Raw genomic sequence first — 143,364 nt, forward strand, 5'->3', positions numbered from 1 at the left:
AAGAGCAAAGGAATTGTCAGCAGTGGATTAATGCTGTGTAAGGGTATTCCTGAGGAAATTAGAGAGGAACAGACACTATGACTTATACTGGTCATCATTTTCATCAGCTGGCAATAGTATGAAACTGCTGTAGATAAAATTTGCAGATGTCAAAATGAAGGGCAGCAACACTGAGAGGAGAATCATCCAGAGTCAGCTAGATTACTTGGTAAGTGGGACACATTAAACAAAATGTGTTTCAATACCACATTGTGCTAACTTTTGTGTCTGGAAGTAAGAAATGGGAGGTTAAGTACAGAGTGTCCTGGAAAACAGGGATTCCAAAAAGGATTCAGGGGGATTATGAGAGAGAAGCAGCTTAGCATGCATTTCTTGTGCTATGAAGTAACAAAAAGCCATGTGCAGCCCATGGATGTGTAAGTAGGGACATAGTGATCTCTAGAGGGACTTCGTGTTGTCCCGCTGTTCAAGTTTTTAAAACAATGCTGGAAGACTGAAGAGGGTTTGAAGACTACAAAGATAATATAAGGCTAATATTGACTGGAAGTTTAGGGGAAATCAAATAAGTAAACTTGCTTTGTGGTGAACTTTTGAGAGGTAAATGCTGTATTCCAAAATTAGGATGAGGCGAACTCCATTTACCTGTCCTTATTGTCAATTACATTACAAGTAGAAATGATCTGAGTAAGAAAATTAAAACTTTTAGTATGTTTTGCTCATTACGAGAAGATTTTGAAGATATTTGATCACTGTATATGTGTACCTATGCAAGTTAGAAATGGAAGATCTGAAAGCACTTTTTCATAGAGGAAGAAAAACAAGAACCAGTGACTGGAAATGGAAATTAGGGAAATTAAAATGAGAAATTAGGCAGAAATATTTAACAATGGGAGTGATTAACCTCTGGAAAACTGTGGGAGGTGTTCACTTTCCAATCCATCATCTTCTCATAAAGGCTGAAGTCTCTTGGGAAGAGACATTTCCATTATTACAAGCCTGAGCAACCAGAGCTCATACAGGAACAGCCAGTGAAACATAATGTCCCCCAGTATATACAGCACCAGACAAGAGAAGTTAATATTCTTTTCTGACTTGTGAATTTGTCATCTCTGTGCATCTTCATGTGCCTCCTAGTTCTGGACTTTTTTTGGACCAGACCTGGTAATAGTTCAATGACACCAGCTCTTGCAGAGCTCCGATAAGAAGAAACACTAGGCAAGGAATGGCTCTGAGATCCTTAAACACATTTTCCCCAAAATATATGTCTGTCTTTAAGAAAGAAGGATGATCTCCTTTTTATTTTTATTATTATATTTTTTGCTTAGCATTTCTGGACAGTAATGCTATCAAGTCTCCACATATGTCTCTTTTCCCATAATGATCACACCAAGATGATCCTCTGTGTGGTGAGTAAGGAGTTCAGGCTCTGTGGAGGACTTAATCCTTGGCATGGTTGCCAGCAGTGACATTTTATTTTGATGTGTATACCACAACTGGTTTTGAGAATGTGTTTCCGATCCATTCCGAAGAGTTTTTTGGGGTAGATTTAGGGTGTTAAATCCCCTGCACCTTTTTTATCTACTTCAGCACTTTTCACATTTGCAAATGCAGAATTAAATGGTTCATGAAATATCTTGTAACAAAGGAAGATGACAATACAAAGTAATGGAATAAGCTATTGTTAATATCAGACATTTGTATGCCTAACAGTCACTGCACATTGTGGGACAAAAAATATCAAAATAAACAACACTTCTTAACTCAAGGGATAAATTATGCCACAGGTAAGATACTAAACAGCGAAAAAGAAGATATTTACCTTGATGGAAAGGCTCAGCCACACCAGCAACCCCTGTATTTCACAGTCCCCTAGAGGCTACAGGCAGCATTCAGAAGGAATAATTATAGCTGGGGGAAAAAGATCAGAAGGTCTATTAGTGCTTTCATAAAAATCTTTAGATTCTTCAAGCCATGTTTGTATTATCTGGAATGACTGGAAGGGAGGCTGTTTTAATTTCTATTATCTGTTTTACTTTGTAGAAAAGTAAACTTTCTCAGATAGGCAAAATGATCTCATGTACTTCTGTAACACCTTCCAGACTCCAGGGTGTTTTGCAAATGTTTCAGAAGCATTCCACTCCTGGATAATAACAATCTTTTAACATAAGACATGGTGGCCAACTGACACTTCCCAGCAACCTGGAAGAAGAAGTGGAGTATCCTTTAGCCACCAACAGCTTCAGAAAAGTAAAGTGGAATTTTTTTGCCAACAGAAATGATAAGACATAGGCATGGACATGGCATGCAATTGTCTAAACTGATATTGGGCAACAAGGTTGAGCAAAGGCCTTGAAGGAACAAAATACTAATAGGAGTGGATTTTGCAGCTCACGTGAAGCACAACTCTCCAAGCAGCACATCACTTTCTGTTGTCACATTCTGACATTGGTCACTGCTGACTCAAAGAGACTGAATGACCTGGAGCACTGGGTGTGTTTCTTTTGAGAGATACCTTATCCAGATATTGGCTCTGTACAATGATGGGGGAGAAGACCCTATTCTAAAATGGGATGGCTCCCAGAGTCAGCTCTGAGCTTTCTGTTGCTGATATAAAAGCAAAACCTGCTAATCTCCAGTTTAAGCTGGACCAAGACTGTGTGTGGGTTTGGCCTAGCAGGAGACCTGTGGTACTATGTTAAGCTTCCTTCTGGAGTTAGCTCCAGGTAGGTTGTTTTGCTTTCTGTCTTCCATGGTGATTTGCACATCTGTCAAGCCTTATACAGAGATAACTGTAATATTTATTTTGGTGACCTGAACTAACCAGAAAAGAAGCAGAAAATATTTCTGAAGTACAGATCTCCAGCAGCAGAGATTCCACCAGCTGGATCTTCAGCTTGTATGAATTGGCATTGCTACAGTGACTTTTAGAGTTGAACTTGTTTATAGCTTCAGAAGATGGATCTGCCTCAGTATTTCTGTTGCTGACCATCCACAGAATATGAGGACAGAGCAGAAGAGTGAAGAAGGGTCTGCTGGGTCAAGCTGTTCTTCCCGCTGCACTGGTAGCAATTTCTTCCTATGTCTCCTCGTTAAATTAGTTCTCTGGGCCCACCAAATCAGAGGATCACCTGCTTTCTCAGACTGTTTCTCTTTTCTTGTGCCTCCTCCTGTACATGAGGAATGTCTGGTATAAGTGAGACTTTCCAGATATCTTGCCATGTTCTTCACTAAAGGGAATATAAAAACAAAAGGTTGATTCTCAGCAGGGAGGGTTGATACTGACCTTCTGTCCTGTGTTCAGGCAATCTGGCTGCTGCTCCTCTTGCTCAGCTGCTTGGGACAGAGAGGCCTGAGTCCTTGGGTTTGTTTCTGCATTACATGAGATTCACACCTGGTATGCAAATGTTTTCAACAAAAATGAAAAGGAAATGCTTTTTGCTTTTCATCTTTCACAGCAATTTGGGGTAATCTGAGATTTAATTTATTCGCCAGTTGAAAGGGAAAGGGAAATCAAGCCAGCATCTTTCTTTTGAGCCAAGCTCTTTCTTGCTACCCCCGTGCAGGCTCACACAAAAGAGCTCTGATCACTCTAACTAGGTGCTTGTTCTAATTATAGAAAGATTCAGCGTTGGTTACATAATTGCCCACTGCACATTGGCACACAGTATTGTTATACTACAAAAGGCTCTTTTTTTCCAACTCCCTCTCCACAGCAGACCCAGAGTCAGCCTATTTAACCGAGAGCTGCAAGGAACAGAATTAATCTGAAGTTACCTCCCGTAGCTTTTCCAGGAGAGGCCATCAAAAATCAGATACTGATCCGCTCCCTTTGCTGGGAGCTTTGCCAACGTGTGTGATCCAGCTGTCAAAGCAGGGATTGATACCCTGGGCAGCAGTCCTAAGCATTCTGGGTGGAAGCAGCGAGCTGTGATCAGCAATCAGTAGTTTTGCTGAGGATACAATCTCTATTTTGTAGTTTTATATGCAGTAGCACAGTTGTTTTAAATGGATACCCCACTAATACACCCAGTATCATCCTGAGCCATGGAGGTTGTGAATTTACAAACACAAAAATCTATAGCAAAACTTCCACAGGCGGTAGTAGATACAGGAGTAGATATTTTTCATAGGTTTCTAAGCTTATTTTATTCTGTGATTCAGAGTGCTTATTTCATGTTCAGCCTGCACTTATTTCTCTTTTATTTTCTTATCACATGCACGGCTCCCTCACTTTTTATTTTCTTCCTTTTTTAACATCACCCTCTAAACCATAAAGCTTCCTTCCAACAAATAGTCTTTCCTAGACATTTTGTAATGGTCCAAGACTAAGCTGGATGCTTCACTACACCTGTAGGTAACTGATGTTCAAAAGCTCCTATCTGTCCAAGAGGGGAAGAAACTTATTGAATTGTATAACCACTTTTGCCATGACAGGGCTGATGCAGCAACTGAGCATGTGGACCCTGTATCTTCAGTGTGCTGGCAGGTGATCACCCTTAAGTCTGCCCTTCATAACCTGTAGCTGCTTTGTGAGGAAGCCCACATTGCGCAGGCAGTTCTGTTAATGTCTGCTGCAGGGGACAAGTAGGGAAAACGAAAGTGAAATGAAGCCAAATGGAAACAAAAGGGATACCCAGCAAATATTTCCAGTATTGTTTTGGTCTTTTAGGAAAATCTTTGATGTGCTGTTGTCCCACAGGCAGGGAAAAGGTGGACAGCTTACTGTTACAGCACTTTTCACAGCGCTTGGATGAAAAACCTTTTCATCCTGGAAGAGAAGCTGGTCATCAGGATCTTTTCTTGAGCACCATGTCCTGGTTTATTACTCCTCCTAGAAGCTGAGACCTTTTGCTTCATAATCTGAGTGTTTCTAGATCCTTTTTTGCCCTGTCTCTACCTTTTTGGGTGCACCCGTATCCCTGCAAACATGAATGGTAACACAGTGTGGTGATGCTTTCCGGGGTTTGTGTCATTGTTTCCAGAATCCTGTTGGAAACTTTAACTCTCAGAGAATTATTACAAACTTTTTTGGGTTCATTCTGGTTTTGGTCTCTGGCAACCTTTTAAACTATTAACTGTGATAGCTACGTCTTTAATTTTGTCCCAAGTACTTAAAATTTCCACTGTGGGTTCTCAGGTGTTATTGAATTGCAGGTTCTATCAGAAAGATACTGACTTGAAACCAACATTGAGTTTCCTTCTTTTCACAACAGGGGGAAAGTTCAACCAGAAAAGCTAAATTTCAAGTGGGTGACTACCAGACTAGGTATTTGCTCCACGCAATATGAATCTCTTACAATATTTATGATGATTCAGCAACATTTTTTCATTCTCTGCTTCGTTCTTTCTCTCTTTTATCATAATCTTCATTGCAAGAAGACTTTGGGGAAGAGATTGGTTTAGCATTGAACCTTGAATAAAATAACATTTATTACAACTTTCATTTCTTATGTGAGGAGCTAAAGGTTAGCTGCAGAGAAAGCTCTTTTTTTCTTTTTTTTCCCCCCTTCATTCTGCAATAATTTTTCTTGTTGCCAACAGCTCTATTATTCTGGATGAACACAGTTGTACTGAATCATTGTCTTGGGTGGAGAACAGCAATTTCTGACATACTTATGATACACATCTCTTTAGCCTTTGGAATTACGCCCTTAAATATAAGCTGATATTGGGTAGCCATGTACACATTTCACCAAATGATAAAAGCTAAGTACAGTTGTGTAGTGTATGCTATCAAATTTACGCTCCTTGAGGCTCTGACTGCATGATGGACAACACTGTTTCGTGCTCAACAGGAGCTGAATCAGTGTTGGACTCTATTGCCAGGAGCCCTGTGGTGAGAGTGCTTGCTCAGCACTGTAACAGACACGGCGTTGCAGCCCATGTGCTGTGGCTGCGCAGGTGGCTATGCTCGCACCTATATCGTGACGTGTTGCAGACTCACAAGATAAAATGTACTTGGTGCCCTGGTCAAACCGACACCCAGCACCAGTGCCCCTGCAGTACTTCTCCCAGGTATAGAAAGGGAATGTTCTGGTATCCGAGTTTGGTATTTCTACCGTCAAGCGTGATTTCCGGTGTATATAAACATATATATATATAAATACATGTATCTTTTTTTTTTTTAATAGCACAGAAAACGCCTTTTCAGGGCACCCGTGCCAGGCTGGGAGCCCCACTGGTAAAGCAGAGATGGTGTTGCCCTGTTGTACACTGAACGGGAGGGTGCTGCCTGTGCAGCTTCTCTTGTGTAGCTACGAGGGGGAGCAGCGCGCACCCCCGCAGCAGGCTCAGCGCCGGCCGGTGGGCTCGCCCAGGGGCCGCCACTCGCCCTCCTGCCGCGCCACCGCCGCTCCGGGCGGCCGGTCGAAGACTACATGTCCCAGCAGGCCGTGCGGGCAGGAACGTACCATGTGCCACGCGTAGGGGGAGCAGGCGGCTGAGCGCGCGGTGCCGGCGGGGCGGTAAGTGCCGGCTCCGCGCGTCAGCGGTGTGGCCGACGCGGTGCTGGAGGCTGTGGAGGGTCCGGCGGGGACGTAGCTGCACCCCGCTGCGGCCTCGGGCTCCTCGGCCCGGTTCGGCCCCTCTGCGCCCCGGCTGGTGCCGCCGGGAAGGGCGTCCGACCCCAGGCGGCCGAGCCCTGCCGCGGGCGCAGATGCTGGGCTGCCGCCGGACTCGGCGGGGCTGGGGTTGTTTCTAAAGGCGGGGGGCGCCGGGAGGCACGGCACACCCGGGGGAGAACCGAAAGCAGCGGGATTCGGCCCCTCGCGTGCGTCACGGCGTGCTGCGGCGCGAATCGGCCCCGCTGGGTCACTGCGGCAGCCCCCGGGTGGGCTGCCGTGCCGCCGGGGCTCGGAGAGCGCGGTCTGCCGGGCAGCGCGGCCGCGCCGGGGCGGGTGGCGGTGCTGGGCCTGGAGGGAGCCACCTCTGGCGGGACACCGGCAACCGCCCGCCCGTCCTGGCACTCCCGGGTCGGCTGAGGAGTGCCCGGCTGTGGGGAAAGGGCACCTTGTGGGTGTAGAGTCGTGTGGAAGTCAAGCCAGCCCGAGAGAGGAGCTGGGGTGATGTATCAGCGCAGGCCTTAATAACGAGTGGCGGTGACATCGTGAGGCGAATTTCACAGCTGACGGGGTCTCTGAGGTGCCCCGGGGGTGTTCTAAAGGCGCGTTTGCATGGAAAAGGCTCCTCAACACTTTGTGAAAAACTCTGAAATACAATTGATTTCTGACAATCCATTTCTATACCTTAAATTGGAGAGCTTTTAGTTATTCCCTTTTTATTGATCCAACACATCAAACATGAAAGTAAGAACTTTGTTGCTGAAGAGCTCAGCTGCTCTGCCTGTTTATTTACTACCTAAAGTTCCCATCTTCTGTTCATGATGTACAGCTGGCGGGTATGGGAATAGGTGTGATGTCATGAGCTGCAGATTATAGCTTCAGGTAGGAATAAGATGCAAGAACAGATGGACTTGCATCCTGCTTTCAAGCAAATGTTCTTTTGGTAATAAAGAACGTGAAGGTAAGAATAATGAAAGAGAGAGGCATATTTTCTGTGTTTAAAAAAAGTCACTGTTTGCACCTTTCACTTTACAATAAATGAAATTTTACAAAAACAAGAAGCAGAAATGGTTTAATTAAAACACTTAGCAGAAAATGTTTTTTGAAGGTGACAAAGGATACAAGAAATTTTTGTACAAACGAGATCGGTTCTCCAGGAAGATATCCAGAATTTCTAGAATTTCAGTCAGGTCAGGGGAGGAGGGGACTTTTTTTTAGATGAAGTGCGTGTTCATTTGGCTGTAGTCAAGGGGCCAGGTTTATTTTCTCTTGAATTTGATCGTAGGTTCAGAGGAGTCATGATCAGCCAGATAAGCTTTGTGGCAGGAGAAAGAGCTGGGGTACTGCAGGCAGCTCTGACTGCTGCTGGCAGAATGTATCTCAGCTTTTTTGCCTCAAAGTTACCTAGGGCTTGTAAGGAAATAAAAGGAAATAATAAAGTTTAGCTAAGGTTCATGTACAGAGGTCTCTCGTGCTATATTAGCCTATTTTGCCGATTGTGTTCTTGTGAGGTGTTTTTGAAAGGCTTGACCCGTGTCACTGCATGTGTTTTTTGTTTACAAGGCTTCCAAGAGAAAAGATATGAGCCAGACTGACCCCACTAAAGGTTCACAGAAGCAGGAAAGTTTCTCAACTCTAAGAGTAGGTGGACTCCATCTGGCTAAAGTAAAAGCCTGCGCTCTAGAGGGTGCTCTCGAGCGCTTGCAGAGTGAGTGAAGCATCGCTCTTGGTTCAGGGTGTGAGCAGGAAGAATGGTCGATCATATTTTCTATCCAATATCAGTCAAAGGGGAGGGAAAGAAAAATATATCTGATTTGTAATTTATTTTTTTCAGATCTGAATCTTCTAAAGTGACATGGAGAATTTTAATGTGTCTATCATGTGTAATGATTTACATGTTCACAGTATTTTTATATACTGCGGTGCTCCAAAGTGCTTAGTGTGGGAAATGCATTTGTTTCCCACCCTCAGGAGCGAGGCCTGTGCTGGGCCCGTGACAGGACCAGGATTAGGCTGTTGCTTCCTGCAGATGTCTGTTCTGCCACTGCAGTCCCCACCTGGCACTTGAACAGGATGGTGATGATGATAAAACAAGTCTCGCTTGGTCACTCTGAGCAGTTCTCCATCCCCTGTGTTGCGTGTGACTGTGCCCCCACCACTCACCAGCAGCAAGGCACTTTGACAGCCAGTCTGGTAGAGTTCCCAACAAGTTTTTGGGTGCTCTTGGTGTTGCAAGAGCTCTTTTTAAACCTTGGTTGTTTAGATTTTCTCTTGGTCCCTTGCGATCGGTCTATTCTGTGATATCTTCAAAACATTTTCAGTGAAGATGAGACCTATTGCTGTGATCAGAACTGACTTTTGGTGAGTGCTTGCTCCCTTGTCCCTGTCCACCTGTTGTTTCTCTTTGTAAAACATCTGGGGCCATGAGCAAATACTTTGTTGTGGGTTCCCAAGCTCTGTCACAGTGAGTTACTTCTGGCTTTGTGGCCCCTAGACACTGTTGAGTTAGAAATAGCAATGGAGTCAGAGCTTGCTTTTGGTTGCCGTGTGATTGCTTGAGCTCTTGTCTGGGGGCTTGCTAGCAATGCATCAGCAAGGAGCAATTAAAACTTGAATTACCAGGTCCCTTGGGACTATAGGCATTAGATCACTACATCCTTCTCAGATGTTATAGTTGCTATTTTGTATCTCGGCAGGGCTCATCACCCATGGCACGAAGGGCCTTGAAACTTGCTTCGTTGACGGCAGCCACGTCTGGCATTTATCTATATGGCAACAAGTTCCTGGATCCCAATGATTTTGGAATTGTTCGTGTGGGCCGAGCCATTGCCACAGTAAGTTTCATCCTAATAATATGCAGGAGTGTTCCTAGGTGGGTAAGAGAATCGCAGTTCACAAGAACTTGAGATTTCCTGCATTCCCTCTCTGCATTTCCAGTTGGCAGCTGGCTCTACGAAACTGAAGGTCAATACGGGGTTCTTAAAGTTCTTGACATGGTGAGGAGAAAAGAGGTGAAAGCACAGAAGGAATAGAGCTGTTTGCATGTTTTGGAAAGAAACCTGGAGAGATACTAGACTGCGGAGAACTGTCTCCGCTTCCCTGGATTGGGTGGGACCTTCAGAGCAAGGACTCACTTTGGGCTTGCAGCTTCATCAGCCACCCTTCAAGGTCAGTCCTGTTGCCTTTAACAGTGACCTACTTCAAACTGTCTTGTCTGCATCTGCATCTGCCATTTTTTACATTAGAACATGTTGATTTAAGGATCGTGGTTGTAGTGTTGATATGCTATGGTAGCCATTGCACTGCAGCCCTTAGTGTGAGAGGGGGGACAGTAGGTGTTTTGAAGATCATTCTCAAAACAAGGTTCAAGTGAGGATGGGAGACGACATACTTCTGAGACTGGATTGGTTTCCAGAGTTGCAAAATAATTGCTACATCTGCTTAACATAACTGCTATATCACCCTTGTGTTGATCATGGCTCTGGAAAACCTTGGCATGGAGACTGCCAGCCAAATAGGTAGCTGCTGTGTGCTTGAGAATATTCACTGATGAATCCATGGGCAACCAAGAACAAGGATAGCGGAGACTCTGGAGCAGGTATCAGTCTCCCTGTACCTCACTTGCATTATACATGTGACACTTCAGGCCATGATCTCCATCATTTACAGACCCCCAGTGATAAGTAGCTGTCTGTCTACATATTCTATGACTTTTAAGCACTTCATTTATGAGTTTTACGGGGAGTCAGCCTCTGAGGGCAGATGCTCTGTGGGTTGGCTAAGGTGCTGTTCTGTTTATATGTGCAAGCTGCACCATGAACTGTTGTGAAAAATGAGTGTTTATTTTGAAAGAGTGAGGGCAGGAATACAAACCGTAATCTTTCCTTCTTACCTAATAAGTGCTAAACATGTGCTAAGCTTAGTTCTCTGTCCCTGACCATGAGACAGTGCTGCCTGGTGGCAGGGAGCAGCTCTCACCCTCTTTTTGCACAGAAAGCGGAGGCAGGGAGAGGGAACACAGCTTATTGTGACCGGAGAGGAATCTGCTGTCCAGGCTGTTTGGGCTTTCCAATCTGCCCTTGAGTTCTGCCTGCTTGAGCACTGTTTCTCAGTCTTATTTAAAGCCAGTGTTTTCTGTTTAAGACAAAAATAAAGGAGAAGTCTGCAGGACGAAGCTGTGGAATTGGTCTCTTTTGAGTGATGGTGAGAAATTACTTTCCTGATCAATAGGAAGTAGAGGAGATTTTCTTTGCTTTAGGTGTTGGCGAATCTAAAAACATGTTTGACTTTCACGTCCTTTACCTTCAGGGAAGCCACAAGTCATGGACTATAAAGCATTTCGCTGACCCTGCTCTTAAATGTGTTAGAGGGTTCTGCACCCGTAGCTGTAAGCAGTGACCCCCAAAAACATGCTGCCAATGTTCTGTATTCTGTTTGTGATGGCAGCATGTGTTTATATCTGTGTCTGTATACTTTTCAAACATGAATTTTCTGTCTCTGAATTCTCTATTCCCTCAGTCCTATACAGGACTGCATATGGTTTGGTTGCTCCTTTAGGCCTGCTGCACTAGTGACCTCTGGCTTCCCAGCCTGTGGTCTGCTCCTTGTTGGAGAGGCAGAGGTCAGCTCCCATCTGAGCACTGGTATCCCAGACTGCTCTCATTCATTAATCATAGACCAAGCAAAGCCAATAGAGCAATTGGACCTGTTTATTTCTCAGAAGCTCAGCTTCTTGGGCTTACTCTTTTTGTAAATGAAAGCTGAGACTCTGTAGCAAACGAACAACTTTGGATATTGGTGGCATGTACATAGATATGAAATGCCTTTCCTTCAATCTAGTCCTGCCCAGGCTTCTTACCTTGATTGTTGATTCAAACATTGGACCATAGCAAGGCAAAAGCAGGCTGTAGTTAAGAGGTGGTAATCCTTAAAAGCTAAGTTCAGCAGGAGCAGACACAAAAAAACCTGAGAGAAGTTATGATGTGGCGCCAAAAAAAACCCAAAACAAAAGCCTGGAGAAAAGAAAACATGGAAGTCAAGAAACTTTACCTAGAACTACAGGACTGTGGACAGATTTCATCTGAGTTTGACTAGGAGGATTTGAGTCTGCAGGTATTTTAAGCATAGTCCTTTGCAGACTTTCTTAAGAAACTTGATGAAGTGTATACTAGCGGAAAATTTCTTCTTGAGCCTCAGTTTAGGAAGCCGGCTCTTGCTTATGTGTGGGTAGACAACTATTCAGAGGGAACATTGTGCCATGACCCGGTGAGGTCTGAGAATAGTTTAGGTGTGGTGGAAGAGTGTAAGATGTTGAGAATTCTCATACAAATTGGAAGCCCAATGCTTTGGGACTATTAACACTGTGCTGTCTACAACATCAGTTAAAGAAGTAATGTGGCATTTGTAAGGGGAAGGACTGGTTGATCTTGCAGGTCTTTTTATGTCTCTGAGATTCAGTCTCACACTGTAACATGAATTACAGCACTTGGCTTGGATAAGAAAGAAGTCAGTGGCCTGGACAGCATCGCATTTCAAACAGTTTCTGTGTTCTGGTAAAATCAGAAACCTGGCAGAGCAGTTGTGCATTTGCTGTATTTCTTTGAGGGCATCCCTATTGTTTAGGGTATGTAGAAAGAACGTCTGTGCATCTCAGACGCAGGCAGGGATTTGGCAATGTCAGAGTTGCCTATCGGGATCATCATAATACTAATTCAGTGTTTAAGATTATGATGTAATTAGCAACTGCTTAATTAATTCCCTCTTCCTCTGTAATACAGGCCAATTTGTTAGCTGCTTCTTTTCAAGTTGGAGGTGATAATTACCCTCGTGGACCAGAGATAAAGTAAGAACCAACTCAAGATTTCATGCAAGGCTGATTTGAACCTCCCTCCATTTCAAAGTTGTTCTTTGAGATTGGGCAGAGGCTTTGAAAATTTTTCTTCTGAATGTGACTCTGTGTAGCTATGCAGCTCCTAAGTTCACCAGGCACAAGAGAGCCTGAAAAGCTCAATTTCCAATCTTGAAAACAGGAAATATGAGAAACCTAACTTCCCCAAGGAAGAAGTGTGCCTGTAATGAATTTTCAGATTGATCCCTTCTTTGATGCATCTCTGAGCTTTTGCCTGTTGCACTGTTGTCACTTCCATCAGCTTTGTCTCAAACCTGATTTGATCTCTTTGCCTTCCTGGCTTTCACATTACATTGGCTGTGCTTTATGCAGTAAAAGGGGTAGGATAGTGCCCTGTCCCAGAATGGGATGATACCCCTTCAGTGGGGAGGTGTGAGGAAATCTGACTTTAGATCTGAGTTATGCAAATGGTTCTTTATGCTAATGATCTAGAAGTTCAAATGACAGATGAGTGGACAGGTTCATCATTCCCTTCTCTTCCCCAAGTAAACTTTATGAACCTGACCTGTATGTTTCTGTTCTGTTTGCTGACTGTGGAAAGAGAGGAACTTTCGTTGTAGGATAAAATTGTGAAATACCCTAGATCCGTTTTCAGAAAGCAAGGCACTTAGGAATCTAATTCTGTGGTCTGTGGCTATGTCTAGCTAATAAGCTTTAGCTGGATCCCTGTATTGTTGTTTCATAATTGACTCTCTGTCCCTTTGGTCCTGTAGTCCTTTGTGCAGCTGAGTACCCCCAAATGTACCATGGTGGTGAACTTGCCTTTAGCCACTCCTGTGCACCACTGTGGCCAGGCAGGTTGGAGGTGTGAAGATGAAGTGTGGGATAACTGGTTGGGCACAAACAGGGTCTTCATGACCTCTGTTACTGGCAACAGACCTTATTGTGGAACCTGACGGAGAATGGGAGTCCACTGGGCAAGGTGCTGTACAGAGGTTATGAAAATGCTTTGAGTTTCTCAAATGGAGGATAGTATAGGAGTGTCAAATGTTGGTTATTTTTAATAGCTATGTGCCAGTGAGGTCCCTGCACTGCTTTCATTGAAATGTAAGTATTTTAATTTAATTTCTTAGAAGTCTATTACCATAAACTCCACTATGGAGGCAAAACTTTGGAACCTAAGCTACATACATTTTCCCTGGCAGCATGTTTGTTGTTGTGATCAAAGATAATGGCAGAGCTTGCACAACATTTCTGGTTTCATTTGCAGACGGCTGTTATCGCCTACGACTATCTCACATCCCTTCGGAGCGTCCCATATGGATCAGAGGAGTATGAGTTTGTCAAATCACAGGTAGGTGATAGCACTGGACTGTGTTCCTTGGAAACTGCCAGGCACAACTGTATTGCCAAAGCCATTGCTATAAAGCAAACCATGAGGCTGTCAGCTTAATAATTGAATATGCCTTCTACCAAATGGGTAACAGCAGAGGCAACTGTGCTGCATATTACGTAAGATGCTTGCAGGATGTGCAGCACCCAATGGAGAAGTGGTAGCCTTGTGCAACCAGTGCTCACTTATGTCCATTAGAGATTGAAGTTCTCAGTGTATGGGTTGTGATGCGTTTGGGCTCTGCCACCAGTTCTCAGCTGCCCAGACTGGTTGTGTGGAGGTCAACTGCTGGAAGGGGACTCGCAGTGGATTCTTAACCTGCTTATTGACTGGTAATGGCCATAACATGAAAGCTGGGGGATTTAAGTAAAAGGTGTGTGTTGGAGGGAAATAATAGGGATGCATCAGGCTTGCCAAATCTCTGAAGAAGTCAGAATTGGACAAAGAAAGGTACATATCATTGCTGATCTGGTGGCAATTACAGAAACGTGGTGGGACAGTTCACATGACTGGAATGTGGTCATGGATGGCTACGCCCTTTTCAGGAAAGACAGGCCAGCCAGGCGTGGTGGTGGAGTTGCTCTCTGCCCAGGAGTGAATGAGGAACGAGTTGAGAGTGTATGGGTCAGGATCAAGAGACAGGCTGGCAGGGGTGATACGGTTGTAGGTGTCTATTATAGGCCACCAGATCAGGCTGAGGAAGTTGATGAGGCCTTCTATGTGCAGCTGAGAGTGGCCTCACAGTCACAGGCCCTGGTTGTTGTGGGAGATTTTAACTTCCCTGATGTTTGCTGGAAGGACCGTTCAGCCAGCCAGCCACAGTCCAGGAGGTTCCTCCAGTGCATTGATGATAACTTCCTCATGCAGATGGTGGAGGAGCTGACTAGGAGAGGTGCACTGCTGGATCTCATCCTCACTAACAAAGAGGGTCTGGTCGAAGCAGTAAAGGTTGAGGGCTGCCTGGGTTGCAGTGACCACGAGATGGTGGAGTTCAGCATCTCATGTGGCAGGAACAGAATAGCAAGTAGAAATGCAGCCCTGGACTTTAGCAGGGCTAACTTCGGCCTTTTCAAGCAATTGCTGGGGGAAATCCCATGGGCAAGACTGCTTGAAGGAAAAGGGGCCCAAGAGAGCTGGATTGCATTCAGAGATTGCTTCTTCCATGCTCAGGATCAGAGCATCCTCACATGTAGGAAGTCGAGGAAGGGAGCCAGGAGGCCTGTGTGGTTGAATAGGGATCTGTTGGGTATGCTCAAGCAGAAGAGGAGAGTTTACAGGTCATGGAAGCAGGGACTGGCCACTTGGGAGGAATATAAGGCTGCTCTTAGAGGATGTAGGAAGGTAGCTAGCATAGCCAAGGCCTCCTTAGAATTACAGCTGGCGAGAGGGGTCAAGGACAGCAAAAAGAACTTTTTCAAATACATAGCAGATAAAACTAATACCAGAGGCAATGTAGGCCCACTGATGAATGAGGTGGTGGAAGACACAGAGAAGGCAGAATTGCTGAATGCCTTCTTTGTCTCTGTCTACTCTGCTGGAGGCTGTCCTGGGGAGCCCTGTACCCCTGAGACCCTGGATGAAGCCAGGTCAATGGAGGAGTTTGCTTTAGTCGAAGAGGACTGGGTTAGGGAGCAATTAAATAGTTTGGACATCCATAAATCCATGGGTCCAGATGGGATGCATCCGCGGGTGCTGAGGGAGCTGGCTGAAGTCATTGCTGGACCGCGCTCCATCATTTTTGCCAAGTCTTGGGAAACGGGAGAGGTGCCCGAGGATTGGAGGAAAGCAAATGTCACTCCAGTCTTCAAAAAGGGCAAAAAGGAGGACCCGGGTAATTATAGACCGGTCAGCCTCACCTCTGTCCCTGGGAAAGTAATGGAACAGCTTATCCTTGGTGTCATCTCAAGGCATATCAGGGATAAGAGGGTCATTAGAGGCAGTCAGCATGGCTTTACCAAGGGTAAGTCATGCTTGACCAACCTCGTAGCCTTTTATGAGAATGTAACAAGGTGGATGGATGATGGCAGAGCGGTGGATGTGGTCTACCTTGACTTCAGTAAAGCCTTTGACACAGTCTCTCACAGCATCCTCACAACTAAATTGAAAAGGTGTGGTCTGGACAATAGAGTAGTGAGGTGGGTTGCAAACTGGCTTAAAGAGAGAAGCCAGAGAGTGGTGGTCAATGGTGCGGAGTCCAGTTGGAGGCCAGTATCTAGTGGAGTGCCTCAGGGGTCAGTACTGGGGCCAGTATTATTCAATATATTCATTAACGATTTGGACGAGGGAATTGAGTGTGCTATCAGCAAGTTTGCTGATGACACTAAGCTGGGAGGAGTGGCTGACACGCCAGAAGGCTGTGCTGCCATCCAGCAGGACCTGGACAGGCTGGAGAGTTGGGCGGGGAATAACCTGACGAAATTTAACAAGGGAAAGTGTAGAGTCCTGCATCTGGGCAGGAACAACCCCAGGTTCCAGTATAGGTTGGGAAATTACATATTAGAGAGCAATGTAAGGGAAAGGGACCTGGGGATCCTGGTGGACAACAGGATGACCATGAGCCAGCACTGTGCCCTTGTGGCCAGGAAGGCCAATGGCATCCTCGGGTGTATTACAAGGGGGGTGGTCAGTAGATCGAGAGAGGTCCTCCTTCCCCTCTACTCCGCCCTGGTGAGACCCCACCTGGAATATTGTGTCCAGTTCTGGGCCCCTCAGTTCAAGAAGGACAGGGAACTGCTGGAGAGGGTCCAGCGTAGGGCAACAAAGATGATTAAGGGAGTGGAGCACCTCCCTTATGAAGAAAGGCTGAGTGAGCTGGGTCTCTTTAGTTTGGAGAAGAGGAGACTGAGGGGTGACCTTATTAATGTTTATAAATATATAAAGGGTGAGTGCCATGAGAACGGAGCCAGACTCTTCTCAGTGGCAAACAATGATAGGACAAGGAGTAATGGGATCAAGCTGGAACACAAGAGGTTCCCCTTAAATTTGAGAAAGAACTTCTTCTCAGTGAGGGTGACAGAGCACTGGAACAGGCTGCCCAGGGAGGTTGTGGAGTCTCCTTCCCTGGAGACATTCAAAGCCCGCCTGGACACATTCCTGTGTGACCTCACCTAGGTGTTCCTGCTCCAGCAGGGGGATTGGACTAGATGATCTTTCAAGGTCCCTTCCAATCCCAAACATACTGTGATGCTGTGATTACTTGTTAACATGAATCGAAAAAGCCTTTCTAGTGAGAAAATAAGCACTGCTATTGCTCCTCTCAGTCCTCTGCTGCACCTTTCATTCCAGCCTACAGATCTACAGTACCTTGAGCTATGAGTGACACTGAGTTTTATTTGAGTGCTTGTGGTGTATGTAGCCAGGGTCTCTGCTATTTCAGCTCAGGGCCATTTTGGAGTAGGAAATACAGCTTTTGCTGAATTAGGCCAGTCTGCATAGTATATTTGAAGTAACGTCTTTAACCTCATTTTTCTTCTCAGTGCATATAGGATTTAGGCCACTGATGTGCTTGTAATGTATGGGGTGGTGCTCTCTAGGGACTCTCAGACTGGAGGGACTATAAAGCTGAAAACAACAGTGGGCCAGTTAGAAATCAGTGGCATTTGACTCCAGCATGCTTTAGTATGCCTCTGGCAGCAAATCCACATCATCATCTGTATGGTCTTAGAGTATTTAGGGTAATTTGCAGAGTGGTGTTCTTGGGCTTGTTATCATCCTTTCCTGTCTAAAGATGCTGAGCTGTTCTGCTGTAGCTTGTCATCCCAGGTGAGTGGCACTGATGCCCTGCCATAAACTGAAGATAGATGTGCTGGAGTCTGGAGCTTCACTTTCCATCTGCTCATGTCTCTGCCGCATGCCTTTGGAACCTGGTTTGCAGAAGGGCTGCTTGTAGCTTTCTTGAGTGACACCCAGGTTATGGAGTTATCAGTGCTGTGGACAGCTTGTCATTTGGCAGCAGTTTGCAGCAGCCTTTGCAAATTCCTGACCTTCTGCCATGTCTCTCTATGGCTTCATTAACCTCTGTCATGCAGGTTTTGATGGTTTGTCAATTCATGCCCCGGGCAGCAAGAAAGGGCTGTTTGCCTGCGCTGGCCAGAGCATTGCTCTCCCTGCTTGGCAGCCAAGGCCAGCTGAGTCACCCTCTGTGTGTGGCAGAGCCAGTGGCAAGTGCAGTGTACCAGCATGACACAAGAGGACTCTGTGGCATGGCCAGCACTAGCCCTTGGCTGCATGAAGAGGAATGAGCTGGGAGATAGAGAGGAGGAAGGAGGTGCAGACATAACATGAGTGAGCAAAACTTATTGGCCTGTGGAGGCTTGTCCTCCTGTTGGCAGGTGTTATGGAGCACCACCACTGGGCTTGACAGTGACAGCCCTTGTGGCTTCCTCAGCAGTGTCCCCGTAGTGCTTGTGCTAGCAACGCATGAGCTTGGCAGGGAAGAATTTTATGGGCCTGAGCAATTGCATGCCAAATCCTTTATCTCAGTGCAGCTCTAAGTGAACGGCAACCAAGTCTTTACCATCTTGCAGGGGATTTTGCTGGTCTGAGACTAGCTCAGGGTTCCCCCATTGGAGTTAGTACTGAAGGTTAGTCACTGGACGGGACCAAGAGGGTGTGAATGCTGCTCCCGAGTAAGTGTTGTGTGTGTGAAGGCTACTTATCCAGATGTTGCTTTTACTTGCCTCTGTCCTTTATAGATCTCTCGTACTCTCAGCTATTCATTGTACTCTCTTAGCTTTCTGTCCTTCAGGTGAGGCCAGCTTACCCTTCTCTTCACATGCTGAGAGTTTGGAATTTTCTTTTAAGCTTGTGTGTGAATGGATTACTGATTTCCAGCCTCCTGTGCTGTTTAGCACAGAGATTCTGTGAGGCAGGGATGTGGTGACCCTGGGACTCTAGATCAGTGCCAGCAGGTCTGAGTGCAGCTGCTGTGCCTTTGTCTCCAGTGAGGAGGTGCAGCTGCATGTGTGTTTGGTACGAGCTTGCAGCTGGGGGTGGAAAAACATTTTTTCTTTGCATCTTCTCCAGGTACCCAGCATACTGGTGGATGCTATTCCAGTGCAAATGATAATGCTTAACTCACTCTCCAAGGATTCTGAGTCAGTCATCAAACTGGAGCCTATAAATTACCTACAGCCTCAGATGAGAGATGGGAAACCTCAATGGTGGCACCAGGATCTGAGGCTGCTGGGGCCAAACAGGGACATAGTCATTAGGCAACAATTAAATGCAAAGCAGATTAAGAAGGAAATTAGTTCCCCAGGGGCTTTTAGCCAGGTTCTCATTTAGCTCCAAGGAATTATCTTCGATCTTACTCTGTTTTTCTGTCCCTTATGAGCCACTTTTGATTCTAATGCTCTCAGCCACTCAGTTCTCAGCCCCTTTTGAAGCTCAGCAAGTTGGAGGTGTATTTACTACTCTCCATGAGGCAGGAAGCAGTAGCTGGGAATTCACTCTCTGTCCCTGGAGTTGATTTGCCTCTCTCTAGTTCTCCTGGCAGCCAGGAGACATGAGAATCCACCTTCCTGATGGCAGTCACAGCCCTTCCTCAGCAGCTGTCAAGAAAAAAGATGTCTCTTCTCTTTCATTTCTGCCTCTGCCTGTAGCAGAGATAAACCTGCTTAAGTAGTCAGGCTTTATTCTTGTCCCAGTGGTTTCTTCATCTTGCCACTGGTGGTTGGACCACACAGGTAATTTCATCTTTCTCCTGAGTTAAAGATCCTTTCCCAGGGTGTCTGCTCTTTTCCTGAATATGGTGCTAATGCCAGTGTACTGATATCAGGGCCAGTGGTAGCTGTGGTTAGCCCCAGGACATTGGATGTCTGTAGGTCTAGTGTCAGGAGCATTAGGGGAGATAGGAGTTTCATGGCTTCTTCATGAAACTATTCTGGCCCTCTTTGCACATGTAAGCTTGGACTTCTCGTTTCTGCCCCTGCTTGTGCTGGATCAGAGAAGGAAGAAGGGCAGCCTGCTTACCTCTTGCTTTCTCAACAAACCATTTTATTCTGTTGAGGGCTGCATTTCTCTGACATTTTTCTGTCTCCTTGACTGTTTGTCTCCTCAGTCTCAAGTCAGCCTACCCCCTGGCATTTCCAGTGTGCCTCTCATCATAGCACCTGGATGTCTTGGTTGACACTTCCTATATTGCTGGTGTCAATTTCTGTTGATCGTGCTGTCAGTCAGGAGGTCTCTCACAACATTCAGTTTGTTTAAGGCCTGGCATCAATGGGCTCCTGAGTTGTTGTCAGTGTAGTAGGAGGATTGCAATGGGCTGGTTGTTTTGCAGATTTCAGCACTAGGGGCCACAGCTGAAAATCTGGAGCAGGGCATTTTTTGGTCATTTTCCTATGTGAGACAAAAGATTAGTGCTGTGAATGTGGATACAGGTATTTTCTTAATGGAGAGGAGATAGCAAGGAGAGAAGGGATCTCTGGTCAAGGTGTGTCTGGAGACAGTAAGAATACGTTCTTGAATTAACTTTGTTTGCTACAGAATTGCTTTGTCAGGGAAAAGCCATTTAGGGAAGTTAATTAACTTTCCTCCTTTTAAGAGCAGAATGAGGATGTTCTCGTTCAAACCCCTGGTTATTGGGCTGTCAGTATTTGGGTAAATATTTGGAAGGCATAACCTCATGCCATCATTATACAGAATGTGATTTCCTGCTCCTTGGAAGCTAGACTTGGCTTTTGTTGTGTTTACTTTTCATGTTGGGGTGAGTGTTTTCAAAATGAGCTGTCTCACAGTGAAGTTGCCCAGCCGAAGGACCCTGGAAAGAAAATGAGTGGGTGTATGTGTGCATGTGTTTTTCAAAAATAACCTGCAGTTTCTGGATAGTTCACACCAACAAAATAGCCTGTGTCTTTGGACTTCCCTTGTGATTCAGTAACACTGTGTGCCCTAAATAATAAGAGATATCCTAAAATGGTTTCTTCATGATGGAGGTGGACTGCATCTGCAGAGAGAAATCGTCAGGAGCTCTCCATGACATTCCTTCAAAAAGGCAGCTGCGAGTGGAGACTGTGAGCTGTTCTACATCACAGCCAGTACATGCAGTGGTGGCTCTCTTTGCCTGTGCTTCAACTTGTGGTGAACTGGGGTGAGAAGAAGCAAATGAACTTCCCTAGGAGACACGAAGTAGCCATTAGGTGGCAGTGACTTTCTGTCACCAAGCTAAATGGGAACCACTAATAGAGGTGAAGAGCTTCACAGCCCATCCACAGTCCCTGAGCTGATCATGTTAGGTTGCCCTATTATGTGCTCCCCAGGATATCTCTTAATCTAAAAGACATGGTTGACGCTAATGCAGTCTAAAAAAGCTACTAGCAGGACCAGCTGGTGGCTTGATGACTCCACATTTGAGCACTGCTGTCTAGCAAACTTCCTGCCAACACATAAAGAATGGAAGCTTTGCACTGAAAACACATAACAAGCTGTAAAATAAATCTTATAACTGTAAGACACTTTCTTTTCCTCCTGCTTTCTAGAGTGGTGTCAACTCAATATTATGGCCACAGCATCTCTGCGTTTTAATTTTGGAGCATTAAGAAGGTCCATTTTTTCTGGGATGTGTGCTTATAGAACAGGATGTTCTTCAGTCCTCTGTAGTGATTTATTCAGATAGGTGGGCCATCTCACTGTGACATTTTTGGAGGAGTAAGGAGGAGAGAAGTGAGAGGAAAAAGGCAGTGCCTTATTTCTTCTTTTTTTTTTTTTTTTTTTTTCCTGGCTCTGCACTTTTGTCCCTGATGTGCTTCTTTCCAAGAGCATGAATGCAAGGGAGGTGTCAGGCACACTGCTTGGCCTAAGTGGTCCAGTATCTTTCTTGGATCTCCCCAGCAGGAGTGAAACTCTGTGCCTTGGGAGCATTTAGCCTTCTCTCCTCCAGGTGGGGCTCTCCCTTTTCAATTGAATCCCTGAAGGCCTCGTTACTTTGCTTCTTTATAGCTCCTGAAGAGGTTCATAATAGCCAGAAGAACATCTGAAGAACTCAACTGTACAGTGAGGAAACCATTAGGAAGCCCTTGAAGGATGTAGGCTGCAAGGAGCCTGCACCACGAAGAGCACTATAGGAAGAGCAAATGGAAAGTGAAGAAATAATTTTGTTTTATTTAGTGTTTGGACTATACCCCGAGTCCCACTGTGAAACGAACACTTAGCCATGCAAGGTCAAAACATACAGCAAGAGATAGTATCTTCTCTGAAGAGCTCATGGTTGAGATTTATTTATTTGCCTAGATTTTCACTCTAGATGTGGGTTCTGCAAATTGATATGAACACAGGATTTCTCAGAGGGCTAGAGGCCTGTGTGAAGGGGGAAGGAAACAAAAAGAAAGCAGGAATTGCTTAGGATGCCACTGTAAGTAACTTAAGGCTGTTCCCATTGACTTTGGGTCAGGCCCTCAGTAGGGATATTTTCTTAATGAAGGACACTATAGCCTTGAACTACTGGCCAGTTTATATGACTTTGTTGTTGGAGGCCACCTGTAAAATCAGTAGTGCTGACAGATAGCTAGTGCTTTACCAGTTTTAAAAATAGACAGATGGCTTGATAATTTAAATAATCTTATCTGAGACTAGGAAAAATAGATACCTGAAAGATTCATTGGGGGATGGAGACACATCAGTACTTGCAATGGCAAACTGGGCTTCTCAAATTTTGTTTTGTTAAGGACTCAAACAAACAATCAATTTTGTTTGTTTGTTAAGGACTCAAACAACTTTGTTTGAGTCCTTAACAAGACCCATATTGTGGATTTGGTTCCCCTTTCTAAGGTTGCTATAGTCAGCTTGCAGTCAAAGACCAGCTTGAAGAACCCCAAATTAAGAGTACACAGATGTAAAACCAGGAACGATAAGTCTGCTGTGGCGTGCAGAGGATATTTTACATATTGGGTCAGGCTGGAATTTCAGAGCAGGATTGAATATGGTAGATTTGCTCTACTAAACCAATGACCTTATCACATTCTCCCCAAAGTGTATCTGATAAAAGAGTGTGCTGGAGGGTAGCACACAATTGTCTTACCTGTCAAGCCAGTGTCTTCATTTAGTCTGTTAAGTCAGTGTTGAGGGAATTGCTGTGGTGGGTAGTGTCTTGCAAACACTTCTCTGGACTTCTTGGCAACACTGAGGGTGTCTTAGCATGTTCCAGGCAAACCCTTTTACCTGTGTAGGGACTGCCCTGTTTGCAAACTTCAAGGAAAGGTGTCTGTGGAGGCAACTCTGCTATCTTCCTCCGTCTAGTGCCTCAGGGACAGACTCAGAGTCCTGACAGGACTCTGCCAGTCTGAGGAAGCCCTTGGGACAAGTGAAAAAGAAGCTTATTTTCTCTTGAGTTGGAGCAGTTGCTGATTTAGTCTAGGAGCAAAACCAGATGTAAAGGTAGGTGCGAGGTTTGGAAGCTACTCTTTATTGACTAGGGTGTTCAGGTGCCTTTCCTTGAAATCTGCTGATGTGAGCATGTTTCTGCATTTTTGTATATCTGGACAGGCACATCTGTTTGCCTGTGTGGCCAGGGTGTGAGTCCTTCTGTTGAAATAGCCATTTCCAAGACAGAGTAAAAAGTTCAAAGATGGTTTTCACTGCTAGCCTAGTTAAGCCTACCTTTGGTCCCACAGGATTGGTTTGAGGTTTGTTTTTTTTTGTTTTTTTGGGTTTTTTTTAACTTGAGAGTCCTGTGTCAGTGGCTGCAAATTCTGCTGATGGTGCACCATTCAGAGAGCTTGCTACTCCTTCCCCTGCAGCAGCAGCATCTTGGCAGGTCTGACACCAGTAACAACTTCTTTTTGTTAGTGTACTGAGCTGATGTGACTTGGAAGTGGCCCACAGGGAGCAAATAAACATAGTGACAAGGGTCATCTTTATACAGCCTCCATTCTGTTCCTAGTTTCACTTTCATGATGAAACTACATGTAAGCCTGCACATATACACACATGCACAGTGCTTTATGAAATGCCTCCTGCCAAGCCTGGATCGGTTTACTGTCTTGCTAGCTTTGGTGAATTTAGAGGTAAATTCACTGAAAAGTTCACTAGTAGAATTGCTTTAACAAAAAACAAAACAAAACAAAAAACCAACCCAGATTCTAAAATGTCTTTACTACCTCTGCAGTCTCTGTTTGAAAATGTACTCGTTTTGAGTTGACTGTGACCTCTGTAACAGTGCAGCCTGTTTGTTACTGTAGGGTTGCTCTCAACACAAGTTGTTTTTCGCAGGACTGCTGAAGGGCGGCAGCTTTGCACTCCCATTTGTTTATGGTAGGACTGTTGTGTGAAGAGAAGTAGGGAAATGTTGGAACGATAAAGGACTCAGCACTCCGATTCAATGTGAATCACGCCAAAGCCATTTATTACAGACACATGTCTCCTTATATACGCAACTATTCTCTAATCACGAATCCACGCTCCAAGCATGGATTCGCTAAATGAGCATCATGGGCAGTCCACACGCTGGAGCCCCACCGATGATAGGTCCGACGACTCACGCCATGCTGAGGCCCTGTTAATGAAGAAACGCCCCTCTTTCTCACAGCAGATTCTGTTCTCAGCTTCTTGAAGTGGCCTTGAGATTCCTTTGGGCCTGACTAATTCAACAACATATCTCCTTCTAACGAAACCCCTTCACAATTCCCCCTTTTTGTTCTTGAACTAGTCAGGCCCCTTAAACAGCATGCTGTATCGTCTTTGAAATACACTGCAACATAGGACACGTGATTAACAACATAACTACAATTACATATAATGTAGCTAAACCTTACTTAATAAGATTAAACAACTATCTGCTTATACTCAAACCTTCATATCATATATAAAACCTTAATTCTACTTATGACAACCTTACCAACGCACTATTTTAGAATAGTCAGACAACTTAATACAATATATTCTCTTAAATTCTTAAAAGATCTATAACTGCGCAGTTTATAGAGTAACGTACTTAATACCATCAGCATATGCTAATTATTGACTTAATATCGTAAAACTTATATTAACCTATTCATATGCTAATTATTGAATTAATATCTTAAAACTTATATTAACCTATTTAAAAGATCTATAGCTTAATCTTAATATCTCTTTTAAAACCTTACCAGTTGCTAAATTAGGTTACCATGGTAGAAATATCTTATACTTTTACCTTATCTATGCATAGATTATCTAATTGTAATATCACCCTTTTGGAATTCTTACCATCTGTTCAAATTAGCATTCTCTATGGAAGGTACCTTATCTGTTTACTAATAAGCTTTTAGACCACTGGGTCTAAGAGCATCTATAACACTGAATAAGAATTCATGGTTTACATTTGAGACAATTCTCACAACTTATCTCCCTCCTGTCCTTCTGCATCTGTCGAATCTTTGTTGTCTTTATTCAGCCATGGCTTGATCCATTTCGCAGGAATCCATTTTGATCCTTGGTCTGTAATGACACAAGCATAACCCTTTCCCCAAGTTACTAATTGGAAAGGACCCTCCCATTCACCAGTAACTCCATTGCGTATTTTGACCTGACACTGATTTTCTCTAAGGTCTGTCAAGTGTCCTTTTAAGCTTGTTCCATGACAAATCATAGGTGGAATGTTGAACCCTTGCGGAAGGCGTAAAAAGTTCAAGACATATAATGCTTTGCTTAGTCTGTCATGTGGAGTAGTACAGTCAGTTCCCCCTTTTTGTTTGTCAAGCTGATGCTTGAGAGTTCGATTCATCCTTTCTACCAAGGCCTGACCAGTAGGAGAATTTGGTATCCCTGTAATGTGCTTAACACCCCACAACTGAAAAAAGGTGGCAGTAGCTTTGGCGATATAACCAGGTGCGTTGTCTGTCTTGACCTGTGCAGGAACTCCCAAAGCTGCAAAAGCAGAACGTAAATGTCGTTGCACATGTGAACTAGTTTCACCAGTCTGAGCAGTGGCCCATATGGCGAAAGAATATGTATCAATAGACATATGCACATACTTCAGCCTGCCGAATTCAGGGACATGTGTAACGTCCATTTGCCACAATTCCAAGGCTCCTAATCCTCTTGGATTGACTCCTGCACCCAGCCCTACTGAGATGCGCTGACAATCTGCACAACTTTTAACAATACCTCGGGCTTCACTTTCGGACAATGAAAATTGCCGCTGTAAGACCTGAGCAGACTGATGGAGGAAACTATGAGAGCGTACTGCTTGCCCAAACCTATCTACTGGAGGTGGAACCGAGGCAGGAGATACAAGAAAATCAGCTCGGCGGTTTCCTTCAGCTAAATCGCCTTGAATTGTCAGATGACTACAGATATGTGTTATGAAGTATCGGTGTTGTCTCTCTTCGACCAACAACCATAGTTGCTTGAACAAAGACATCAGTTGTGCATCCTGAACCTCTTTGAGCAATGATCTTTCAATGCGAGCTACCACACCTACCACATACAAAGAATCACAAACAATATTCACTGGGCTATGAGCAAATCTGATAAACACTTCTATTACAGCCCTGAGTTCCAAATGCTGAGTTGATCCTTTCAGGTCAGTTAGTATCACATTGTGCCATTTTCCATCTGTTTTCCATGTAATTGCTGCTTTCTGCATTTTACCCCCTGCGTTAGTGAACACTGTGGGTCCTTTAACAGGAAATTCTGAGAGAAGAGGGGGACCCTTCTCCATTGATCCCATATTCAAAACTGACATTAACTTGTGTGGAGGGGAAAATGTCTTAATTAAAACTTGAGAATTTAATAACGCAATCTGAAAAGGTAAGGAGTTCTGCAAAGCCCACTGTAAATATTCTGAAACGAGGGGAACAATGATATATGCAGGCTCAGCCCCTGAAATTTCGACTATTCTCTGCCTACCTTTCATTATAAGCTGAGCAAAGACCTCAACCCTGGTTGAAATGGTTTGTTTGAGTTGAAAATGCAAAAACACCCACTCTAAGATCTTTAACGGCTCCTTACCAGTTGTCCATTGCATTATGAGAGCAAAAGGATAGTTAGTATTGTTTACAATTAGTAGTCCGATTACATAATCTGGGTTCCACCTATGGCTGAAAGCTTTTACAAGTTTGGACATAATCTTTTTCAGAGCAGCATCCGCCTCAGCAGTAAGCGTTCTAGGAGAGCTAATGTCACTATCCCCTTTTAGCAGTTTTACAATTGGAGCTAAATCCTCATTAGTGATCCCACAAATGCTCCGGACCCAATTCAGATCACCCACTAGTTTCTGCACATCATTTAAGGATTGAATGACAGGCCGACATACTATTTTCTGAGGTTTCACTGTGGACTGAGAAATTTCCCAACCAAGATATTTCCACGCTGGTTGAATTTGTACCTTTTCTGGAGCAATTTGCAATCCTCTATGCTGCAAGGTATCAGATACTTCATTTATCAACAAATCAGTCGAAAAAGTTTTCCCAGCTATTAATATGTCATCCATGTAGTGGTAAATCACTAACTCAGGATGAGATTATCTGATTGATTGCAAGGCCCAAGCTACATAAATTTGACACATAGTTGGGGAATTTTTCATTCCCTGTGGCAAAACTACCCATTGATACCTTTTCGCAGGTTCAGCCTTATTTACAGAATTTATGGAAAATGCAAAACGTTTACAGTCATCAGGATGCAAAGCAATGGTGAAAAAACAATCTTTCAAGTCAATTATTAAGATCTGCCAGTTTTCTGGAATCATGACAGGGGATGGTAATCCCGGCTGTAATGCTCCCATGTCTTCCATGGTATCATTAATTTTTCGAAGATCATGTAACAACCTCCATTTCTTTGATTTTTTCTGAATAGTAAACACAGGAGTATTCCAGGGACTTGTAGACGGCTCTAAATGCCCTTTTTCAAGCTGTTCCCGTACTAGCTCTTCGACATGGGCGAGTTTTTCTTTACTGAGCGGCCATTGATTTACCCATACTGGATCATCATTTTTCCACTGTAATTTAAGTACTGGTCGCCCATCATCAATGGTCGCTTCTAGAAATGCTGTTGTTTTGTCACCAGAGTTGCTCCTAGTTGTCCTAACACATCCCGTCCTAATAGAGAAACAGGGATAGACATCACATTCATGCAGTAAAGAACTAAATTACTCGTGTTCTTCTGTATTATCACAAAATACACATTTTGAGTCAACGGAATCTCATGATTTAACAGACTGTGAACTTATCGTACCATGTAACAAAGACCTATCAAAATTGCAACATGCTTAAACAGATACCCACAAAGAAAACAGGTTAATAAGGAAAGCATCTTGCAGACTTTAACAAGTTTTCTGACCTGTGTGTTAAGTCTCTCTCAGCTTGTTGAAGTTGAAATCGCCCCGCCTGTAAAAAAAACTGTCTGAAAAGATTTAATGATTTCTTGTCCGAGTGCTTTTCTATGTTTTAAAACACCTCCCAATACCGATTTTTCAGGAACACAACTGAAAACAATCATTCCTGACCCCATCTTGCAAGTAAAAACCTTGGCGGGGCGGGGGGGGAGCACAGGGCTGCTTGCAGCCTGAGTGGGAAGAGCAGGCAGAAGGTTTTATGGCGCACTTAAAAACAACTAGTAAAACAATTAACTCACATTCCTGACAAGCTGCTTGATTTTCAGAGAGACGGTACACAGGAACACATAATATGTACTGTAAAACTCGCAAATAACATGCTGATAGCAAACATTAGCATTTTCTACTGCTAATTTCAACACCAGTGCTTCCTTAACTTCTAAGTTTTCAATCTGCTTATTGATGGTCTCTTGAAGGTGGTCAATAAATTGTATGTAATTCTCATTGGGACCCTGATTTACAGATTGACAGTTGCAAATGATTTGGCTGCTTTGTTGGTTTCAGGCACCTCTCTCATAGCTTGATATTGCTGACTGTTGGATTCACTCGCTAATAGCTGATCTGATCTTTCACACAGTTCTTTTGCCCAGTTCTTATCCGGCGGCTCCTTCTGTTCTCTTGTAGGAGTTAGAAGGATAGAAAGCGGTGAAGGCGGACACAAATCAGTAAAATAATTGATATTACACTTATTTACGACTTTAGCATTCTCAACTTTCACCAGTCCTTTTGACAAATTATCTGACTCCAGTTCTTTGGACTTCTTGGTCTCTCCAGGGTCGTGTGATGGTACAGGAGGCCATCCACTCGGTAATTTTCCTCCCTCCGCCCCAGACTGTTGTATCATCGGGGGTGCCGAAGGCACAACAGGGGATGAAGTAAGGAGGGTATTGAAAACACGAACTGGGTAAGCTTCACAGTTATTTTTAGAGTTCTTATCAGGCTGTAACGCTGCAAAAATTCCAGTAACAGCAGCCCTCTCAGCCTTAAATTCTTTTAAGGTGGAAATTATAAGCTTCCGTGTAGTCGCTAATGATTTAGCTTCATCTCCGTCGCTAACCTTATCCCATAATTTCTGCCCTATATCGTCCCAAAGTTCAATTTTAAAAGCTTTCTCAGCTTCTGTCGCGTAGCCGTTAGTTCTACAACAAACCAACAGTCTACGTATGTTACTTTCTTCATATTTAAGTCCTCTCATAGAGAGAATATGCAGGAGGATCTTAACTATAGCTTCTTCCTCTGAGGATATATTCTGCCCCATAACTTCACTCTTCCCTCCTCCTGCTCCCAGCCGCTCACCTTTCCCGGGGCCTTCTTCAACAAAATTTATCCGCGGAACGTCCATACGTCTCCGCCCGGCTCTCAGTCCAGCTGAGCCGCCTCCGGCTGGGCCGCTCCAGGCTTTTCCCCGACCTTAGTGAGACGCCGTTCGGAGTATCACGTCGGGGTCACCATTTGTTGGAACGATAAAGGACTCAGCACTCCGATTCAATGTGAATCACGCCAAAGCCATTTATTACAGACACATGTCTCCTTATATACGCAACTATTCTCTAATCACGAATCCACGCTCCAAGCATGGATTCGCTAAATGAGCATCATGGGCAGTCCACACGCTGGAGCCCCACCGATGATAGGTCCGACGACTCACGCCATGCTGAGGCCCTGTTAATGAAGAAACGCCCCTCTTTCTCACAGCAGATTCTGTTCTCAGCTTCTTGAAGTGGCCTTGAGATTCCTTTGGGCCTGACTAATTCAACAACATATCTCCTTCTAACGAAACCCCTTCACAGGGAAAGATATGCTTTCCTCCCTTGGGCCCTTTTCTTTGTATTCACAGTTAGGCAGCACAGCTGGGTGTTTCCAGAGCCCAGCAGGAGCTGTTTCATCTCTGGAGTGCTCTGGTATTGCCTGTTCCATGACTTCTCTTCCTCTCCAGGACAGCTTCCCTGCTTCTGTTTCTTGCAGTAAACTGAGATTTTTTTTTTTGTGACAGTTTGAACTGGAAGTTATTCACTGCGAATGTACGGAGTGGTGATCCTTGACTGGGGAACATTGTTCTAATGAAATGATGGCTCCTGAGTGATGGAGAGTGAGAAACAGCACGGCTGTTGGCTGGAACCATGCTTTCCTCACTCAGCTGGTGCTTGTACTGGTTTGAGTGCTCAAAGATGAGAGGTGTCTGCAACCTGATGCATGTGAAGAGCTCCCAAGAGCTGTACAAGCTCCTCCTCCCTGACTGACAGGGTTACATCAGTTGCAGCTTTCCTCAACCTCCACTGGCCCCAGAGGCCACAAGCTTGGGACTGAGTCTGTGCCAGGAGCGAGGGTGATGTTTGATTCTTTTAAACCTATGTTTTGATTTTATTGTAGTGAATGCTTGGTAATATGGCTCAGGACTGAGCAAAACGCAGGTAAAACCAGCATCATGCATGCACCTCTTCTGGTGCATCCCTGGGTGAATGCAGGCAGTTGTGCACACTAGCCCAGCACAACCAGCCTCTCTGTTCACTTACGCTGCCATCCTGTGCTGGGCCTAAATGAGCTTCCCACTCTCCTGGTTCTCCTGCATCCTGCTCCAGCTCTGTCCTTTCTTCTCCCCACTGATGCCTCAGCCCTGGCTGCTGCCAGATTGGGTGCAGATTTACCCTACCAGCTCTGCCATTCATTAGCAGCTCTTGTAGCAAAGATTTGCCACAGTCTTAGTTTTCTGAGAAAATCAAGACCCAGACGCTGGGTGGATTCATTGCCAGCCCCGAGCAGGGCAGCTGTGGCTTTGCACAGCTATGTCAGTGACAGCTGAGCCAGCAGGTTTTCCCTTTCTGGAGCAGGATTCCCAGCACTGGCAGAGCTTGGTCCTCACCTGGAGAGACGAGGTCCACACTGTGTGTGCCTTAGTTTCAGTTCTGGAATTCTCACTCCAGAAACAATCAGATGTTGCATTCTGAAACATGCTGAAATCTGCTGAGCTCACAGTCCACGGAATTTTTCCATTTACAAACAGCCTAGAAACCCATTATATTTCATATTAGTATTGAAAGAATAATGCAGGCATGTGTTTTTTATTTGAAGGATACTAAATTTAAATCAACAACAGAGAAGTCAGACTCTTTTTGCAAAATCTTTGAAATGGTGGGACATATATGTAGCTAATGAAGGAAAGTTCCTTTAAATATTTTTAAAAAGTGTTCACTGCTTGTAATTGTTTGACACGTGTAGTAAATCAACAAAGAGGCAATGCATAGGTAAGACTGCTTCCCCAAACAACTCATCCTAGTGGCAGATGCCCCTCCTTCCACATGCATTGCTCAACAAATTTCGTCTCAAGAAGGGAAATGAATTCTCAATTGCAACATGCCTGGTAATTAACCGCACCGTAATTCTGATGTGCAGTGGTGTCACCTGCCATCGGGTGGGAGTGCAAAAGGCACTGCATTTTGTTGATGGTTGAACATTTGTTTTCTTCATCATTTTGACACCAGAGGTAATTACCATTCCTGAAATATTCTCTCGCTACCATTACAAAACAACCGTTAGGGACAAATTAATTATGAAGTATCTTGTCGTGACAGATTAATAGGCAAACAGAGGAGATTTCTTTTTCTTCTTTCAGGCAACTGAATAGTAAAATCTAACAGCTCCTGTGTAACTACTAGAAACACATACTTTTCTGTAAGCCAACACATATTTCATTGGAGGTGGAGGATTAGCAAAAATAGGGCTAGACTACAGAGTGTGTTTTCAAGCTTGCTTTTACTCAGCATTTGGTTTTCCAATATCATGTGCTGAAATGAGCTTGAGTCTGGGCATTGCCATATGGATGGGAGGTCTTCATGGTTGGTATTGGACCAATGTCTTCTGTCTGGGTCATGGCTGAGCAGCATCATGAAGGCTTGGAAGTGAGGACTTATGGATTTGATGGGTTTTAGAACAAGACATGAAGTCATTATCCAGACTGCTTTACGGTCACTGAGGGTTCCCTGTGTCAGGGAGGTCAGATCTGATATGCTGGTTGAGTTTCAAGTGACCAGTGATGTTTTATGTGCCTGTGTACCCCTGGAAGTCGCAAGACTACCTTCCCCAGATTATTCTTGTGGGGTGCTCTCTGAGGACTGTTGTGGTGTGGCACATAGATGGCTGCCTTCATGTACTGGAGGTGGCTGAGGCACCCTGCTCCCTGTGACTGAAGTGTCTGTCAAAGACCAGGGGAGGAGGAGTTTGAAATATCTGGATCACTCACTCATGGCTGTGTTTAGCAGCTCACCCAACTTACGTGTAGTCAGGACAGCAGTTTATGTAGGCTTGGTAACTGTGCTTTCAAAGAGGCAGTTACATAGGTATCTAATAGTTGACTGGCTACTATGGGTTGATGAGCACATGATTAAAAAGTAGTCTATCTTAGGCTCCAGAATAGGCATGTCTAGATTTAAATAGGCCTCCTGGAGGAGGCCTATTCAAATTATCAGCTTTACCTTCTTTGAAATCTCACTCAAGTTGTCAAACAGATGTTTAAACAGAGTTTATCACCTCCAGCCAAGTGCTTGTACATATGGCATTCTGCCCCTGCCCAGAAAAGGAATATGTCCTCTGTGGCAATCATTGCACAGCACCCTTTCATGCCATGGCCTTCTTAATTAGAGAACAGTGAAGCTCCACTCTTTGCTAGAGACCAAACCAAGTCCACATTTATCCCATTTTCCACATTCCCCTGCCTGCAGACATCAGTTCCCTTTTTCATTGTGACTTCAACCTTTTTCATGGGGTTTCTATATCTTTGTTTGAAGTATGTACGTGCTTTAATAAAATAATGACATGAGGCTAGAAGTCATCAGTAACATTATTTTTGTATTACTAGCATCTGATCTATTTTTATTGCTTTGCTTCACACCCATCTTGTGTAGTGCTAATTCTCTATGGTCCTTTTTGGCATGCAAATTTTGTCTTTGGGACTATCAACAGTGATTGTATTTTGCCAGCAAGGACTCATGCTTTGGAGGATCTTTGTCAATATGTTTCTGTCAGGTTTTGTACTGATTGCCTTTCTCTTGATTTTACTACATACCTTCTAGTCAACATTAGAAATTGGATATCTTTGATTAGCATGTTGATGGAGATTGTCTCTTGCCTATTATCTCCACTGCAGTGTCATCTTTGTTTTCTTTTGTCCAGTGTTAGTCTCTTACACCAGATTCTCCCCCTTTTGACAAAGAAATATTGACTTTTGCTCATGTAAGATTCAAACTGAAACCTCTGGATTCCTAGATGGCACTTTCTTTTCTAAATTGTGGCAAGCACTGCCCAATTTGCATTTTTTTCCACAAAGAAGTTGCAACTAGGTAGTGATGGACCAGACTTTCCTTACCCTGCCCTTTGGGGTACTTGCACAGGTGATCTGTGGTAATCAGCATCTCATATATGAAGAAAATATCCACCCTAGATTTCCATCTGATAAAGCCCATTTCCTGGTATTTGTACTTGCTTCTGTGGAAGGGTGGAGGATGAGGGTAGGGATATTTCTCCACAGGCAATTGAGCAGGAATCTATTTTACAATTTCCTGAATCACTCTTAAAGACTGTTGACTGGTCACTTTGATCCTGGATGGGATAGGTAACCTGGAGGTGGAGGCTTTCTGCTCCTTTTCTTCTTGTCTGTGTGCTCAACTCCCCATTCACTGCTCTTTCCTGTTGCACACAGTTCCTTGTATAGAAAATAATGGCTGACAGCGAGCCTGCAGGTGGAGGGACACTCTGTTTTCTTAAAATTAGGGTGAGACAAGACATCCAGCAGCTTTACTGACTATTTTACCCTAGATTCTTATAATATGTTTGACATTTACAAATGCAGCATCCTTGCCTCGTGGATGCTCATTCATCTCTTAGATGAGAGGGAAAAGTCAGCAACCAGTAAGGGAAAGGGCAAAGTGTTGAATGTAATTGTATATAAAGATGATCTCTGTTTTATTCCCTTCAAAACCCTGGTGAGCCACAGGCGAATGCAGGGGAGGCACGTACAATATTGTTCATTGTGATAGCAGCTGCAGTAAAGACAATTGCTTCTGGTATTGCTGGGGGTAATTCCTTCTGCTTATTGTGGGAGCAAAAGTAATCTTATTTGGGTAATGAATAACCGATACACAGCCTCACTTGGGCTCTCCTTTTGTTCATCTCAGTGAGTGCCATGCCAAATATTTGTATGTTTTACTTTATTAAACTGCTATCTCATGCTATTTTAAGTGGCATCCTCAAAGCCAATGTAAGTTCTCTCTCGTTTGTGTTCCCAGCAGCCATAAGGATTCAGTAGACCAATGCACCTTTCAGTGGCACCTGCACAAACCTATCGTTTTCAGTGAGAAAGAGAGGGAGTGGCTTCAAGGAAGGGTTTGACCTTCTAATTGCGTTTTAACAAGTCTATTGATTCTACATGAATCAGAAGAGGCACCAGCTCAGTCTCCCATAGTGGTGACATTGCTGGGATGCGAATAGACACCAGCTGCCTTTCTTGGTATGGAGCTGTGTGGTGCTAACTGGATGAAAAAGCTGGAGTAAATTTTGTATGTATTTTTATATATATATTTATATATATATATATACACACACACACACGTATTTCACTGAAGTCAGCAACTCTGATAGCCAGAAGGGAGCAGACCTGCTGAGTAACAAGGGGACGTTTCTTCTTTTTTTTTTTCTTTTTTTTCCTCTAACATAGGCACTTTTTAAACTAGTACCATACTTTGCCATTGATGATGACTTACTGGCACCACAGCCATACTCCATCTGTTGGATGTAGTGCTATGACAGTCACTGCAGCTTTTTGAAATTGACAGCATAGTGCTATGGTTGTTATCTTTCCTGACTTCCTCGTCAATCCAATTTAATCACTTCTAGGTATTTCATGTGTTACTGTCTCTCTCCTCTTCAAGCATCCTGTTCCTATGGGAAGAGGACTGTACTTTAAAGGTCAGAACTTCTCAGATTAAAGAAGGGGAAAGGAATCTGCCTCTGTCAGTTTGGTAAGGGGATGTATTGAGATCTCTAGAGATGCTGCAGTTGGAAACCCGTTTTTCTGGGTTCTGTGACCGTGCTAAATGCTGGTGCCTGTCTGGTGTAAGAGAGGGAGCCTGCTTTCTCTGCTCCCCAGCCATTGGAGTGATCTGCCAGGAGAGAACTTGCATATGGACAAGGGGGAGAAGCTGCTGTTGCATGGTTTAATGGCCTGACGTTGACTCAGATAGGACCTGACTGGAGGTCAGCTGTGACATGCAGCTGGTAGGGTGGGATTCGAATGTTGGGAAGAGAAAAATGTCAGCCCAGATTCTTTGGCATTGACAAAGTAGATGTGACGATTTCTCCCCTCCAGCTGCAGCGGCTGCCTCTGCACTTCTTTCTTCCCTGCATACCCACATGAGGAGAGCAGACTGTGTGAAGCTACCCTCTCTTGACTCAGCTGCTGAACTAGATGAGACTTACCTGAGCTTTCTCCATCCTTTCTTCTGTGCTTGATTCATCCATCCTGATAAAGCTTGCCTTTCAGTGTGTCTCTCCTTCCGTCTGACAGTGCTTCCTGTGGAAACCATGGCTTTTCTGGCTCCATTATACTGCAGGATGGGGAGCAGGAGCTTAGGGAAAAGACTGCCAGATGTCCATCCTCACCCCTGCTGCTAGGATCCTTCACTTTGCTTTGAAGGCCAGGAATATTCAGTGTTGAACAGATTCCCTTGATACTAATTTCATCTCATCATCCACCTCTTCACTAACTCTAGTAACACCCTGTACTTTTCCCTTCCTGTCTACAGTGTCTGACCTCCTGAGTAGCTGGAAAATGTTACCAGGTCAGCCTTCTTGGCACCATCTGGTTTTGTTATTGAGGACAAATTGTGAAACTTCCTCATTTATACCATCTTGGTTTTTCTGTCTTGCGGTAACTCCTGATGTACTCTTGCTTGTTTGCTTTGCTCTCTCTATCTGTGACTTCAGACCTTTATTTCTAAGTGAAGAGACCATCTCTACACCTCTGTCCCCCATGTGAAGCCTCCGTGTGCATAGCCATAACTGTATGAGCTTCGGTGACAGCTAATTCCTACTATGGCCTTGTTTGAGCTCTTCCCTCCACCTAGGGCTCAGGACCAGCCCTCGCTTCCCATGTTACTGCCTTCCCAGGGTCTTCTTACATGGACATAGCTGTTTGGGGGTTGTTCTTCCTTCATTTTTTACTGCACAACTTCATCTCTTGCTGTTCAGTGAATAGTCTACAGTTTCTGTAGGGTGTATCAGCAGCTCCTGTTTAGGGAACACTCCTGAATGTAATGTGCATCTTGATTGATCTTGTTCCTTATAGCAACTGCAAACACCAAATAAAACAGGACTTAATAGGACTGATGGCTGGGAGCCTCCCAACACAGCTAAATACAAGGCCATATAAGAAGGTGTCTTTACATTCCTCAGCATGTTTTCACTGCCGTCCTATGTGGTCTGATCCAAGCTGAGTTGAATTAATTTTGTTAGCAAGATTTTGAGAGATGCTGTGTCAAATTTATTATCCTTTCACTTCCCTCTGTAGCAGGAGCTGCAGGCGCTGTGATCAATGGATCGAGACATGTGCCTAATTTCACTGCAGCTTCTGTAAATGTGCCCTCTGTAGCCATGCTGTTGAATGACTTCCTATCCTCCGCGGGTGCTCTGCGATGGAGCATAGCACAAATCTCTTTGTATACCAACTCTATCAGGACAACAAGGCACTGAGGGCACTTTTTGGAACCTGCTGACTTTGCAAGTATTATACATCTGCGTATACATAGATTTAGTCCTTCCTTCTCGTGAAAATCTGGTGTGATTTCATCCTCATGTGTAAGCACCATTCATGTAAGTGTACATGTCCCAGCAGAGAACCTGTGTGACGGAGCTGTGTGTTGTGCAGTCACAGGTATTGTCTTCCTGCGAGGGCTCCCCTCAGGGTAAAACAGCTTCCAGAGCAGAACCTTGTTCACTGGAGGTGGTGTCTGTAGGTGTAAAGGACTCAGCTTGACTCTCAGATTCCTGTATTCAACAGTTCAATCTGGAACTGTTAGTAGGAGAGAATAGGCAGGTGATGCCATAGCTGTAGACGTGCTATGTCCCAGTTATCTTAGCATGTTATTTTCCCCTTGTCTCTGACCACCCCTTCCCAGGGCTCCTTGTTCTCCCTGCTCAGGAGACTTAGACAGAATAGTGCATTATATCACAGAGGTGTCTAGAGGGGAAACAGCTACTCCCTTCTGATTTTTCTCCTGAACTGCCCCACAGATAACTAATTGCAGCTCAGTTGCTTCTATTAACTATTTACCTAAAATTGAGCTGGCTATTGAAAATGTTTCTAATTAATACAAGGCAGATTAAAACTCATTACAGCAAGGTCGTCAGTAATGAGAGATAATCAGAGCATAAATGACCGAGCTTGGAGCACAATGAAGATGGAACACAAGCAGGTGATTGGTGCAGGTTGTGCATGCAGCAACCAGCAAGGGCAGGGTTCAGCAAGGTGACTGCTGGTGTTCCGTGCTGCGGTTGAGCAACGCTGCATCCTCCTCTCAAGAGCAGCTTGGGAAGTGACTGGCTGAAGAGATGGACCTCAGCCCAGGGTAAATGTTTCCTGAATCAAGTGGCATTTCGGACTAGGGATTGGTTGTTAAGTCACCTCTTAGTCACCTGTGCGAGTTGTTAGGAACCATGTTGTAAATCAGGGTATTAGCGGGAAGAGCCTGGGAGTATGTATAATGTAGGTGGCAGGTCAATGTCTGTGTGTGCTTGTCGTTGGAAATTCAGAGTGCTGATGACTCAGAGGGTGGGCACTGGCACATCTGTTCAGCATGATATGGGCTGGCCAGGTTTGGAAAAGTTCCTCCTCCTCTCCAGGGAAGATTTGTACAGGTCATGAAACGTGTGTGCTTTAATTTCAGCTGCCTTTAGCACTTGTGATACAAGGCCCCAGCATCAGTACCAGATTTCAGCTGTCTGATGCAGGCGCACCATGTACGTCCTTCCGTTTGTACAGAGTTCACTGGCCATCCTGCTAATTGTGTGGCTATTTGTTACTGTGTTTGTGAAACTGAGAAGCTAAGAAATTGTCACTGTAAACTAGGGGGTCATCTCCATCTGTCATCATCTGCAAGCTATAAAGCTTGCTTTCCCACTTCCTGGGTCTCCCACTGGGAACCTACTGCTGTGCCAGAATTTCTGAAGCATTTTGGCGTCTGCCAGGACTATTTTGAGCTATGGAAGTCAAAACTGAGAATTAGGGGGATGCCTTTTTAACCAGGGTTTGCACCAAGGGTAGCTACCTAGAAAGCATAGTTCTGAAAAAGTAACAATGTACCTGCCTGTGTGGGAACATTTGAAATGCCCTGCTTTCATATGGGTAGGCAGAGACCTGTAAATAAATCCTTAGGAAAGTTATACATAACTTAAAAATATAATGAATTATTAGATAGTGGGGTACATTGTACCAGGAGTTATTCCAATTTCAAAGACGTGGATCTGTCTATGATTAGCGGTATGATCAGTTAGTATTGGTATCAGGAAGCATTTGGATGGGAAATAACTGGCGTGCGTAGGAACGAAATTTTGTAAAAGGTAGGCAGGAAAGATAGTTCAAAAAGGCGACAATAAAAATTCCATTTAGAGCTGTGTGTCTCCTTGCAGCACCCCTGCTGTCAGTCAGTTTGATTACCAGGCTGACAGTGTTAGTGAAGGCTATAGTCGTTTATACTAACTGTATGCTTATTCAGATTTGTTGAAAGAGGAGATAACAGCCCCTTGGACGAAATACACTGTCATTGCAGTGGGTTGTGTTGCTGTTTTTTAAAGCACCCAAATACCCTGTTTACTTCACCAGGAGCTGTATTCCCCCTAAACATCATCACAGACCTTTTGTCATGGCACTTGATTTCAGTCTCTCAGTGTGTTAAATTGAGGTGGACATCCTTTCATTCCTCTCTGCTTTGTGTTGTCCTGGGTCATCTAAGGCTGTTCCATAGTTCTACCATTTGTACGCATATGGCCCTGTCATGATCAGGAGTGGCCAGATTCCTTTCCTATCTTCTCTGACACGTTGTTACTCCCTCCCTGACTTACCGTGTTTTGGGGGTACCTGCTACAGAGGTGTGGTGACATCCTCTCTTCCCTTCACATGGAGTCCAAGGAGCAGCCTGGCTCTCCCAGTCCAGCCCCCTGCCACTGCAGGCATCCCTGGCAGAGCTGTCTTGTCAAGAATGACTGACAGCATACATGCTCATGATGCTACCACACACCGCGTGCCACAAGACACCTCCCAGTAGCCCAAAGGCTTAGTATGAAAGACCGTACGCAACAATTCTGCTGTGCCATGGGAAGAAAGCAAGAGTCCATCACCAACATTCCAAGCCTTTGCAATGGCAGCTAATTTAGTAAATACAGAAGATCTTTGGAAGCAGGTTGAACCCCAGCAGAAGGGGTGACCGATTTAACTGGAATGTGGGAGCTGGGTAGACCAAATAGGTTTTTTAAAGAATTTAATGATGCTGGGAGCATCAGTGCACACTATTTGCATTCTATCTCTCACTGTGCCCTATCAATAGGGTAATTTTTGTCTTGATGCCTTAAGCAAGAATGTTTAAAACCCTTTAGACATTTTATTACATGTAATGTTCTTATGAATCTGTAAAATGGAGGATAGGGATCCTGAGTTTTATTAAGAGCTTTGTAAAAGCACTTTTAGAGATGAAAAGCTCCATATAAAATCAGGTATGGTTGTTTTATCATAAATGTCTAAAGCTTTTCTGAATTCCATCAAGCTCTTGGCTTCTCTATCCTCTGACAGTGAGTGCCACTGGTTAATGTTGTACTGTGCAAAATGGGACATAAAAAACCCACCAATTTTAAAATGGTTGTTGCTTTGTGGAATGCCCTGCTATTTGTTTTGTGAGAACTGGAAATAGGAATGGGAGATTTTCTTTCTGTTATTTCATATAACTCTTCTCTCTTAATGCATCAACTCTTTCTGATATAAACAGATCTCATTTCAGATCTCTTTTTTTAAGGACACTTTTCAAGTCCGTGATCATTTTTTCCCTGTCCTTCTCTGTCATCTTCTTCTGGGCCTCTTCTTGTGATGGGATGTCCAGAATCCAAGCTGAAGTTGGGCTTTCAACTTATAAAGTGGCATTTTGATATGTTTTTCTCTTCTCCTTTCTTAACATAGTCAAACAGCTTGCCTGGGTTTTCCTGACCCCCACTGTGCACTGAGCAGGTGCCTTCACTGAGCCATCTGCAATGTGATGCAAGTGTTGGGTGGTTACAGTTAATTTAGAGCCCATCAGTGTGTGCAGGCAGGATAAATTGCACCTTCCAATATGTGTAACTGTGCAGCCGTCTATGCTGAGGATGATCTGCCAGTCTATTGATAGTTAACCTATCTCTGACAGGGACTTGGTAGGGCTTATTTTTCTGTAGTGGTGAATAATTTCTCTTGCATCTCATGGAAGTTTTGTCACTGCACTGTTTTGTCCTTTGACCAGATCACTAGCAGGGAAATGAAACTTTGGTGTAAGAATGGATGTAATGGGACACTGCTGTTGTTTTTTGACAGTGATGCAGGTCAACCCATTTATAGTAGAGAGCCTCTTCTGCCTTGTGGGTGCTACCTGTACATGTTTCCCTTTTCATCACATTTCTCAGTATTTCTCAGTGTTTCCAGTGCTAGTTTGGCCTCACTGGAAGTAACAACATTGCAAGTGCTAATGTAGACAGGGTTCTGCAGCATCACCTTGTCTAGAAGAATTCAGGGCAGGTTGAAATGAAACTCTGGTAAAACCATCACTAAGTGTTGCAGCCTTGTCCTAACTAGAGCGTCACCCACTGCTGCTGTCGGTAGTGCTGGGCTTGACGTTGCAAAGGGTCAATTCTGAGCTGGGAATGGGGTAAAATGAGCAAGTGACATAAAGGAGCATTCTTGCATCTTTTCCAATAATTACTCAGTTTTCTTATCACTCTTTGTGAAGGAGTTTATTGAAAACCACTTGAAAGTCCCAATAAACATCTCCCTTTTCTCTTCTATTGACCATTGCATTAACATGCTCAGAGTATTTTAGTGAACTGGTGAAGAATGATTTTTTTTTTTTCTCTCAACATCTCTGTTGGCTTTTTTCAGTCATATCACATTTAGCTAGATGATTTTTGGTACTCTGTAATTATTGCCTCGACTAATTTAGTTTACATAGAATAAAAGCTTGCAGGACTATAATTTCCCAAATTACTCTGGATTTTTCTTAAAAGCAGGACCTTTGTTCCTCTTCACTCCTCTGGAAGCTAGCAGTTTTAATGTGCAATCCCTTTTTTATTAGGATTAGTAGCATTTCAGCTACTTTTTGAATTAATCTGTAATTTTTATGATTGAAGTTTTCAAGGTGTTATCTGGAGACATCTTTCTTGAACTACCGTCTTGGAGAGTGTCCCTCCATTGGAAGCAGCAATGGCCAGGCTTCTCCTCAGCATCCTGCCTCGTGCAGGGAGTTTCCTCCAGCAGGAGAAGGTGCCTCCTCTCCCTTGCTCAGGCTGGGAGTAGATGGGATGTGAGTGGGCACCACATGGAGCTGTTCCTGCTCACCTGCACAAGCATGTTCTTTGGTGTGAAGGTGAGAGGAGGAGCAGCCCTTCTAGCCTTGTCCTCTGGGCAAAATCCAGCCTGAAGTCCTTTGTGAGATGTCTGTGTCTGCAGTGTTCCTGGAGGCAGCACTCATCACCAGGAGTTTCTGGCCGCTTTTCTTTGACTAATTGCATTTCAAATTTTCTCTCTGCATTCCTAATCCTAATTTCACGTTTTTCCAGCTATGAGTCTGCCTTTCAGGGTTGAAATTACTTTTCTGAAGGCTTTTTCATAGGAGGAGTGGCTTCTACCACTTACCCTACGGTCTTAAGTGGCCTTCTCTTTTGTCACCAGGTCTGTTGCCAGATAACAGATACTCAAATTTTCACCAGTATATTTTAACTTGGTGTTTATTTTCTGCTAAATTAATTCATTTATTTTTACGACCAGATTAGCTTCTGCCCATTTATGGCACCTTGTATGTCTGATGCTCTAAAGAGCAGTTCTTTGCCAAGGTCTCTGTGCGTAAAGGCTCCTTCAAAAGCATCAAAATTGCTTGAGAAGCCAGGTCCGCATGTACATCAAGGATAATTTTAAAAATTTCCCTTTGCAGCTTTGCTTGCTGAGTATGTGCTTCATCCCAGAGGTGCATCTTCTCCATACTTGACAGTTATTACTTCCATTATGGCCCATATGGAACAATTTTAATAATCAGTGTTAATCCCAATCTAGGTAAACCACATGGGTCTGATAACCTTGCTATGGGCCCATGGAGAATTATTTGTCCTGCTGAAATTTCGGAAAGGGGTTTGAGGCAGGAAGAGATGTCTGTGTGGATTGAGGAAAGAACCATATACACACTCTGACAGCCTTTGTGAACTGAAGTGCTTCCTGAAGGAGGCTTATTCTTGGTAATCTTTGGTATGTGAGATACTTCCTTTCTCTGCAGTGTGCTCCTAGGCATGATGCATACAAGCAGCTCCCTGTTTCCAGCTCTTTTCCCTGATGAGAAGAGTCTTCAAGGTATTGCTTACGCAACAAAGAGCAGTTTCTTGGTGAGATTTCTCAGAGAAAACCTGTGAGACATTCTGGGGGTTTCCTTTTACCCTGCAGTTTTTTCAAGGTAGGACAGAAACGTGGGTCACTAGTGTGGGACACATTAGTAGGAATGTGGCACTCTTACTTTGCCTATGATTAGGAGAAGATCCTCTGTCAGAGAAACAAGTGCTACATCTGGACTGTGACCTAGCTTGGGGAGATACAGGCAATGAACAGATAGTGTTAGGAACATTTTTCTGCTGAAAATCCCAACCTGGTTGATAAGAAAAGAGACCTTGGAAGCTGCATTCACAGTCCTGCTTCATTTTTACTGTACTTCTGTGTCTAATACAGGCTGCAGTTTTGTAAAATGTAGGGCTACGAATGAATTTCCTTCTTCAGAGACAAGTTGGCTGGTCATCTTCTGTTTCCCTAGCAGGGGCTGGAGCTGGCATTCCGTGGTCTGAACAGCTAGTCGGTGCAGCTGTCTCTTAGGAGTTTTAGCCAAACCGGTTGTGATAGCAAGGTGGAGGATGCTGTACATGGGTGTTGTGTTCTGTTTTGTTCCTGGAGCCCTCTGTAAGGGTGGTGTCTCTCTCTTGGCCAGGACTGCTGTGTCCATGAGGCCAACTGGGCTCTCTACAGGGTAGATAAGTTTGGGAGGGTGAAAACTTCCACTATCCTTCTGCTATAGAGGAGAGAGAGGCTATTTCTGCTTCCTTCTCAGCAGTGACTGTCATGGATACACCCTGCATCCAAGTGTGTCTACAGCCAGGATTTTCATATACATGAGTTTTCCATCCTGTTTTTTCCAGGTGGTCTGTGTGGTAGGTGCATGGGAGCCAGCTCCTTTATCTTGAGCTGGCTGCCTGGCCTCACGCCCACCACCGTGCCACAGCTCTGCCCTGAGCCGTTCGATGGGCTCCTGGTGTGCCTGTGGGAGGTCACAGGGTCTGTGCTGGCCCATGCTCAGTGCTGGGGTTTTTGGAGCACATCAGCAAGGAGCCTTGACACCATTTCCCACCTGTGCTCTGAGCTGTGGCTGCCCAACACCTCGGGGGAGGTGGCCAGCCGCCAGTCCCCATCCCTGCTGCTGGCAGGGGGTTTCCTGCATAGATGGAGGCGGTGGGCAGAGGGCGATTATCAGAGCTGCATAAAAGCTGTTTCCCTGTAACGGGCAGCACTCCCGGTGCTGTGACAAACCACTAAGCTGCTTGGGGCTCCCTCCCTCCCGCTACCATTCTCTTTCACCCTGTTATTCCTTCCCTGCTTTTCTTGCTCTCTTGTCATCTTTCACAACTTTCTGTCCTTGTCCCCTTTTGGCCTGCTTTTTTGCCCCTGATGCACGGAGGGGAGGTGAGCAGGGAAACGGCAAGGGCAGAGGCTCGCTTGTTACACCAGGAGCTTTGAAGCTGGTGTGTAACATGCAGCATAGTAAGGTGGGAGGCTTCAGGCACGCTTGTGGGTGTTATTTTCTGCTTAAGTATTTGCGAGTGCTTCTGAGCAGGCTGAGTGCTGGGGGAAGCTCACGCTCCCAGCACAGGTTATGCTTGCCCGTGTTCGCCCACCCAGGAAAGTGTGCGTGCGTGTGTACATCAAGCTGTCACGTCTCATACGCTGACTGTGAGACTTGCACGTTAAGCTTTCTCCTCACACTCCCCTAGGACTCTGTTTTGGGCACTTGCAGCTCAGCACCCCGTCTGTTCCCTGACGCCTTCCCAAATGCGAGATACTCGCCCTGTCCTGTGATGTGACATGGCACTGCTTTGCATGGAGGACAAAGATAGACACTAAATGGGGCAAGGGGAGCCTGGGGGGTGCTGTTCATTCATGTTTGTCGTGTTGTTCCTTTCTGCCACATACTTTGAGGCTTTTGGTGGCATCCCTCACCACGGGATCTTGGGCAGATGAGGTCTGCAGACACAGGATTTGACCTTCGGTGACTTCTGGCACAGGAACCAGAGGAATTAGGAGCCTCCATGCAGATAGGTGTCAGGCAGTAACAGGACATGGGTGCAGAATTATTTTTTGTCATTGATTTGCTTAGATTTTATTAATGTATCGGGGTAAACTTATCTGATGTTTATTAAAGAATATTGAGCATAACTGTGTCTTTGGCAGGAGGCTTCTCTAGTAGGAGTAATAAATGGAGAATAAATCATTGTCACTGAAGGATGTGGTGGCTGGTCTGTTCTTGAGAGGTGGAATGAACCTCAAGAGCTGAAATCCAGACCAGGCAAGCAGTTGGTGGTAGGTTTTGTCATTTTGTGATTGCATTCTGGCCAATGTGAGCAAAGCTGGCAAGTCTTCTAAATCTTAGTTTCTAAACCCACTGTCACTGCAGACTCTGTTAACAATGTAAGCAGTAAGACCAAGACCTGGCTGGACTGGAGCGATGTAATTTTTCCTCATGGTGTGTCAGTGAGCTGAGGAGGATGAAGGACTGCCAATGTATTGTCCTCCTCACTGCCAAACAGACGTCTATAGTTTTGATTTTTAGCAGATTCTTGTTTCATTTTTCTGGAAGTTTCTGGGATGGTATCTGTGGTTTTCTTCTCACACTAAGACTCTAACATACCTGGTTGTGGTCCTGACTTTTGTCTTTTGACAAGGAGCTCCCAAACTCTGCAACGTAGCAGTAGATCACAGTGACAAACCAATGCTGCCTCATGGTTGGACATCTTATTCTGTACAAGGATGTAGCCCTGGACAGAGCCAAAAATTAATGTGCTGTCACTGATTACGGTGCCTGTGCAAACAAGTGTCAAAGCACCTTAAACTCTGGAGCATCTTTTCCTGGTCTGGTTCAACATCTCTAAATCAAACCAGAATCCTAATAGTTAGCTGACGCTTTAGATGATGCCCAAAATCAAGAAATGGAAATCCTTGGTTTGTTTAAATACTGGACAAATGAAAGGTACATATGTGGGCCTGTGCATGTAACAGACAGCGAAAGAGCTTGGCTGATGTTCTGATTTCTCTGCAGGTGCACTTGCGCTCTGCTGAACGCCTCCGGGAGCTGTGCTGCGCCAACCGAGGCACCTTCATCAAGGTGGGACAGCACCTGGGAGCGCTGGACTACCTACTGCCTGAGGAGTACACCCGCACCCTCAAAGTGCTGCACAGCCAGGCCCCGCAGAGCACCAGGCAGGAGATTGAGCAAGTTATCCGTGAGGACCTGGGCAAAGAGGTATGGGCAGCCATAGCCCATGCTGGCTTCTCAGGCCTCAGCAAGCCCTGGAAAAAAGGACCAAGGAGGTCCCTGGTCGTTCTCAGTTGCAAGAGATACCAAGAAGAGATATCTCCTCCTTGCCTCTGGGAGAATGTCATACAAATTTTCCCTGTCCATTGATGGGCGTTATTGGCAAGCTTAGGAAAGGAGAAGGTAACAGAGGATTAGGGGTGTGAATGCTGCCAGGTGGAAGTGGCAGGACTAAGCAGAGCAGCGTACCCCAGAGGTTGTGCCAAGACTAACAGGGTTGTTGGAGGTCAGGATGGAGGGACATCTGCCACACTGAGGGGTGGGAGCTGGAGGTATTGATGTTCAGGACAAAGATATATTAGCAGAGCCCTGTGAGGGATGACTTCTCTCCCCTGCTTGTACTCAACCAATTCCAGTGAGCACTGACAGCGCTTTACTTTCTTGAGCCCCTAATTAACCCCCAAAGAAAATAATAGCATAAATCACTTTTGGTGCTTGCAGTCAGGTAATGCAGTAGCCCAGGGTTCTGTGTCACCATTAACCCTCAGCAGCCCACAGCACTGAGATCAGAGGTAGGTACCTGTGTTCATTAGCTATAAGGAAAGTAATCACAGTACTTAGAGAGGGTGTTCTGCTATTTTGCGTTTTGCCCCTTATAAGAAGAGGTCCCCTCACACTCCAGCCCTGTTTGAGGAGAGGCATTTCAAGGATCAGAAATGACATGGTGAGAGGGAGGCAGGATGCAACAGTGTGCAAAGGCAATGGCAGAGAAGGTGCATTTGAGGGGGAGGAAGACAGGAGTTTGAAGAAGGAAAACAGTGTGTACATAGTTGCTCATATATAGAGATTTTGTTTTGGGTTCTTCTGGGCCGTTTGACTGTGTGATAAGGAGGTATAGGGGAAACATGAAGAGGTTAAGTGAAGCATTTGCACCTAGAAAGTATATTATGGACAGGTTTGGATGAGATGGGTAGACTACGTGTAGACTAAGGATCTAGGTATTTTGTAGTCACGAATGATGGTTAAGATTTCCCTGCAGTTTAATGGCAGGGTTAATGCCAGCCCCTGACCTGCAAGATGCTCCCTCCCTCAGCACTGCATCCTTGTAGCATGGCTGGTACCAGCTGTGTTCCGTAGCTCAGTGGACAGATGGAACAGGGCAGGCTGGCTGCTCCCTGCAGACCCCTGCTGCTCCATGGGTCTCCATCTGGCCATCTCCCCTCTGCAGGAGCCACGGAAAGGCACCCCAAGGTTAGCCCCCATTAAATTACCACAGCAGCCACCCCTCACTTGTTTTGTGTGGTGTCTCTCAGAGGCCGAGCCAAGTGCTCGGAGGTGAGCCATCTTCTTTTCTCTCAAGTGTTTGTTCAGCTGCCTCTGATACGCCATGGTTTCCTAGCTTTTCAGGAGCTAGCCGAACCCTCCATGCCTCATTGATTCCCAGCGAGGCAGCTCAAATCTAGTCTCCACAGCAGCCTTCCCTCTTAGCATTCACTTCACCCATATGGACAGTGCTAGGCAATATTTAATTTTAAAGAGACAGAGAGAGGGTGGAAAAAATCGCAGAAATGGGAAGAAAGAGAGAGGAAATGCTAATGAAAGAGAGTAGTGATAAAAGAGAGAAATGTAGAGAATGACATATAAAAATAAAGGAGCTGGTGAAACTGGGCAGTATTAAAAGCTGAGATAAATTCCCAGTTCTGTTAGTTACAAGATACCAAATCAAGGTATTTAAAAACATCAGGTTTGGGGAACCTGATGCACTAAAGTTGTCTTTGCTGGAGTCCAGAGAATTTAATAGGGTTAATTCAGGAACAAATTTAATTCCAGTGTAGCTACCTCCTCAGTACACTTTAAATACGATATATTTAGCTGAAATATAGATAACAGAAGGGCAAGGTGGAGTGTCAGGATGGAAGGGAGTGCAAAGTGGGATCCTGAAACCTTCCCCCTTGGGGCCAGCATCACACCTGGGAACCTGCAGATAAATTCAAATAGAAAAGAAAATACCAGTGAGGGAACATTCCCAGGGGGCCTAGGCCTAACCCTGCTGCTCTCGAGTTCAGTGGTAAAATTTCCAGTTCCCCCATCAAGCACAAGAGCAGGCTCCTCCAATGAATCTCAAGTGTAGGCAAGAAGTAATTACATACAGTTTGGATCAGTGCAGAACAAATGGGGGAAATAGCAACTGGAAATATAGAGATACCTGGGGAGGAATGTGACAAGCTGACAAATTAGGCAAGAGCTTGCAAAAGGGCATGAAGATCAAAAAAAGCCAATTTCATGTATAGACACATTTTATCTTCAGTCAGTTAGAAATAGTCTGTCTTCTGATGTGACCTACTCCTGAGAATCTTATCAGAGGCTTGAATGTTTGACAAATTGAGTGATTTTGTGGAAAAACTGGTGTAAATGGAGAGCATGCCAATGGGACTGATCTTTGAGCAAAGGCAGAGAGCTTGTGAGGTAGGTTTACAGCAGTTGGATATGGTTCTGTTGTCAGCATGCAGACTTGCGTGACATGCTGCTGATGGATGCCTTCCCATTCCAGGCCAGCGTCATGGCTGGAGACTGGGAGCTACAGCATGTAGCTCTGCTCCATGAGCTAATGCGCTGATTTAAAGGCAAGTGTTATGTGTGCTGATTGGACACAGAAGGAAAAGCATCATATATGCTCACTAGTGGGTTGCCCTATCATAGAATCATAAAATCATTTTGGTTGAAAAAGACCTTTAAGATCATCGAGTCCAACCGTTAACCTGAAACTGTCAAGTCCACCTCTAACCCATGTCCCTAAGAACCTCGTCTACACGTCTTTTAAATACCTCCAGGGGTGGTGACTTAAAGTCTAGGGGGAATCTACCTACCAGTGATCACTGAGATGAAAATAATCAGTAGTGAGCAGATGCTGTCTTTCTAATCTCAGCCATGGTGGTTTGGCTAAGTGATGGTGGGAGGTGGTGATTATCTTGAGTTGTATGCAAGAGGTTGAGGTGGGGAGTGGGATTCTCAGGACAACATGAGTAGTAGCAGTGGGAGAGGCTGTACAAACAAATCTTTACGGTGACTCCTGGAAAGAATCACCAGCGAAATCATAGAGTAAGAGTCTTTTGGGGAGATAGTGGAGATACCACAGGTTGGGCTTGCTCTGCGTGTATTCCTTGGAGCAGTTGGGAAAAGCTGTGTGCATAAGAATGGATCATGAGACATGAATGAAAGCGTCTCTCCTACCTCTGTTTTCATCTTTCTTACTTGAACAAGGTTCTGAAAATGAAAAGGTGTCAGGTGTGGAAAATGAAAGAAGTGTTCCCTATCCCACAATTGTAATTTTCTTTGCAGAGCTATTAATGACACAAGGAAAGATAGCTGGTTCAGCTAAGCTCTCTCAACAAAGTGCATGCAGAGCAGAGCCAGGCAACTTCTGGTGAAATGTGGACACCAGACATTTAGGGAGAAATACTTATTAAATACTCTGGAAGATAAATCTTTGAATGGCTGCACCCTAAAAGCACAAAATCATGGTGCCTAGAAACTAGAAATGATGGAAGAAATGTTTTGTCAGCACTGGGATTAGGGGATTTCCTCCCTCTGGCAGGTCTGTTGGAAGATACTGGCTTGTGGCTGTGAGAGAAAGGGATGCTGGGAAGGTGATGCTAGTTTGGTCCCAGAGCAAAAGTGCAGAACTCAGGACATCTCTGAGTTTGGCCAAGCCAGTTCCACATGACAGCCCTTCTGTGTCTGCTGGAAGGGCTTTCTGTAGGTCTTTCTGCATGTGATTTCTGTGGACAAGGTGCTCACAGGAGCTAATTGCTCATTACTAAGACTGATAGGACAATTATGAAACTTTGACCTTTCAAAAGTATGTCTACTTCTCTCTGCTCTGATCAAGGCCTATCCACAGTATCCCTCCTCGTAGGACTGAGTGGCTGTAGAGTAACTCGGCAGCTTTTACAACCCTGCTCTTCCAAATGTCCTTGGTGCCTTTCTGTTGGCTGGCTCCAGTACTGACCAGTGCAGTCCCTAGTATGGCTTTGTGGGTCTCACTTCTCTGCTGCTATGCAATGATAATGAGTTTGGATACTGTGACATCTCCTGGCTTCACTGTGTACTCCTGTCTATGCCAACATCCTCTTTTACCTAAAATACCTCCAGGTTTGCAGTCATATTGCACATCCCAGTAGGCCACAGCACAGATATACCCACCAAGCACCACTGTAATCCCTCTGCTGTGTACAGCAGGACGTCACTTTCCAGAGCCCATTGCTCATCAGCTTCCAGCCCTTCCTCACACATCAGCGTTTTGTAATCAACTCTCCGACCTTTTCCCCAAGACTCCTTATTCTCCCCCTCGGTGTGCTTGTGTGCTCCATGCTCTACCCAGGCTTTAACTCCCATTGGAGATAATTTTTCTTGGTGGGAAACACTCCCTCCCCACTTGTCTCTCACCACTGCTCCTTCAGAAATATCCCAGTTCCTCCACCTGTGCTGCTTTCTGGCAGCTTCCCATGAAGCCGGGTTTCTGGTCCCTGCTCCTGTGTCTGGTCTGAGGTTGTGCAGTTGGGGTAAGGGCAAGGGGGTCTCAGGCGGGGTCTGGTGGGTGCCTCTGTGGTGTGGCTGCCCCGGTGCTCTGTGACCAGGCTGCATCCTTGCCTGGAGGCTCGGGGCTGGTGTAGGGCACGGAACAGGCTTTACCTGCCATGGTGGTGAGGGTGTCTCCTTCCTCCTTGCCCCTGGACTTATCCTCACATCTGTGGCCAGTTGTTGAAGCTGTCACAGAGGTGAGTGGAAGCTGCTGAAACTGAGCAGTCTCAGATGCTATTAAGTGAGGGATCCCAAGAAATCCTGACTGGCTCTTTGCTTGGACTCCAGGTATCCACATCTGCACACACACGCCATTGCTGGGGAGTTTGCTGTGCTCCAGGAAGGCTGAGAGGTAAAACAGGCTCCATAGGGAGAACACACTGGTGATTGAATGTGTTGCTTCCGGTGCTTGTTTTGTTCAAAGCTGGAGAAAAGGGCTGGGGAGAGCCCAGAGGTCAAGGCTTGTCCCTGCTGAAGCCAAATCATATAAAGGGCTTAAGTAGACGGAAAGATAGTCATTTGGAAGGATGTCAGTCCAGCTCTGCTTTGTGGGAGTGCAGGTAATGGGAAGCAGTTTCTAATTGCTTGATTAGCCAGCACCTCCAAGGAGACTATCCTTTTCATCCATAGTTAATTGCGGCTCTTACCTGTTGTTCAAGGACTATTTTGCCATTTGCAAGAAGCCTCCTGCAGCCATATAGTGATGGAGCTTGCTGATTGAGCAGGGCAGGATATGTCAACAGTTAGACTATGATTTGTAAGCAAAGCACGTGTGGTAGAGGAGCCTCCTGTGCTGTGGTTTGTGAAGCAGGATGCATTTTCACAGTGATGTTTGGGGGACCCAACCTTCAGTTAAAGGGCTTTGGTCTCCTTGGATTCATACCATTGTACCTGACATGGCACGAAAGCTGTGCAGTAAGAAACAGATACTCCTAGTCTGAGAAGTCATTTTGCCTGCAGTAAAACTGTGGCTGAAAAGGATGCTGCCCTTTGTCCCTCTAATTTAAATTGCTCCCAAGGTTCCAAGAGCATTTTCTAGCTTGGGTACATGAGCATTATTCACCCACTGTTAAAATACACCCATATACATGTGGGAGCATGGTCACTACAATGTTGTGCAGCGATGCCACGCAGCCATTTGACAGGAAGGGACAAAAATTGTATGCCCATGTGAACCTGCTGTGAGAAAGATTTAGGATGAGACTGCAGCAAGGTGTTGATCCTCATAACCAGAGATTTCCCTGCCCTCAAACTGTTGGAGTGTGAGAAAAGACAGAGGCAATAGAAGAGACTTTTCTTTTTACTCCTATTTCTGTACGCACTCTTGGTGCAGGATGGCAGGGAGAAGAACAGACTGATTCCCTTCCTTCTGGAACTGTTGATTAGCATTTTGAGCTCTGGCAAGACATATGCTTACTTCTGATTTGCAGAACTATTGAAGCAGTGTGCAGCTCTGTGGGAGAGCAGCTAGGCCTTCAATAGGCTGTTGGGTATTACACTGCATGTCCTACAGACTCCAAGTGGCTCCCAAGGGAATAGGAGCCACTTTCCATAGCTGGCTCCGTATGTTGCCCTAGAGAAGATTCATTTACCCTGCTAGATCACAAGGTCTTCAGGTCACGATGCTGCAGATCCTGTTATGTCCCCAGGAAGCCTCTTCCTAGGCTGCCCATATGTCTGTCCCGTCTAGGATGCCAGGACACATACCTGCGTCCTCCAGTGTTGCACAGCCTTGTGGTCGAGCATTCTGTCCGAAAGCACTGATGTATGGCACAGTCAGTGCATGGCTGCTCTCATGGCTGCTTGGGGCTGTGGGACTGATGCTGAATACCCAGGTCTCCCGTAGCTCATGACCCTTGTTCTGTCCTTAGGTACCCCCCTCCAGCAACGCCATGCTGGGCTGCTCTGTGAAGTTGGCCCTCACATATATCTCTAATAGGCAGGGGGAAACTAGATTTAGATCGGCATGAGCCTCTTCTGCATGCTCTGGGAGGTATGTCCATCTCAGGAAATCTCCTCTTCTGCATGAGTTACCCACTCTCCATTACCCACCAGAGTGGAGGCTGCGCTGTGGTGGCCATTATTCTGACAGTGTGAGGGGCTAGGAAGTGGGACGGGAGGATTTGGCCCTTCTCCCACCCCTCTGAGCCTCTCTCAGCAGGCCCGTCAGGGCTTCCAAGCACCCATCAATAAAAAACACATTTGTGTTAAAACTGTAATGAGGAATAAAAAAACTTCACATTTTTTCAATAACTCAGGATATAAAAAAGAGATTTTTATCAATTATGAGAAGGATTTTGGCCATAAAAAGGTAATTTAAAGAGTCTGAGATGGATGGGGAATAGCATTAATGTCACCCAGAACAAATGGGCCCGCATTACTCAACTGAAGTGCAGGAGCAGCCGCCTGTGCTGGTGCTGCTGTGGCTGCAGCCTCCGCCGTGCTCTCCCTGCCCTGTCTCTGAGCAGAGGCCCCAGCCACTGGTGGATCTCAGTAGAGCTGCCTCCACAGTGGGTCCTCCTGTGAGCAGTAGCTGCCCAGAACCGATGTTCCACTGGCAAGTGCAGACAGGGAAAGCAAACAGGGAGCTTTGTGCAGCCTGGTCGGTTCAACTTGCTTTGTCCCTTGTGTCCCTGTTTGCTCTGTTTGCAAGCTCCTGCACTACTGACCCTTAATGTCATACCAAGGACAACCTGGTGTCCTTAGTACCAGGGGTGTTTTGGGACACGTTACTTCCTCCTTCAGTGGGTTTTCTCTTCACTGATGTCTCCTGGGAGAGGATCTGGCTGAGTCCTGGCAGCCTCTTCCTGGGTGTTCTAATGCCCATTGCCCAAGAGAGGAGAGGGAAGGGTCTGTGGATAGATTAGAGGATAATCGCCTTGGGCTTCTTTCAAGTTAACAAAGATTTACAATCCAGGAGGTAGAACAGTGGGTTTTCTGAAGGATTTTTTGGAGTTCTTCTGCAAGGAAGTGAAAGATTTGAGATCAGAAAATGCAATTGTGAATGGCCCGGCAGGGAGTAGTTCTAACCTGCATGCTTCGTGACTTTTTTTTTTTTTCTTTAATTTACAAATTCTTTAGGTGCCTGGGGGTTAGTGCATGACATACCTGCATGGAATTTGTTGGCTCACAGTGTCTTGTGTGCAGATGGCAGACTCTCTTCAGTATGGTTTTGTCAGAGTTTTGATGACACCTGAAGTGTTGCTCTGATGCAAATAAATCTTGGCTGGCACTGCACACTACAGCTGTGTCGAGCTGTTTGGTGTCCAGGTCCTGCAGAGGTAGTGGATGTGCTGCACAGCAGTTCTCTAGCCGTTGGCAGAAACCACCTCTCAGCACATGGGTAACCCTTCCAGTTCCAAACAATCACTGGAAATTGCTGTCTGTAACTGGGATTCATATTCCTGATGTGGCCTTCTTGCATGTGGAGAGTTTCTGTGTGTCTCATTTACTCATCAGACTTTATGCATTTAGGACATCGCAGGGTCTGGGCAGGGGCAGAAACACTGAGCTGCTGTGTGGAGGGACTGGTTTGTGTTTCAAAGCCTGCTGCTAGTATACAGAAATATTCTCTCTTGATGCTCTGATCTAGCCACAGGCTGGGTTTAGTATGCCTGATTTTTCTTTAAGGGAGCAGGGAATCCTGTCATCTGCCTGCCTACTGATCTTTTAATATCCTACCTGATTCTGCCTGGTTAGCATCTCCTGTTTTCTTTCAGAATTTTATGTCTGCTCAGTTACTTTGCTCTTGACCCATTGAGAACATGAAAACATGATGCAGTGAGTCTGGTGACTGTTGGCAATAGATTCTTTGTAGATGAAACAAATGACCTAAGATGAAAGGAGTTATAGGGCCTGACCTTGGCATATCTGCATTTTCCTAACATGCAGAATAGACACATAGCATTTTTATGAATTTTAAAGATGTATAGTGATCTAGTAAGCTCTGTTTTATGGCGCTTCTGGGATCTGTCTGAGAGACAGCTCCTGATTCCATGGAAGAATGCTGAGCTATAAAGTACTTCAACCTTACCTGCAGGTTCTCCTCCTTGTGAAAAAGCTGCTATGGGTCAAAACATCGAAAATTCTCCTCATGAGAATCCTCACACTCACCATATTTTTGTGTTTTGAGAATTGAAGCAAAAATCTGGATCTCAGGAACCTTAAAGGTCTTTCCACCATAATTAAGGAAAGAGTGTCAGTTTCTAGTGGGCAGGCCAGCCTGAGAGAACGGAAGTTTTCTCATTTTCTCTTTGGAAATCAAATTATGTTTGTGAACATTAAGCACATTTTACACTTATTTTCTGTAAGCTTTGCAGTGCTTTGGTTTTATAGGATGTGTGGTTCTGAGCCAAACCTGTGAAGCTGTCTGTGACAACTGAAGCAACAAACTCACATGACCTATTGTTTGTGCTAGGAGAGCTCAGCTGAAGCACACCCATGAGTTTTTCCCTTGCAAAGCTCACATAACCACTCCATCTCAAGTTGGCAAGTTCTTGGAAGAGGCTGTTCAGCACCAACCCTTCCAAATTTCAAATTAGTAGAAATTAGTAGAAAAGATACATTAGTTGGCTCATCTCAGATAATGAATGAAATTGAGGTGCTATCAGTTGTGAGTGGAGAACAAAGCTAGTTTTACCAAACACCTTATGGGATTTAACTGATTGGTTCAGGTCTATTAGCTGTTATTCTCATTTATCAAGAAAGGCTGGAAGGAGGCTAGAACAATTAAAATTACCAGGGCTTGTTAAGAGGGGTTACACTAAAGAAGTCTTTCCATGTAACTTCTGCTGCTGTATCCTTTGTGAGCTGCTAGTGTCTCTGCCCTGGCTGCCTTCCTCTTTTTTTATTGTTTTGTTTATAGGAGCTGTGAGGCTGGTACTTAATGGCAGATCCTGTCAAAGATCTTTACTAATCCCTTGCAGTCATCAGAACCAGCTCAGGAATTACAGCTTGGCTGCTCCAAACACTGGGTGGTTCTCAGTGAGTGACGAGGCAGGAAGGGAAGAGTATGGACTGTACTGGTTCTGTGGGCCTTATCTCTCTGTTGACTATACAACTGATGACAGTGTGTTGGGTTGAGCATCTCCAGTGACGGTGTTCTGTGCCCAATGAAGGAGATGGTGCAGCCTGGCCAGTAGCAGACTCTGGGCTACTCTCTTCTGGCTCTGCTCTCCACAGGGCATGTCTGGAGAGGATCTCAGTCCTTGACTCTTCTTTGGTGAGGCAGCTCTGCAGGCTATGTTGGGGTGTTTTTTGAGATGAGTGCCCCTGCTTACACTAAATAGAAACTACCCAACTGTTTTACCTCATCTACAGGAGCCCAGTGATTTTGAACCATAGGAAATGGAGCTAGAGACCAGTTGGTGTTTAGAGGGTCCTTGTCCTGTTCCTATTCCAGGATCTGACTCTGTTCAGAAGTCGGGCAGTTGGATTCTGGCTCTGGTTGCTGGATTGCTTGGAAATACATGTGAATGAAACAGAATTAACCCCCTACCTTTGTTTCCTTAGCCCACTTTTCTCCTTTTAACAGCCTCTAGTGGTACAACCTGGGGGTGCCAGAGGAGAAATTAATGTTCAAGGCAGAAGACAAATGAGGTCTTTCCCAATGCACCCCAGACTAGCAGCCATTTTCTTTGCAATGTTTGTCACCCTGCAGTGGCAGCAGCAATGATAGGCCTGTAAGTATGGTTGATTTATGTTAACTGTTGAAACGATAATGTTTAATCTGTAAAGTGCTAATCTATTTTTTATGTTGATTATGAATAGGCCAGCTGTGCCTACTTTCCTATTCATAGAGTTTAGTGAACAAGCCCATTTCACAGGCTGGGTTTGGAGGGTGATTTACATGAGATCAGACACTACTGTAAGGAGAGTAAATCAGCTGAGTTACACCACTGAACCAGGGACCTGGCAGCCCAACAAGAAGATCTGGGGGCAAGGGAAGAAACATGGGAGCAGGAGACAGCAGAGACAGAAAATAAATAAATTGTAGAAGGAGCAGATGGATCAGAGCAGAGACATGGAAAATAGGGGAAGTATGGGCAGAAGAAGAAAGGAGAGGTTGATACTCAGACAGGAGATTGACAAGAAGGAAGCAGAAAATGATGTGGCTGCTTTAGGACAGGACTTCCCTCTCTAGATCAGTGCAGAAAGCTCTGGGCTCCAGCGTTTGTAGGACTGGTCATTAGGGGATGCACAGAACCCCTCCCCCAGCATGGTGCCAGTGAGGCTGTTGGCAGAGATGGTTGTGGATTTAATTTGCCCAGCAGTTGTCTCTCTCAAATGACTTTCCTGGATCTCTGGACATTTTTTCTGAGAGCAGGCTGCGAAGGATACAAACTCCAGGGTCCCATCCAGATGTCTTTATAAGTTATTCTACTTTGACTTCTCTTCAGTCCCTGCACCTTGTCCTCTGTGGTGTGGACTGCTGTACCTCTGTGCCTCTGGCACCCAGCAAGGCACAGTCAGCACTAGTAATGGGCTTTTCGGCTTTACATCTTTGGCAGGGCTTTACTACCTTTTTAGCATCTTTCTTCTGATGTAGTGACCTCATTATATCTCTTTCTTGATATGAATTAAATTCAGGCAGAGCTGCCCACATCTGCCAGGCTACATGTCCTTCCACGTCCACATCAGATCCTCCCTCCTACTTCTCTGTCCTCTTACTTTAGGGCAATGCTGTGCTTTAATAACACATTGTCACGCTTGCATCGATGTAATTATGACTAAAGCCTGATGAAGGGACATAGCTGGGCAGAATCTAGCTGGGACCAGGCTTTGCCCTCTGTGCATTTTCGTTGTACTGTGCCTCTGTCCACCCTGGCATCAGGCTGTTGGATTGTGCAATGCTGCTTCTGTCATTCCCACTCTTTGTCCCAGGCTTTTCCCCTCATCCCTTTCTGAGAAGACACATAAAATCATTCCATATTGTATTCATGGGAGTATGCCTCTCTTTCTCTCTCCATTTCAGGAGCTGTAACAGAAGGGTTGGTCAGTGTAACATATACTCACATGTATGCAGTGCTGTCCTGCCAGGTAGGGGCCCTGCAACACAGGCCTCTGCTCCTCCTGCATGCCTTGCCTCTGTCCACACACACAAACACCTGTCCTGGCTTTGTTCTTCACTGGTCTCTCTGTGGCTGGGGGATTTCACCTGCCATTCCCCACACAAGCTGTACACATCAATGCACTCTGCCCTGTGCCTCCTGCTTAACTTTGCATAGGCCCTGGCACAGCTTTGCTTGCTGATCAGGGGCTTGTAGCCCACCTCCCCCAGCCATCCTCTCACAACTCTCTGTATAGTCACACAAACCTGCCCACAGACATTTCTCCCGCACCACCCCTTCTCTCTTACTTGTCTCAAAGCCCCCAGGCTTTCAGAGCTGAATCAGAGGCATTTCAGATGAGGCACAGGTGATGGGTGTTCCCGAAGGTCCCTGTATATCCTCAGGCTCTGGCAGCTGGTTATTTCTCACAGGGCTGCTGCTGTTGTGCAGGCTTACTGCTGACAGGGCTCTTGGGGCAACTCTGCAGTCCTCAGCAGAGCCTCCCTCTGCTGGGCTGTGATTAACACAGAGCCTGTTTGTTGTGGATCTCTTGACCCTTTCCTACCCAGGTTTCAGCCAGTGTGTGGCAGGGATGTGTTTATGCTTGGAGTCAAAGTGGTCTTGGCAATTTATTTGCTTCTGGGTACTTTCTTAAATCTTACCTTCTTGCTTAACGTGGCAACTGGCCCTGTCTCTGTGGCATTTTGGAAGAGGTTTCATCTTGATATGGGAAAGAAATGTTTTACATTGAGAACAATCAATCAGGGGAACAACCTCCCCAGTGACATGGTGAAATCCTTCACCACTGGAAGTTGGACAGGCTGCTAGGTAATCTCATCTAGGCTCCCTTTCCCATAAAAGATTGGACCAGATGATCTTTTGAGGTCCCTTCCAACCCAGCCTGTTCTATTGATTTGCTCTTTCTTTCTAAATGTGCTGTCTTTGCAGCAGGCTGGTGGAAATCCGTATGGATAATATGTCATTTGGGAATATGTCTGCAGGAATTCAGTCAAGGGCTTCTTAGTCTGTTGGGGACCACCATGTGTCTTACTATGTGTGTGGCTCAAGAGAAATGGGAACTTTGGGGGAGACCAGGGGAGAACAGTTGAATTGTTTTTACCTGTCACTTGTGAGCGTTAGTACTTGATGTCGAGTATTAGATTCAGATCTGGCCTGGAAGTAAGATTGAGAGGGAGGTCAGTGTTGATGGCAAGTCCAAGGCTGCAGGTGGACTTGAGTGGAAATTGCTGACATTCTCTGTTGTGATGAGAAGGGAGGAGGAGGGATGGTTTGAGTGGGAAGATTAGGAACTGTGCTTTAGCTCTGTTGAATGTGAACAGAGGGATGAGTATCTGTAAGAAGATATCTAAGAGACAGGCTGAAGTTGTAGTTTCACTAGAAGCAGGCTGATTTAGAGTACAGAGGTAGAACTACGAGTCACCAGAAAGGAGGTGGGAATTTTAGATGAGCTATTAGCCAGATGCAGTGGTGGGGGTAAGACCTGTGGGCAGAGCTTTGTGGAGCATCTTCAGAAAGCTGGGAAATGGGTAAGGAAGCTGCTCAGACATGCTAGCAGAGCCTTAGAAAAGTAGAAGGGTAAGGAAACTGCCCCATTCCTTAGGAACTACAGAGATGTTCCTGCTTTGTTAGCAGGGTGCTGAAGAGCTGTAGGCAGCACAGTAAAACTGTGAAGATCTCAGTAGAAATGGGCCACTACTGCTCCTCCTGAACCATGGAATAAGAGAATCCTTTTGGGCAGATGGGATGCAGGAGGAAGTTTACTGGCAGCAGAGTTGTCTTCTGCTGTGCCCTCACTGCACACTGGTGTAACAACTGAGAGACTCCTTTATTAGCAGGGGAGAAATATAAGGAAAGAGAGAGTTCTTTCAATTAAAACACGAAAAACGGCTTGGTGTAGAGAAGTTGTGTGCTCTTGAAGGGCTGTGATTCCAGTCTGTCTCAATAATTGACAAGTGTCTCCATCCTCACAGACAGGAAATAATATTTCTCCAAAAACACAGAGAGAAAAGAGTGGATTTAATGAGCATTGTTCAAGTGGGAGACAGCTCAAGATAAAAGAGCAAAGTAAGGTAAAGGGAAGCATTTGTATATGCAAGGGGAGGGCAGGGAACATGGAGCAGGTTGGAGCATTTGTACCATAGCCTGCACTATTGGAGGGAATAAGTAGCTCACAAGTCACTACTTTGTTTTTCAGCATGAGGGAATGGAAGGAAGTGAACAGTAATATATAATATATGTATATGCATGCCATAGCTTTGGTCTGTGCATTTTGCATAGGCTACAAGATGCTTATATCATGCAAAATAGAGTGCACAGTGACATTATTTAGTGTGCACGTTGAGAGATGATGGTTTTCCACCTTCTCCACACAAGCATGTGGTGTCCACTGTGCTGGTGCACTCTGGCTTGACTCTCTGGTTCAGGAAACACTGGCTGCTGTTGAAGGCAAGTCACAGGCAGACTGGGGAAGTTTTGATTTCAGTGGTGCAAAGTGCAAGGTTCTTCCACCTTCCAGCCTGTCTTAGGGAAGTGAACTGGACTTGCAGCTTAAAATGATGATGCAGCTCCCAACAGAAAAATCTTTCGATTGGTAGTGGACATTTTGGAAAGAAATTGTTTCTTGGAATTTAATTCTGAGCGTGGAATTAGAGGCGTGGGAGGAAGCTGTCTGCATTGTCTGAAATGAAGTACTTTTACCAGGAAAGATGGTCACACTGGTAGGTGGTTTAGAGACTTGTTCTGAGACATCCTAGCTCTGCTGTTTCCTCTCTCTGGTTTGTCATAGGTGCCTGTGCTACCGAAGATGTTGTGCTAGGCCTGCAGATAAAGTCTGGACTTCTCTTTCCTACTATCCAGCTTGATATCTACCTTATGTCAGAAGTCCGATGTGCAGTCTCTCTGCTTTCAGAGTGCTTTGTGAAACCAGCACCTGGAGAAAGAACAGCTGAACGAAGCTAAGCATGGAAGAGGCTGTGGTGATACTAGTAGAAAACTTGCAGAACTCCAATGGTTGAAAGCATTGGCTCTCAGAGCACTGAGCTAGTCTGTTAATCTTAGCATCCCGTGTCTCTGGAAGGTAGTAAAACACCTAATAGCTTAATTAATGAAAAATATTTATTTCCTTGTGACTGTCAGGAGGATTAGGTTCCTGTCTGGTTGTGAGAATCCTTGCTTTTATTGGACTGAATATTGTTTGTTTGTGGCAGCCATGGGTAAGTGGCTCACTTTTCAGAAAGATGGGAGATGAGGTTCACCTCTCAGGTAGGATATTTCAGCTCTGTCTTCTCCTTGCTGTTACTGCTTGTTGTAGCTGTCACTGCTGAGATTGGTTTCGATCCAGGATGAGTGATATTCTCAGACAGTTCTGCCTTGTCTTAAGGATCTGACTTTACTTAGGAAAATAAATGAAGATGCCGTGTCTGTGTCTGAACACAGACTATTAAGCAGGAGTCATCAGGGATGGCATAAAATGTGCTTTTCCTCAAAGTATGGCTCTGTAACAATTATAGGGACTATAGCAAGTAGACTGATACCATTGTTGTACAGCTCAGTGGATGGATGAGATGAAAGCAAGGGTACCTTTTGTAGGATTTCTCACTGTTTTTCTAGCCAGAAAAGACTATAGAAAGAAGACAGTAAGTGAGCAGAACAGGGAAAAGCCAGAATCCTAGGTGTCAGGCAGTGGATGAGTGAGCCAACTTTGATCTCTGGATGATGGGATCAAGGACTCTTCCTTTAGCAGAGTTCATTTTCTTTAACATTCACGACTTCGTGACTGAGGTGCTCAGTGGCATTGCTGGTAGTGGGCTGCAGAGTACCAAAGTGGTACCAGGGAGAAATAAAAGGAAGAGATGAACTCTGTACCCCATTTGGCTCACAGTCCTTTCCCAGAAGAAAGGCTGATGGACAGTCCTGGCTTTGTGCTATTGTGGTGCAATGTTAGTGGTGATTAACCAAGTTAGCAGTTATTGGTACACCATGAGCAAATGTATACCACTGGCAGGTGAAGTTACTTGTCTGTGACTGTGTGTGTAATTACTACTTATATAGATCTCTTTTTAAAAAGATACTAAATTTACAAATTGGGTCTTGGGAAATTAGATAAAGGCAGATTAATAGCTGACTGGACAGCCCTAATTCTGCTCACCTGTGCATGAGCTCTGTGACATGGTGTGGCCCATATCACATGGGATATCAGGGAGAGCCAGTGTTAAGGCTCAGCTGTTCCAAATTCTAGGCAGGCACCTTAACACACATCTCCCCTTGAAATGGGCCGCGTTGGTTTGCGATCCTGTGCACTGAAAGATGCAGGGATTTTGTGTAATAAGTCATATGTAATTGTTTCAGTGCATCAGAATACACAGATACCTTTTGCCTGTATTCACTTGGATGCAGTTTATACCTCTATACACATACACATTTACATGTAAATGTAATATCCATTCAGAAGAAAACCACTATTCTGCATATATCTACAATAATATTAAAAATATTGAGTTAATAAATACATGTTCTTGACAGATGCATTTAGGAACCATCAATTAGGCTTGGCATTCATTAAGTGGGGAGAAGTCCAATCAGATTTCACTGACTCAACAAAGCCGCCTATAAATTGTGGGCTGTTTGTTCTGACATTTGATGAATTATTCTTCATAATCCACTGTCTGCTGCGATAAATCTAATCTTTCAGTTTTTGCTGTTTTAATAATTCTTGGAGCAACACTGTGACATTTTGTTTTCATATAAGGGATAGAAAGGCTGGGACAATGGAAAAAACCCTCATTTGCTGTCTGGGAAGTAAGATCACTCTACTCCAAGGTAACATTTTCTCAGGCCTAGAGCTCTGGTCTATCAGACTTGCAGGGATCAGTGAGTCCTTGGTGCCGTGGACAGTTATGTGTATGTTCTTGAAAAGATGACCAGCCTTGGACCTCACATCCCTTGGACCTAGTCCGGGAAAGGCATTCAGACTTCTGAGAGCAATGATGTCCTAGTGTCAATAAAGCAAATTCCAAAAGTTCTGGGAGCCACAAGCCTTAGAAATGCTGTATCAGACATAGAACTAAGTAACTCTTCAGCTATTCTGCCACATGGAATTGAGGGGACATTGTACTAGGCACTGTTAAGATGGCAGATGCAACACCCAAAATTTCCTTGGGAACCCTGCTCTCTTCCCAGAGCGGTGTTGTGTTGCTTTCTTTTCCAGCAAGCTCACGAGTCACATTATCACAGTGCCCTGTGCTGTCTCGGCTGGGAGGCTGCGGGCAGCATTATCCCTGTGTAAATCTTTGAAAGCTCCTGCAGACTGAACTCACCTTAGCAAATTGCTGATCATAGAGCCATGATTAAGAGAGGCCGGTTCAGTGCTGTTTTTATCAGGAATGGAAAAAACAGATGAATCAAGTCACGTCGACAAGGGAATTCCAGCTCAGAGAATTGTAGCACAATTGTAATCACTTTTTTGCTGTCAGCTTCTGCCATGGACCTGTCTCCCAACTGTATGATCTCCTTTGTCTTGAATGGATTTAAACCAGCTTCCCCATGTGCATCTTCCTGTGCTGCTGCGTGGCATCAAAATGGGAGGAGGCTGTGAGCTGCTCCTTGCCATCACAACATGATACTGCTGTTAATGGAGCTCTGTTGTATCACGGCCTGTGATGAGTATCCTGGAGGCAAGAAGTTCAAGTTAATCCTGTGTTGCCTACTCAGCCCCTTCTGAAATAGCAGGATATCTCATAGATTGCTATCTCCAAATACAAAATGCAAGATTTGGGAGCAATTACAGTGTGCTGTGATCAGAAGAGGATATCTACTGTGATATTGTGGTTGAGGTTTTAAGTGTTTCAGTTTGCAATGCTTTTTTGGTGATAAGAGAACAGCATCATCACTGTTGGGCCCCTTTTTGTGGATTATTTCGAGTGGCTGTGATGGGTGAAGCTGTGGAGCACACTGAAGTGTCTGGAGATGGCCTGTGTCAGAGATGATCTCAGCTCCTGCTTCATGTTCCCTAGATGTGCCAGACTCTGGCGCAACCGCCTGACATGGGCGTATTTCCACTCAGTTCTGGAATATTTACTATACTTTTGATAACAGAAGCACCTTTATTCTGTGAATGTTGTATGACAGACATTTCATGAAGATGCACTGTTACCAGAATTCAGGGTTTACTGTGGAGGCTGGACCACTTCCAGCTCTGGTTCCTCCATACCCTTTGCATTCTCAGAAACTTGCAGCGTCTATCACTAACTTTCTAGGCTGTCAAACAGCAACCGAGTCCCAGGCTAGCAGCAGGTAAAACAATTCCTCTGTTCTCCATCCTGCTGTCATGGAGGCTGGTCAGTCTGGTGGGATGAGCTTCTGGAGAACATAAGGATTACTGTACAGACCAGACCAAAAGCTGAAGCCCACTACTCTACCTCTAACTGTAGCCAGTGTTGGCTAAGAGGCGAAGGTTATGAAAGCATGGCAGGCATGCAGTTAAGCTTTACCTGGTATGATCTTCCAGTAATCTGAAGGTTAGAGATTTCTTGGGCCAGAGATTGTGTCTTGGTGTTTAATAATTTGGGATGGATTTTTTCTTCATCAACTTATCTACCCACCTGGACTTCTGGTATTCATAACATCCTGTGGCAATGAGTTCCACATCTTAATTGGTGTGGAGAAAAAAAAATACTTTTTGCTTGTTTTAATCCTGACATCTGGTAATCTTATGTGTTAATTGACAATTTGCTGCTCATGAGTTTTATGGAGTGAATGAGTATTCCCAATTCCACTGTCTGTGACAGAAGTGATTTTAAAGAGCTCTGTGCCATTCCCTCCCCATTGTCTCTCTTTCCAAGCTGAAGGGTCCTTTGAAGTCCTGGGAAATATTTGAAGGCAGTTTTGAAATTCTTTGGTGAAGGACTGTCTTCCCCTGGGAAATGCTGAGCATTTGGAAGTCTCCTCACTGACACCACCTGTAGTGGACTGGTTCAGCTGTGACAGAGTTGAGGAAAAGGTTCTTTGTAAGTGACTGTGGAAAACCAGAATTTTCAAAACTGTCCTGTACTCTGCTGGAAACCTCCTTGACAGAACTTGTAAATGCAAAATATTCTTATTTAGACCCCATAGTGACCTCATTCTGGTTGTGCCACATCCAGTGGTCTGGAGCACCAGCTGAAAGGGGTTCAGCCTGCCAGCTGAACAAAGCTGGGCTGTTTAGACACCTTCTGTTTGTGATTTTGCCTCCCACTGCACCATAAATTTGTCCTGAACAGACTGCTGACACTTGGCCACTGTTCATCTGCCATGGCCACTACGGGAGAGCAGAGCCACCACGTCCCACATGGGGTATGTTACATAGTGCTGGGCAAGGAAGGGGCTCCATGACAGTCTCCATGGTACTTTATTAGCAGCCTTTCTGGAACAGGGAACAGACCTCTCTCTGGACTGGGCAGGTTGAGACCAAGCAGTAATATTTGATCATTTACTGCAGCACATGGATATAAGAAGGTTGGGATTAATAGGCAGTATATTTCAAGAGAAATTAGCTAGCAAGACATGCACATTTAACGTTTATGGTTTGGAGATTAAGATGTCAGGCTGGAACTTGGGATATGTGGGTTAAATCCCAGCTCTGTCAAAGACTTCTCAAAGCGTGCTGGGCAGGTCGTGTAAGGCAATACTTTCAGAAAGGACTCAGAATTTTGGAGCTTAAATCCAATTGACTTCCAGTAACTTCCTAAGTGTTTAAGGACAGGATTTACAAAAAATATCGAGGCATTCTGAAGCTCAGCATTGCAGCATCAGCTGGTGTGCACCACAGACTGGGGCAGAGCAGCGTGTGCTTTGGGAAGGCACTTCATGTGAGGAGGCCTGTAGGTGACAGCTGGGGACTCCTGGAAAGCGTGAGTTTGTGCAGGGCCTGCGATGGCTGTGCACCTCGTACAGTGCCACTCTGGGCTTAAGGATGGTCTCTAGGTGCCATCTCAGCATGAATACACACTAATAAATGCCTAAGTAGACAGATCCTGCTAGAGCTTTTATATCACCTCCCTGAGATGTGAATATTAATACCAACAATCATGAAAAGATTTTGTATATATAAAATTAGATGAGTTTCATTCTTTAGCATTGAACAGTCTAGGCTGTGTTTCCAGCCAGTGAAGTACATTGTGTTCATTTGCTGGTCATAGAATCATAGAATGCTAGGGACTGGAAGAGAACTTGAAAGATCATCCGGTCCAATCCCCCTGCCGGAACAGGAACACCTAGATGAGGCTACACAGGAATGTGTCCAGGCGGGTTTTGAAGGTCTCCAGAGTAGGAGACTCCACAACCTCCCTGGACAGCCTGTTCCAGTGCTGGTCGAGCATGTGCTGATGGGTAGCTGGCTGTGCCGGAGGCCAGTGAGAAAAACCACTGCCTGCAGGGACACAGCTCACCTGTACAGCTGTGAACCACAGCTGGCTGTCCTGCACTTCTGAAAGAGCAGTTCTGAAGTTCCGTTTATCTCTTTTAAACCTTTATTAAAGCTGTCTGGAAACTATGCTTGCTTCATCTCCTGCCAGGATTACAGAGGGTAACAGCCAGTTTGATAAGGCCCTCTGAGACCAGCTGTGACCTGAAAGAAGCTTGAGAGAGAGTTCCTTAAGTACCATGTCAGCTGGGCTCTGACTGTCCCAGACCTTTGCTTGCTAATTATCCATCCTGGAAAGCATGGTTACAGTATTTGTTAAGGGTGCTTATTAGGTGGGTGCTTGTGAGCCCTAAGAGCCTGCAGCCTGCTCCACAAGCTCCCTACCTGCAGGGAAGGGGTGCAGCCACCTTCCCTCAGGAGGGACCCCGCTCTCCGGCAGTGGTGTGGGAGTCTCACTCACCTCTTCTGCTCCCACGTCATACAGCCTCTCGCTTGCTTTTGCCTGTCTGGGACACACAGCCTGCATCAGAGGCACAAGCTGCCTCCAGCAAGCTGCAAAAGGACAATTTCATAATGAATGAGGGCAATTTGCTAAGTGGGGGGTCCTGGCGGCCAGCCATAATTGTACTGCTGCTTTATCTCAGCCTTGCACCTGCTCATGTAATGGCCGGGCTGTGATCTGCTCGCTCCCCGATGTGCACACTCTGCCCTTCAGCTCCCGGAAGCTGCATCAATTCTCTGTTGCATCCCTTCCCCTGCTGCCTGCACTGCAGCTTTTGGGTGCAACCAGAGTCCCCCTTGAACTGCAGCAGGGCCACTGGTCTGCCTCTAATGGATGTGACTGCCATCCTGCCTTTCAAGTTCTAAATAACAAGTTTCTAAATGAAATCCTTCTGCCCAAAAGAACTCCTGGAGACACCTTTCTTCAAGTGATGTTTCCTTAGAAAACTTAGGCACACAAGAATATTGTAGATATTATTCCTGCCAGAGGGAACATGTGCAGCTTTTATTTTTCTCCCTGCATGCTTTCAGTACTGGTGAAAATGGTTGGATTGACAGTGTAGGCAATTAAAAAGCTCTTGAAATCCAGAGTAGATGGAGTTTTATCCAGTTTCTATGTCATCTTACTATAAATGTGCCTCACTGGATTCAGGCCAGTGAACTCCCAATTCTGTGCTTTAACCTTTGTAGGGTGTTGCCACCCTTATGACAGACTAGCAATATTGGCTGCTATTCTGTAAAGGGTACATCCCCTTAACATGAACAATGTAGGGTAGTAAGGGAGGTGAAGAAAGCCCCAGCTTGACCTCATGTGACAAGTTCTCTGTTTGCATTTTGTCCTTTTTTATGGGATCTCATAGCCTAACATGCTCCTGGGCACATTAGGTCTCTCCGCCTTAAGAGGTCCTCTCTTCTGTTGACAGACAAACTTCACACAAAGATAAAAGTCTTTGCGTCTTGAATGCATCCCCTGAGCCATCTACCATCCTGTGGGTGCTTCTTTCTTTATACTAATCAGAAACAAGAATCTCAAAATCCAGAAGTGAGAGCAAAAAGAAAGGGTGGGGAGGAAAGAGAGAAAAACCTTTTTTTGTCTTAAGACAGGAATGTCAATAGGTTTGAATTATGGACCTGCTGTAATTAAAAAACACATAAGTAGTTGTTTTTAAATGCAGTTGTTTTACTTAATTGATTTTGCTGCCAGGACCAAAGGGAATTAAATAAATAAATAGAATGCACCTTCCTAGTGAATTACTCGAGGCAGCTGAGTCTCTATTGGAATTTAATTGCTGCAAATGCTCCAGCTTGTTGCTAGCAATAGTTTTCTGTGGAAGGGGCTGGGAGAGAAGGATTAGGGTAGTGTGGGAGGGGGCTCATTCCCTGGCAGCTGCACAAGGGAACAGGCTGCTCCTTGTATAGCATTTTTCTTCCTTGTCAGCAAAAAGAATATTCATTTAAAGCTTTGCATGAAGACTTTGCTTAGAAGGTCTTTATTCATATTTAATTACTAGTTCGCTGCAGCTCCCATGTTTAATTACCTTTTAAAAAGCAGGTTATAAAAATGCACTGACATTCTTTCTTTTCTGTTACTGCATAAATTACAGGCTTCTCAACTGCTCACCCAAAATCAGTCCAGCCTGTGGGAAGGGTGGGGCAGGTTCTCTTTGCTGACTTCTGGATACCTCAGAGCTTGTCTGCACCTTCCTTTACAGAGCAGGACACAATCCCTTAATTAGTATTGCGTGAACTAACTCCATGAGCCACAAAAGCTCATTAGTGTTCCCTCGGGGCTAATGAGCTGTGCGGAGGGGTCTGGCTGGGCAGCCAGGCTGGCAGCACGCTGCCCTGGTAATGGTGCTTCCAGGGCCCAGTGCTGCACTGGCGGTCTCTAGCAGGGTGCTGTGTTATTCAGGGCAGATGAGCCCTTGCCCGTCTCTCATTGCCTCGCCCATGTCTGTCTAGGTTTTTGTTTCCTGGACATCCCCTTGGTGAATTTACTCCTTCAGCTTTCCTTTTAGGCTACTCCTGAGTTTCATACCCAGAGCTGCTGATACATGTTGTGCTTTGCTGTCCCCATCTGGTGCTTTTACTGACCCGAGAGCACTGTTTACTTTTATTGGTGGCATGAGAAAGTTAATCACATAAAACTCGTTTTCAGGCCAAGTCACCAGAGGTGCAAACTGCAGTTTTTGTCCTCCTGCCTTAAATCCAGCCCTTACCACTGCTCCTGATCATGTGCCTAGCTTTCACCATGTAAACTGTCTGATGCTGCTGTGTGAACACGCATGATTTCAGGGGGTGACAGTGGGCAGTATTAAATATCTGCAAAAGAATTACATGCAAAGCAACCTCTGTTGACTTCTGTACCCAGTAACAGCCAAGGATGGTGACCATAATTACTCTAGCCAGTTTTCAGGACAGCCTGGAGAGGTCCCTCATGTGTTGCCTGATGACCTTTTGTCCTAGTTGAAATGTGCTGCTGGGGCTCTGCTGCAGGTTTCCATAAGCAAAGTATCTCCAGGGCACTTTGGTGCTTGGCAGGCTCCACTGGGAGGCCAGGTAGTGACAAGGTTCAGGCGGGGGACAGAGAAAGGATAGAAGGACTGAGCTTGCCCAGCTTTGGCATGTGCTGTATCTGGCCTGTGGGCAGGGCTTTCCTTGGGGTAGTCTCTGGCACCCCAAGTTAATGCCTCTTTTCTCTTCTCTTGACAGATAAAAGAGCTGTTCCTGAGTTTTGAGGACACTCCCCTGGGAGCAGCATCACTAGCCCAGGTGCACAAAGCAGTGCTGCAGGATGGGAGAACGGTGGCGGTGAAAATCCAGCACCCAAAGGTCCAAGCTCAGAGCTCCAAGGACATTTTGCTCATGGAGGTAAAAATACCTGTTGATCTTGACTTAAAGAGCAATTGCCGTATTCACCCATGGTGTTAAGCAGCTATGACAACACCATCCTGTAGCTTTGGAACCTCCACAGAGATAAATGTTGTCTTACAGGAACAATACAGAAAGCTGGTGAGGATTACAGAGAGGGTGACTCTGGGAATGGAGGGGCTGAACAAGGGGGTAAGAGTGAAGGAAGGTGGAAGGAGAAGACAGGTAAACATGAATGACATCTGAGTAGGTCCATGTGAGATTTAAATACTAGAAAGTGATTCCTCCAGTCTCTCCTGCCTGTGTGCCTGTTAGCTGGTGGATTAAACTGGTCTCAGTTCCCCTTGCAGTCAGGGCTGTGTGGCCAAGTAGAAATTCTCCATGATTAACATGTTTTTTCAGTTAAATTCCAGTATGGATTCAACAGTGGCTGAGCTTGCTGTCATTCAGTTCTGCTTCTTGATCAACTCCTTAAAGCTGAGCTGATTCATGCTGGAAACAGAAACACTGAGATATGGAGAAGGTCACTGAACAGGGGCAGATGCACAAATGAGGGATTTGGCTAGGAAAAAAGTGTCAGTGCCTGTGTCCTTTTACTTTCCTGAATGGTGGGTACCACTCATGTTCTTTGTGCACTGTTGTAGCTTCTCCCGAACTTGTCAGTCTAGTCCACTGAAGGGAGGAGCTTGAGAAAAGCTGTGGTACTGCTCTTCATTGCAGTAGTCAAAGATGCCAGTGGTATGGTACAATGCAGGAAATGGAGACAGGACTGAGATGAAGGAGAGGGAAAGGATTAAGTCTGTAAATGGTGTCCTAGTAAGACTATATCTGTATGTATAGTACAGTAATGTGCCTATCTGTTGACAGACAAGTATGGCCATGTGACTAAAAAGGGGAAGATTAAGCTGAGGGAGTTTGACACCCCTGGTTTAGAGGGTACTGCAGACATAATGACACACAATTCTCCATCACAGGAGATCAGGAATCAAAGATCCTGCCAGCATCCTCTCAGAGAGCACATAACTAAAGATTCTTCAGGCGACTGAAACACCCTGCTTTGAGCAATCCTGGCTGGTCTGCAAAGATACACAGCTGATTCCAGCTAGAGCACATCAGTTTGCAGCTGAATATTTATTTTGAACTCATAGCAAAATAAATTTTTGGATTGAATAAAGATATCCCAGTAAAATGAGATATGTCTGTTTCGGTGCTGATTTGAGAACCAAGAACTGTTTGAACTCACTTTGGGTACAGCTGTAGATTTGGGTTTGATTCAGGTCCTTTCCAGGACTGACTGCACTGGTGTGCCCAATGAGTTTGCTTGGTCGTCATCACATGCGCAGCAGTTCTCAGGGGCTTATGGCATCCTTCACTCCTGCCCAGGACAGGGTGGCAGAAACTAAGCAGTCAAGCAAGAAGGATGTGCATGGTAATGAAAGACTGTGAGCCCAAGGCAATAAGAGGGTTGTGAATGAATGAGCCAAGATGTGTATCCACCTTGGGACATTTGCACTTTTAACAGTAAGTATAACAGAAAAAAATCCCCTGTCACACCATGTTGCTGTGATTGCTGGTTACATTGGTAAGAAACATTTAAACAAATGATTTTAGAATTTTCCTGTCTTTTCTGTTTTTAGACTAATCCTCCTAGGAAACTTGAAACTAAACCAATGTATTTCCTTGTGGCTATTTAGTATTTTCCTTCCTCTATAGACAATCTAGTTTGCATCCTTGAGATCTGTTGTGTACACACAGCTATGGGATAGTATTATAGCTCACAACATGACACATACAATCTTGTTTTCAAAGGGTCTCTTGTGGAGTGTTAGTTTGCATGCATCATCATATCCTTGTATGGGACTGTTTTTGTACAGGCCACACTGAAAGCCAGATAATGTACACTGAGGTTCTCGTCCTTTGAGAATCAAACAGACATTGCAGCTAGGTAGAGGTTAATTTAAATATTGGTGGAGATGGTCTTATTTAGAGACTAATAGGAAGGAATTTGAATGGGAAAAACTAGATGGAAAATTCCTAAATTCACCTGAAGTTTCATAACCTCAGTGCTGACTCTTTAAAAATCAGTACAGCATCTGATGAATCCAGACAGAGATACCTTGCTGCTCTTATATCAATACTCAATTTCAAGACAATATGTTAGACAGATGTCAGAAAAGGGACAGGCTAAACAGTTGTTAAGTATGTCCCTGCTGATGATCAAGTTGGCAAATTGATTCAAAAGAACATTTAAAGGAAGGAAAAAACAATGCATGGATTTTCTCACATCATGCACCAATGAAATAATCCTGCAGCCCTTATAAAGTTTATGTACATGTTCATGAAGATCACTGGTTACATTTCATTTGGGTGACATAAATTTGAAAGGATTTATGCCTCTAGATATAACAGTAGAAATATCATTCAGTAGTGTCTGGAACCTGGTGATTACATTTTTAAAGGAACATTGAGTTTGGAACTGACATTTAGATAAGAAAAGTAGAGACAGGGGTGGAGAACAAATGTTTTCACACAGCTGAACAGGAGCAGTGATGGTTCATAAATTTATTTTTTGTCATACATTTCCATGATAGCAGCTTTCTGTGTGTGCTTTAAACGTTCCTCCTGCAGTGCAGGAATTCCCACCACAGTGGGGGAGATCTAGGAAGGGAAACTGTTCAGGAATACACACTGATAAGTCTGTTTTCATTTTCAGATGGATGTACAGAACAAGTAAGATAAAGACAGGAAGGTAGATTGCATTTTTATGTTTTATTCTTGTTTTATGACCCAAGTAGTTAAAAAAAACCCAAACAATTATTTTGCTTAAGATGTGGTCCAAATTGTCAGCTTGCATGAATTTGTGACACTGGTTGAGAAACTGGTCCTTCATTTGAGCAGAAATGCTTAGCTGCTGTACAGCTTTGATTATGACATCCAATCACATAATCTTGATTTTCTTCAGGACGGACAGCCCGTCACTCACCCTTTTATTAAATGTTGCTGTAAGCAAATGTTTCTAGGCACTTTTCAGCTGGGCTATTCAAGTGTGTGTGCAGCTGAATACCTAATTCCTTTAAGAAGAAGAGGATGCCAGGTGGTGGATATATGATATTTAGAAAAGACCACCTTAGCATGACTGAGGATGGCTGTGACTGACACTGAGAGGCAAATCTTCCTCTGATCCCCACCAGGAGTGTGCTTTAAAGATCTGTAGCCTACTACCTGTATCTGAACTCCATTGTCTTCTCTGAACTGCTGGGTGGGTTTCCTGTGCTAGCAAATTCTTACTCAGCAGCAGAAGTAGTAATGTAGAGGTGATAAGTCTTACTTTAGGTCTTTCTCTTCTGCATTATCTGAGGGATGTGAAGCCAGACAATAACTCTTAGAATTACAGGATTCAGAAGAGAGTTGCTCTTGGGCCCTCCCCTTGGTGAGATCTTCTCCAGGGCTTTGCTCTCTTATGTTTAAGCAGCAGGCAGCTGGGCTCCCTTTGGAGTCTGTGCCATCATTCAACTCCTAGGTGTGCCTGTGTGGAATGGCAAGCCAACATTTGTGTTACAAGACCAAGGCCTGACACCACATTTTGTATTACAATACTGCAGGAACCCTATAAGCACTTGGGGTGCAAACTGTTTTTTTTTTTTCTGTAAGTTACATGGAATGATCCTATCAAAACAGCACTGTGTGTAGCTGCGTGGCTTTGGAGCTAGAGAGGAGTTGATTGTCTGTTTCTTTGTTCTCAGGTTCTCCTCTTGGTTGTGAAGCAGATCTTTCCAGATTTTGAGTTCATGTGGCTGGTGGAAGAAGCTAAGAAGAATCTGCCCTTGGAGCTGGATTTCCTCAATGAGGGCAGAAATGCTGAGAAGGTTGCTCATATGCTCAAGAACTTTGACTTCCTGAAGGTGAGGGAACACGTATTTCTGTGTATGTATGTGCATTAATAGTCTCAGTTTATGCTTCTTGTACACCTCATTCACCACTTGGAGGAACCATATAGAGGGAGAATGGAGTTCAGTTGTTGTTCTTCTTAGACTGCTCTGCTGATAGGGACCAGAAGCTGCTTCCTCTTCGTCTCTTTCCTGCTGTAGGTACTGTAGATTGGGTGAGGAGTGGTGGTGTGGGACCATCAGTCTCTGAAGCCTGCTACTTATTTTCCCAAACACAGGTCCAGAGACCTGTGAATTTGCCATTCTTTGCTGAGCCATCTGCTGCTACCTTTTCCTGGGCTTTATCTCAACTGAGGGCAAGAAATAGACATAAACCAAAAAAGCTAGACTGAAGCTGATGATGTCAAGTAGGATTGAGGAGACCGTGTATCTCAGGAGGAAGCATGTTTGCATGGATCCTTCTTCCTGCAAAAAAGCACATTCTTGCTCTGGAATTGAGCATACATCCTTCCTGTGCATTTGTGGCTACTGCATTCCTGTTACACTTCATACACAAACTCAACTGCACCCATATTCTACTCTTCCCTGCTTACACTCTTACCCTACCTCCCCTGCTACACACTAAGATCTCTGTCAAATGTCTCAAGTAGAACCAAACATGTACGCATCTCATTCTTGGAAAGACATAAGCTCACATCTTCAAACTTGCACAGTTACAGATCGTTTTCTGACACCCAAGACGCAGAAGCCTCCAGCGTGTGCATTCTGGAAATACACAAGTATAGTAAAGCACAAAGTGCCGTTGGCACAGTTACTGATATAACTGCGTTTGCACATATGCAAAGGCAGCAAAAAATGCATCATCCTTTGGGCTCTCCTGCATACACACATGAAAATGAGGTTTTCACCTCCTATTTATGCAGAAATCTCAAGATGGGAGTGACATTTGTCTGAAATGAGGTGAGTTTTTGTTAGACTTTACAAGCTGGTCCATCCATTTTTCCCCGCTTCCTCTGTGCAAGGGCTGTAATTCCTTGTAACCTGACTCCAGGTTTGTGACAGTCCCTTTGGATCCCAGTGGCAGCAGTGGCCTTTCCATAGACACAGATAGCTAAAAGCCACCAGGGCTACAGAAGGCCGAAGGCCAATGATTTTGCTGAGTGTGCGCTTATCAGAAGTGATGCACCTTGGAGAGCTGTATCCGTTGCAGCTGTAACTAGGATACTGTGAAGTAAATCCCCATGGAGACAGCCAATTACCTCCTTGCTGGGTTAAGGAGCTATCATGATATCGATACATGTAGTAATAACAAATGGCTTGAGATGGCTAAATAATGGATCCTCCTGTCTGACCTGCCAATTCAGAGACGTGTTCATCACCCAAAAGCAACAGAAGAATTGAGCTGCTGTATCATTAATTTTCCTAAACACGCTAAAAAGCTAAGAAGTGGATTTTGGTCTGTGAACCTGTTTGAGCTTTTAAAGCCCAAGATAAATTGTTTCTGCGCACTAGCATTACAGCCAAACATCTGTGAGTAATTAAAAAAATCACTGAAGAATTTGGCTGTGAGTGAGAGAAGCATCTCTGACAGCATGGATAGCGCTTTACAAACCCACTGACTTGCCTCTGTAAATCTGGAGACAAGAGTGAGTGTCATCTGAAATGATCTAAGGCAGCAGGGATCAGTGAGCTAGATGAGCTGGGGATTGATTAGCTTTGGAGTTTGTTTGCTTTTTCACCAATCTAACTCTGCAAAGAATGGACACCCAGAGAACCTGGGATGGCTGCAATCCGGACATAATGGATCCCTGGTGTCAAAGTTAACGTGCAAATTATGCCCAGAGCATGGAATGAGGAGACTGAGGGACACTGGAATTGCTCAGCAAAGGAGTTTTTGATCTACAGTGTCACATACATGGTGAGGTAGAAGTAAGTGACATTGGGAAAATGGTCTCTCTAGGACAGGAACAGCAGGGGAGGCAGATAGTTTCGGAGAGACTGAGGCGCCATCAGTAGTTACAAGCAGAGTATGAAACAAATGCTGCATATTCAGGAGTTACGATGAACAGCAGTGGCCTGACTGGTTCCACTGGTTTTGCTTGCATTAGGTGGACAACACTGCTTACCTCTTCCTGTCCTGCTCCAGGGTGCTGGACCCTTTCAGTGTGCGAGTCCTGAGTCCACAGCCAAGTCAGGCGGGTGAGGAGAAGGGGCTGCACAGCCGGCTCTCTCTTTGCAGGATCCAAAACGTGGCTCTGTACTGGGGCACAGAAATAGGAATAGGTGGAGCATGTACCTGCATGTCTTCACCTGTGTGCGAAGGAAAATCTGGACAGCTTGAGAGACACACAGTCAGAGTGACATGAGGATTATCCAAAGGAAACTTCAACAAAAGGACTCTTGACAGTTGGGGATTTCAGCACAGAAAGAGTTTGAGTGGAGAAGCTGGAAAAGGGGGAACCAGACTGAGCAATGGCTGCGTCACTGCCTCCCTGGGTAACAAGGGGCCTCTGACTTGTACCTCAGCTTGATTTACCGAAGATGGAATGAAAAGTGCTTTGACATTTTACACTTGTTACTGTGTCACATTGGTTATAAGATAGTTAAGGGTCTCCCAGGGTTTCTGTGACAAGCCTCTTATTTGTGACACTTGATTTTTCTCCTGGTTCAATTGCAGATGGCGTAAGTACGCAGGGTTTGTCAGCTCAAAGGCGTTAGTGTTCCAAGGGGCACTGTGGAGATACAATTTATGACGATGGCTTATCATTTTTAGAGCTGCATAAGTTGGGCCCTGTGTGTAGCAAACGAGATGCGGCTCCTGTCTAAAGGAGCTGAGTGGATGATTCAGAAACTTGCAATAGGTACTAGTTAAACCGCACAGCTAGAGGAGCTGCAGAGCAGATAAGAAAGCTCTCAGACATCAGTGGGAGATGGACAAAGTCTTTTAAAGCGGCGTCTGAAATGCTGCATGAGCATAGATCCTGCTACTGTTGAACTGGTGTCTTGTCCTTGCACACATTACTGCTGTCCTGGGGAAGAGGCCAGTAGCTAGGTTTGCCTCTGTTAGGGTATAGACTGCCTTAGCCTATTGAATTATTTGGTATACTGGTTCTTATAGAATTTGTTTAGAATTGCTTGTAAATAACTCCTTAGCATGAGTAACTAAGTTTGCTCTGAACTTTTAAACTTTTCTGCCTTGTTAAGCAAAAAAGGGACCCAAAATTTGTTCGAGCAAGAAGGTAAAGGAGCTTCTGAGCTTTTGCTTGTCAACAGGAGCTACGTCCCTAGAGAAAAGTAAAGGAATGGAACAGTGCATCTAAAAGAAGACAAGAAAGAGAAGAATGTTTTGGTTGTTGCCAGGGCCTTGCCTTTCTCCCCAGATGCAAGTGCAGAATAGCAACTGAAGGTCAGCACTTTGATTGGTGTCTACACTGGTTGGTAAAAAGACAAACAACTACCTGCAGAGATAAGAAATGGCCAACCTGACAAAAATGAAGATACCCAATGAAGAACAAGGAGACCCCAGACTCCAATTTTACAATTGGTCCAAATTGATGCATGAGGGATGGGAAGCTTAGGTTGTAAGGACATAATTGCCCCATGTTTTCTTTATTCAAGATCTCTCTTCTGGAGGCACCCAGCTTGAGCTGGTCTATGCTGTACGTTATAAATAAATTATTTATTTAAGAAGAATTTCTGGAAAACATGGCTGTGTCTCTGCTTCAGGAAACCTAGGGCAAATAAACTTCCTTAACACCTTCTTTGTGCTCAGGAGAAAGCAAGTCCCCACTTCAGCCTCTTCCTCTTTTACTCCTTTTCTGGGATGTGTGTGATATATTCTTTTTTCCCCAGTTTGTTGTTTGACATAACCCATCTGTTCCTGTTTCAGGTCCCCAGGATCTACTGGGAACTCTCAACAAGGCGTGTCCTTCTCATGGAGTTTATGGAAGGGGGACAGGTGAATGACAAGGCCTACATGGAGAAGAATGGCATCAATGTCAATGAGGTAGTTTCTCAGCCATCTCTGAATTGGGCAAGATGGGCAATGTAAAATTGATGTTGACATCAGCTGAAATTGGTGCCAAACAGAGGCTGATGGGACAGGAGAGGGCAGAAAAGGGAGCACATACAGATGTGAACAGAGCAATCAATCTGAGAGATGTCAGTTCTTGAGCTTCTGTGCAAAGTACATAACCTCTTTTGGGGACCACTCTCCTTTAGGCTGCACAGTTAGAGATATCTCCGAGGAGTCAAACAGTGGAAGATGGCCATGCTTTTATATTATATACACCCATGGTTTGGTGCAAGATGGCAGTTCCTGTTATCCTAAAGGAACTTCAGCTTCTGATTCTTTTTGTATCTCTTCCTCCTTTCTCTTTCTTCTGCAGTAGCTTTCTCCTGGGCAAATGCATGGGATGTAGCTTGTATATCCCAACGGCTCTCACATTGTGAAGAAGATGTAAATCAAAGTTCTTATATGTGATCACAGTTATTGGAGTACTGGAGTCTCAGCCGTGGTGCTTTTGCCTAGTTCTCTGACGTGTTATTTTCTTCTCCCTTCCAAAATCTCCCTTTTTCTTCCAGATGCAACAGTTTTCTTCTTTGCTTCCTGGTCCTGTATTACTGTGTAGATTTGCAGTCCTTCATTAAACAGCTGCCAGGTTTCATCCCCAGAGAGGCTACATTTCCCTGATAAGTGAAGTAATTTGTATGTGTGGCATGAAGTCGGAAGAGCACTTCAGATTCTCTGTGGGTGATTGATTTTTGCAGAAAAGAAGGTATAACTTCCCAGAAGGACTGAGAAGATGCCTGGGGAAAGGGTTTTGAGCCATTGGACAGTGTGTCAAGCTATCCCTCTCGATCAGTGAGTGCTGATTGAGGCACTGCTGCTCACCTTTCCCCTTGTGCCCTGTTGATGAGCCTCAAAGCTGGACTTGGTTGACTGCCTATCAATGAACTACAGTGTAAAATCAATTGTACTTAGTCTGTCTGTCCACTTACCTCTGAAATCTGAATGCTTCCTCTCTCTCTGCTCTTCCTCCTCTCTGCTCCCTGGCAATCCATGGCAACGTTACGTGGCATCAGTTAGGGGACATGACAAAGACCTCTCAAGGGAGGAGAATTGTGGGCCATACCAAACTCACAAGGAGACAGCATTAAGTGTATCTTCTCAGCTGCCTCCCTAAGTTAGCATGCAGCTCTTTCTCAGCATAAAGAGCTCAGCTATGCTACAGGTGGGGGACTGAATAACCTACCTGTTTCTATTTCTCTTTGCCTCTTCCTTTGCTCTTGCACTCAGCAGAAGTTGTGAGACATTTATCAGCAACTTCTGCAGGCAGAAAGACAGGCACCTTTTCATGTGTTTCTCCACTGAAAAACAGGAAAGGAAGGTCTAAGGTTAAAGCAGATTTTGAGACTCTCTTCCATTGTAATTGTGATGTACAAGGCCAGACCAATGGACAATAGTGAATGACATACTTTTTCTGTGCAAGATGTCCAAGTACATTTTCATTCAAGGGACTTCTTGAATGAACACAACATCACCTGCAGATAGTGCAGTCTCTCTCCCTGCATGCCTCCATTATGAAGATGTTGCAGCATTTGGGTCACTGGTTTTCCTCCTGTCTCCCGTCAGAGCATCACAGAGGTCATTGTCAGCTGATCAGAGGTAGACACAATTAGTTCTGTGTCTATTTTGTGCCGATGATCTTTCCTTGTATTTACCAAGGTAACTGCCTTAATGGTGCATCTGGTCTGCAAAGACATCATAGTGTGACTCGTGAGAACATGATAACTCATGGACTTTGCCATCAAGAGTGGTTTTAAAAGCCTGGTCCATGGCAGAGCACCCAGTCAGCTCCATTCACTCAGCCAAAATAACTCGTCAAAAGTGAGAGAGTCATTTATTTGAGCGAATTTATTCTATCCTTTCCTTCTGCTATAAAAGCAGAGGTCAAATCTAGCCCTCAGCACTCAGATATGAAAGTGAATATTCCTTAAGTCTTGAAACAATCACAGAATCATAGAATAGTTTGGGTTGGAAGGGACCTTAAAGATCACCTAGTTCCAACTCCTCTGCCTGGGCAGAAAGGCTTGTCTTGATGGATTAGCAGGACTCTTGCGCAATATTTACTTGCAGATTTTGAGCTGGGTTTCCTCACAGTTCTTGGACAGCAGATCCATTCTGAGATCGAGGCAGCCAGCAGAGCATAGCTCCCTGGGACTTTGGTTGCTTCTTTAAATTTTCTCAAACTACTGGAGATAGCAAGCTGTCTGGAGAAGCCCAGGGAAGATCATTCTTTGCTGTCTTCCATGGCTTTCTCCAGCCAGCCAGGGTGGAAAATTCAGTAACTGCAGTCTTTCAGTGGCATATTTTGCTGCCAGCATGTACCAAAATAAAGTAGAGAAGCAGCTGATTTCAGTTTTTCTAGCTAGCAGAGGCTTTCGCTTGTGATGGGGGAGATTTAGGGTGGAAATTCAGCCCATTCTTTTGTTCATTTGCCCCTTTGGGAAGATGATTTTGTGATGTCTTGGCACAATAGGTTCCATGCAGCAATGAAGACACATATTTTTCCTGATTCTCAGCTGGCCTCTAAATGATGGCTGAGATGTAATTTAGAAGAAGTTGCCAACAGACTTTTACTACTGCAAAGTATAAGTCTCAGAGGTTTGTGGCAATCTGTCAGGTATATGGTGTTATTCAGCTTAGCGGTAGGACTAGATGTTCCTGCAGGTTCTCTCAGTGCCTCTGCTGAGCTGTTCTTTCCTCCTTTTCTCTCCTCAGCCCCCAAAAACTTTTACTGATTACCAATGAAGCAACTGTGCAAAGGAGGGAATACCGAGTCTGTCAGAAGCGTGTGATGGGCAACAAGATCTGTTGTTATGGTCACAGTAAGATGAGGTAGGAGCAGTGCACACCCCAGACTACTCCTCTGGCAAGGTGCAGCAGACAGGGACAGATAAGTCTCAGGGTCATTATTGGCTTCTGCTGTTGATGCCGTGGGTGAACAACTGTGTGGCAAGCTGGTGAAGTGAGCAGAAGGCAGCAGGCACTGAAAGGAGCGTGGGGAGCAGGTGGCAACCCAGGTTTTAAAACTATGACACAACTTATACAGCAGTTCTGGCTTTCAAGAGATGCATTAGCTCCCTATAAATCACCTAAATCAATCTGTCTGTCTGTCTATCTATCTATCTATCTATCTATCTATCTATCTATCTGTCTATCTATCATCTTACTCCATTTTGTTTTACTGAGTGGAGGAAGAGGAGTCTTCACTAAGCAGGATTTCTCTTGTGTGACAATGCAGCCTTGAAAAGCAAGCTGAGCCTCTCTCCTCTAAATGGAAAAGATCCCCGAGGTGAAAGCTCTGTTCAAACCAGGTTACTGACATTTACTTAATACCATCTGTAGCAGGATTATCATTAAAGCTACCCAAAAGCACATTAATCTCTCTGAATCCGTCCAAGCGCTGGATTGTAATGGCATTTAATCAGAGAAGGCTTTGATTTCTAAAGACAAGTGCAAACACTGAAATATCTGCCTGTAGAACAGTTACTTATTCATGTGCAAGTGTAGCTGAGGATGAGCATGCAGCTGGGGTATTGACAGCAGGAGGGAAGCCTGGAGGGTGGAGTTATCAGGAAATGAATGAATGGCATGAATTTTGAGGGAAGACCAGGCCAGGCCAGGGCTAAGAAGGGGGCCATTTGGAAACCTGGCTGTTCCTTTTTCAAGAGACAAGAGCATTTACAGTCCTGGTTGAGAGGATACATTTAGAAAAGATGGGTGGAGCAGGGAAAGAAGGAAAAAATGAGGCCAAGGAGCGCTCAAGATGTTTGTAGCACACTGTATGCAAGAGGGAAGGGAGGACAGCAAGGCTACATAGAGCATGGTCTTCTAAAGAACATCCCAAATGGCATAAATGCTCCTTTTGCACCCATTCTCATTTTATCTGATTCATTTAGAGAGACCTTTTCTATATACAAATCTTTACATTGTCTCTGATCTGCTGCATGGGTCCCTCCTTGTTGATGCCTGTCTCAGCAGAGGCTGCTGGATCAGCTGGCCACGGGAGGTGTGGAGCTTACAGATACACTTCTGACATGTGCCGTATTGTCACCAACTAACCAGCCAGCTCAGGTAGCCAAGTGGAGAGTCCCCCATGATCGCCTTACATTTGCGTCAGGGGAAGGGAACGATGCCATGTACTTCAGCTCACTAAAAGCCTGGTCATGAGCTGTGGATGATTCAGAAGTCAGGGAAGTGTTTTGTCCAGCTGAGAAGTGAAAGCAAACAGCTAAGGTACTTAAGATGAGCTACTGTGCACAATTATTGCCATCTGTCACTTCATGCTATTGTGGCTTTTTGCTTCCTTCTGTTACTAAATGGGTTCTACACTGGAATGGTATCTCTTAGCTCGATTTAGAGCCCAGCTACCTTCTCATGGCTGACAGCTTTGCAACTTGAAATACACTTTCAGTGTTGGATTTACCCTTCTGCCGAGAGTCAGGAACTGCTGCCTTGTAGCTGCTAAAATTTAAGTGGGATTTCCCAGGGTAGGATCCCTTTGTCAGCACAAGTGTGGAAACCTCTCATGTCTCAAGTATTTGTGCTTGTAACACTCAAGTATTAGATGAAATGGAGCATGGAGAAGAACATTGTTCCTGGGGAAAATGGCTATTGCTCTTTGCACCTGCTGATTTAGTCTGGGGAGAGGTTTCCAGCAGATTCTCTTATGCTTCCTCTTGTCTGAAGCTTAATAAAAATTCACAAGGCACTGGTAAGCAAGGATAGTGATTTCTGAGCTGTACAAAGACACCAGCCAAAAGAGTTAAATTACATACAAACCTGTTTCTTACTGGAAGTTAGTCTCAAGCATCAGTGTCAATCAATTGCTTAAGTCTCAGCAAGATGCTTTATATTAAATCCAAGGAAATACAACTACATTTAAAGGAAAAATCATCTCCATGGCCATTTTGGGTGTGATAGAGATGCAAGAAACAACTAAATGAACAATGACTGGTCTTCTCTACCTGGGTCCTTTTGAGAATTTGTAGAAACTTATCAAGTTATTCCCTCGGTTCCCTGGGCAGACGAGTCAGAATATTTCTCCGCACTCAAATACCATGGAAGATGGGGCATTGAACAGGAAAATGATTTCCTCAGTCCCCAACAGAGAGTATGGGGCATGCTAGGAGTACACTCCAGAAGTCCTAAAAACTGTTCCTGTATCTTAATGACGATGTGTGCGTCCAGACATCACCTTACTGTGACACTAGATCAGTGCATAGTAATAGTACTGCATTACAGAGCACTGTGTTATGATCCTCATGACTGGATCACAGAGGGCAGAGTATGAAATCTGATCTCTTGTGTGTGACCATTCTAATCTGCTAGGAACAAGAGCCATTTTGGAGCAGCAACACAGCAGGGTCCAAGTTGTGGCTATTCTCCATCCGCACCCTTAGCTAATTTGACACCAGTTTAATTAGGCAGGATTGCCCTAGCAGGATTAAGCAAATGCTTATATGATGCCTGTAATAACAACAATGAAAAAAAGCAAAAACCCAATACACTCTTCAATCCAATTAACCTTCGATTAAGGTTCCAAAATCAATGCTATTATTTTGGCCCGAGGAGGTAATATTGAGTACTGAGAAATGAGCTGCACAACGACCTTTACTTTTAATGAGATCAATAGAAGTTAGTGTCACCATCTCTTAAAATAATTGGCAAATATTACAGCCAAATTAAGGCCAGAGACTAGTATCTGCTCCCGATCTAAAGAGACAGTCACCGATGGAGGTGGGACAGGAGGGATGATGCCTTATCAGGCAGTTTCATCTGGGACTTATCAGGGGCAGGCAGTGAGATCAGCTCTACAGTGATCATGTCCCAGGATTTTTTTCTTTGCCTTTCTTCTTCATGTCAGTTGGAGACATGGAGCCAAGACCACTCCCGCTTGCTAACAAGGCCAGAAAAGTGACTTTCCCTGGATAACCCAGGCTGATTTGTTACATTGCAGCTGCCCATGAACATGATATATGTGCTGTCTTTTGCTATTCATAGGTTCAAATTTGCACACACTCTATCCTTTCTGAGAGGTTTCTTGCTAACTGTTGCATATTGATGTTTGTAAATATATTAATTTGTGATGGGCTTTCCAGTGTTTTGTTACTGTTGGGTTGCCCTGTCAGCTGAATGTGCTGACAGGGGCTGGTGTGTGCCCAAGGTTTGCTGCTATGGGGCTGTATGCAAGAGTTGTAACACAGGTTCATCAAAAGTAGTTCACAGTGGATCCTGCAAGGATAACAGGTTATCTAGGCTTTCAAAACTGATGGCAGCAGCAGTTCGCAGCTGTGTATGTATACAGGAAGAAATATATCGCTGCTGGTATCTATACCGCAGCTTGGGATCCTCTGAATTAGATGACAGAAATGCAGTAGGTGTACTTGGTAAAATACTTGGTACACTGGATACAAGTTGGTCAACTAGAAAAGGTGGGAATTAGCAGGGAAATTGCAAAGTAGGTAAGAAACTGATAGAGGCAATGGTGGAGAGAAATTACCGTAGTGGAGTTTTGTGTGGTTTACTCTTCAAACTGATCTTATTTAGTAAATTCAGTGATGACCTCAACACAACAAAACTGTGTGAAGGAGGTTGTTGATGACACCAGGTTGGAAGGTTCTGTCATTGTAGAGGAGGATCAGAGCAGCAATAGCACCTTGAGGACTGAAGTGATAGAAAGAGATAAAAAACAGCAATACCAAGTAGAAGCCGTGCACTTAAAAACTAATGAGAAGAGCTTCTTACATATGCTGGGAGTTTATCAGAGGGAGGTGCCATATTAGAGTTAGCTGCGGGATATTAGTCGATCGCAGGGTGTGTGTTTCCAGTGCAGTGTGACTGTGTAAAAGGCAGGTTGACTCCCAGTACACATCAGATAAAGGTGCATCCTGTAGAAATGGGGCAGTATTTATGCTGATAATTATCTTCTTGGTGAACACATTGGGGCAGTAAACACTGGAAAGGGACTGGTTAAACTCTAGGGTTATGGATATAAACTGAACATCATTAAAGTTAGGCTGGGATTTAGGGGAAAGTTTCCAGCCATCTGAAGAGTGAACTTTTGGAACAACCTCTGAAGTCATGTTTGCTGTCACTTATTTCCAGTGAACTTAGCCAGTTTATAGAGAGAATGTGTGATACTGTACAATATCAATCATCAATGTCTGCACTGCATTCTTATTTTCTTCTGTATTGGCTTGTAACTCATGTTACATGTTTGTGACATGTATCATACTTGCCACACTGAGTACATAAAATGAACATAATTTGCTTAGTTTGGTGAAGAGGTACTCCAAGTCTGGCTGTTATACGTGTCTCTCCATTGTTTTTCCCCAGGCTGCTGCTGACTCTCCATTTCATCATCTGCAATCTGCTTATTCCTCAGTTACATTTTTTTCAAAATTAAAAAGTTGGGCTGAAAATGTGCGGTTTGCCTGACACAGCGTCATGGCCATGTCACATAATGTGGCAATGGCAGGTTGCTATCTGCGTTGACTGGTGAGGCCACAGGCTCACTTGGTGACTGCAGTCATCATGTTCTACTGCAGCACAGACAAATTGAACTTCCTTTAGAAAATAACACAGCCCCTGGCAATAGGCAAGGACATGCCTCTGGCCAGAGTCTGGTGTCATCCTGACGTATCAAGCTCAGCTTTGCTTACTGACTAGCATAGTTTTTTTCTCATGTGTTATGCCTAAATTATGCCATTCTTGATTACACCCCCTTCTGCCTACTTGTATTATAATATTTCTTGTAGCACATCCAGTGCTACAAGTGCTTCTGCTTCCTTGCTCTTCAAATCTTTTAACATCTGTAGACTGTTTGTCCTCCACCATTCCTTAGGCAACTTCAGAATCTTCAGCTCTTGTAATATTTTTCCCAAGTAAATTCCTCCTGCATCTTGCCCGTTTATTTGTTTTCTCTGAACTCACTCTATGTTGTCTGCATCTCTCTATTAATGAGGTGTCTGGAAGTGAATTCAGGATTCCAAAGGTGATACTTATTTTTTTACTACGTGCAGCAGAACAATGCTGTGGGACTGTGGAAAAGATTGGGGCCTCATGTTGGATGATAAACAGGGAAATGTTATGCAAGTTAAGGAACGATGACCTCTCTGTGTCATAACAAAACACCTATAACACCTATGTGTTTACGTTGGTCTTTGCTTCTGTAAATCACTGCAACCTTTTGTCTAATTTGTGGTGCGCCTTCACCCTGAGGTTGTACACAGCCTACATGCATGCTAAATTCTTCCTTTCTCCTGAGTAGAGGTTTTCACATGTTCATTTTCTCATTTCACCTTCCTGCATTCTTCCAAAGTGAATTCTTTATACGTTATTTATCTAGTGGCCTTCTCAATAAGGGTGGCATAAAGGCCCATAGCGATGGGGCACAGTACTGGAGAATTAATGTATATAAAGGTGTCATGTTCATTTCCTGAAGTTTTTCTCTAGAAACATGAACTCTTCTGTCTGAATTGTAATGATAGGTTGCTATTCACATATACACTCTAAGCCCTAGAAATATGACCTTTCTTTGTTGTTTAGAATTCAACAGTATTGATGCTTTCTATCAATTGAATTTTTATCTGTTGTGGTTTGCCCTGAGCTAGCAATACAACCACGACAGCTGCTCACTCACCACCCTCGCCCCAACGTAATGGGGAGAGAATCGAAAGGGAAGGGAGGAATTTGGATTGAGATAAACGCAGTTTAATAAAATAACAAAATACTAATACACTACTAGTAAATATATATATGTAAAATAGCAGTAGAATATAAAATAAAAGATACTCAGTGCAATTCCTAATGAACTCTGTCCATACTGAGCAGCCAGTCGCAGGAAGCAGCGCCTGGTCCTGAACAGCTGATCCCGAAGAGGAAAAAGGCAGAAAAGCCCAGAGGCCTCTGCAAAATGGCAAAAAGCCAAACTAATTGTCCCGAACGGAACTCCCCTGGCTCCACCAAAAACGAGCAAAGAAAAAACGCACGAGAGAGAAGACGCCTGAGAGCGAGCAAGAGTGAGCACACACGAGAGAGAGATTGGAAGATCCTGACTCTCCTTAAATATGCAGCATGGCACTAATGGGATGGAATGCTCTTGTTGATCAGTCTGGACGTCAGTCAAGCTCTGCCCCATCCATGTCCCCCTTCCTTGCTGTCTCACACCTGTGGGCAGAGGGCTCAGAGTGTCTTTGGCTCTCAGACCAGAGCAATTAAAAACATTAACTCTGTCCTGGGGTGTTATCTCTTGTTCTCGAACTATGTCCGTATAATGACTGTGCTAGCTATGAAAAAAGAAAGGTTTCTAACTGCATGAAGGAAAGTAACTCATTTTCAGTCAAAACAGCACATTATCCTATTTTAGAAGTATGTCAACAGACAAAAATATGCAAAAATACACTGTTTTTTTCCAAAGTAAAGAGTGTTTATATACTTACATCATAAATCCCTGTAACATATCTTTTGTATGCTAACTAAATTGTACAGAATGTGTTCCTCTTTCCAAAAGAAGCCCTAAAGTCTAGTTTCAATGAAGTAACTACTGCGGGTACTCAAGGCAGCATGCTGAGAAACAGGTAAATGAGTACATGAGGAAAGGGAGAGAGGATGAGGATCTTGCAGTGAAGACTGTCTTGTACCTGTGACCCAGCCTCTGGGTCTGAACATGGCTATGACCCCTCTATTTTCTTGATGAGATAAGAAGTTGAATCCCAAGCTTCTTTTATGTTGCATTGTGGACTGCAAAAGGCTGGGACCACAGGTCTGTTTAGTAACCAGTCTGCTGATGGTGGCTCAGGAGGGAAGACCTTCCCTGTAACTAGAGCCTACAGTCATAACAGAAGATGCTGTTATGGAGATAGTGTAGATAACTTGGAGAAAGGTGTTTTCGTGGGATTATAGAGTATGCGAGACTGGAAGGGACCTCAGGATGTCTCATGTCAAACCCTCCTGCTCAGGAGGGTCAGCTCTGAAGTCAGACCAGCTTACTCGGTATTATCCAGTCAGGTCTTGAAAACTCTGAGGACGGAGATTGCAGTCTCTCTGGGCAACTGACTCCATTGCTTGACCTTCACAATTTAGGCGCTGTCATCATGGTTGATGATATTATCAGTTGTGATGTCCAAGTTTATTCCTCCTGGTGTGCAGATTCCTGTGAACAACATCCTTGGCACATCCTTGGACTGTCATCAAGTGCTACTCAGCTCTTCTAGGAGATCACAGCACCTGGTACTTCGGTCCTATCCAATTTTAGAGCTTGTTGATTTATGTTAAGGAAGTCTATTCCCTAGCAATCTAGGAGATCTATAAGTGTTACTTCATTGCTCTAGTGATCTGAGCTGGTGATTCAGAAGGGAAATGTCTTTCCCCTCAATTGGTACTTACAGTAACACCTGTGGGGCATTAGGGGAGCTACACCACAGGAGACTGTGTGGCTGTGCTGTGCCACCTGCGTGGGTGATTTTGCATGGGGGCAGCATTCCCCATCATTCAGCAGTGGCTCCAGGTTGCACTTGAGGGACGGAGGTTTGTCCCACCTGGTCCTACAGATGTCCCAGCTGACGTGCTGCACGAAGGGTTCCCATTCTTTCTCTTGGAGTTACTTGGGCACTATTCATAATTCTTAGAGGTAGCTACATGTCAGAGGTGGGTGAAGCAAGCCCTTCCCTGTCTGTTTTTCTGCAGGATGCACTGTTTTTAGTATCTCCGCTACCTCTTCTACCACCTCTGCTTGTGGCAACAGCTGCCTGTTTGCTGCTTACTCTGTGTGGCTTGGGACATGATTGGAATAATTTATAATGGTTGTCTTTTAATTGCTTGTTCAGCACTCGTCTGTGGAGCACTGTGCTGCTCTCTGATGGCAGGGAGGGCTGGTGGTGGGATGTCAGGGCAAGGCTGCTGTGTTAGTGCATTGTGAGGGATTGATCCTGGGCCCTGGGGATATTTGCGTGCTCCTGGGAGGTTTTTAACTCCAGTAACATCTCTTGGCAATAAGGAGCAGTAGCATGGGGGGACACACAGCAGTGACAGGATGATTTAAACAGCCTTTCTGTGCTGCTTCATCTTCACAGACACTGCAAATCAGATTAGAGGAGGACTGAGGAAAGGAAGGGGGAAAGTAGGGAGCAGTGCGATGGAGTCAGGGGAGAGGGAACCCATATTCATTCTGGTAAGCAGATGGACGGGCTGAGTCTCCTCCCACCCTTTCTCCACTGGGTTCTGCTGCCATCCATGGATGGAAACACCTGAGTCTTCCTCTGAGCAGTATCTCACCCACCCTGGCAGCTCTTTCCATGCCTTCCCTGTGAACATGTTTTTCCCTATCTGCCCTCTCATTTCCCTCCTTATTACCAGAAACCCTATTCCTGCCCACAGGTGTTTTATCTTTTTGATACCAGGCAAGCGACCTTAGATAACCCCTGACCTCACAAACACCTTCACGTTGCCTGCTGCGTGAATCCTTCCCTGTGTGCCTGGGGTCACCCCCGGTAGATACCAGCAGCCACCCTGTGCATTTGTCAGGGTGAGGACCTGCAAGAACTTGTGGCGATGTCAGCACATGCCAGCCCCTCACTCCTTGCAGTGGTGGCATTTGGGGCTGCCTCCCCTCCCCGGCAGGCACCTTGCTATGGGTGGCAGGGTATGACCATCTCCTGTCTCCTCACAGATCTCTCGCAACCTGGGGAAGCTCTACAGTGAAATGATCTTTGTGAATGGCTTTGTGCATTGTGACCCTCACCCAGGCAATGTGCTAGTGAAGAAATGCCCAGCCTCTGGCAAGGCCCACATTATCCTCCTGGACCATGGGCTCTACCAGGTATGTTGGCTATGAGGGCTTCCAGGGCCTTGTGAGGCTGCCTGTGGAGCATCAGGCTGAAAGTGCACACCCAGCTGCAGCCTTGCCCCCTAAGGCCCTGTGGATACATTTTTCCTGTTACTCCCATAACCCTCCAAGGATGTTTCCTGGCTCTGAAATGGGGGATAGGGCACAGCTAGGGGCCACAAGCTTTCTCCCCGATTTCCCTGTTCTCCGTGGACTTCTGGGCGCTATGTCTCCCTCCCCAGGTGCTGAGCGATTCATTCCGTATGGACTACTGCCGCCTTTGGCAGGCCCTCATCAAGGCTGATATGAAGAGGGTGCAGAAGTACAGCCGGCGGCTTGGGGCAGGGGATTTGTACCCTCTCTTCGCCTGCATGCTGACCGCCAGGTCCTGGGAGTCTGTCAACAGGGGCATTGACCGGTCGCCAGTCTCAGCCAGAGAGGTAGGTAGTGTGCCCTTCCCTGTCATGTGCCCTTCCTTCTTCTCATGTGCCTTTCATTGTTGTGACCACTTGTACCACTGATATCACAGCAATAGTGGGCAAACCTTGTGGCAAATTCTGCACTGATAGCTGAGCTAGAAAAAGCCAGGATTCCTACAATGTGTTTTAGTGGCTGAACTTAATTTCCCAGTGTCACTTATCATGGGCTGCTTAAATTCTGTATAATATTTTAATGGTTAAGTGTTCACCAGTTCTGGCAGGGGAAGCATTTGTAGATCAGCCTTTTCTTAAAAAAGTGTCGAATGCAGCTGTGCAGGGAACCATCAAGAAAGATAGGTTAAGGTAGAGGAGACATAAAGGCTTAGTGGGAAGACATGAGAAGGATAATGCATTATCACTGTTCATGTAAATGACTATCAGCACTGATACAAACTCCTAAAAACCCTTGGAAATTACCTCTCGATCAGCAACCCTATTAACTTGGAGTCAAGGTTGCTTAACTGCAGATCCTGTCAACTCAATCACTACAAATCTAGGAAATTGTCACTTACATTCTCCACCCTTTCCTGTCCACACGTGCTGGGATCCTTCTCACATCTCCTCACACTCCTGACAGGCACATACCGCCTTAAGAACAGCAGCAGCCCCTGCCAACTCTGCTGTTTTTAGAGGTGACCATATAGTGATGTGATTTCAGCCAGTGGATTAGTGTCTGTAGGTGGAAACATGTTGTATTCTATGGTTTGTTTTTATCTGCACGCATTTGTAGTAGAGAGGATGAAATTAATTTAAGTAGTGTTATAATATTGCCCTGTGAAATTCTCTTCTGGAAGTTCCTTTGGGTTGCAATGTGGTGGATTTTGCTGCACTGGCTGGCCATTATCTACAGCAATATGTAGGTCAGATACCTTGGGTAATGGGCCCCCTCTCTCCCAGTAATGCAACTGCTTCCTACCTGAGTTGATTTTCTGCATATCAGAGATAATATAGTGACTGTCTAGCAGATCTATGCTTGATGTTACCAGTTACCAGTTCTTCTGGAGGTACCAGCTCCAGAAGAAACATCAGAGGCACCAAGGTGAATTGGCAGAGTGCTGGCTCAAGTACTACGAGGCCAGTGTTGAATCTGAGCTAATAAGCAATGTTTATCCTGAACTGGCTTGTGAAGGTTATGCCAGAGGTGTGACTGCAGCCACATGGTTCCTCGTGTGGGCTAATGAGCATTGTCACTGAGTTGAATTGCTTGTATAGAGCCAGCTCTGTTGTCTTTGCCTCCATGACACAATTAATGCTGAAACTGGATAATCCTGCAGTGGATAATGGGGATCTGAGCAGATTTGCTGTGGCATTAGGAAATGAGCCACTGCTTGCCCTTAGCTTAGAGATGAATTTGAAAGATTGTGTCAGCAGCAAGAGCCGAGTGCTGTCTAGGCAGGTACCATCAGCATAGAGCTCTGGAGAGTGTGCTTGAGCATATGTCGACGTGAGAGTAGCCTGTGAGACAATGAAGCGATCCTCCTGAAATGAAATCTTGTCTGTAGTCCTGTGTCCAGGCCGGGGTACTGCATCTTGAGAAAGGTTTGATGAAACTGGGGCGAGTCCAGTAGGAAGCTACAAGGACTGGTGGTCAAACAGAGAGAACCCATGAGGTAAGTCTGAGCAAGTTAGGGCAAAAAAATTAGAAAAGTGCAAGTTGAGAAGAGTTGTAGTGGTGATTTTCAAATCTGTTAAAGATTGCTGCAAACAGGACAAGAAGTAATGGATTTAAATTCAGCTAAAGAGATAGAGGTTAAACACAGGATAAGCTGGACCTCATGGCAAGTCCAGTGAAATGCTGGTGCGGAGGGTCTGGGTAGGCTCTGAGTCACATCACTGGAGAGTTTTAGGAGCAGGCTAGTCAAATGTGTGAGGATTGCCATAAGCGTAGCTCTGCCTGCCTTAACCTAAGGCCAGGCAGCTGACCACTCAGGGTGGCTGCTAGCCTCATCTCATTTTATGATTGTGTTTTGCTGCATCCTGCAGCAGCCTCAGCTACTGCAGCCAAGGGGCTTTTCTCAGGTCCTGTGGCACAGCTCATTTCTTCCTCTGCACATAGGCTTCACTCTTGACAGAAAGTGACAGTTCTGATGACAGATCATGTGGTTGTTTTGTGATCTGGACAAGCAGCTGGAGCTAAAAATAAAAATAAAAGAAATGGGAAAGGAAACCTATGTGTGGAAAACAAAGTAGCCACTGGAGTGATGCTGGCTAGGATAAGAAATAATCAGGGAGGAATTTTCTGCCAACAAATAACGGAACAAAGCATGTAACATTTAGGAGAGTGAAGTGTCTTCTTGCTGAAGCTTTGTGCATTTGATCAGTGATTGAGGCAGGAGGACACAAAGATTTATTTGTCAGCATCAAAGCAACCATGGTGGTGTGCAAACTGTGTACATGTCTGACCATCACAACCTGCACGCTTGATTTGTGTGGGTCTGTTCCTTTATAATAAGTCTAAAGTTCACAAAGAGTGAGTGTGAGATCCTGTATCATGAAATGTAGGCTGTCCATCCTTCATTCCAGAGAAGAGAAGGTTTTAGAGCTGTACTTTCCCTTCCCCACAAAGCAACCTACCTCCTGTAAGAAGTCATTTACTGGCCTCTGCGTGTGTCCTGCTGGATTCTGGAGATTTCAGATGTTCCAAGACCTCTGTTTGTATTTGCCAGTTCATGTCATGGCCTCTGTGGGAAGAGGTAGGGACATGATATACATATGGGATCAGCTCCACACCACACTGTCCTACATTTACTGGGATGGTGGAGAAACTCTCAGATTTAAAGAGGCAGAAGAGTGGGGGCTGTCTGTCCTGTGTGCTGTGGTGGTTTATGTTTGGAGGGGAGCCCATCTTCCATGGCTTAGACTGTAGCCCATCAGTTATCTCTGGGATCTTACTGTGGGCAGTTTATTTGTTGGAAACTGGGGAACCAAGGAACATGAAGGGCCTCGGTCTTACACTCTTTCCTCAAGTGTCTGCTGCTGGCTGCTGCCAGACAGGGTATGGGTCTAGATAGACCCTTAGTCTGACAGATGGCAGTTTTTGATCTTTTGGTTTAGCATAACACTTAACTGCATAATGCTTTCTCACCTCTGCTGAGCTGTGTTGAAAACAGAGCATGAAACTAGGCCTTGGAAACAGCTCCATCAGTATAGCATAAAGCCATCAGTTGCATGGGTCACCAAGAGAAGGAGCAGACTGGTTATCCTTGCAATATGCTTCCACCTTCCTGAGACATCCTGTGCTACCTGCAGCTCTGCCAGCTGTGGGGCTGGTGAGATGAGACTTGGTCAGAGGGCTGCAAGGGCAGTAATGAGACGTGGTTGCTATGGTCTGCCTGGGGCCAAGAACTGAGACAGCAGCGAGTACCCTGTTCTCCTGAGAGGCTGTCAGTCCTGCCGGTGAGGGGATGGGGCCTTATCCCACTGAGAGGCAGATGAGATACGGCAAGAATGATCTGTGACTGTGCAGTGGGTGCTTGGGACAGCCAGCTGTCTGCAGGAAAGCAGGACAAAGAGCTCTCAGGCTGGCCTCCCTGGGCCTAGAATAGTGGTTGGGGAAGACATCATCTCCTCCTGCCAAAATCTCAGCTGTATCTGGACCTGGGTTTCCCATGCACTCTCAGCTTCTCTCTGCTTTCTCTCTGACATGACCTGGCTGACCGCAGGATGTGGAGATCCGGTCCAATGCTGCCGCTTACCTACCACAGATCACCCAACTCCTCAACAACGTCCCCCGCCAGATGCTGCTGCTGCTGAAGACCAATGACTTGTTAAGGGGGATTGAGGCAGCCCTGCACACGCGGGCCAGTGCCAGCTCCTTCCTCAACATGTCTCGCTGCTGCATCAGAGCCGTTTCCACGTGAGTCTCTTCTCCAGGCACCAGATGTGGAGCAGCAGGGGCTGGCTGTCCCTGGGGGCTAGGAACCAGGGGAGATCCCAGGGCCAGCAGGCCAGCCAGGGCCCAGTCCCAGAGTAGCTGAGCCAGGTGAGCACGACAGAACCTGAGATAGTGGTCAGGTCCAATCCCAAGTCCATATCATAATGTGACGTCATGATGACAGGGCAGGTCCAAGGTCAAACCAGAAAGTCAAGCTGTATGTCAGGTCCAGTGGTTGTAAGACAGGTCCATGGTGACAAGACAGTGCTGAGGTCAAGCCAAGAGGTCAACAAGTGCATTGAGGTCCAGGTCAAGGGGCTTCACAGCAGGGCATGAATTGAGGACCATTACTCTTCCAGTATAGCTCAGGCAGGGACTGAAGGTGCAGGCCTGAGATTAACTGGAGCTCCTGGGCCTATGAGCAGAGGGTTGCAAGGGGTCCCAGGCTAGTTGGGGCCATTAAGGTTTATTCAAGCCACCCACTCAAGGCTGTAACAAGACCTAACTTGACCTCTTACTCTTAGCTGTGAACCTCTCCCCCACATTAGCACATCTGCTGTGGTCCCACCCCTGCTGTTACATGTCTCAGCCTGCGTCTGTGCTGTTCTCATGCCCACCAGGCTCTCCAGAGGACAGATCTTTCACCCTGGGGTTGGGTACAGGGGTGGAGTTGGAGGCCTTAGGGTAAGGGTTTAGGGTTTATCCCCTTCAGAGGAGGGGAAGTGGCTTACTACCCATTACAGGCATCACCAATGGGAAGTGTTTGTGGGTAAGCGAGGTCTGCAAGTTCACTGCTGCCAGTTTCTGCTGCCTGACTGAGGGGCTAGGACTGACTGTGAAGATCAGGCTAATGTTTAAAAGCCAGGAACAGGAGTTGTGCAAGTGATTTCCATGTGAGTCTTCTGAGTCAATACACTTCTGCCTCAGATTCCTCCTCCTTGCAGAAGAAATAACAGCTATTTCTCTGACTGATGAGGGACCTACAAATCCCAGTTAACTTCTGCTTCTAAAGAACAGAGAATTACTTTTCCTGGAACTTGTGTGTCAGGACTGCTGGACTCTTATGAGTGTGCTACCAGAAAGGGCTATGGTGTGCAGCTGTCCCTGTCAGTGGAAGTGAAGCTGGAAATAGAAGCAGAGGATGCCATGGCCCAAGGTCACGATGTGCAGTGGGGTGAGAAACAGGTTCACAAGGGAACAGGCTGTCTCTTCTGCCAAATTCGTGCTAGGAAGGCAGTCCCCAGCTCCTCAAGAGCATCAGCTGGAGAAAATCCCAACTCCCGGGTATCCCCACTGCTGGTGATTCTCCAGACATGGGACATTCCCCTCCCCTGGAGAGGGTCAGTTGTACTGAAGATGCAGGGCAGGCCTCCTTCCTGCCAGGCTGCATCGTGCCCAATCTAATGCAGCTGTTTCTCTCATTCTAGGTACCAGAGGAGCAAGAGTCACTCACTTTACAGGAGGGCCCAGATCTCTCTCGGAGAAGCCCTGAGCCTGTGGCAGATCAACTTGTATGAACTCTTCCTGTGGCTGAAAGGGTCCCAGCTGGGGAACTGGGTCATTGCTCTCCTGAGCCGGATGCACCATTCCACGTACTGATGTGAGCTGGTGGGAGATGCCTGGGTGCTCACTCCCTTCTGCTCTCCACGGCACATTTCCCTTTTTGACTGTTTCTACCTATTCTGTGGGCTACTTTGGGGTCTTGTTCCACGTTACGTGCTGCACTGTCCTTGCATGTTACAGCATTAGCTTTTTCTGTGGTGCTGAGAAGTGGAGTCAGTACTGGAGCTCTGCTGTTTCATGGTTTAGCAAAAGGAGGTGCAGGATACTGTGTCAGGAAGGGCTGGGTACGTACTTTCCACTCAGATTCCAGTGGGACTGCGCTGGAAGCAGAAGCCTCTACTTGGCTCTTTCTTAAACAATCTTGCAGAATTTAAGAGAATCCCAACTTACCTAGAATGCCCCAAACATTTCTCAGAGCCTCAGAGAGAGGTGGTAAGTCCCTTTAAAATCCAAAAGGGTTTGTAATAGTTTTTGCAATCTCCTTAGTATGATTTCTGTTCAGGTGTGCAGGTTGTTTTTCAGAGGAGTCAAACCTTGTGCAGAGCTGGCACTAGAGCATCCTCTCCCTGAACCAGGGAAACGTGACCCTAATGGTGAGACTGGTGGACTCGGAGTCTGGCTTTCTGTGGTTCATCTCCAGTCCTGTCAGCAAGTGTCTCTATGTTTTCAGACTTTTCCTGGCCTGTTTCCTTGCACATGAAATGGGAGAAGGGAACAGTGGTCCTGCCTCTTTTCTGAAATTCAGGGAAGGCAGGAGGAATGACAGCTCAGGATTCTGAAACTGCTGGTAATGTATGTGTACTGTACAATAGTGCCACACAGCAAAATAAATGTGTTGTGTCAGAGACCTTTAGGGGAGGGATGCCTGGCTGTGCACTCACAGTGATGTTTGGGCCTCTAATGTCTGGTTTCCATTTCTCCACTGAGTGATGCCATGCAGCATTATTAACTTCTTGCAAACCAAATGAGATGGCTTCTTGGTCTTTCCTCTTCCCAAGAGGTTTGTTCCACATCTGGGTCCTCTGGTGCTGCTTCAGATGGGTGTTGAGATGGGATGGAGGTGCAAGTTTCATTCTGCTGGAAAGAAGCACCACTCTTTGCCACCCGGATCCACGCTGAGCCTGCCTCCCTTCCTGCCTGGGGAAGCATGTCATGGCGCATCTGTGAGACGTCATTGTCCCTGTGCCAAGCACCGAGCATTTCGCCTCATCATTACCTATGACGTTTCACTGCTCCTGCCTCAGAAGAGAACCTGCCACTTGCTTGGTGGTGCAAGTGACAGGTCTGATGGCTCTGACTTGGCAGCTATGGGATGGCTATGAGGAAGTCTCACCCAGACGCCTCTTTAATGTGAGACATATTTGGGATCCTGAGAGACATCCCTGCTGCTTGTGAGGATTCCTGTAGCCAAGAAGGGTGAATGGAGGCGACTGTTCAGATCATTTCAGCTTTCTCATAGATCGTCTTGGTGAAAGGGGACATGAAGGACAGGATGAGAATGTCTCTCCACTGCCAGCAAGCTTGCTAAGCTGAGGGTTGTTACTCAGGCCTCAGGCTGTGCCTGAGACCAAGCCACCAGAAGAGCATTTGCTCTCCCAGTTTGCATTCAGTTTCCCAGCTTGCAGGGATGCAAGACCTTGCAACATGTCCATTTGCATGGGAAGGGAAGCAGGGGGCAGAGTGTGGGTGAGTGTACGTGTCAGTCCCTGACAAACCGATTCTCTTGCTGGCTGTGTGGGAGAGGGAAGAGATGTGTAATCCAGAGAAAGTACCTGACTGCAGGTGTGCTTGGTTATGATGAATTAGTGACTGCGGACATGTGGCTTATGACAGTGACTGTGTATGAGTGCAAGAGTGTAGGCACAGTTGGCTGGCTCAGGGCTGTCAAGAAGTGGTGTGTGGTTGGTGGAGTTGTGGATGGGGAATTACTGAACCTGGGTTTTTGGTCTCCTATGCAGTCAATCGTCTGACACTGGCGTTGACTCTCTGAGCACTTTCTGCTATGGGGCAGCAGCAGGTGTGATGTGCTCTCCCATCTTTGCTAAGAACAAAAAAGAGACACTGGTTAGACTGAAAGTCCTTGTAAAACTTGTCCCCAACCTGTCAGAGATTGCCCTGACTTCTGTGTTGTGTGATGGCATCAGGGAATGGAGTGGTGGTAATTGCAGTGAACGAGACTTCTGAGTCAACAAGGAGTCACAGAGGCCCTGTATTATTGGTCCTGCAGTCTGTACCTGAGTAATCTTTGTTCATGGGAACAGTCTGGCTGAATCAGTGCCTTGCTTAGGCACTTACGGCTTGTAGGCTGGCCAGCGTAGGTGGGCCTGTCTTTTTCTTGTCACGAGTAGAGCTCTGCTCAGGAAATTGCCCTGGTGCACCCAATAAGATTCAGGAGACCCTCTAGCAATGGTCACCGACTGCACATCCTCATCTTGTAGCTGCCCTTGTGAATGCCTTTGCCTATCTGTGCCTGAATATACCAACCAGAGCACTATCTGGGTCTCATTAACATCTGTGTGTGAAAGCTCATCCCACAGTGAGACCCTGGCATATCCCTCATTTCCAGAGGATCCCATGTTGTGGAGATGCTCCCTGCAGCTGGCATTTGCATTGGCTGCTGAGCCCCAAGCCCACTCTTGGCCACACCTGTTCTTTCACCCCTCCAAAATCCCACCACATGACTGCCTGTTCTGCTGCCGAAGGAAGGTTCTGGCTCTAACAGTGGTAGGGAACCCGCAGCTCCCTCAGATTGTCGTTTTTGGCAGTGTTTGGTGGGCAGAGCACGGGGTGTGTTTGGAAGAGCTTTGTCTATTGACGTGAGTCTCTGCCAGGAGGCTGTGATCTTCCATGTTAGCAGTGGGACTCCTCGGTCAGTGGTGTTCAGCTCTTGCCCTGCCCACAGTCAATCAATGAAGGTTTGCCCAAGGACAGAACAAGCAAACACCCAGAGTTTGACCCTTTAGCATTCCTGCCTTGTATTTTTCCTGAAAGCTCTCAAAGGTGAATGTGTTAAAAGGATTTTGAAAAGATGCTTTCTCGTCCCAATTTGTGGTTGTCAAACATGGGTAACCTGGATCTGCTCTGTGCACTTGGCGTTTTATTGGCATTTTCACCACCCGCAAACACAGCGTCTGCTGCTCTGCCTGCAGCTGGCACACAGGCTGCTGTCTGCCTGGCTTCAGCTCAAACTCAGGTTTGGTGCATGCACTGAACATTGGCCTTGCAGCAGACTCCTGATCCCACTGACTCTTTCTTGGGACAAATAGGGAGTAAGAGCTGGAGCCAGAGGTGCAAAACCAAGGGTCAGCTTTCAGCTCCTGTAATATGAAGTACTACATTGTATCCTCGTGGCATCTCCCACCCTAAAGGTTCTCAGTGCTCTTGGAAGTATTGAGGAAACAGCAGTCATTTCATCTAGCATTTAATTGTACTATTACTAGGTTGACTGGTGGTTGGAAATGGGACGGTCTGGGTAAATGATGTTGCCATGCAAAACCACAAGAATTCAGGGTATGGAGTGAACAGGCTTTTTATATATAGCTGAAAAAAAAGCCAGGCTAAACACCGTAGCCTTTACCTAACCCATCCAGTGAACTTTAATGATGACAAGTGGGTGGCATATAGATTTGCAATCAAGGCTGCTTGGTGCCCTCTGCCATCTCGCAGGGGCGTATGAACCTCGTGCAGCGGCAGCTTAGAAGCTTTCCAAATGAATCACTCTCTGCTTCCCATAGCAAATGAACTGTGACTGGCCAGCAGCCTGGCCAGCACCAAAGTCATTCCCTCACAAATGACTCCCCTCAGGTCATGGGGGCTGCCTTCCAACGCGGCACTTGGCAGGGCTCTTCCCCCCACACCGCTGTGCATCTCCGTGTGCCCCTGGCACCACTCTCCTTCCTGTACCCCGAGTCCAAAGGGGTGCAGGCAGGCCGCTGGCTCCCAGAGCATGCAAGGAAAGTCACATGTGGCGTGCTGTGCCAGCGTGCCCAGCATTCAAGTGGGAGCAAAGAGAGAGATGTCTGGAGGGGTGCAACCCTCAGGGCAGCCAGTGGCTTCCCCCTTCACCCCCTGACAAATGGGTGGCTAGAAAGGAGGGACAGGCATTTCTTTCTCCTTGTCTCCTGTCTAAAAGCAAGAGGCTGGGGCTGGCTCCTGACCCTGCAGCCCGAACTGTGGCCATCCCCATCTCACCCAGGGGATGAGATAAGGCGGGGGTGCAGGCTGGAGCTGTGCCCTGTCCTGGGAGGGAGAATTTGCTGGCACTGCTGAGCTCGGAGGCAGGAGGGCTCTTGGCCTGTGGGGTAAATCCATGTCTGCTTGGGGCTGCTGATCCTTGGACAAGTTGAATAAAGTGGCCATAAGGTGGAGCAGGGGCAATAGGGAAGGAGCAACTGGAGCCTATGAGTTTGTTCATCACATCCCTCTTAATCTCTGCAGCAAAGAAACAGAAAGGCTCTGTACCAAAGAGCCATCTCCCACCTGCAGGCTTAGCTGAGGGTCTTGATTGCTGTAGGAGCACAGCAGCCCCCAGGGAATCCTGCTGTCCCCCAGCTACCCCCACTTCAGGCTCCCAGGTCACACACATCTGCAGCTTCATACCTTGGGTGACGCTGCAGCAGTTCTGGGGGTTGGGACCTCCAGACCTCCCCAGGGTGAGCACCCCAGGCAGTGAGGTGCACTCAGCTGATGTCTCTGGGAGCAAGCTGCTGCCACCTCTCCCTGCTCAGTGCCTCATGCCATGCTGCATGGAGTGAGTCTGCAAGGCCCAAAGGCTTTCCACTCCATCCCATCACCAGTCCCTGTGTGATGATGGCCAGGGAATCGATTGCTGTCCTACCCCTGTCGTTTAGGAGAGGACTCGGCCTCGGCTACTTCACCGCAGTGTGGCGATGGCTGGCGGTTAGCAGCAGCATTTATGCTCCACCCAGGCATAAAACTGCTCTTCGACAAGCAGCGGGAGGATGTGCATGCTGCTGTGTGTTTGCAGCAATTAATTTTTGCTAGTGAGGGCTTGGGGTTTGGGGTTGGGAGGGGAGGAGGAAAGGGAAGGGAAAAGGGAAAGGAAAAAGAAAGCATGTCTGTGTTTCAAGAGTAAATACCAAACCCAGCATGGCTCTAAATGGACTTGTGATCTTTAAATGTTTCTGGACTGCATCCTCTGCTTTTTCTTTCACAGGTTACCCAAATGCTGTGGCACGTGAGTTACCATCGCTGGCACAACGAAGGGTTCCCCCTTCCTCCCACCGCCCCACACACCGTTGCAGCATGGTGTGTAACTTGCCAAGGCGCAGCGGTCTCTGCGAGGCGGATCAGAATGTTTTTTTGGCTGTCTCTGTGGAGCTCTCCTGTGTCTGTTTCCCTCCCTCCTTCCCCTAGGTGGGACTCATGGACTTTTCTTGGTGGTTGTTTCAGCTGGTCAGCCAGCAGCTGTCACTCTGCCGGGGATGGCAGGCTGGTGGATGCAAAGCCCCAACTTGGGGGGCAGCCTGGGTCTCTCCTCCACCAGGGCCACCAGGCTCCTGTGACATGGGTCTGGTGTTCTGCCAGCCCTGCCAAGGTGTCTGAGGCTGGGGTCATCCTCTGTCCTCCAGCGGCTGCTCAGGTACTGCCCAGGACTGTAAAAGAGCTGGACAATGAGAGGCTGACATTTGTAATTAATTAATTGTCCTTTCCAAGCATCATACAGGTCATACTAACATCCTCCAACATTTTACTCTGTGAGGTATCACTAGGACCTTTCAGATGAACAGAAAACCTACTAGTGGAGTAGCATCAACCCTGCTGAAAAGGAGCAGGAAAGGGTTGCAGGGGACCTCAGGGGAACATGAGCTTGCAATGGAAACCACAGTCCTGGGCTACATCAGGAGAACAAGTAGCCTTGACAGTCACACTCTTGCCCTCCCAAGACATTACTTACTCCCAAGTAGCAAGCAATAGGACAAGAGGAAATGGCCTCAGGTTGCACCAGGGGAGGTTTAGATTGAATATTAGAGAAAATTTATTCTTGGAAAGGGTTGTCAGGCATTGGAACAGGCTGCCCAGGGAAGCCTGGATGTGTTTAAAAGATGTGTGAATGTGGTGATTAGGGACATGGTTTAGTGCTAGAGTTAGGTTATGGTTGGACTCGATGATCCTGAGGGTCTCTTCCAGCTGAAATTATTCTATGATTCTACTTGGTGCTGCTGAGTCCACACTCAAAGCAGTGTCCTCTTTTGGTTCTCTCAGTCTAAGAGGGATGTTGAAAAATGGGATTGGGTCCGGTGGAGGGCATGTGACATGGCCAGGATCTACTCCCCGCAGCCTGCAAGGGAGATGGGATTGTTTAGTTCAGCAAGGAAGAAGCAAATGGATGAGCTGATAATGGCCACTGACTCTTTGAAAGGGAATTAGAGAGCCAATAGAGCGAAACTGCTTCTGGGAGCACCAGATGACTTAGCAAGGGCAAATGGCCACAAGTTATGGCTTGGATACTTAGACTGGGCACAGGGGTGAACTTCTTCACCGGGAGGGTGGTGCAGAGCTAGAACATGTCACCCAGAGAGGGTCTCCAACCCTGGAGGCTTCAAGGATCTGGGCAGCTGAAGTGTGGTTCAGTGGGTCTCCTGTTGATGAGAGTCTCCGTAGGAGTCGGAAGGCAGACAGACAAACGCCCTGTGGCCCCTTCCACACAGCCTTGCCATGAAGCCATGCAGCCATGGCATGGAGCAGGCAAGGGCTCTCATCACTGTCAAGTCAGTGCTGTGGGATGAGGTTTGGTCTGTGTTTCATCCTTCCCAGCTTTCCCTATGTGTCTGTGCTCAGACACAAGATGATGTCCCTGCCCAGGTCTTCGCTCTGAAGCCCAGGCCAGGGCTAGCCGGCTCTTTTCGTTTGGTTCGATTGTGATGCCAGGGCTGTGAGCCTGCCTGTTCTGGCAAACACCAGCCTGGGAAGTTCGCCTTGCAGCTTTAATTGGCCAGCTGCCTCTTGGGTCTTTTCCGTGCAAAACCCGCAGATCATGGTACCTTCCTGAGGAGAGGCAGTGTGTGCCTTCCCAGAGTCCTGCTTACAGCTGCCTCGGGCCTTAAACAGGCTTTAAACTGGGCATAGATTCTACTTACATCCAGCTGAAGGCTTTTTGAGCAGGCTGGAGGGACGCTAGGTGACCTCTAGGTGATGATGATCAGGCCCCATAGAGACAGTGCTGAGTGTTTCCCTGGCTGAGTGCGTTCAGCATATGGGTGGTGTGAGATACACCTGGCTGAGAGATCTTCCTTGCCCATGCCAGCTTTGGAAAATGCTGATGCTTCTCCATGTGACAGTGGTCCGAGTCTCTGTGCCCTGTGGGGATCATTGCCAAGCATTTGTCTGCAGCTGTGCCTGAGGGGCTCCTGGGCAGGACATGACTATGTGCTCACCTGCGCACTTCCTGCTGATCCTGCGACATGCAGCAGCACTGGCCTCCCCCAGCAGTCCCCATGAAGCTCAAGGTGACCTTGTCAAAGGGTAATGGCCTTTCTGGGTCTGCTCGTGTGACCCAGAGAGCATCCCTCTGCTTGTCGTCCTCTGTGGCACTCCACATCAGCCATGGTGTTTGATCAGTGTCTGCTCTTCGCACAGCTGCCTCCTAAGCTGCTTGCTGTATCCCGGGTACTTTGGTTTCTGGTTGTCTGTTAAAAACTGTTCAGCCAGGCTGCATCAGCAGTGTGGATCAGGGAGGAGCTTCGGTGTTTTACCATTTTATTTTATTTTACTTCAATTTGATTCAGATTATTTTTTGCTGAAACTACTTTTCGCCACTCTGATACTTAACAGCATGAATAACGCTCATAAAGACTCTTCCTATAACTGAAGCACTGCCAAGAAAGGAACAAGACTTAGGTCTGACCTAGCAGGATGTGTCAGCATGTAAAATGCACGTTAGCTGCTGGTGGTTTGCAATCCTGCAGCTCCGGGCTCAGCATGGATGTGAGGAAGTGAGTGTCTCTCAGGGTGGCTGTCCTGTGAGCCCCTGCTCTCCTCTCAGTCCACAGCCGAACAGCATCTCTAATAAAGCGGAGATGGAAAAGATTACTAAGTGGTAGCCAATAAACAAAGTGACGTGCACAAAGCCTCGTAATATCATATTGCTCCTAAAGAAAATATGAAAAATAGTAATCATGGCCATTGTTATTACTATCTTGTTCTTCACTGTGCCTAAACTATCTATCATGCCGATAAGGCTGATAGGAAAACCCAGCGATATAAGATGCATATATCACAGGGTAGGCAGTCCCATGGCTGCCTGTGCTGCATTCAGTCTGCTGGGGCTGCAGTTGCTCCTCTGCATCAAGGGGCCATCAGTTAAATCAGAGCAGAACGAAAGCAAGGAGCACTGTCAGTGTAGCCACCAGCAGCAGAAGGTCAGCGCAGAAATAGCTGCTCTGCAACAGCTGGTGTGGAGACCTGAGCAATGAGCTGATGTGAGCTGGGGATTTACTTTGGGGGTATCAATGTACCTAAAATGTGTGAGGTGGACAGAGCCCCAGAGGAAGACAGAGGGAGGAAAGCAGAGTGTCTTTTGTGGAGTGGGAAGTCAGCTACAAGTGTGGTACTACTGGTAATTGCATGGCAGGCTGGACAGTCAGTTTCATGGGAGGAGAGTTTCACCCTGCTGAAACTATACTTGACTGTTTAATTGTGTAGCCAGAGAATATGAGTTAGTGAAGATAATGAAGGGGTTGGGGACCTGTGCAGGTTCTGCAAGGTCACCCAAGCAGTCCTTGCTGACCAAGGCTGTTCCATGCAGTTTACCCTTCAGCCCTGGCCCTGTCTGGGTTATGTGGTTCATGAAACTCCTTTAGTTTGGAGACTGGTCCATGGTCCTGCTCTTGTGATCTCCATCCCAGGTCTTCTCCCCATGGTTTCCTTTGATTGCTGCGTTCATACTGCCTGGCAAGCAGAATGAGGGACCAGCCCCTGGTGAGCTCCTGTGAGAGGTCGCAGGACTGCAGAGCTGTTCGGGTGCTACTGTGCCATGTTTCCTGTCCCCAGCAGCACCTGAATTTTGCCAAGGGAGCAGATGGTCTTACAGCCCCTCTCCGAGAGCTTCATGCCGAGGCTGGGCTGTAGGTCCAACCCCGATGACAGAGGTGGCTCTGGGTGTGCTGCGTAAGCTCCCTCTGCAGCCTGTCTTCTGCTGGGAAGGGTTATTTGCCATATTGCGCTACTAGGAGAAAAAAATCTTGACTACAGGTGTAACGAGCAGGCGGCAGAGCACAGCGCTGGCTGTTGTTACTGGCAGTTACTGCCTTCACTTGCTTAGGGGCCTACAGATGTCGGAGCGTGGCTGCTGAAATGAAATGTTGTTAAACCTTGGACATTAATCACAGGCAGACACGGAGTGCTGTGCAAAGGCTTTCCATGGGGCTTAGTTTGGCCTTGTCATGGTGGCAGTGTAGCAGGGATGGCCTTTGGCCCAGAGACTCTGCTTGGCTGGGTCACCCTCTGCATCCTGGGTTGTCCCATGCAAATGTGTCCTGTGGTGATGGCAGCTGAGTGGAGCCCACAAAATGGCTCTCCTGCTCTTTCCCTTCCCTGTCTCTTTCTCTCCAGGCTGGGCTCCTGCGCTGCTCTGCCACAGCTGCAGCTGGCCCCACCTCTGGCTGCTGGCGGGGAATTCAGGAGGAGATGGGGCACTTCCTGGGAGAGAGACGTTTTGGACTGCAGTGGTGCACATTGATAAAAAACAAGGAGAATTTCAAGACAGGCCTCAGGAATGGCCCAAAGCAAACTGCTGCATTGCCATAGCCCTCAGATGGTGGCACAATGGTGCTATGTGATGCCAGGGTCATTGTTGGCTTGCACCAGGACAATGCCTATTCCAGGGCATGGCCAAGACAGCCAGATCAGTCAGGAGCACAATGTTATGGAGCTGCCCTTTGACCTCTGAACTGGGGCACAGTGATGGGGTGGCAAGCAGGGGCAGAAGAGGGGCTTGCCAGGCTGCCCAGCTCTGGAAATCTGTGGCACTGCTCTCTCCAGGGCATGAAAAGGAACCGCACACCACAAATGCCAAATGTTGGGGTACCCCTGGGCAGCTCAGGCCAGGTTGTTTGCTCACACTCCCCAGCCACGGCATGTCCCTGTGTCCCCCTTTTTTGTCTTGATCCCATTCTTATAAGCTCCTGGCAGGCCAGCAGCAGACTCGGGGTTCCCGCTGCTGTCTGTGCAGCCCTGGGCCACTTGCAGGCACCCGCTGGGACATGGAGCCCGACTGGGGGTAGGTCCCCACCAGCTGCCACCAGGCGGCTCAGGCCATGCTGCTCTCCACCCTGCAGCAGGCTTTTGGTGCCGCCTGCCTCCTGGGGACACCCAGCCCGTCCCCCTCAGGCAGTGACAAAGGCAATTACCTCGCTACCAAGCGCCATGAGCCCTGCTGAGCTTCCCCAGCCGGCTGCTGAGACACTTACCTGAAATTAGCAGCGGCCAGCGCCTTGCAGAGGTGAATGCAGTTGCGATTATGAATGCGCTTCTTGTTTGTCTTTTCAGTGCTGAAATCCTGTCAGCGAGGAGAAGCGATAATAACATGCTATTAAGTTCTTTCTGGATAATGTAATTCAGGAGTCAGGAGGCAGTTTGGTCATTTATGCCTTTGAAAAGCTCAGAATAATTTTCAGTGTCATTATCTTCCATTTTAAAGAGCCCATTTCAAACATCAATATCGAGAGCCCCTCTCCTTGCCACCTCCCCCTTGCTTGTGTGGTTTTCTCCCACCTTTTGTTCCTGTTTTCTCCAGGTTTTCAGGGATTTGGGGTTTGTTTCCAGTCGTTCATATACCCTGAAACACACATCACACCTGGCCCTTTCTTGCTCCCTCTTTGTAGTGGGTTTGGGAACGCGTTGCTATTTCATTCAGCACCTCTAAGTTGTGGCGGGTGAAACAGCTGTTGGCGAGGCTGGGAAGTGCTGCTTGGGCCTCGGCAGCGGCAGGAGGAGGGTGGGCATGGTGTGGACTTGGCTCTGCAGGGAAGGAGGAAGACCGCAGGGGTTCAGGGCCGTGTGTGTGTCCCCAGGGCCTGCAGGCAGGTGGGGAGAGCCACCCCAAAAACCCAGCTGTCCTCAGGAACAGGGGCTGTGTGTGGGCAATGTGCAGCGCTGGTGATTTCAATTGTGTTGCAATGCCCCAGGACCCAGCTGTGCTGGTCTGGCCATGGAGCTGGGGGAGCCCGTGCAGCCCAGACACTGCAGCACGAGCAGCTGCCCTGCTCCAGACCACTGCTCCCTCTGTTTATCTGGACACGGCCACAGCCGATGGGTTATATGCAAAGCCTGATGCATCATTATGTTCTTTGCTCATGTTTTTGTGAAGTGTGTGCTTTAGTGTAAGCAGTTAATGGGTATTTTTGCCCTGAAATAGTCCCCAGGATAGGGAGCAGAGAGGCTCCTTAGCAGATGCAACTTCAACACCAGCTTACACTGCAGGCATGAAAACAGACAGATGTCTCTGAGTGAATGCAGCAAAAATGATTACCCAGAACTGGGGCAGGAAAACAATCCGGCTCCTCTCTTGCATGCACAGAGCGCATCTGAAGAGGAGACTTTTATTCATTAAATTAATTGGCAACAATCCCTGAAATGTCAGCCTTGGCCTTAACTTCATTTCTAGGATTAGAAAGCGTCATAGCCTTTCTGTTTTTTAAAGAGGAAGTTATATGGCTCCTTCCATTTTTTTGTGTGCTGGCACAGCCAGTGTTGCAGTGCAAATGGGAGGAATAATGCCCTTCCATTTCCTGCCTTCTTCCTTCAGAGGAAGAAGTGGGATCTCCTAGGCAGAATAAAGAAAATACTCAGGGAGCAGGCAAGAGTCACATCCATTCTTAAGCTTGGTTCACATTGTTCATCAGCCTCTGAAGGAACTGGCGGGCACTCACTTTCCAGCAAAGTCAGCAGTGGAGTCAGGCTATGACCTGGCATGAGCTCATTTGCAGAGAGGGTGTGGGAAGATTTGCACGGGGAGCAGGTTCATTGGCCTCGCTCTGCAGAGAGGATGCACGAACACTAGTGACACAGTGTGGCTTTATTACAGAGCTGGCCCAGCATCATTAGTATAGAGGATACAGTCTCCTTGGGACAGGTGTAAAGAGGGGTGGGTATGCTCTTTCCTAAGTGAGAGATGGAGAGTCCTTTTAAATACTTCTGTCAGTCCTGGACATTAATGCATGGTTCAGTGCTGGCCAGTGATGCCAGGAAAGGAACCCACACAATAGCAGACTGGGTACAATGGATGCATCTGCTCCCAGAGAGCCTTGCCCTCCCTCTCTGCAGAGGCCATGGTAACAGAGAGAGACCTGTGCTGGTCCAGCGCGATGGGCTGTGCCTGCTGCCATCGCCTACTGACTCCCTGCTCTGTGTCCAGTTGCAAGTGCCCTCTGAGTGCAGAGGCAGACTGTATGTGTTTCCTGTGGGCTGGGCTATTTACATGGTGCCTCCCATGAAGGTTTTCTGGTGGTTGGTATTTTAGCTCACACTGTAATCTCTCCTGCAGTAGGGACTCTAGAAAGTCCTCTATCCAGCTACCTATTTTCATTAACTATATAACACTTTCATTATCTCTGAGATCTGTGTGCCTCTCTCTTGGTTGAAACTAGAGAAGGGTTTGAATAAGTGCTTGTCAGTATGGAACTGGTAGAGGGTCAGACAGCCCAGTCTCTCCTGTTAGGGCAGCTTGATGGGATAAACTGTCTGCCCTTAGAAAACTAACAAGGGAAATATGGGAAAGAAAAGATAGTGAAAAGCAGAGGAGACTGGACTTCTTAAATGGCTTGTTATATCAGCCAGATCTCCATTCATTCCACCTGCAGCCTGGCCAGCTTAGCCCCGCTCCCAGCAAGGAGCTTGCATCTCATTCTTTGACCTCTTGCATATTTTTCCCAATTGCAACTGGTTTTCTCAGCCTGTTTTTTTTTTCCCCCAGTTTCTGCTGCACTGGCAGCCCGTGTGCTGTCACCTCATGGCACAGCTGGCTGGTGCTAGGGGCATGGCAAACGAGGCACAGGGAGGAATTGCCAACTGGCATGGGGCATGCAACTTCACTCTGTGCTTCAACCATGAGGCAGATGTTGCCCCATGCTCAGCTGCATGAAGCTCGTAGGGCCGTGCCCAGCTGCCCAGAGCAGACTGTGTGGTGTATTCATGTACCGAGTCATTTCCCTCTTGCTTTTCTTGCTGGATGCTGCCTTCTTAGCCCACTCTGCAGTGATGTTTCTCTCACTCTTGGTTTGCCTTTCCAAGGTATCTTGCTGGGCTGAAGGAAGCCTGACTGTGGTTTGGGCCGTATAGTAAAGACACTGATGTTGTTTATCGGTGACCTTATTGCAGAGTGATGTTGGGTGTGTTTTAGATCATGCCAAAGGTCAAGTTTGGTTTAAATAGTGGTGTAACTCAGACTTCAGCTCAGCCTGGGCAGGTGTTTTGAGCAGACACAGTAGTCGAACTGGAGGCATTTCGGTAGGGCTGCGTGGAGAGCTAGGTGTGCAGTAGCATCACCAGCCCAGGAGGTGCCATCCCATCCTTCATGAGAGCATGGCCTGAGCTCTGTGCAGAAGGACTGTTAGCTGGGAAAAGGAGATGCTGCACTAACCAGGCTGAAGCCCCTCAGCCAGTCTGCAGGAGCACAGGCTCTGGCAGGGAAAGTCCCACAGCACTGCAACAACAAGGCTCAAGGCATCCTGTGTGCTTCCGGTGTGTGTCTCAGCGTGGGCACGATGTTCAGCTCCAGTTCACTTTCACATTTGCTTCAGATATTAACATTCTGTAGGGTCCATAAGTCATCTGAAAACCCTGCCCAGATTTTAGCAAGGAGAGTTGCCCCATCTGATTTAAAGGGAGGTCTCTGCAGTGTGAGAGTACGCAATTTGTCTTCCGAGAGCTAAGTCATCCTGGACTCTTCTTCCAGCCATCTCCTGAGATTGAGGCTGTGAAGCTGCTAGTGTGAGCATACATATGTGTGCTCATATTTATGTGTGCTCATGCTGGCTGGAACACTAACTGCCTGCCCGTGCTGGTTTTGCTCCTGGTGCACTGCCTTCTGCATGCTCTGCCAGCCGTGCAGCCAGAGAGACCTTCCAGCCTGAGAGCCAGAGGACTGCGTCAGACCCCTGGGTGGCAGCTGGCCATTTGGCTGATGGATTATCCACTCTGAACACAAGACAGTAATCTTCAGAGGAACAGACCCAGAGAAAGTGGCAGAGTTAATCGCTTTGAGCATGGGCAGCAGTCAGAGAGGGAGAGGGTGGGCAAATCTAAGAGAGAACAGCGTGGTTTGGAGGGAAAGAAGAGGAAGCAAAAAGGAAAACAAAAGCATAAAGCAAAAAGTCAAGGGCTCTTGCCTGGCAAGGAATGACAGAAGAGGACTGGGTGTTACAGCAGGACGGGACTCAGCCTCCACCAGCAGCACTCACTTTGTCATTGTTGTCTCACATGTTCAATGGAAAAAAGCTGCCCAGGATCTCTCCACAGTGGGACAGTGCAGCCTCTTCCCAGAAATACATGCCACATGCTTGCAAATGTGAGACATGGAGAGCAGAGAATGCTGTTTAGTCTCTTTCCCCTTTGCCTCTGTTGAGATGTCAATGAGAAGTGCTCAGGCAGGGATTTGATGCCTTATAGATTCGAACAACAGATTCTGCTGGAGACTGTACTTAGAAGCAGGAGAATTTGAATTACAGAGACAGCTCTTTGTTACTGCAGTATTCACAGAAAGATGTTTTTAAACTCCACACTACATTACTCCAGGGAAGCCGTTCTGGGCTTCACACCAACCCAACTGCATGTTGGGCAGAGGGTTTTGTTACTTTTCTGTGCATCTTCAACTGAGCCAGTGAGTATATTAGCCACTGTTACCAAATCTTAATGGGTTATCTCTAGGCTCCTGCCAGCCTACGCAGTATTTCTCTTTCCACAGAAGTGCTTTGATATATGTGGATTAAAATTGTTACAAGTGCTGAGTATTAATGCCTCAGTTAAAGAATGTGTAACACATGTTAAGAGACAAGATATGTTGACATTGTTAAGGCATGTGCCAATGGATGAGCCCGGTACCCATAGTCTTTAAAGTTATTTTTCTTATGTTTGGCCATGGAAGGATGTGGGGGTTTTGGGGCACAGCCAGGAGCTCTGAAGAGAGAGCCTTGTAAGCACCACTGTTCTGCTTCAGTCTTTTATTAAGGTCAGTTCAAGGGGAAATCTACAGCAGTCTTGGGCTGAGGCTGCGCATATAGAGAATGTGGAGAATATTCCCAGGCACAAATCCTCTAGCTCTCCTTTGCTGGAAGGACAAACCACATGCCCTGAACATCTGGCATGACACAGACTGAAGGGCAATGGTGATGTCTAAATGGAAAAAAGTAATTAAAATATTAACACTAGTTACAATTAAAAGTTGCCGTTTCTAACATGAAACTGGAATCTTAATGGCTAGATAAGACCAATGCTCTATCTAGTCCATTCTGTAGTCTCCAAAATAGTTTATCCTGGCTGGCCCAGATGCAGGTGGAAAAGCCACACAAATGGACTACACTTAAGACTTGCCAACTGGAGAAGTTTCTTTCTATTCCATACTTCTGTTTATAGCAGGTCTAAACTTTTAACAAGGAAATTTCTATTTCTTAAGATTTATACTTATATATCTGTATGTATTTACATATAATGCAGATGTGCCTATTTTCAATAATTACTGAGTACCTTGAAAACTTGATCTTTAGGACCAGTGCAGGCCACAGTGACAAACCAACTGACTGTGTCTATCTGGGACCATCCGTTCCTTGTGACTCAACGCTGGCAAAGACTGAGTCACAATGGTCACGAGGGTGTCCTGTCCAAGCCCTCCTAGTCATATGAATCACTTTGCTCCATCACATCACCAGATCATCTTGGGCACTTGAGTTATGTGGGCTGGAGTTGAATTACCAAGACCACATGAGGCATATTGGTTCCCAAGATAAGTTCAGTTGCTCCAGTTAACTGCAGATAAACTCCAAGGATGGCCTTTAATAGTACAGTGAAGGTATGCTTCATCTTTAATATTTATTTTACCAATTAGTGTTTGAGTTTGTTTTCTTCCACTCAAACTGATGCTGCCTGTGACCATCGCATTGGTTGTATTATAAGGTAAGGTGGGCTTGGAGAACCTCTCGTGTCCCCTCCCACTCATTGGCCTGGTTTTTGGGCTGTAGAAAGGACTGTTGGGAAGCCAGAGAAATTACATTACTGGGCACTGTGGATGAAGGAATAGCTTGATGTGAGCAACAAGCTGGTGGTCATGGCTTTTAGAGAAGGAGTGAAGAACAAGGGCTGCGTGGCATTTGGCTGAAGAGTTTGGAGGAGGCAAAGTAGAGGGCCTTGACTTGGAGACAAAGGGACAGGAGATGAAGGTGGAGGATTCCTCCATGGTATAAAGTCTCAGACTTTATATGTGGGGTAGAGAGGGGCTGGATCCTCCTATTGATCACCATTGTCTGGTGGGCCTGCAGTGCTGAGGGAATGTGGAGGATGTCAAGGGGCAGGGTCTTGTGGGGACATCTGGGGTCCCAAGCTGAAAAAAGACAAGAAAATGCTACATGTGATTCAGAGAGCAGCCTTGCAGATACACCACAAGCCCGCCCTGCAGGGATACTCCTTGGGATGACAGGAAATTCCCAGTCCTGGCCGTGCTGCCCTGCTTGTAAAGCTGCCAGCTGGGAAGCACATCTGGGGGAAGTGTAGCAGTGCCTGATCTGAGTTTCTGCCTTGGGAGACCCTGGCCCTGTGATTAATGTGCAGTATTGCCTGCTTGCTCTATTGTAAATTCAAATTTTGCAGTTCTCCTCTGCTAGTGAGATTACCTGACGGTAACCATTGCTTGAGTGGGACAATTTTTTAATAGGTAAAATACAATTAAAAAGAGCATCCTGATTCCAAGTGCTTGTTGAAGGGTCTTAAAACCTTCAACAACAGCAGGCTCTGGGGGATAATATGACTCAGTGTCTTTGGCTGGTGTCTTTGGTGACATTGCTGGTGACTAAGGGTTCTTCCCAGGCAGGAGAAATCTTAACCCTTGATTTATAGTGAAGGCTGATATATTAATACCAGCAGTATTTCACTTTTGCTGTTGCCAGAGTGTGGTACAGATTGGTGAAGACTATACCTCTTCATGCTGGGCTGAGGGGAAAAAGATACTTGGGGGATACTAGAATCTGCCCTGCTGTTACGGATGGGAAAAGAACAGGACGCCAACCAGCTTCTACTCGTAATAATCAGGAGCTCATTAAGGATTCTAATCAGGCAGAAATATTTTCCCGTCAGCTCATTACAAACTGTAACGAGGTTGCAGCTTTGGGTCGTGGCTGCTTTTTCTCTTGCTGGAGGTAACGAGTGCATCTGCTGAAGGCTTGGCAGCTCGTTTGGTGTGACACATAGGTGATGGGGAGGAGAAAGGGGCAGAGGGCAGAGCCAGGAGCCATGAGGTTGCCCTAAAGAGGGGGTGTTTTGCTTGGTAGCCTGGAGAAAGGCAAGTATTTCCTTACTTTGCTGTCTGGGAAAAAGCCAAGGGAAGGGTTGCTAGGGAAACTCCTGCTCCTGGAGATGGTGGTTTCTTTTGAATGTATGATGGTGTACCTCTCCTCGGGCTTCTTTGCAAGCCTGACAATGAGTACATGAGGGGACCTTCATCCTGTCTTCTCTGTAGGTTGTGGGCCTGGGATGGTGTGTGATGCAGCTAAGGACAGGTGGGAGAAGGTGTGAGAAAAGCAAAGCAGTGCTGAGGCTTTTGGAGGGTGCTGTGTTCTGTGGAGATCTCTGCCTGCCTGTTTCCTCCTCACCCTGTGACACTGAAGGGAGTTTTGACTCTCTGCACCAATGTGTTGCTCACACAGGCTCAAAACATTGCTGTCTGTTGGCTTGCCAGCACCTCTGTTTTGGTCCCTGGACTTTGAAAGGATTTGGTCATGTGAGAAAAAGCTTGTAGTAGAAAAGACTCTGGGAGACTCAAAACATAAACCATCTAAGGAAAAAATTGACACTTTTGATGAGGCAAATACTAGGTCTTATTGACTGATGGAAGCTACCAAGGCTATTGACCCTGAGAGGCTGCTCTTAAATATGGAGATCTGTGGCAGGCTATATTTATTACGAAGATAACCCATGCTCCTGTTAATCCCCCCTCTATGTCATCTATTCAATAACCTCATAGATTCCTCTGGATCTGCGAAGCCATCTATCTGCCAAGACAAACATCCTCCTCTCCTACTGTCAGTGGCAAAGGTCATCACCAAGGTGGAAGCAAAGAGCTTTCACGATGTGACAGAAATTTGTGGCAAAACTCTGTTGGGAGGGAGATGTAGTTCTGTAAATTCACCAGCTAGTTTGCTGTCAAGAAGCTAAATAACAGCTTTTGCTTGTGCAGACCCTTCAAAACAGTCTTGACTTTCAGCTTCTGTAGAATACCCGTGCTGTGTCCTTCTTTCCTCCCCAGAGCTCCGTTGTGCCTGTTGCTGTGTGGCTACAGGGGCTGGAGATGCTGCAACAAATGGGGCGGAAGTTTCTCTTCACTGCAAGGGCCCTCTAGAAATTTGAGGAACAAACAATATCAGAGGGGCAGTATCCAAGATGGAAGGAGTATAAGCAAGGCTAGGAGGCTGCTATCCAAGAAGAGTTTGTAGATAGAAAAGAGTTGTTGAAGGTAAGGTAGAAAAGCACCCTTGGGCTCTATGGCGCTCTCTGCCTTCCTGCAGAGTCAGAAAACAAACCTCAGAAGCATCTGTTGGATGCTGTTAACTACAGAGTGGTCCATCTCTCAGGGCTGTATTACCCTCCCAGTAGTGTTTGTTGAAGGGTTGATAGCTATAGCTAGTAGACAGACAGGATTGAAGGCACATTCTCTAGCTCTTGCACTACTTTTTGCCTGTCTTCCCAGTTCACAACATGTAAGATAAAAGCCGCTTAGGAATTAGAATAATGCTGTTCCTGATACAGAGTCTAGGTACCGGCTAGCAGCAAAAGCTTTCAAGGAAAAAGATACTTGGAGTCTGTTTGTATTGGGGCATTAAATTAGATTTACTTAATTTGGATAGGAGAATGTTAAGTGCAAAAATTAAAACACACAAGTAATTAGCATCTGAGGTTGCAGGAAGCAATTTATTTAGTAATTCCGCAGTGAGCTTGCTGGTTTTAAGGTTCTTGGGTGTGTTCTTAGTTTTTCTGCTTCTGGCAATCTTCCAACTGCTATCTCTATGCTGCATTGCTTCACACCTGGATTGACCTGCCTTTATAATGTGTCCTTGACATCCAGTCAAGGTGGTTTTGAAGCAGAAACACTTCTATGAAGATGCTGGTGAGAAACCTGAGGCTCTCTTTCTAGTGCTAACAGTAGTGGGTTTGTATCCTCTACTATGTGGCTGTGGCTTTGTGCTCCCCTGTGAGCCCCTTTGGAGTCCCTGGATGTGTTTGCCCTCTCCAGAGATCCTAGTTCGCAGTACTGGGTGCATGTGCTGGAGCAAACACAGAGAAGGGCCTCTAAGAAGGTTGGTGTCCAGTCTGAGTCTGGTGAAGTACCTGAAGACTAAGGACCAAACCAGACTTTCTGGCAGTACTCCTGCTGCTTGCCCTAATTCTTAGGCTATGTTTGCCTGTGAATGGTGCCATCTCTCCTCCCAAGTGCAAGGAGGCAGAGAGCTTGGTGTGGCAACTATGAAAGTCTCATGCATGTTACAGGATTTAGCCAGGAAACTTGCAGGTACTCGTGTGAGTTGCCCTGTGCCTGATCTGGAGGGTACCCAAGGAGTCCCGGGACCAAGCGGTGCTGAGGTGGCTGCGCAGCACAGCTCTTCCAACAGGCAGCCTGCGCAGGCTGTGGAAAGGAGCACGATGAGTAATTATGTGCTGTTGTTACAACACAGCTACACAGGGAGGTTTAAATGGCTCTTTCCAGCTATTGCCTGATTGCTGCGGTGTTGACAGGAGCAAGGATCCCCTCTCTTGGCATTCAAGCTCCCTTTCCCCACATGCGCACTACAGCTTTTGTAGTATTTGTAGCAGGGACTTAAGCTTTGAGCTAATTTTGCTGCTATTTTTGCAATCTTCTACCTTCACTGCCATCTCTGTCCTTCCTTTCCGGAGCTGTGTCATGCCTGCTATCCCTCGATCTACTGCAGCCCTTGCCTCCTGCTCAGGATGTTGTAATTGGGCTAATAAAAGGCGTGTGTTGCTTGGCGTGCACAATTTTTGTAGCAGCAAATACAACAAAAGAAAGCCATAGAAAAGGCACATTGGCTCAGTTTCATTAATGCACTGGGCTTTAGGAAAGATGAGACTTATCTTGAAATAAATGGCCTAGATCAGACTACAGAGACACTTCAGAAAAATGAAGGTCTTCAGGCTTTATGTTTGGAACAGCTACTGCTGCAAATATATATGTTTTTTCCCAGTATGCTTTAGGATGGACTCCAAAAGGGATATGAAGGAAAAACAAGGGTTTCACTTTGGACTATAAGCGTCTCCCACCAATATACTTAGTGTTTCCTTTCATTTCTCTATCAGCTGGGAAAAGGGAAGGAAAAAATGAATCAACTTGGTAAGATAGCCTAATTTGGTTTCTACATCAAAATCCTCTGTTTCCTGAAGTATTCACGTAACCTTTTCCAGCACAAGTCACTGACTGCGGGTAGTGCATGTCTAGTTAATAACCTGTAAGTGGCTGCCTGTCTCAGTGTCCTCACCCACCAGCAGAGGCAAGTAGCCAGCCTTTGCTTCAGATGTAGATCCTGTGATAGGAGTAACCCGGAACTGACCTGCCTATCTGGGACTAGGGTCCAGATGAGGAGGTTAAAACAAGGTTAATATTATAGTATATTATATATATATATATATAGTATATAATAGTATATAGTATATATAGTATATATAGTATAGTATATAACAACAACCACTGGACGGCTAGCATAGAGCCCGGACTTGGGCAGATCGAGGCAGGGAAAAATCTGTGTGGTTTTGGACACGGTAAATCCGTCTTAACACAAGTCTGAGAAAGTGGAGTTGGGATTTTTTCTGGAGGACTAATAGAGAATGCACCACTTTGGAGAGGACCAAGATCATATGGGGTGGAAGTAAACACCTATTTTTGTTACAAAAAGGTTTAACAGTTCATCCCAGCCTTCTAGTCTCCTGGCAACAGTGAAGAACAGACCATACTGGGACCACTATTTTAATCAACCTAATTGCAGGTCCTTTCTCTCATCCCCTAGCAATCAGCCTCCTGGGAGATGGAAAACCCTTTCAAGCATGTAATCTAAAGGACTTGGAGACTCTCTAGTTTGCCATGCTGCAGTTACATGTTGCTCAGATCTGTGCAGTACTCTTGTTTCATGGGGTTTTTTTGTTGTTGTTTTTTTTTTTTTTCCTGGAAACAAGGCATTACTTTGGGGGGGGTTGCATTTTTCCCCTATTAAAATGTTAAAATGAATTTGTCACTTTCACTCCACTAAGAAATTTCCAGTTGGATATTATCTCAAAATAGGAATGCTTTACAGTTCTGACCTGTTTCCTTGACTGCCCCTCTGCCTGCCCACACTCTTCACAAGATCTCTCTACCTCCTGCTTCTGTCCATCCTCTAGAAGTGCTCTCTTGCCTATGCAGATATGTTTTGTGTTCAAAGCATATGATAAGAAACATCTACTTTGATCATGAGAAACATCACGTATTTTCAGCCTTCTTGGAAAAAAAAAAGTGTCTGTGTTTTTATACATTTTTTTTCTCTCTTTTCAGAATGTTAGGGATTGGAAGGGACCTCAAAAGATCATCCAGTCCAATCCCCCTGCTGGAGTGGGAACACTTTAGATGAGGTTACACAGGAAGGTGTCCAGGCGGGTTTTGAATGTCTGCAGAGAAGGAGACTCCACAATCCCCCTGGGCAGCTTGTTCCAGTGTTCTGTTACCCTTACTGAGAAGAAGTTTCTTCTCAAATTTAAGTGGAACATCTTGTGTTCCAGTTTGAACCCATTACCCCTTGTCCTATCATTGGTTGTCACTGAGAAGAGCCTGGCTTCATCCTCGTGACACTCACCCTTTATATATTTGTAAACATTAAGAAGGTCACCCCTCAGTCTCCTCCAAGCTAGAGACCCAGCTCCCTCAGCCTTTCCTCACACGGGAGATACTTTATCAGGTGAGTTAGTTTAATCCTAACCTTCTCAAGCTCCTGGGCTTCTGCAGCTACCTGGGCCGCCTTTCATGCACGGGCAATGAGAGAAATCAGCCCTAGTGCTGAGTGGCAAAGAATTGCACAGTGGGTGCTTCTGGCATCTGGGATAACATGGACAAGCTCAGTCCAGTCAGTGGCTACACTGACAAGCTGGTGTAAGGCCTGGTGGGGGCAGGTGTTTCAGTTCAGTGTAATTAAACTGCTACACTTACTGCAAAGGAACCAGGCTGTGCCTTTGCCGCTTGCTCTCTTTTGCTGTCTCTATCTATTGGCAGTAGAAGATGAAAATTAACACTGTTTTGTACTTTTCTCCCGGAAATCATATACATGGTACTGGCTGAACAAAACCCACTGCTTTACTTCGCTGCCCTGTGACAGTGTTGTAACACTGGTCCCAGTGTCAGCTGGCAGGGCACCTCACAGGCTTCCTCTTCTTCAGAGTACCTGAAAACAGTTAGAAAGCCATTTCTGCCCATTTTTTCTGGTTACACTTTTTTCTCCTCTTTGTTCAAAGGATTGACTTCAAATCTATCCTTATCAGACAGGTGACCTGGACTCTACACTCAACTCTAGCAGTGGCTCTTCCAGGATCATGGCTGGAAAGCCTCCACTCCCAGGCATGAAAAGAAATTCCTGTTTCCACAGCTGATACCGCAGCACCCCTTGCCCTCAGGACACCTGCCTGAGAAATGGGTAGGACCCAGCACTGAGAAGATCAGTTGCTGGAGATTCATGGTGCCCGTGTGGGCATCCTGCCATGCTGGGAACACTGGGTGCCCAGGAAGCTTTCCCGCCCTTCTGCAAGTCAGCTCTGAAGCACTGGGCAGTATTTTGGGCTGCGCTGTGAACAACTGGCAGGGCAATTTGGCAGGCACTGGGGGAGGCTGATAGAATTCTTTATTTTTTCCCCACGCTGGTCTAGTGCTGTAGCCCAGCAAAAGAGCAGCATACAGCCCTCACAGGGATACTAAATTAAACACCTGGTGAAGCTCAGTGGCTCCTCAATTCCTGTTGTATTGTTGTTGCAGGAATCATACTTACTTTATTTATTTGTAGTTTTGCCCTCCCTATCCCTTTTCTTTTTAAAAAAATCCACTAAGTGATTAGATTTGCAAATGAACGGGCAGGGAAGTGACAACAAAAGGGAGCTGGAGCTGAGGAGTGCAGGTATAATTACTGTAATTAACTCAAGCAGCAGGGGCGCAGCCAGTGATGGGAGCATCGCTCAGAGATGCTGTGGGCGAGAGATGGGAGAGGGAGGATGGCCAGCCGCAGTGATCATCTTCTGCACCAGGGGTCCCTGCTCCCTGCCTGAGTGCGTTGACAAGAAAAGTGTGGTTGTGCCCTTCCCCTGGGGCAGAGCTGCTTGGATGAGCTGCAGGGAGGGACCCACATCTCCCTAGACAAGGTGCAGCAGGAGCTTGTTGTGTCTGGTACTGAAATTACTCCCTAAGGGTCACATGAGCCCTTGTTTCCTGTAAATCCCCAGGAGTGGGGGCACCCAGCATGCAGCAGAACTAGCCCCTTGCCAGGCAAAATGCAAGCCCAGGAACCAAAACCCTTCAGCAGCTTGGGTCTCACAGGAGGAGCTGGGATAACTAGAGCCAGTTGATAGCTTCTTTCAGAAGCTCTTTAGCATCAAAAGGTGTTACTTGCTGACTTTAATAGGTGTTGGTCTGGGACTTTATGGTTGACCTAAGATATGACATTAATTGTTCTCATCACTGGCAGACTGAAAAGAGAGTGTGACCTTCTCAGTTTGGAGAGAGTTGCCATGGGTCCATATGGACACACATCTGTGGCATGGGAGGGGGTGTTTCACGCACCCCTGATCATCTTAACAGCAGAAAAGTTTTATGATCACTTAAGAAAGAAGCAACATGTCTTTGTCTGACCTATTTCTGCTATTTACAGTCCTGTGGTCACTTTTTCTCGTCTTGGTAGCATACACGTCCATAACCTGTGTCTTGTTCATCTGGGAGTGCTGCAGGGTGGGGTGTTTCCAGCACATGTTCCCTTCCCATTTCCAAGGGTGTGCTCTGCCCTCCGTCAGGACAATGCAGCATCTGCTCATGCAACGGGTCCTGCAACAGCTCCAGCTCTCGGCAGAGGAGCTTCTCCATTCTCATAAAGAGGTGGGGGGTTAATTTCAAACACAGGTGTTGCTAATGTTAATTGCTATTGGTCCTATGTTTGGAGTCTGAGACCAGTACAGTTTTAGGGTTTTATAATATTTTTAGACATAACCTTAGTTTATTTGGTGCATGCATGAGATTTAATGTATGAAAAGTTTCCATAGGAAAACATGTAAAAACCCTCAAAACCTCTTTATTTTTGGGACTGCACAGACTGGGATGTAAACGCTTTTCCTAGCTGGGACTGCTGAGCGAGGAAGGCATGTGCAGGGAGCTGCAGGACTCTGTGGCTCCATAGTCACCCCAAGGAACAGTTATGCAGGCTTGTTAGAAGAGGAATGTGGTTTTGTTGCTGAAAGATTAATGTCCCAAGCTCTGTTCCATATAGGGTTGAGAGCACCTAAATGTGTGCCTGGCATATTTAGAAAACAGATTTGCTGAAGCTGCGTAGGGACTGATGTGTGTGTTTTTCTGTACTGTAAAAACTTCAAAACTCTCCTTTTTCACTGTGGAAAATATCTGATATGAGGGAGGAGGAATGGAGAGTTCTGTGAAAAACTTGCTACTACTGATCAAAAAAGCTATAAGAAATAGGATTGGAAGGGCTTTGAGAGATCATCTAGTCCATCTCCTTGCCCCAGGCCTGTTCAGCTGCACTGTTTTTGCCCTTGATAGTATTTTGACTGAGCTCTGGGCAATCTATTCGAACGCTTCCCTGTTCTTAATAGATTAGCCCAAATCTTCCATGCTGAAGTTGAATTTCTTGCCTCTTATTTACCATGGGTGTGGAAAGCAGATTATTCTTTTCCTTGTAGCAGCTGTTCAGATGTGTGAAAACTGTTATGGGGTCCTCCTCAGTCATCTTTTCTTATCTAGACATCCTCTGTCTGTTCTGTCTGTTGTTGTTGGCCATGGATGTCAAACCTTTGACCATTCCCCTTCTTCTGTCCTGGGCTCTCTCCAATTGGCCTCCGTCTCAGAGTGGGATGCCCAACACGGGGCATAATCCTGCAGGGAAAAACCTACATCACAGGTCTGTCAGACTAACCTTAGTGTCCCAATATGATACTTGCTTGTCCTGTGGTGGTGAGACATGGTTTTTACTGCTTTTCAGATTGTAATGAACAGTAACATCTAGAGCTCTTTTTTGTAGAATTCCCACCTAGATGGCTGTTCCTTTTTCTGTACTTATGAAGTTGATTATTCCTGCTTAAGTTTAATTACACGAACATGTCCTGGTTGAATTTCATCTTGTGTTCTCAGATCATTTGTCCAATTTGCTGTGATTGTCTTGTATTCTATTTCTGTCCTCTAGTGTATTCATTCTCTCCCAGCTTGATGCCATCTGCAGTTTTGATAAGTATGCTCTTTATTCCATTATCCAAGTCATTAATGGAAACATTGACTAGTGCTGGGCCCTCCAATGAACACCTGTAAGATCCATTCAATACCTCTTTCATCTGGCAATGAAATGATAACTATTTTCAAGAAATGTTTTTCTAACCAAATGTTATTATCCCACAGTAGGTTCACCTAGACAATCTCATCTTGAATATCATGAGTCACATGTCAAAATGTCAAAAACTTCACTAGAATCAAGACACAGCACCCACTGCCTCCCTAACCCTGTTACTCTGTTGGAAAAGGAAGCTAGATCACTGTGACGAAAGCTGCTCTTGCAAATCCGTGTTGCCTGTTATGCTTCTCTTTAAGAATAATTTCTACCTTAGGTTCAGGACCTCTCCTGTTGAAAGGATATGGTTCAGCACTTTAAACCAATAGCTCTCAGCAGCTTCATGTATACTTATGAATTCCACTTCATGCTTGGAGGCAGTTGCTAATAGTATTATTTATACTGAAGGGAAGACTGAATCCTGTGAAACCCTAATGATCAGTCAAATCCAAAGAAGTTAGAACCTAAGAACTGACCCAAGGACAGTTGTCCCTAGGTCCTGGTCCAAAAATGTAGCTCCGGTGAGCCAGGATGCATGCCCTAATGCATGTGGGCAGCATGATTCTGCAGCAGAATCAGCAGCTTTCTTCAGAGATGCAGCCACCAAACAGGGCTGGTTGTGGCAATCAGACTTCTTCTGACTGCAGATGGTGACAGCTTGGGTCTTCAACTCCCTGCCCAGCTGCACTGGGTTTCAAACAGACACTGCTCTTTAGGGGCAGTGCTTAGAAGAAACAGAGTGAGCATAGCCCTGCATTCCCTAAAGAAATAACTTATATCCTACTTGGGGAATGGGAATCATGTTGTACATCCCAGTTGCTCAGGTATGTCCTGGGCTTAGTGTTTGGAAAGGCATCTTGCTTCTGGCACATCTTCCTTCCCTCTGCATGCCCTGCCGCTGGCTTTCGTGGATGTGGCCTTGTCCCCCCTGCCTTGCCCAAGGGAGATGTGGGCACCTCTCTGTGTCAGGTGAGGAGTGGTACTCAACCCCAGACCGACTGCTGGCCCTTTGGGCTGAGCCTCGGCACAGCCGTGTGTGCTGCCGAGCACCTCAGCTGCGTGCTAACTGCAACGGCAGCCTGCTCCAGGGGGTTTCTCACCGCCTTCTGCAAACACAGGCATTTAAATGCTGCACGTTCAGCAGACAACTGTCAGGGAATCTCAAATTGCAGTTGTCTACCTCCCTTGTTGCTGGAATAATTGGATGGTAAAAAGCAGAAATACTGATTTCCCCCACCCCACCAATAAGTACATTTAGGTATTTTTAGCAAGCAAATGTGCCAAAGTGGAGAAGCTACTAAATATAGAATGTCTCAGCAGTTTGGGTTGTTTTTTTTTTTAAATTTTCTTGAAATCTTATTAATGAGATCTCTGCCTCATCTACTTAGAAAAGAAATGAAGCAATCAACAGCAATATATAATTTTTTCCAGTTTGGGGAGAATGTTTTGTTCTGACCCATTAATTCCCAGCTGTATTCCAACATCACGCAGGGCGGTGTTAGCATGACTGAAGGAACTCTTTCATTCTAAAGTTAAGGTTTTTAGTTTCTCAGCTCTGACAAGGGAACACTCACCTGTCACTGTACTATGTTGTGAGTGGGTGAGAGCTGGATGGAAAATTCAGGAGAAAGGGAAGAAAAGTAAATAAATAATAACAATCAACATTTAGAACTGTCTCTTACTCATCCTCGGTTTTGTCCCCTTTTTGCCTGTCCCTTGTCCATTTTAATATCTGAAGCTCAGATACTGAAGTCAGCCTCCATGTATACATGCAGGATCAAGGGAAGGTTTTCAGGGCAACGATTCCCTAATTAGATACTTGAAAAACTCGTAGCACACTTTTAGAAATAATTAGAAAAATAAGCACTGATGCAAATTTGTGCTAAAATGATGTGACTCATCAAAATGTCATCAAATTACGTTAAAAAAATGTTATCTGTTGCTTCTTAAAGTGATTTTTAGGCCCAGTGAATATCCTGTAAGTCATGGATGCTACTGGAGTATGTAACAGTGCCAGCAGAACTGGGATGCATGTTTGCTGCTACAATAGATCAGGTGGCCACAGTGGATTCAGTTTTCTTGTGGCTTATACTGTTAGAAATTTAGAGTACTTGTGAAGCAGAAAACAGGTGTTCCACTATAAAAAGGAGAGCATCTGTCTATGGATACCAAAGACCTGCTTCCTCATGACTTACACTTTTTTTTTCTCAGGTGTTTCTGTTGGCATGTTGCTTACTTTAGCCAGAGCCTTTAAGGCAAGGCTGGGGAATGGTATTTGAATAGCATGGAGCTTGCCCTTTTTGGAGCTACCTGAACATAGAAGGAACATCTAGGGGTGCTTTAGCAGAAGAGGCTTTCCCAGGTCACTAGGGAAGGGCTGAAGATGGGTGTGAGCAATTGAGCCTTATTTCCTTTCTGTACTGAAAACATCTTCCTTATCTAGGCATACACCTAGCAGCCAAGAAGAGAATTAACTGGGAAATGTGGAAAGCAGTAGAGCTCATCTATTCTCTCTCTGGTTTGCAGCACCCTGGCCATACCTGACCTCTTGGGCCATACCTCTCTCAGAGCTGTACCAGGTTCTTGGTGCGGTAGAGGCTCTGCTGCCTGGGAAGCTCTGCACAGATATCTGTAGAGATCCCCCGTAGGCTGCAACCATCCTCTGGTTCTGTGTGTGCAGGCTCCATGGTTGCAGAGCAGGGAGAGTTTCTTCAAAGATAATAATTGCTGAGCACTTGCCTTTAAGCATGTTCTCAGTGAGTTCAGCATTCTGCCTTCTCTGATGTACACCTCACAGGGGATATCCCTAGGGAATGGGCTCAAACAAAATCAGGAGAGCAGGTATCAGCATGGAACACAGTCTGGGGGTCCAGTTTAATCAAATCATTGTGGTTTTGTACAATTGCTGGCTGAAAAACTACTTTTCATCAGAGAGTTCGAATTTAAACTTTGTTGTGACATTTGTTCACTGAAGCACTCTCCTGTTTGGGTTTGCTGCTAGGTGATAAAACTGCTAAACTCACATTTTACGTGTCCCTTTGTAAAAAAAACTATCCCTTTGCATGTTTTCATGAAAATTGTAAAAATATAATACCAGATGGAGATGTAGCCATGTCAAAGATTTAGCTGAAATTTGCCCACCAGTTTAAAAGCTCTGGGGAAGTAGGGGAGACAGGAGGAATGGTAGCCTCCTGTACTTGCAAGCAGTACATCTATGTTTACCAGGCTTCTCCAGGAAGGTGGCTTTGCAAGCCTTAGTGCATTTAGCAGAAAGTCACAAGCAGGCTCTTCCCCGCTGTTGCTGTTAGTTGCCAGAGGGCGCTTACAGCTTGCCTGTTTGAGAGACCTTGGGGATGGAGTCTCGTCCCTTTCATGCTGTCAACTCTTGCAGGGACTCCTGTATTGAGATACCTCCATGGCCTCTATTGCATGCCTTTCTCTAGCTATCCTGTCGTACTCCCTTCCCTGCATTGCTCTTTCTTCAACAGCTCCTTATTCTTCTCTCCCTCTCTACCTTCTTTTGCCACCCGTTCCTCACCTCTTACAAAAAGCTGTCTTGGGCAGCAGCAGAACAGGTTAAGCCTTCAAGGTCTTATGGCTGCAGAGGCATTTGTGGCCTTGTGTGGTAAAGTGCCTTTTTGGCATGCAGAGCTGTGAACAGCTTCTCTCTCCCCCTTCTCCTCCTCAGGCTCTGTGCCAGCGGGCAAGCATTCGCAAAGGAAAATTACAGAGCTCTGTGGGTAATGATCTGCCCGTTCCATTATAGCAGGTGGCTGGAGGCTGAATCCACACCACTCCCTTTCCCATGCACATCAGGATGAGACAGCTATTCTTCCCTTACAGCTGCTTCCAGCCACGAGAGGCCATGGGAGTCACCCTCCCAGCAGAAGGATGCCATGGGGGTAACCCTCCCTCTGCAACAGCCACAGTGGGCTCTGACCAGAAAGGCCAGATTCAAATGTTGGCCATGTGCATGGGCATAGAGGAAGTGGCATCTTCACTCTGACTCTGGCAATGTGGCTGTTGCAAGAGGGCAGAACCTTTTCCCATCTGCCTGTTCCTCTCTGGGCATCAGGGTCAGAGAGGGGGAATTGGGATGCATTGGACCTGTCACTTCTAAAGTCCTTCTCAGATCCTGTGAGTCCTAGACTGACTGCAGGGGCCCACCAGTCTCTGCTAGCATTGCTGAGGAGGAGTTTGGAAGCTGTCTTGACTTTTCTGCAAAGCTTCGGAATAGCCCATAGAGCTCACCTCTAATCATGACCGCTTAACCTGCTGCATTTGTCTGTATTTGCTCTGCCCATTTGCTTACCCAAAGAAAGGCTCAGCAGGTGTGTACGCAGCCTGGTGTGCTCCATCCATGCAATTTCCCCTCTCCCTTTTCCTCCATATTGCCGCTGAAGGCTTTCCTATATCAGTGCCATCCTGCTTTCTCCTCCTGCCCTGCCAACCCTGTTGTAGCAGCAGCCAGGAGACTGCAGCCTGTAGGATTCCCTTTCACTGTTTTGGGATGTACAGTCATTTTACACCAATAGGAGGGAAGGAGTGTCAGGCCTCAGGCAAAGAAGAGCAGAAGACCCCTAAACATGTCAGATCCGCTTTCTTCTGGCTGCTGCAGATAAACTCTGAGAATTAGGAAGATGAAACTGTTTATCTTTTACACTGTTATAAAGGATGGGTGCTGTATGTTTTTCTGGATAAGAACCCAACCTGGATCTCTGTACTCATTCTGTCCTCTGGGGCTCTTGACACTCTCTCCTCCCAGAAGGAATCCCGATAGTAGACCCTTAACCATGTTTATCTTACAAAATAAATATTTAATAAACAAAGTCAAATACTGTTAAAGGGCATTCTGAGACATTAACTTATTCCCCTAAGCAACAGAACAAACAAAGCAACTTCATTAGCAGAAAAAGATAATGTAGTACCTGAGTATCTCCCTTGGGTTGGAAGAAGTGGGCTTGCTAAGGTCAGCCAGGGTGTCTGGGGACTGGGATGGACCAAATTACACTCACGGGGATAGAGGCTCTCCCACGGCGTGAAAGTGAAGGTCTTCTTGAGGGGGACTTCACCCTGGTCCCTGCAGAAAACCTATGAGGCCACAAAAGTGACACATAAAGCTAGGAGAGTCCCAGATTCACAGCCCTGTCACAACTCCTGAAGGCAGTCAGTGCGTCCAGAGGAAAAGATGAGATTGCTGCTGTCCCGGTGTGGTTGCCTCTGGGGCTCCACGCTGCTTCTTATGCTTTTTAACTTCTGTATGAAAACAAAACCCAGTGAGCAATAACTTCAGAACAGCAGATGGAGGAAGACAGGTTGAAATGAGGGATAGCAGAAGTGTAGATTGTACTGAAAGAGGAAGCAAGGGGGAAAAGAGACCAAGTGGAGGAGATGGGTCTAGGGAACAGAAATCTGGCAGTTATGACTTCTTCCTAGTTTCCCTCCAGAAGTTTAGTTATTTTCAATGCAGTGTGGGTCCTGTAAGAAATAATGTATGATAGAGCACATCTTTATATAAGGTGGGTGCATGAAGTACTTTAAAATTTGTTATAATCTCATAAAATGTTACATGTATAGCAATATTTTGTCCGTCTCTTGTTATCTTCTCCCTGGTGATGTTAAAGCACAATTGCAAGCTTTCTAGTCGTTAAGTGAACCAACATCTTTGCAGGTCAGGCTTATCTCTGGTTTACAGACAGCAAAATTTAAACTAGAAGTTCAAACGGCTAAGCTGAGAAAATGACCCAGCATCCCAGGCCCCAGCAATGCTGGTTAACTTGAAGGCTATCCATCCACACAGTCACATCTGCAACTGTACAGGAGGGGCACTGATTCGTGCAGAGTCCAGGGAAGAGGTGAAGAAGAGGAGGCCCATGGTGTTCCCTGCTAGCAAACACTGCTGCCCTGTATTTGCACCAGCACCTCATGGGAGAGCTTCCTTCACTGGTTTGAGGCCGACTCCAGAGCAGATGCAGCCACGTGCACAGCCCCCAGAGGGTGTTGTTAAGCATTTAGGACATGACCGCTTCAGGCTTTGAAGTTTGCAGCTGTGCCCAGGGCAAGTCTTTTATCACTGGGGCCACCCAAACCGGCTCAGGCTCCTCCAGTCCTTCTCTGGTCCATTTGTTCCTGTCACCTCTGCATTGCTCAACCCAGAAGTGCTGTTGCCAGGGATCGGGCACCTGTGCTCGCTGCCTTGTTGGTGGCAGCAAGGCAAGGGGGCCTTGACCGGTGCTCATCTTGCTCTTAGCACTGTCATCCTGCGGAGAAAAAATTGCAGCACTGGTGTAGAGAGGTTCGTCTCCCTTGACGTGTAATGTACCTCCGGCAGATGAAAATTTGGTACTTTCAGCACAAGAGAAGGCAAAGCTGGGGATGGATAATTCAGTTCTGGGACTGAATTACCCCTATTTCCATTTCTTTTTTGACAGCAGTGGCTTCTCTGCCTCTCTTTGCTGCTGGACAGCCCTGTCACAGCCTGTTAAGTCAGTGGCCTCTTGCAGCACTGCCCTGGCGATCCCATGCTGCCTCGCACCAGCAGACTGTGTGCGTGTGCTCTGGAAAGGGACTGAGGGCACTTGGGCCAGATGCATGTCCTGGGAGACTATTCCTGTCTAGCTTGGCTAGGCTGGGCCAAAACCAGTGTTTTGGTGGTGACCGCTTGGGACAAATGAGTGGGTCGTTTGCAGTCCTGTTCCCAGGTCACCTCATCTCAGAGATTGCCACCTACAGTTCCCCTCACCCTTTGCCTGAACTGTTGCCCTCATTGCTTGGCTACTAGTAGAGAGCAACCATGTGGGGCTTGTTGTGGTGTCACTCTTGTGGGCTGAGATGAGACAGGCGTCCTCTATCCAGGGAGCTCCTACTGCTGGCTCAGTGCTCGGTTTTTTTCTGTGCCCAATGAGAGGAGGCAGGATTAGATTTTGATCCCAGATACTAGACCAGAGCTGGCACATATCCTTAGGGCTATCAAAGCAATGAAATTTCATCAGTACAAAATTCTCCTCAAAACTAAAGATGTTCCCACCCCCTGGGAGGGTGCACTGCAAAGCCAAGTCAGTCTGGCTTGGAAATGTGTACTCAGTCCAGATCCCAGCCCTCTCCTCCGACTGCTCCACAGTATGTTCTCCCAAAAGTGATTCTTCTCAATCCTCTGCACATGTGCCATTGAATAAGGAGCATGGGATGCTGCCAGAGTTCACACTGAGTGCCACAGGGATCTAGAATAAATACTGCCATGTAACAGATTTTTATCCACCGCCTTGCTCTAATCCCCATCTGAATCCCTTCCAAATTGCAGTCAGGCGGTTGTTTGTACAAGTCAAACATTGATTCAGCTACTCCCAAAAGGGATTCGGGGAGTGAAGACTGGAGGGAGCACTAGCCAGGGAGCTGGAATAATAGGATTTATTTGTTACGTGCTGAAGGGTTAAACTCTTTTCACAGCAACTAGCACTAGAGTATCTCCCCTTTCCACAAGCAAGGAGTAGCTATTCACAGAAATGATGATTGGTTAAGCAGTGTGCCTGGCACCTCGAGGGACACTCATGTCCCTGCTCAGCAGGGCTGGGAGGGCAGGATGGGGGCTGGCTTGCAGGGGCTGTGGGAGATGTCCTGGCAGTGCTGGGTAATCACCCGCTCCTCTGAGGTCAGAGCAAACTGTGGTTTCCTCAGTGTCTTGGATAACGTGTGTGGGGCTTTGCTTCCTGAGTTGTACCTGGAGCTTCAAATATTCCCTGTCAAGGCCCTTGGTTAGGACTGCTCTTTTTTCCTAGGGTGCTGGATGGCAGGGCCATGGCCTGGTGCCCAGCTTGTGGAGTCTCTCCCAGGTTTCCTTAGCCCATCTCAAAGTGCCTGTGTGAAGGGGAAGAGTCCAGAAAAAGTTCTGGAGTCCTGGGCACTGTCTGCCAGCACCACTCTGCTAATGTTATCTGCCTTTCTTAGCATCTGCAAGGATTTTTCTCAGGGGCAGACCTTTCAACCCTTTGCTGTGTTTTATTTCTACTTCATTTCCTGTCTCCTCAATGGACTTTGGCATCATGCTCTTCTCTTTGTCCAGCGCTTGCCTGTCAATGACAGAGTCAAAGCACTGGGTTGTCACAGACATGGGAGGCCTTGGCCCTTGGCATTGAGGTGGTCTCAGGCAACTCATCCAGGGGTACATGTGCTCTGGTACAGGCCAGCCCCTCACCCCGGCCTCCCAGCTGCCAGAATGATGGAAGGCTGCAGTGAACACTGAGCAGCCAGGACCAAGACTGTTTTGCTCTTTCAGTGGTGACTTCTGCAGGGCTCAGCCTACTGTATGCTTCCATCCCATGCCACTCGCAAGCACAAGGCAGGAGGTCCAGCAGATCGAGTTGCAGATTGAGTAAGCATATCCTGCTTCCGTAGACTGAGACAGGCTGGGAAGAAATGCTGTGGTGGATTATAGGTCAGTGGGGCACAGAACAGTTCTTGGCCTGTGATTTGTAGAGCACTGAGCCCAGAATTTAGTCATTAGTGAGTAATTTTACAAATCCTCTTTCCTTTCTGCTAGCTCCAGATAACTATTCCTGCCACTTACAAGGGTCCTGCTGGTGCTGGATTAGCTGTGTGGCATCTCCAGCAGGTTAAGACCTTAAGACCTTGGTGGTGGTGTTCTTCATGGTTCCTGTGGTTCACACATGATTTGTGAGCACAAATTATTTGGAGACCATGCTGTATGGTCCCAGGCACTAGGCATTAGTCCTAGGCACTGCAGCCTCAGGTCAGCAGCCACTGCTGCTGCCCAGAGTAGAGCAAAATGAATAAGGTAGAAGGTAAGCAGAAGGGAAGGTTGCAAATTCTCTGAATGACTGCTGAACATGGTTTTAGAGATGAGGGCCAGATAACTGGCAATGATGGCCTGTTGGAGCAAGAGAAAGAAATTTCCCTGGCTGTTGATCACTGACAGACAAATCAGAGAGGTTCAGTCCAGCCAAAGACAGATCTGAGCAAAACCTCAAATTCATCTGATGAGGAATAGTGAGCTATCAGTGAAATGGCTTAAGAATCTCTGTGTGGGGTATTTAGGGTCACTTCCACAGCTGCAGCAAACAAGTAGGATTATGGTCCCAGCCAGAACGGCTGCAGCTCAGGGGCTGGGGCAGCCACATGTAAGGGAGCAAAGGCATGCTGCGGTGTTTGGCTCCTCAGTGGATGGAACTTTGCAGATCAAATCAAAATTCATTGAAGGAGAGGAAATAAATTAATCACTTGATTCACAGAGAATCCTGCTGCAACCAGACTGGCCACAGACTCCGGGTCATCTCAGGATGAGGAGGGAGAGGAGTGGGGCTGTCCACTCTCCAGGAGACTGAGAGCAAGAGGCTTAAGGCTCCTCAGTGCTAGAGAAAGCAACAGAGTGCCCTGGAGCTCGCAGCCCTGCTTGAAAATGATGGAGGCTGACAGATCTGGGATTAATCTAAAGGTTTCAGCTTTCTGAGTACCGAGTGGAAATTTGCCTGGAAACCACAGCACAGGAGCTCAGCATGGCGAAAGCACTAACTGGAAGGAGGGAGGTGGAGGCACACGTGGGTCAGATAGCTTGCCCTGCCTGATTATGCACGAAGTCTAGAGCCCTTGTCTCCTGCTTCCCAGCCATGTGTCTGTGTAGAGAGGGAAGGCATTCAGCCCTAATAAGAGCATTAAAAACTAGGCCACTTCTTTTTTTTTCTTTTTTTTTGGTGCTTGAGGCAGACTCTGCAAATTTGCATTGGTAATTAGACATAAAGGCAAAGCTACACTCACAACACTCAGCACTCCTGATTGTACCTGGCCATGCTCTTGGAGCAGCTGGGTGTTTGACCAGGTTGGGCAGCGTGCAAAGATACTACAAGCTGTGGTTTTGCCTATGCTGGTATTTGTAGGCACTAGACTTCTTGTGTGGGGTGGGAAAGGAGAGTGGGAGCCTGGCTAAGAGTGGGAGCCAAGGTGTGCTCTGCTGAGGCAGACTGGAACTTCTCGTGTTCAGCCTGTCAAACTGCACAAGGGAAAGGCTACCGCCTGCTGTGTCTGTAGCGTTCCTGTAAGGCTAGGATGATTATCTGTTGCTCAGTCCTGGATGTGGAATACCAGGGCACTCCTGTTCATCTGGCTCGGCATCCATTAAAACTGCTGTTGTAGCCCAAAGCGTTGTGGGAATATACCCACCTTCACACTATATCCAGGTGCAGCCTCAAGGAAGGATGTTGTATGGATGTGCATGTGCATATGCCTTCCCTTGCCCTCAGACATCAACAGCCTACAGCTGAGGTGGCTGAAAGTCTTTTCTCAGTGCAAGAAAACCGCAAATGCCTGTACATTCTGCACTACACGAGTCTCCACGTATTAGCACAGCTGTTGTGATACTTAGCCATGTCTACGTGTTCGTGCCTTCATTATCTGATTCCAATACAACAATGCCATTACCCCTGTGGCTCACATCAAAGGACTGCATGCATCACAGTGCACAGTCTTAACTCCTTTCAGTTAGCTTGCTCTATAAATACATAATCCATGGTGAACAAGCATTTGTACTATATTATATACCTGTGTACAGTTCTGCTAAACACTGTGGATGGGATTGCTGATCTGATTATTTTAAAGTCACTAGGCTATATCTTCTCCAGTAGATATAAATTGATGCAGCACAGTGGTGTTGCCAGTTTATGCGAGGTTAGGATCCAGCCCATAATGTTAATCTAGAATAGAAACTTGTTTGTGTTCTTGAAAAGCAGAGATATTTGGAATATGCAATCAAATTGGCATTCTTATCCAGGTTTCTGCATAGTATAGTTGTAATTTCAAGATTATAGTTGTTATTAAATTATTAAATAATATAGCAGTGGAAGGTTAGTTTAAGTTTGTCACATGTTTTTTATCTCTTTGATGTGATATTGTCAAACTGAAATTGGCATGGTGATATGTCCCAGTGCACAAACTGGATATGGAGCAGAGATGAATGAACATAGGCACGTTTTCAGACTAGCCAGCCAAATCTGAACACATGTCCTCTTCTAAGAAAGGGGTTTAGGAGAAATAATTTTCAGCTTCATGATCCACACCCTCAGTCATTATCACAGACATTATGATGGTCTCTCCCAGCTTCTGTTTTAGAAAAAGTGAAAGGCTGAATTGCAATACGGTTGTTGCTAATTCAGAGTAAGTGGGCGACACTGCAGCTGGTGTCTGTTTGCCCATCTGATATATGAATAGCAATGGATTTGGATATTTTTCTCTAAGCATAAAGTGATACTGAGTATGAGATAATTGCTAAATCTCCGGGAAGAATTATGCTTAGTTTTGCTAGAAGACTGAGGCAACTTTGTTGCCTTATTAATGGGTGAAGCATACAGCCCCCCTCCAGTCTGGGCAGTTGTTTTGCCATGGGCATCTTCCTCTGTATTTAGCTTCAGAAACTACAACAACTTCTAACAAATAAAGGAAATAAGTGGTCCAGTTCTGATTCCTGTACTAGATGAATTTCCAACAAACATATGCTAATAGTGATTCTAGGTTTATTTTATGACCATCTTTTTTGTTATTTCCAACTTAGATTTGCTGTCCTATAACAGCTTATCTCTTCTTCAGAGAGTCTGCCAAGATTTGGAGATGATTGTCTTTTTCTTCTGCTATCATATGGTTATTTTGTATAATGTCTGGTTAGTTAATGATAATATAATTAATTGCCATAACAAACATCTTGTAGCCTGGGTGCACCAACTGAGCTTTACAACTGTTTCCAGCTTGTTTTATTTTATTTGATTGCTTTTCTCTGAAGCCTGTTCTAAACTGCTAATCTCACTCTGGGAGTGAGGTGTCGGGAGAAGCCCTTTACATGACCAAGTTGATAGCAAGTCTGCTGCCTTGAGATCTGAGCGGACAAAGCACCACGTAAGTGCTACATACTGTTGGGAACATCAGAGAAGTAACTCTTAAACAGCATTGCAATTTGTATTTATTTTCCCTTAGTAATGTCCACATTAAAGCACTTTGTTTGCAAGTGATGACAAAGTTGTTCTCTGCTGCAAGCTGAGCCTGAAGGCAGGAGGCCAGCGTACGATGGAAAAGATGTAGTTTCTCAGAGCAATACATTGCCTTTGCTTTCTCACAGTTTTGAGGAGGAAATTCTTCAGTTTGATGTTTAAGTACCAGAGATAGAGTCAGTGATGCTGGGAGGAATTCAGGGTGGGAGGGGCATAAAGGGGCCTGGATGAATTAATAACAAACTTGAATCTTTGATCAAAATGTGAAGTGACATGCTTGCCTCCTTCCTCTCCCTGCTGCTCTCTGTGCCAGACTCGGATGAAGCTTGGGGAAGTTGAGGAGTTAACAAATCTTTTTGAACAGATCTTTTTGAAACATTATCTCCACATATGGGGATATATTGTGCCAGTCCCTAGGATGATGTGACTGGACAACTGAAGAGACAAAAGACCTCTAAACCTCATGCAAGACACCAATTTCTGTGCAATTTCTGTATTTTCCAGCGTGTGTGGAGCGAACTGTACTGTAGGCAGGCTCTCCAGCAGGGGAATGGCAGAGCTTGGGTTTGGCTGGGTCCTATTTTCTTCGGTGCTGTCTGCACATTAGATTGGAAAAATGCTGGGCTGCCGAGACCCAAGTTTTGGTGCTTTCCTTCAGCCCCCTGCTGCTGCTGTTTCAATACAGAATCACAGAATGTTAGAGATTGGAAGGGACCTCAAGAGATCATCTAGTCCAATCCCCCTGCTGGAGCAGGAACATTTAGATGAGGCTACACAGGAATGTGTCCAGGTGGGTCTTGAATGTCTCCAGAGCAGGAGACTCCATAACCCCAACTGGCCTTCCTTGCTTAGCTCTTTCAGCATCTCCCACTATGGGCAGTTAGACCCCAGTTCTGCTTCCCTGCCTTCTGCCAAGCCTCACACCCCGTGGAAGGACTTCTGGTGCTGCCTCTTCCAGGTGGAGCTGGAGATAGCAGCAAAGTGTTGGCTCTTTCTCATCCAGTCCCCGCCAGGGTGACATAGGCAGCAGTTACAACAAATGTTGGATTTTGCAATACATGAAGCTCTGAATAGTTGGGATGGTGCTTGTGAGAAAAGCAGTAATGTGCATCAGAAGCAGAAATGGCTGTTGCCTCAGGCCCTTGGCTGGCTGGGTTTCTGCTTGCTGGCATGAGGTCACTGTTGAATTTTGAAGTCATGGTTTTCCACACAGACTCAAAAGCAGCTATAATGCTCTAGCCTCAGAGTTTTGGCATTGTGCTACTAATGCCATGATTTTGTGTCATCAGTGTGGAAGAAATTAATTTGTGACATTACAATAGAATTAAAAACAGAGAAGAAAGTGTGTGCAACCTAGCCCTGTGCACCTGACCTCTGAAAGGAGGCTTCGATTCCTGCAAGGCCTTGCTTCCAGTGGAAGTTCCCCTGGGCTTACACCTACCTCTGAGGCAAAGTCTGGAAATATTCCACTGAGGCACTGAAAACAGCAGCATTTTATACAGAGCTTGAGAAGAGATTTCCAGCTGTGGAAATGCCTTGGTGTTTACAGTCAAAAATCTGATTACTATAAGTGCTGACTAAAACAGGTCAGGCTTGGATCCCCAAATCTAACCCTATCCTATGAAAAAGTTTGAATTTAGCTTTATTTGAGCCCCCAGAGACCTAATCTGCAGGATGCCTTTGAGTCCATGCTCTGGCCCCTATCACTCCTTGCTGTGGGAGTACACTAAGCGAAGAAGTAATTTTTGGAGTCCTGCTTGTATAATACCTCAGTACCTTGTTCTGCCACGACAGTCCTTCCTGTCTGGGCATCGCTGGTGTGAACTTTCAGTGGAGGCTTTTGTTGATTGATTTGAGGTGAGAAAAAATACTCCATCCCTGACTGTGTAAGTGCAGGAGAGCACCCAGCTGTCACCAGGTGGTCAGACAATAGATCACCTGCTTTAACTTCCTGTGTGAATCTGTAAAGCTGGAAGTGCAACAGCAGGCTGTGTCAGTGATGGAGAATCACCCACAAATATGGACACAATAGGAGCACCATGTCAAAGTTTCTCCTTGAGCTGTAGTAACATCCAAGCCAACATGTGGAAAGGTGCTAAATGGGGAGGAGAAGCTAGCACAGTCGTGGCTGGCACAGCTGGTGTCTCTGACATAGGGAATATGCTTGGGTTGGCTGTAGCTAAGTTTCTCCAGAGTTTTACATGTTTGGCAGGTCTGAGTTTGTCTCTGTGTTTGGAAAGTTCAGCAGAGGTAGCAGTGGTGCAGAGTGCAGGAACCACTGCTTGAAAGCCTGCTTTCTTGAGAGGCTTTGAAACTGAAGCCAATGAACCAAACATCATATGAAAAAGGATAACATTTAGGACTTTTCATCTTCATAGCAGTTCATAAAAATTACCCAAATAAATCTCTCTCCATTGCTGGACTCCATGCTTGCTTCTGCTGTCAAATGGATATTTTCCTTTTGTGCATGCCTTAGTTTCCTTATTTGTCCAGTGGTAAGAATAAGACACTGTCTACTAGTATGAAGGACTTCAAGAACCCTATATTAAATGCTTAGTGTTAATGTTATTTAGTGAGTGAGTCTTCTGATGGTAGGCAAGGATGAAATCTAAAAGGATAAATATGACAATAAATGAGAAAAATTAAAACCCACCCATTGTTTTCACTTAAGTATCTCATGATACCTACTATACAAGGAAAAGCAGTCTTTTCCAAAGACCACTCACTTCTTGAGTAGAATTTCTTTTTGCCATGTTGCAATACAGCCATACCCAGGATGAAATCAGCTCCTTTGGCTGATGTCTCATCTCAGGCCTTTCTAAACAAATCTGTTGTCATACATATTAATGTGGATAGTAAAATTAGCAAGTACAAGCTTTTTGTGTTTATGAGAATTTAAGCATTTTGGGTATCTTTATTTCACTGATGGGCATGTTTTTTCCTATTTACTTGGTTGGGAAGCTGAGGCACAAAGTGGAGAAATTAGGCCCCCAGCATTAGCCACAGAGTCACTGTCACTGCTCAGCACTGTGGATTCTGCACCTTCGAAGTCATCCAAAAATGAGTTGTTATTTTATACTCCAGGCCAGTTTTAAGTTAGTGACATTCAGCTGTTTATCAAATATCTGAGCAAGAACTCAGCAGGATCCTGAAAAGTGTTTGTTGCCTATCTGGAGAATGGGAATATTTGCAGTCACTGTATATTAAAAATATCCACCGGATAGCGGATGTTTGGTGTTAAGAAAGAATTTCCTGATAGGCAATTTGTTAAATAGTTTTTAATTGATGATTGAAGCTTTCACTTGGTGATAGAAGTTTTCTCTGAAGCATCTGGTACTTACAAGTATGGAAGGTATGAATAAGATGAACCAATGGACCCATTAGATATGAAGATTCCTGTGTTTTCTTTAATGCATGGGTGCTACCTATAAAAAGTAACACTCCAATATATAATACAACATCATGATTTTGTTCTCTATATGCTACAGAGTTTGACGCTTGTGGTCTTGTATTAAAGATGAGAGTGGTGTTTTTTTGTACTATTCTGTGCTGTCTTGAGCCAGGGTTGCAGCCTTCCAATGGTGTAAGTATAGTCAGTTGTGCCTTCGGGCAGGGGAATGGATTATATAACCCTTGAAATCTCCCAGGCCTATTTTCTGTGATTGCAACGCAATGCACCTTGGAGGAATAACTGACCTGCAGCTCCATGGCACTCTCCTCACCAACTCTTCCCTTTTTGCCTCCTTTCTAGATGCAAAGCCCTCATCCATTCTTTCCCCTTGTCTGGAGCTCTCTTCTTCTCCATAAGTGGCTGGAAAACCACTGCTGTGGGAATAACTGCACCTTTTCTCCTGGCAGCAGTGTAGCTGTATACCCTGTCCCATGGTGGAAGGTGCTCCAGAAGCAGTGTCAGCTTTTTTTCTGGTGCTGAGCTGTGTTCCAGCTCCCCATCCCTTGTTGCTGCTGGCAAGGTAGCAATTATGCTGCCATCGATCCCTCCTCTCCAGGAATCACCCCACGCGCACCGGCACACTGTCACAATCAATAGACCAGCCCTCGTGCAGAGACAGCGAGGGGGCCAAAGAGGCAATTTGCTCACTGGACAGGTTACGATGAAATAATATTGTGTCAGAAAGTGAAGCAGCAGAGTGGCTGGCACTAAAGATTTCCCTCTGTGGCTACAGGGGAAGCTAGAGCTGGAAGAGATTTAAAGTCAAGCTCAATAGCTGGATGCTTAGATCCTGTTGGAGATAAAGTTTAACTGAAAGAATGTGGGAAAATAATTGTTTAGGAAACAAAAACTGATGTGGGCCTTTAGACCCATTAATTCAAAATCATTCTGACTGGGAAGCAAAGGAGGATATAAAATACCTTTCATTTTTGACCTTTAGTTGATAGGTATTAAATACATACAGGGTTCATCATGAACAAAATCCAGGGCTTCTAACAGCCAAGCTCAATCAATTAGCTTATTAGTAAAAGACAAATATTGCATTCAAACAAAAGAGGCACTCTCCTGGACAGTCACTGCTGTCATCCTGCATTAGAAGCATATTACGAATTATGCAATCAAAGGTACCACTTAGATTTTTTGCCAATTTTTGACAGATGAACCAAGGGGATTTTAAAGACCCTCTGAAATGTTTTTATCTTGTTTTGAGTAGCCCCTTGACGGTGCATCCCAAATGAAATGAGTAAGTAGCTTTATGCCTGTTACTCCTCGATGTAAAGCTCATGTTTGATAGGCTGATAGTCATCTCTCCCACATAAAGTATATTACAGTCTTCAGTTTTGCTGAACGTAAGCAGAGGGCACTGTGGTTACTGCTTAGCTCAAGGCTGTTGGTGCCCATACTACCCACTGTCCTCTTCCCAACACATACCAAATACTGAGAAACACATATAATTACTTGAAAACCTAATACTGATCTCTAACATGGAATCTATGTTAATGTATTTATATAGAAATAAACCAGATGTTAGTGTAAGCATGAAAACCACTGATAACAAGGTCTCCAGTCAAAAATGGGTTCACAGGAAAAGGCTTTGTGGTCACACCTGGGAAGCTGCCTGAAGATGGCTGCTGCTCACAGCTACACCTTGCCCACACTTTGCCACCCCAGGCACACCATTTAGGCCAGATTTTTCAAAAACCTCCAATTATTTGGAGTCCCTCATAAGTGATAACCCAAGTGTGGAGAACCTGCAGATCTCTTTCCATCAGCAGGACCTAGCAAGGCTCTGCACATCTGCCTGTCAAGTCAGCTTGCAGTTAGGCATCTTGCATTTGTAGTGGAGGCATTATGCTTTCAGTGCTTCTCAGTTTCCACCTCTGTGAAACGGAGGCAGTGCTGCAGGACACGAACAGGTTAGTGGGAAGCCTTCAGGCCAAATAGCCTGTTCACACTACATGGCAGCAGGGAAACCTTGGGTGACTTTGTATTCCCAGGGAAACCTCTGTCTTAGGTGCTGTCACAGGCTGCTCACCCTAGCTGTGTGGCTGAGCCCTTGCAGCTTCCTGCAGCCCCCAGCCATCCCATGGTTTCTCTGGTGCAATGTTCTGATGCCCAGCAACCACACAGGGATGGATCATGGTGCTGCCATTGAGAAGGTCCCTGAGTGTTGGAAAGCAGGCTGTGGCCGCGCAAGTACAGGCTGTCCACAATGCCCCCAGGTGCCTTCTGCTGGGTCTACACCTTCCAGATTAATAGTGTTCCACAGGTCATTCTGTGGAAATGAAACACAGGGCAGCATGTTTGAGTGGAGCACAGCAATGCAGGGAGCATCTCCATTGCAAGCAGAGAGTGGTTGCCTTCCCCTGCCTCTGCACAGGAAGATGGTGAAGAGTCAGTTGCCTTCTCCATACTGTATAGACCCTGCCTCCGCCAGTCTAATGGTACCTACTTGTCATTGCATGGAGGAAAACTGAGCCATGTAGAAGCACATCTGTTTGGTGGGCTGCCTCCACTAAGCACTCACCAGCATGCAGTATGTTGCCATTTGCAGACGCCACACCACTCACCCTAGATGCTTTGCAGCAGTGTTGGCCTCAGGGGCTCCCAGTACAATAAGGGTCAGAGGTGCGTCCGTCCAGTGGGCTCTGAACTGCCATATCTGAGCCTAAAGCAAAGCCTCTGCTTGGCTGCTTAGGGATGTGAGCAGGGACTGGCAAGCCAAGGCCACTGGGCTCTGCCAGGGCACTTCTCCCTGTCACTAGGTCTTAGGAGTTGAGCAGAGTGGTCTGGCAGCTGACTGTGTCCGTCTGCATTTCCAAGGGTGTGCTATGAGAATTTGGATGATACTTCTCTCCTTCTGTGGGGTAGTTCCTACCTGGAAATGCATTTAACAAAGCACTTGAAGATTTCTTAATTGTTGTCCTTTGCAGTGCAAAAAGATCTGACTCAAATCCCTAAATGCCAACGGTTTATGGGTACTGATTTAGCTCCAGGTGTGACGCTAATGTCTTCCCTGTCCAAAATACTGTTGTTAGGTAAAGCTGTAACGCAGCCTGGGGACAAAGGGCAAAAGGAATGGGCTCCTGTGCAAGGTGGGGGAGCTCTGCCCAAACCATGGGGCACCATCAGCCCCTGATATGCAGTGCACTAGTGGGGAGCAGGTCTCCCCTGGCTGACCGAAGATGCCATGCCTCCTGTGTAGTGATGAGGGCTTTCCACTAGAGAGAGACATGAGTACACACAGAGAACCTGTTTGCTATTTGTATCACGTAGTCCACCTGGCCAACATGGTGCAAAAGGGAATGGGTGGAGCTGATCATGAAATGAGCTTTTTACCATGCTAAAATTCTTACTTATCATTTCTGACTAACACTTGTCTTCAAGACTTCTGGGTTTTGACAAAGAAAATCCTCTCTCTCTCTTTTTTTTTTTTTAATTCTTGCTTAAAACACCCTAAATTTTACTGGTTTTAGTTCTTTTGGTAGCCACTAAAATATATTCAAATATTGGACAATCTGACAAAAAAAATCAAGAAACTTGTCAAAAATATTTCTGTCAGAAATACATTTATTGAGAAAATTTTCAGCTGTTTGCTGTTCATCTGACAGGGAGATGGATATTACCCAGCTGAGAACTGGCACTTCTCATGCACCTTTTTGTCTCTATAAACAAAAACCTCAATTCAGTGACCTCTGAAATATGAACAACCATGGGAGGACCATGGCAACTATTGAACAGAACATTTTTTAGGAGGAGAAGAGAAGAATAAGTTTCTTAGTTGAAAATCCCAGGAAAATAGAAATGTGGCCAAGGACCGTGGTGTTAATATTACTGTGTTTATGTATCATGCCTTAATCCTTACAGACAGCCAGGCCTGTGCTTTGCACACCAGAGGGAGCTGATCCTCTCAGCTGTTTCGTACCAGAAGACCCAGAGCAGTCAGCAGAACCAGACCTTCTTAGCATGACGGTGGAGCGGCACCCATTTAGAGGTGAACGTGCTGTTGATTGAGATGCCTTTAGCTCATATGTATGGTTGTATGTATATAGTGTAGGTTTTCCTTTGGGGTCACTTGCAGCTGTAAGCGTGGCGGGTATGTAGCGCCTAATGCTGCTTTGCCTGGGATTTCTGGTGAGCATACAACTTGGGGTGGCAGGGCTGTGAGTCACACAACTTCCGTTTCAGGTCCTGGTTTTGAATGCTTTCCCCTGTGGTATATGGGTGGTTAGAGGAAACACACACATGCACGTTTCATATACTGCAAATAGAAAGTCTGCATTTAAAGGACGCCTATTTCTTTCTCACAGACCCTGCCAAGCTTCAGTCTGCTGAAGTAAACAGTAAACACGCTCTCCTGGGTGTTGCTCAGTGGGAACAGATGGAACCATGGGGGACAGATGGCCCCAGAGCTGGGAACTTCCAGGAGCTTTTTGTGGGAGATGGGATCCCATCCTTTACCTCAAAGGCCTGTCCTAAAGGCACAGTGAAAATATTCTCCCTTAGTGTGTTTCTAATCCCAATAAAAATCCTTCTTAATTGCCATCGGGTGTCAGTGGCAAGGTTAACATCTTAACCGACGCTGAAGCAGGAGGTTCCAAAATACAGGCAGTGGACACAGAAAAAATCTTAGGGATGAAGAGAGAAAAAGGTAAAAACCATAGACTTAAAGACCATGAAATAAGGGCCTTTTCTTTGGTATCCTCAAAATGGCTCCTTGACCCAAAATAGGCCTCCTGTACTACTCAGGGTAAGACCATAGCGGATCTCTGTCATGACTGGAGACTGGGGTGTGAATCCATGGCTTTAAGAGTCTGTTGTGAGCTGCCATGTATCTGACCAAGTTTCTTTTCAATATTTGCTCTGAAGTTACAGTCCTAGCTTTGTTCTCTCTTATCATCTCAGGGAACAGAGATGCAGGATTAAACTGAGCCCTTTACCATCAGCAGCCATTCCTGGTTTCCTGAATGACTACTTCTGAGATAATTTCCCAGATGCCTTCCATAAAAAGTCTGATATCTCAAAGTGATGTCTTTTCCTTTTCTCTTGATCTGCACTGGAGCTGTTACAATCATAGCAGCTGCTGGATTCACAACACCAGGTGCAGAAAGCCCGACTGCATCCTGCCCAGGGCACCCCCTCTCCTCCTCTACACTAGATTCCTGTAGCCTTTTCTTGAGGAGTATGGCCTAGAACCAACAAGGTTGTTAAGCTCCCAGTTCCTATTTGTTCTTAATATTTCCTTTGAAAAGTAGCCCTGAAGGTCTCAAAAACTGCAAGCCTTTGTTATACCAAGTTTTTGTATGCTTCGGCTTGAAGCCCAGCCTTCCCATGGGGAGATAATACCCCATGTAGGGGACTAACTGTTGAGAGGTAATATAGTTGGAAATTTTTACCTCAGAGTCGTGTTTCATTGTAGATCACTTTCTCCCTTTGTATTACCCCTTTCGGCCTCCTAATAAACCCCTCTCTCCACTTGTTTATGGACTCTCATTCTGTTTCAGAAATCTGGTAAATGCAGAAGCCTTTAGACAGAAAATGTAGACTAAAAGCTGCTCTAAACCCATGTTTCTTCCCTCTTCTTTGTAAGCCCAGTGCACATTAAATGAAACTTATATGCTTCTTGAAGCTGCCTGTGTTATTATTGGAACTGATGCACATTCACTCCAACCAATCTATTTTTATTTGAACCACTTACGCTGTATGAAACCAAGCATAATAACTACAGTCAATATATATATTTGTTTTTATTTAAACTCCTAAGTGTGCTAAAAGCAATAAATGCTTTTCCCCCTGAAAACCAATATATACATATAATAGGCAGAAAATGTATGTATCAGTCAAAGCAGGAGTGACCGACCAGTGGCCCAGGGGGCTGCCCCTGAAATCCATCACGCTGTGGCCCATGCAGGTGGCTGCAGGGGACCGGGGGCTGCAGAGGCCCAGTGGGGAAGGTGGGGAGCGGGGCTGCTGGGGCTGGCAACTCCCTGCCGGGGTGCCCGGCTCGGCGGGAAGGGACAGGGCAGCGATGCCTGTTGCTGAGGGCTCAGGAGATGAGCCGGGCAGCAGCGCATCTGCCCCTGCAGGGCCGGCCGTTCCCCTTGGCGCCCCCTGCAGGTGGAGGCCGGCCTTGCCATGTACTCATCCCAGCCGGCTCCAGCTGGTCTTAGCTGGCTCTGCGGTGGCCCCAGGACAGGAGGTGGCTGATCCCTCAGGGGAGGTGGCCACGGCAGCTCTAAGCTAGCCAGGGGAGTTTGTGGCACCTCTCTGAAGGTGTTCAGAAATGGCAGTGAGTGCTGTGTGCAGGGAATGAGGAGGCCCGAGCAGGAGGGGAGAGTGAAGAAGAGAGGAAGAGCAGGTGGAGCAGGTGAGGAGAGGAGAGAGCAGCTGAGGCCGTGGCCAGGCTGGTGCTGGGCGGTACATCTCTGAAGGGGCTGTGGCTGCTGTTGGAGGAGGCACAAAGCACCTACCGCATTTTCCTGCACTGCCCCTGGGCTCAGGGCAGCCCCTGCCCCAGGCACTGAGGAGCACAAAGTAGGGAGGAGAGGTTGGGCAGAGACAAGGAGTGATTTTGCTGCATATCTGTTTGTTTTACTGACTGAATCAGTCATTAGAACTCTCTTCACTGAGAGTAAAAGGAAATGACTGAAAATCCCCCCAAATCAGTAAACTGTTTTTGCCCATGACACCAATATGCCTCTATCACTGAATAAAAATTAACCACTTTGGGAATGGCTTTTCACCCTCAGACATGCGAAACAAGCAGGTAACACGCGGCTTCTCTCTGCTCTGATGGGATCTGGTTTTTTGCTTTTGTTTGTCAGGCAGCTTGTCACTTTTCATCATTGAGACACTAATGCAGAGAACTTCAAAAACGATCAAAATGGCTGATCAAGGTTGGAGAGACTACTCAAGGTAAAACCCAAAGTAGTCTGTCTGTCCTTGTTGCTTTTGAAATGCAAGGTCACATTTTCTAGCTTGACCACACACCTCATCAATTAATACTTGTGCAAGGTACAAGCAACTGCTTTATGTATCCATCCTCCACAACTGTATAATATGTCAATGCTAGGCAATGCTAAGAT

At 45.9% G+C, this 143,364-nt stretch overlaps 1 protein-coding gene and 1 long non-coding RNA gene across 9 annotated transcripts; one reads left to right on the forward strand and one right to left on the reverse strand.

Annotated features, from left to right (window-relative positions):
- The first annotated feature begins 6,409 nt into the window (after nucleotides 1-6,409).
- On the forward strand, nucleotides 6,410-115,899 carry ADCK1 (aarF domain containing kinase 1). 8 transcript variants are annotated; one of them, XM_065839135.2, is made up of 11 exons: nucleotides 6,410-6,464; nucleotides 9,257-9,394; nucleotides 13,679-13,762; nucleotides 45,731-45,934; nucleotides 69,209-69,367; nucleotides 73,111-73,269; nucleotides 77,144-77,260; nucleotides 88,992-89,141; nucleotides 89,390-89,587; nucleotides 93,289-93,482; nucleotides 94,928-95,943. In XM_065839135.2, exons 2-11 carry the CDS (start codon nucleotides 9,269-9,271, stop codon nucleotides 95,097-95,099), a joined length of 1,563 nt encoding a protein of 520 aa, XP_065695207.1. In that variant the 5' UTR covers nucleotides 6,410-6,464; nucleotides 9,257-9,268; the 3' UTR covers nucleotides 95,100-95,943. The 8 variants fall into 8 exon arrangements, with proteins under 8 accessions (XP_065695207.1, XP_071665586.1, XP_071665585.1 ...); XM_065839137.2 differs by lacking the exon at nucleotides 6,410-6,464 and adding an exon at nucleotides 100,240-115,899 and having other exon boundaries at nucleotides 6,553-9,394; nucleotides 94,928-95,100; XM_065839136.2 differs by lacking the exon at nucleotides 6,410-6,464 and adding an exon at nucleotides 6,554-8,921.
- LOC139828122 (uncharacterized) lies at nucleotides 24,116-29,894 on the reverse strand. The gene is made up of 2 exons (XR_011739407.1): nucleotides 28,058-29,894; nucleotides 24,116-25,645 (listed from the first exon to the last, which is right to left on the reverse strand). It is a non-coding gene; the product is annotated as an uncharacterized lncRNA (long non-coding RNA).
- Nucleotides 115,900-143,364: the final 27,465 nt, after the last annotated feature.

Source organism: Patagioenas fasciata, chromosome 5 (genome assembly GCF_037038585.1).
Source record: "Patagioenas fasciata isolate bPatFas1 chromosome 5, bPatFas1.hap1, whole genome shotgun sequence".
Lineage (NCBI taxonomy): Eukaryota > Metazoa > Chordata > Aves > Columbiformes > Columbidae > Patagioenas > Patagioenas fasciata.

Bases quoted from the DNA above. Each gene is read 5' to 3' on its own strand.
- ADCK1 (XM_065839135.2), top strand. From the start codon at position 9,269: ATGGCACGAAGGGCCTTGAAACTTGCTTCGTTGACGGCAGCCACGTCT. The intron at 9,395-13,678 runs GTAAGTTTCATC...TTTCATTTGCAG, and splicing joins TGGGCCGAGCCATTGCCACA to ACGGCTGTTATCGCCTACGA. The intron at 73,270-77,143 runs GTGAGGGAACAC...TTCCTGTTTCAG, and splicing joins AGAACTTTGACTTCCTGAAG to GTCCCCAGGATCTACTGGGA.